Source organism: Fistularia commersonii, chromosome 7 (genome assembly GCF_037954325.1).
Source record: "Fistularia commersonii isolate RoL2024-O1a breed Wild chromosome 7, RoL_Fcom_v1.0, whole genome shotgun sequence".
In the NCBI taxonomy this organism is placed as follows: domain Eukaryota; kingdom Metazoa; phylum Chordata; class Actinopteri; order Syngnathiformes; family Fistulariidae; genus Fistularia; species Fistularia commersonii.
In genome coordinates this window covers 14,187,914-14,295,692 of record NC_141290.1, presented here as the reverse complement: position 1 = coordinate 14,295,692, position 107,779 = coordinate 14,187,914, and the positions used below count along the sequence as shown (strand labels likewise).

General features: G+C 39.3%; 1 protein-coding gene across 1 annotated transcript; it reads left to right on the top strand.

Moving 5' to 3' along the window:
- Window positions 1-252: 252 nt before the first annotated feature.
- LOC147232836 (plexin-A2-like) lies at window positions 253-106,768 on the top strand. Its single transcript, XM_086149954.1, has 32 exons — window positions 253-630; window positions 16,023-17,373; window positions 21,425-21,607; window positions 44,277-44,411; window positions 49,199-49,299; window positions 52,478-52,601; window positions 55,661-55,814; window positions 56,244-56,340; window positions 60,121-60,235; window positions 60,995-61,195; window positions 61,884-61,980; window positions 62,404-62,603; window positions 67,168-67,319; window positions 68,366-68,483; window positions 68,964-69,100; window positions 70,327-70,494; window positions 74,515-74,608; window positions 77,169-77,408; window positions 78,802-78,945; window positions 82,007-82,241; window positions 84,204-84,346; window positions 86,226-86,494; window positions 89,211-89,277; window positions 89,614-89,760; window positions 92,319-92,478; window positions 93,874-93,977; window positions 96,832-96,928; window positions 97,718-97,917; window positions 98,372-98,541; window positions 98,714-98,926; window positions 101,012-101,162; window positions 103,117-106,768. Exons 2-32 carry the CDS (start codon window positions 16,150-16,152, stop codon window positions 103,210-103,212), a joined length of 5,736 nt encoding a protein of 1,911 aa, XP_086006080.1. The 5' UTR covers window positions 253-630; window positions 16,023-16,149; the 3' UTR covers window positions 103,213-106,768.
- The last annotated feature ends 1,011 nt before the right edge of the window (window positions 106,769-107,779 follow it).

Sequence of the window (107,779 nt, the reverse complement as noted above, 5' to 3'; positions counted from 1 at the left end):
CCCCCCACCCACCCAACACAAGGCGCACCTCCAGTTATTTAACAACTCGTCAAATACCTCTGGGAGATCACTTCTTCTTCATTTATTTCTCAAATATCCTCACTGATAGGAATTGATGCTGGTTAAAACTCCACGCGCCGACGCGCTGAGCCCGCGTTCTCTGAGGCGACGCGCTCAAGTTGTGCCAAAAGGATGACGCGACGGTCTGAACGCACAAGCACAGAAGGGGGGGCAGATAGATAGGGGGGGGAGAGAGAGAGAGAGAGAGAGAAGGGTGATGTGGCGGCAGTCGGTTTCAGAACATGATCAATCCCTGAACGAGGGTCACTTGACAGAGTCTCCATCGCAGCGGCGGACGGCGGAGATGCGCACCGCTTCCCGAATGACTCCGGGCGACGCGCTGCACTGAAATACCCGGCAGTTTTTTTTTTTTTGTGTGTTTTTATTTTCTATCATCATCGTTATAATCATTATTATTATTTCTTCTTCTTATAATTATTTCTGTATATCTCGGCTCATTCACACACATCCACGGGACGTTTCCGAGAGCGTGTGTGTGTGTGAGAGAGAGGGAAACCCGGATGGCACCGGATCGCCCCTACTCATGAATGGGTCTCCTCCTGTTTCAAGGTGAGTAGTCCATCGCCGGGTGTTGGTGGCCAAGCCGCAGGCTGGATGCAGCACGGCGGCGTGCAGGGAGGCAAAACTTGGGGAGCAGTTCAAGCCTCTGGGAGGCAGTCAGTTGAAAATTCTGTTTGTGTGTGGTTTTTTTTTTATCACAAGATCTCCACCTGCCACCTGTAATGAGTAGCTGTGCGCTGATGTCTCAGGAGACAAAGAATCAGGACGGACCGGAGGCAGAGCGGGGTGGGGGAGAGGAATAATTGCTTTATCACTGGATTGATTTTTTTTTCTCCTCAAAGCCTGCTACCACCCCTCCTCTCTGTTCCCTTGAAATCTACACACACACACACACACTGGGCAGAACCTGGTGAGTAGCAGTCCTGTCTCCTGCAGCCTCTTAGCCAAGGAGGGGGGTGGGGGTGGAGGGTGTGTGTGTGTGTGTGTGGAAGCAGAGCAGAAGCCACTGGGATGGTGATAAAGCCGGGGTCTGAGCCGGGGAGAACCAAAGCACACACAGCTGTGGCAGTGCCAACCTCAACAATGCTGTTGACCAAGTGCATCCCTGCCGGTGCACACTCCTGTGAGCATGAGGAAAAGGAGAAGGTGGAGGAGGGAATGATTGTTTGACTCTCACCTCTCATACAAACCAGATGAACACCCTTCTTCTCCCGGCTCGCTCTCTCCAGCCCGGCTTATCTGGACAACCAGTTGGACAAGCTTTTATTCTTCTGGCCCCTCCAGAATGAGTAAAGCCTCTCATGGAGGAGGAGGAGAGAGCGAGAGAGATAGAGGGGCAAGGGACAGAGAGAGTAAGAGAGAGAGAAATTGGCTCTTCTCCTGCCGTGTTCATGCCAGTCATCAGCTTTATCAGTTGCCTGCTAATTTTAGAATTTAAATGAATCTTCACATGAGTTTTGTCTTCATTCTCTGCTGGGTTTCAAAGACACGATGGACATTACCCGACTAGAGCACTCGAATTACTCCAAACTCGGGATCAGACTTATATCACGGATATTTGTCTTTAAATGTAGAAAATGTTTTTCTGTGTCCTCAAGCCAAGCAAACACTCTAGTTCTTTAAGTTGCTTTTCTTAATTTCACACAATGAAATTGAATAGCCACGGGGATTATATTGATAATATTGGTTGAAGAAAAGATCCAAAAAAAGCAAAAAAATAAGCTATTAGGGAGGTAAATGTAATTATATGAATTATTCTGGATTGTTCGCTGCTAGTATTAACTTCACTAGGATAATTTTTTGTCAGGAAAAAAAACCTGTGGGAAGAAGTGGTGTAACCAAAGGTTACTGGGACTTAAGTGTCTGGAGGTCACGCTTGAGTTTATAATTTTTCAGCGTTGTGAGGCACAAACATGCAAACACGGTCTTCTTCGATCTACTTTCTACCCCCGCCGTTTCCTTTAGAAGATCACAAAACCTTAAGCCTCATGGACAGACACTAGACTACCCAGATAGAGACACATAAAGCCGTTTCGGACAAATTTATCTGACACACAATCATTTCATTTATCCGTTGATTATATTCTCCACTAATCGATCCGACAGCTGGGCTAAAAATATCAGAAAATGACAAATTTGCCCATTGGTGTTTCCCAGTTTCCAGGTCATCCTCCTTAGGCATTCACAAGCCAATGAGAATAAACTAACAGACATACAAAAGGTAAAGCAAGCACAATATATTCACATTTCACAAGCTTTCACTATTTGTGTCCTATGACAGAGCCTAGATTATTGATTATAAAAAAGTTGACTGGTGAGGCCGCTGAAAAACGATTGAGTGATCACTGCACTCTCACATAAAACAAGATCTATGAATGTCAAATAATATATAAGATTAATGTGTGCAATTTCAAACTGATGTAAGGAGAGAACAAAGCTGACTTACACGTCGTCGTGGTGACTAAAGGATAGTGAGCAAACACTGGAATGAAAAATCTGTGATTTTTCCAAACTGTTGTGACTTTTGTATCAAGATGCTCGAAGAAACCTTGTCTACTTGTATTTAATAGGTTAACTCCCGGTGAATATGCCGTTGTCTTTTTTAATAGGAAGAAATGTACAAGTGTTTCTTATTAGAAGCATGGGAAAGTCACACTTTTTTTTTAATCTGCTAAAGTAGTTACATTTTCAAGCCAAGCTGACTTATAGGAGACCGGCTAAAAAGTGTGGCACATGTGATGAAATGAAGCATAAAAAATGGGGTTTCTGTTGGATTGTTTATTGATTTCGATTAGTGGTGGGTTGTAATTCCTTCACCTTTTCCAGTTTCTGTAATTCTGAGAGAGACCGCAGGTGAGGCCGCATTATTTCGGAGTCTCGTAACCTCGGTGGCAATGCCCCTTCAGCGTAAGTGAAGTAATTTAGAACATCTGTCTCTGTCATTTCCCCCCACGAGCCTGGAGTTAAGTGTTATCTCAGACTTCTACAAAGATTAATGATCTATACTGTACGTTTGGGAAGACGCGGAGATGGAGGGAGGGGGCACAGCTTTACAGGCTACAAAAAAAAAAAAAAAAAACAGATTCAAGTGACCACCACTTCAATCATTGACATTGATTCTGCCGCGGGTTGAATATGAGGGAGCGGGATGTGGGTCAGACACGCAGGCGACGCCGCATTAGTATTTCAGGCCAATTAGTGTATGTAACACAATTACACGGTGTGTGAGTGCACAGCCAACCCACTCCAAGTCCACATAGCAGGAGATTCCCTCCACCTCGACCCTGAGCCCCCCCAAACCCACCCAATCCAACCGCCACCCCCACTACCCAAGGAGACGCTGATTAAACATGACTGTTCGGATGCTACTGCCTGAGGAGGGGGAAGAGGGAGATCCCCCAAGTCTGTTTGTGTTAGTGTTTCTATGTACTGTAATAGATGTGTGTGCAGTCACACAAATGTGCTTATGATATGTAAGTACACTGACCTGCATAAATCAGCACTCACGCTGACATTTATTAGAGTGTGAGCCAGGAGCCTGGAGGAGGCTAGGATTTACAGGTAGATAAAGGTGGAGGTAACGATAATGCGAGGGGAAAAAGATATGTGTGCAACCGTAATAAAGACCGAAAGCCAGAGAGGGAGAGAAAGAGGGAGAGAGACAGAGGTGTGATAGCAGGGGAGAGAAATGAGAGGGAGGAGAGGTACAAGTGGAAAGTGTGCAGCTCACCTGCCAGATGGCAGCTTTAGAGCTCAGCGTGCAGTGATGGTGGCTTTGCAATATGGCATGTCGCCTCCAGGATGTCACTCGTCTGTGATATTAACAGTGTAATAACTTTATCGATGTGTGTGTTTTGTATTACTTTCTCGAATCAAAGTGTGAGCACATGCCCTATGCACCTGGTGGTTGTGGGCTGGAGCCAATCCCAGTTGACACTGGGTGTCAGGAAGGGTTTGACCACACCGATCACATATCAATCACAGGACCACCTATAGAAACATTAAACCACTAATTCTGGGCTCACACCAAAAGATTTTAACGGTCACATACTAAAAACTGAAGGTCAGAGGGTAGTTTACTGGAGTTGCCGCGTGTCGTCACGACAGTTGAATATAAGGTGGTTATCTGAGCTGTTTCAGATCAGTCTTTCCCTAGTCTCGGCCTTACCGATATATCAATTGTGCCAGATATTATCACAAGTCTGTATGGTGACATAACACAGTCAAAAACCAATTGATGAGCTCTAGCAAAACTGGTAAAATAGGAAATCTGCTAGACAAAAATCGCCAGAGAGGTATCGGCCGCAGACAGTATTTCTTTGTGGTGTGAATGAACGGGAATGATGTCCCGATCAATGTGGACCATTCAGAAAGAGATGTGGGTGGTGGAGCTGTGGGCAGAACAGCCCAGGTTGTATGATATCAACTCTCCAATGCATCACAACAGAGTGGAGAAGGAAAAGCGAAGGACTGAAATAGCAAAGGCTCTGCAAAGGCTCATTTGAAAAAATTGCATGTGGGAAGATTGCTGAAAGAATCTAGATGTAGTTTTGTAAATAGTGTCCCTGTAAGATTCATAGTCGTTGTAAAATTTCATTCTAGGACTAGGCTCGGACTAAAAACTCTAAAAAGTTGTCTTTAGATGTGAGCAGGTGTGGGATGAGCATTTTCGACAAATCTTTTCAGTCTGCCAATGGATGGGTAGCATAGGTTTCTCATTTACACCTACAGGCAATTTAGCTCCCGGTTAATTGACACTGAAAGTGCAAATTATTCTAAATGGACAAGTTACACAAGATTGCAGATGAAGGAGTAAAGGAGCACTTTTCATCACTAGGATTACCCCATTGACTGATTCATTAGAACTATTACAATACTAAAAATAACATTTATACTCCAAAAACTTTCCAAAAATGCTGCTTTAAAGGCAGTGTATGACCAACACTTATCACCAGAGCTAAAGAGAAAATAAGGTATACCCGATGAAATAGGACAACAATTCATTTGACAAGCAAATTTACGACATCAAGATATCCTCACAAAAGTAAGCCGGGAGGAGTATTTAAAAGAAAGTACCAACTTTGTAAAACTGACATCCCCAAGTCAGCGGTTTAATAAATAGAAAAGTCATGGCTTCCCGCAATAACAAGGTGAGCCTGTGGGAAACTGTGTGGGTCCCACCTGAGGACGACGAGCAGCCTCCGGGCTCATGGGACGCAAGTAAATCTGTGATGTAAGAAGGATCAAGAGACCATGTGGAGCTTTAAACGTCACATTTAAGCTGAGAATGATGCGACATGACTCTAACGACAGCGTAGTGCGGTCTGAATGTTTGTCGGGGAGCAAGAGTCCGTACTTTTCACTTTTGGAAGAAATCTCATGTCTTGATGAGTCAGTGAACAGCATCACAGTGCCGATTAGTGTTCTTATGATGAGCTGCTTCTACGCATTTACAGAGCAGCGGATTAATGTGAATTGCATTAAATATATAACACTTTTTCTGTGTTGGTGTTTTTGATTGCAATTTCTGCACAAGTGAGTTTTTCAATGAAGACCGATGGATTGATTGATTCAATTCTCTATCTGACCAGTAGCGAGACAAGGGGGGGTTATTTCATTGTCTCTGTGAATTTAAGTCTGGCATTGAGATTTGAACAAGCTGGAGACAGGAGAAGCTTCTGAACCAGGCAGTGAGCACATAGACTTACAATAGTGTCAAAATAGAAGCAGAGGGAGTCAATTTCAAGGTTTACTGAGATTAAAAAAAAGTGTTGCAATAGTACTTAGATGGAGGAACTGAGATCACATTATTTTTTTTTTCTCAATGTCAAAATACGCTCTCAGTTAAAAGACCAAAAAGCAAAAAAAACATATATCACAGGCTAATTTTCAAGCTGAATGCATAATTTTGGTGTGCAGGTTAATATTCCTAGTTCGACTCAACTCCACAGTTTGGTGCGTTAAATACCATGGCATTTTCAAGGCAAAAAATGGAAGTAAAATAAGTGATTAACAGTCCAGGAATCCAGATTGTTCTTTGAAAAGAAAGAAATGTTTATGGGTTTTTATCCCAATATCGTTGGAGAAGCTCACTGAGTAATTTAACTGTGGATTGCATGTTTGATTTCTTCAAATTCAAATATAATCAGGGAGCCAGCAGACCGACAGTATTCACTGTCGGTATTAATCTTCATGTTTTAATGTTGTAATAGAAATGCAAATAATGTTTTCAGGAAATCTGCGACATCTCCATGTAAGATGTATTCAAATGAGCATTTGTGAAGTAAATCCATTGAAATCTCTGTCCCTTCCTGTTAAACCTTCCATTAAAACCTCAAATACTCTGCCAGTTTTACAAAAGGCCTTTTCTAAATTGCTTGCATTATAAATTATAATACCATTAAATTTGAATATCTGCATCCATGACAGGGAACATGCAAATTTAACGACTCAGCTCTCAAACTTCCAGCTGTGTGCATTTCAAGAGCTTTGTTTACAAATGAAACAAAAAGAGAGAAAAATACCTTTTCAAGATTCGCAGCATTTGGAGTTTTGACGGTATGTTTAACGGGACCTTTAAAACATGCGAGTTGAAATGAACACAAAAAATAACAGACAAACTTTTAAAAGACAAACCAAATATTGTAAAACCAAATATCGTAACTATTTCTGCATTGAATACCTGAACAAAACTGCTACAATGTGATTTGACTGCCCTGGGATTGTTAAAGTACATCAGTATTTTCATTACTCACACAGAAATAGTGATTATGAGCAGTTCATTTGGTTGTGTGGTAACTGATAATAATTAGTTAATGCTAAATGTCTTACAAGCTTTATCAACTGGGTTTACAAGGTAAACACTGTTGGTATCTATTATTTACTTGCTTGTTCTTTTGTTCTCATCCTACAAACACCATTTGTGATAGGAAAACGGTTGCTAAGGAATAAGCCAAATTTGGATCAAATGACACTTAGCTGGCACAGTGATATGGCCGAGCCTCCACTTGTATATGTTAACATTTACCTAATCAGCATAAAAGATGCATCAGCACGGAAGTTTGGAACCATGCAATTGACAAATTGAACCTCATTCACCGAAATGAATAAAATCCACAATGTCAGCCTTAGAGCGGAAAAATTCCAGAGGTCTGCACCTCGGGAACCTCAAAGCTGGCAAAGGGGACTAGATGAACAATTAAGGTCAGCGTTCTTTTAAAAATGTGTGCGGCTGCTCGGAACATGGTCTTCTACACATCCCAGAGGCCCACAATACCTGGACTACATGCCTGCTGCAGAGTTCAGCCCTTGGCAACGGCAAACCAGGTGGGATTTGACTTAATAGACTCGGAGAATTAAGTCTTATTAAGAGAGACACATTAGAGGGTTGGAAAATGCTCTCCGAACTGTACTGCCAGTGACGACTTTCGCTGTGCATGCTTTTATTTTTCAAAAAAGCATGCAAAGAGTGTTTCGGTTGCCTTCTTGTGACTTTCAGCCCGAGTGTTTTCAATCCCCCCTACACCTTTGGCACAGTACTTTCAAACAGGCTATTTCTATTTCTGAGCACTGGGAACTTTCCAAGGTATGTCAGAGACTCAGGGAACAATTTCAGAGTAGCTGAGATTTAGGGACAGTCCGGGTTGGGCCATCCATGTAGACAGACAGAGATAATCTGGGCAGATGTGTGTGTTTGTACAGCCTTTGGAGGAATGGCTACGGGAGCTTTATTTGCAGCAGGGATTACGAGTTAAATGGGGTTTTGGAGCCTCAAATACTTAAGAGCAAAAGTTGTTGAATAGTAGATCAAGCAGCATTTCCCCTCCCCCTCCCGATTTGTCTCTCCTCACTCCCCATCTCTAACTGCTCCGTGCGATTGGTCAGCATTGGAACTTGCAGGTGTTTCTCTCACATTGTAGTTCCTGTGATCGAAAGTATTTGTGCCAGCTACCTCTAGCCTTGGCAAATTCCATCCCACCGAGCCATGGGGGCAAAGCTTGATGAAGCAGAGGAAACATACGGACTCCTTTTGGAATACTTTCTTTGATTGCTGTGTGCAGCGCTGGGAGGATGGTGGACATACAGTATGGGCTTCCCAGCTTCACAGCGATACTCTGTATTTCTGCGTGTGATTATTTTTCTCATGCATACACTCACTGGGATCTGGTCTCTGCCAAATTTAATGTATTTTCAGTGTCAGGTGCCAATGATTTATTCATGCACAAGCAATATAGTCTTGAAATCAGTTCGAAACAGGAAAACCGCTTTGTCCAGCAGGAAGAGCAATGTCAACTAAGTAAGGAAAAAAATGTATCTTGGAAGACAATACAATTATGGCCTAGATGGAGACAAATGTCTAGGAGTGGGTTTTGGCTATCGTACAAAAGCCATGACTGGAGTGCTGTCCTTCGGTTTTCTTCAGGCATTTCATTGCTCCCATCTTCTATTCCGCCGCATTGTCCAGAGATCTCTCTGAACGCAGAGCCGGTCTCCTTTCTTCAACCCTTGTTCTTCTTCTTGCACTTAAGCGACATTAAAGATGAGGGATGCTCGGCAGCTGATGCAGCATGTCTCCGGTGTGCACGCTGCGAGCCTCCAAAGAGAACGAGGTTTGCTCTGTCTTCTTCTGCGGTTGCTGAATTATAGAAGACCTTCTATTGCACCCAGGCTGTATGGGTTTTCATCACTGTGGTGGGGGTCACTTTGACTTTTCACTCTATGCTCATCGTATATGCAGCACGAGGGCTATGGCGATAGAGAGTAGGCGGGTTGAGGTCACCATTAACCAGCGAAGACCGACAATGAGATTTATGGAAGAGGGGACGGCACAGAGAAGAGAGGCCTGCATGGTTAAATCTGACTGGCAACCGTGCCCTTCATCTGGTCTCTGCTCTTAACAGCAATTTCAGATAGAAGTAGTTTATCTGCATGTATAATGCATACACCCCAAGATAATGGCATGCGTGGCAGAGGAGGCTGCTGACTATGTTGTGGTAATGTGCTAGAATTGGTCCCCTATGCCACATTTGCTTCTGCCCAGGTCCCTTTCAGCATCCTGTGGTTATTAGGAGCAAAGCGTGTTGCAGTGACATAGTGCTATTTTACTGGTCCCGGTAGACACCTCTTGGTATGCTACCATCAGGATTAGTGGCCGGCCAGAGAGTCCTAAAGCCTGCAATTTCTGTGCTGACCAATAAAATGAAAACAAGAATACCATTACAGTTCATTTTGTTCATATAAAATCATGGAGGAACAAACAGGCTGAAGGAATTAATAGCCGAATCACACCATGTAAATATTGGTTGTTGGATAAATCTGAAGCATTAAAGAAACTTTGTTGTGGGTACCAAGAATCCCTGTGCCTTACAAGAGGCAGCCGTTTTGAAAAGCGACAAAATATATCCATATGTATTGGATATCATGTGATTTAGCTTATGGATGATAGACTTTTTAAATGTTCAGTGACTGTGTTGTTTAATTGTGCCATGACTTAACTAAGGCTGTTAACCGAACAAGCAAAAAAGTTCCTAAAAATTAGCAAAATGTTACATAAAATTCAACAAGGAATAAATTGAACACCTCGCTTCAAACATAAATACATCTGACTATGATGACACAAAAGTAAAATCAGCAACAAAATCCCCAAAAATAAAACAATTTTGAGCTATAACTATCCCCAAAAAGAAATTATCCGAAAAGTGGTACTAAAATATTCCACGTAATGCTTTGTGTATTACACATGTGCGTTAGATTTTATATCAAAGCAGATGATATGATAATGGACTCGAAAAAGAACGTGGAGATATTGATTTTTTTCATCACCCCCAGTGCTATGTCCAACACAAGTTTTATTTTACTCCAACACATTTCACAACATTTTCCCTAAGCCACAATGTTTTCCCAACCATAAACAAGTATTTCAGGATTCCCTTTTGAGTTCTGTTAGTATCCCATTTAAAAGACTGGATACAAAGTTGCATTCGCTCTTTTTTTTTTTTTTATCTCAGCCAGTTGAAACTTGGAAAAGAAATTAAAATCTCGAAAGAAATTCTTGGTTAACAAGATAAATAGATCAATAGAGGACTTAATGATGAACTAAATGAACTAAAACCCAAGTATATCTGTTCTTTGCTCCGTGGCATCAAAGCGCAGACAGTCCACGAGTGCCTGCAGTGTGAGCATGCACGCTCTATACATTATGTCCTCTGAGGTCACAATATCCGTCAGGGGGCTTTACAGTAGGAGGCGGGGCTAGTGGCCCTGAGGGGACCCCTCGTAAATGGAGCCATAGATAAAACACGGTGGACTGATCACAAAACACTGCTTTTTCTATAAAGGCCCCACTAGTGAATCCCTTGTGATTCACTACGACATTCATTTAAAAGTCACTGTTAATTAAGACGGCATTTCCACGGCCTGATTCCGTGGCCGATCTCTGTACTGAAGGTACCAGCCCCTGGTTCTGTCTTTCCAGCTCCCTCCTCCCTCCTGTCTGTGCCATGTTTGACCTACTTCTGTCTCCATAACATTGTAAACAGATCTACTAATTGCCTTCATTTATTCATTTGGAAGTCAAGTTCTGTTGCGTCTGGCGCCCTCCCAGCTCATTCATGTGTAACATGTACACCGCAGGCCCACCCCCACAATAACTCGTCCGTGTGGACACAGAAAAAAAGGCAGACAAAAACATCCTACTGGGCCATATGAGGTGAGTTACTTTATCTCCAACCATTGTTTCAGCCTGGCAATGAGGGACGACAAATGCAGTGGCCAGAACTTTATTTAAGCTCTAACTTTGTAGAAAGCCTTTCTGCCTCCATCAGTGTGACAGAAAATTCAGCATGTTTCTGCTCGCCAGCTTGTAATCATGACAACAGAAGCTGTTATGACTATTGAAGTTCAGACACATTTCCACCCCCATGGTTTTACACGGTTATTGCTTTCTGGAGCCTTATAAATCTAGGCCACAGTAAACAACAGCCACAATTTTTTTTTTCTTATCACCTCTCATGCCAGTGACAATAACTCCCATTGTTGACTAAGTGTGAGAGCAGAGCTGTGCCTTCTGACCTTTAGAGGGATCATGGCACGGCTCAGTCGACTGAGTTCTCGATCTCACGCGGATCTATACTCTTCAACAACAACATAAACCTCAAAGCTATGTCTCAATATGTAGTAACAAAACAGTAAATTGTACCATGCTGGTGTGTGAAATAACCTTTATGGGTCCTCTTCAGATGGATTGCGAAAACCTCATTTGATGCGGTTTTGTCAAATAGAAAATCCAAAATGTTAGCCAAACCGCAGGAAACTGCCGCCAATCTGTCTTGGTGACCTCACAGAGGGAGCATTGCGGAGCAGATAATCTCCTGCTGTTTATTGGGAAAATCACAGCTGTTAGCCGTGGGCCTGTTGCTCACCCTCCACCCACTCCCCCAAGCAATCATACCGATGTCAGGCTGCGATGATGCCGGACAGTCTCAAACTGTTTTTTCTGCTCCCGGCCTGCATCTGGCACAATGGGCTGTCCAAAAATAGGGATTCCACTGTTCAATTTCGTGAGAATGTCTGTCCAACGAAACTCCCTCCTCATGATTGAGCAAGGCACTATTTCATGATGGTGGGACTAGTAGAGCTTAAACAAGCTTGGATTAGCCTGCTGGAGACTAACCCTTCAACTCCACTGGAATTAGAAAGTGATTGGACTCAACATTTGTGACACATTCAATCTAGTAATCTCAGGACACTTGGGATTTTATGGAAATCATCACTAATGTATTCATCAGTGGACTGAGGTAAAAAAAAAAAAACAAAACAAAAAAAAACTCTCCAATGATGGACATTGCACAGATGAAAGTCAGTATGGTCAAACATTTTATGGCGTACAATTAAAAAAACATTTTTTTTTAGTGCAGGGGACACCAATTACCCAGTGATTTGGGATAAAACACATAATTTATCAACATACTAACACAACTCATTACTTTTGAGTTTTTTTACAGGAAGATGAAACATGTGACACAGCTTCACACTTTTAAATTGATAATGATAAATATGGGTGCTCTCACAAAAAAAAAAAAAAAAAAGTTTGTGACATCTGATTGCAGATGGGTCAAGTAAACAATCTGTCCCTCCCCTCCTACGTATCACTGCCGACTGGGTGCAACAGAAGTTTTGACAGCATTTCACCTCAATAAAAGCAGAGCCCAAAGGATAGATCGGGTTCCACTGATCTTAATCCAGGTCGTAGGGTCGTGTTTGTGGAGCAAAGGGGGGTGGCTTCTCCCTCTCCGGTGATATGATTGGTGCCCGCTGTGTGCTTGCGTCCCTAGAGGTCTCAACAAGCCATGTTCCTGAGTGTGAGTATGAATGAGTCACGTCTGGGCTGGAGCGTGTCTGAGTGGCGAGGCGGAGTATTCAGCGGGGAGGTCTGCGCAGGGCGAAGAGCTGTCTCTATAATCCAGGGTAAACACTGAGCAGCATGACTGCACGCCTTAGACGTGACCAAAGCCAGCGGAACAGAAATGGATGAAACGATGGGGCTGCTGTTTGCCTGCATGCCTGCCTGGCTTCGTTTGCCGCCAGCACTTTCTATTTTCTCTCCTTGTTTTTCTCCTGTTTTGTAATTCCTCAGCGGGTTTGACCAGAGATTCGACACCAAATTAACCTCTGGGTGGCACTGCTGGTGTCTGCTGTTCGGGGTTATGTCAGAACCAAAACGGGCTTCACAAATATCACTCGGGCTGCTATTTGTGTTTGGCTCTTGAGCACACTGACGCATTTAGAGATTCTAGTTTGAAAATGTTTGAGGTACTGATGAGATCACAGCTCAAATAACAAAGATCTCCATCTGGAAGTTTGCTGGATGATTTGGATCAAAGGAATTGAAAGTAACGGCAGGCTGATGGATTCCACAAACCAGAGAGGATGATTTGGTAAACTAGCGAGGGAAACACAAAATCCCCTTTCTGCATTTATTTTTTTTTTTACATGCTTAAAAGATTGAGTCTGGTATAACCCACCCACTTTCAAACTGCAGCATTATGTCCTATTTCAACATGTCTTGTTTCATCAAAAAAAAATGCTGAATGAAGAGAGGAAAGAAAAGGACTTGTGCACAGGGGAATAAACATTTCCAGTGACCACTGGATAAGGAAAATCAGCTTACAAAAAAGAAAGTTTATATCCATTCTGGTTTGCCCAGAGGGCATTGAAGTACAGAGACATTACTGCTTCCTGATTTTTTTTAATCATAACTCAATACACAATTGATTGGTTTGAGAATAAAAGGACACATGATAGAACATGTGGTCACATTAAGACAAGAACTGGTTCAGTGGCTCATTAGCTCAACAGACAGATTATTCAGGGGATTTTCAGAAGCAGTTTATCAGACACATTTTGTAGTTTTTTTCTCTCTCGCCAAAACACAGATGAAAATATTAAGAGCCAACTTATTTTGCCAACATTTGGGTCTTTGCAAAATTAAAAGTCATTTTTTTTTGTACCCATTCATGCCAATAAATATATCAAGAAAAGAGGATCATGTTATGTTCTAAATAAGAAAAACATGCCCATGCTTTCTGGGAAATGCGATACATCAGACGTTACATCAGATCTGGCTGTTTTTTGTCTCGTTGAACATTTACAGATGGTTGGGGCCATTATTTATTTGTAGACATGAAGAAAATATATATGGGACAATTACCGATCCAATACTTGAACTTGCGCTGTTCATTTCAGTGCCCCAAAGGAGCAAATGCATTTAAGCATAATTATAAAACCAAGGTAATGAGCAATCAAGCATCAGTAATGGCCCAAATTGTTTTGTAGACTTCTTCCTGATACAGTATTCCAGGACCAGTAAATCAATTTATTTGAAAAACAAACAAACAAACAAACTAAAAAACAGAAACACCTTAAAAAAAAAAAACATTCCGGACTGGCGTTATAGTTCTAAGGTCACATGTGATCCACATGGGAGATATGGGAGCTTACATAATTAAGTCAGTGTCCTAGCACAGTGGAGTCCTTTATGCTGCATTAGAGCTTGTCACCATGGCTATTTTTGTTTTAACTCAGGGTGTCAATTGATGAATATTGATACATTTCAAATACACGTTTAGACCAGAATTATTTGCTTTTGCCATCATGTGCAGGTGAATTTGCATTTAAGAAAATAAGCAGTCAAAGATGAGGAGAATGAAGTGTATGGTACAGAGAACTAAAAGCCTAAATGCCTTATTTTCAGGTTTAAGGCACTGTTGTTAAAATTTTCCGTTTTGCAAGAGGAGGCCAAGTAGCAAACACACATTTTCACATTCCATTGAGAAACGAGGATCATCCAACTTTCAGCTGACAGCCTCAGCCGATCTCCGTGGTCAGGATCATGGCTGATAAAGACACACATAACTGATATTATCAGCTTTATCTAGCACAAACTCAAGCCAAAAATTAGTTTTACATCAATTAGCTACAGTTGAGAACAGTTTGTGGCTAGACCCCTTTATTTGTTGCAGTAACAAGAATTATGATACAAAAACTATTTCATTTAGGTCAGTTTACTTTCCTTTTTGTTAAAAAATATCAAATGGATAAGACACTTTTTATGTCTCAATGCATTGTAGACATTATAGATTGGGATTTACTATCAGCAGACATACAAAATTAGGACCTGAATTGGACCGGAGGCAAAAAACCTTGGACACCTCAGGACATGCGCAGTTTGTGTGGCCAGTTACTGATGAAGTTACCTTAATAATCGAAATGAGTAGGCCAAGGTGTTTCTTGTGTGGAGATGTGGCTGGGACAGATGGACAGGGGATACTGGAGCGGAGCTGGAGTTGACCCAGCTGTCTCAGTGTCAGATCATCCGCTCAACGCTGGCTTTCGTTCAACTCAGTCAGACGCCCAGTTAGTCAACGGATGTACAGCGTCTCCCAGCGCTCCAACCCCTCATGCTAGGCTCTTACATGGCTGTCTACATCTAACCTTTACCATGACCAGGAACGCCAACCTAAGAAATCTGGGTTTGGGCCAGCAGAGCTAAATTGAAGTAGGTTTCTGTTCGGGGAGGTTTGCTCGCTGCTCCTTCGATAAAGCCACCCGGTAAATGAACCCACTTTATAAGCCCTACTTGTATTGCTTTCATTGTACTTCAGGCCTCATTTTGACATTGACATTTTTCCTCCTAAAACTAACTTGTTCTTCTCATTTGCACAAAAACAAAACAAAAACACCTTGCTCCTGACTAATCACACAGAATATTCATGCAAACAAAGCACAGACACATCATTCTTTCCCATGTGTCTGACCCATTCATCCTTCAGTTGGCGGGACATTGTTTGTCCCCTTGAAGTATCTACATAAAATATGCTAATGAAATTAAAAAGGGAAGCGTAAGGGCTGTTGCAGCCTGACTCTGAATCTCTAATGGCTCCTGCCATCCCTGGAAAAAGCCTGATTAATTTGGGAATGTTGGCTGCAGTGGAGAGTGATTAATTCCTCCTGGATTCAACCATTTAAATGAACGAGACGGGGGGATAGAGGTAAACAGGAAACCCCAAAATTCGGACCCACGATTAATACATTTGCATCATTTAATTAGCCAGCCAAACAGAATGAAATCTTGTGACTGCTTTGTTCAAGTAATAGGCCAGAGTTAGTTCTCTTTAACAGAGAAGCGAATATAATGAGCCCCCCTGTTGATAGGGGGAACATTAGTCCCTCTTTAGTAAATATGGAGAGACGGGTTGAACAGATGCTTACTTGTTTCTTTGATGTACCATGTGTCTGGCTAAATAGAGATTGAAAGAAAAAACAAGCAGAGATGTTTCGAGGCTTTTAGTATCTAATGAAACCCCGGTCACATTTTTTTCAACTTTTTAATAAAGCAAGGATTTCTCAAGATTAAAAATAAATGTGTCTCCTTTCTCTTTCAGAGTGATATGAAGAATACTTAAAGAGGACGAGACGGAGAGCTCATCTTTTTTCACTAAGCCTGCTTCTTCCTGACACTTCGTCCCAGGTGATTTGTCTGAGGTTGATATTTGTCGGAGCCCTGTGGGGATGGGAACGTGCCTGGATGAAGGATGGACTTATTGCTGCCTCACTAAAAGTCACAGCTCTCTAAAGGCCATGTCATGGCCCGTAGCCCTCTGGCTATTGACTCTAATCTCTGTGAATCAAAAGATTACTGTTGGACAGACTCTCAACAACTTCCAATCAGAGAAGAGGGAGTGGTCGCTGAACCACCTGACTGTGCATCAGTCCACCGGATCGCTGTACATTGGAGCGGTAAACCGAATTTACAAGTTGTCGGCTAACCTTACTCTTCTTGTGTCCCATGATACGGGGCCTGAGTACGACAACAAAGCGTGTTACCCCCCGCTCATAGTACAGCCATGCTCAGAGCCTTTGGCCTTGACAGACAACATAAACAAACTGTTGCTCATCGACTACTCACACAACCGACTTCTGGCGTGCGGCAGCCTCTATCAAGGCGTCTGCAAGCTGATGAGGCTTGACGACTTGTTCATCCTTGGGGAGCCAACACATAAAAAAGAACACTATCTGTCCAGCGATAACTTGACAGGAACAATGTACGGAGTCGTGGTGCCCTCACAGGGTCAGGACGCCACTCTGTATATTGGCACAGCCGTGGGAGGCAAGCAGGACTACTTCCCGACAATCTCCAGCCGCAAGCTGCCTCGTGACCCAGAATCCTCAGCCATGCTTGACTACGAGCTTCACACTGACTTCGTATCATCCCTCATTAAAATCCCCTCGGACACCCTGGCTCTTGTTCCACATTTTGACATCTACTACATCTATGGCTTCGCGAGTGGCGCTTTTGTGTACTTCATGACCGTCCAGCCGGAGACTCCCGAGAATGGGATGCCCGCGGGGGGGTCCCCCGGAGACCTGTTCTACACCTCTCGCATCATTCGCCTCTGCAAAGGTGACAAGAAGTTTCACTCGTACGTGTCACTTCCTGTAGGGTGTGTTCACAGAGGCGAGGAGTACCGTCTGCTGCAGGCGGCCTTCCTGTCCAAGGCTGGCAGGGTTCTGGCAAAGTCACTGAATATCAGCGCACAGGAGGACGTGCTCTATGCGGTTTTCTCCAAGGGACAGAAGCAGTATCACGACCCTCCAGATCACTCAGCTCTGTGTCTCTTCACCATCCAAGACATCAACATGCGCATTAAGGAGCGACTGCAGTCCTGCTACCACGGAGAGGGAAACCTGGAGCTGCACTGGCTGTTGGGAAAGGACGTGCGATGCACCAAGGCGGTAGGTGGACTGTATACTATTAAAGTAGATATTGGATAGCAGCTAATGATCCCTTACACACGTGCAATGGTGTATAACAATGAGCTTCTTAAATTTAGCGATTTTTGCCAAAGGAAATACAACCTGCCCATCTCCTTTCTGATAAACCAACTTTTGGGGAAATTAGCCTGGTTGCCGTGAAGACCTTTTTTTGAAATTAGAAAATACAATGGGTTGTAAATGCAAGTTTTTACGGGTCTAGTTTGAACGTTAAAGTTGTGGTGTGTTTTAGGCCGTTTCAGAGAGCCGTTTTTGTCAGCTAAACGCAACTTTTTTCCCGGCGTGTCTTCTGCTTTGACAGTTTGTTTGCAGTCATCATTCCATTCCTTCCATACAATACATACTGACACTGAACATTGGACGAGAATTGGCGTCTTTGACAATGAAATAAGCACATGAGAAAATGGAAGCTTTGAAAACAAGTCTTCTAGCTTTAAGACTAGTACATATATATCACCTCTACAAGTTGTACCCTGACATTTAGCTGCACACACAAGAAGAAATCCAGAGGGGGACTTTAAACTTGTGATTAACCTGATTAAACACACAAAATATAAAGGAAAACCCACACAGTAGCGGGAAAAACGGAAAAGTTTGCTCTTTAATTATCCTGTGGACGCTAATGCAGCTGAGACAGACAGTAAGAGCCACACGCTGAAACATCATGCAGGTTTACAGGATCCCATGACAGCGGAGGAGCTGGAAGAGATTAATTCCACAATGCTAATCAGAGAGTTTTGTATAGAGCTTTGATTTCATTCAGGGGTTTGGGCCTGGGCTCCCGCCTTCCTCTCATCCCTCCTTTCTCTCCCCTTCTCGCTTCATCTCCGTCCCTCTCCTCTTGTTGCTGTCAGCAGTATTCAACCCCTCCGAGAGCTGTTCTTGATCTCCAGAAAAGGCCTTACTTGTAAATGTCCAAGTCTGCTCCTTATAAAAACCACATTATGAGCACCTTTCATAGAAACAAGCTGAGAGTAAGCAATGTAAACAATGACATATACCATATTCGCTGCTTCCATGGATAAAATCGTTGATTCCGCAATAAATCTGGTGAACCATATTGGCTGAAAATAAAATGAGGTACTCTAACAATCAATAATTCATTCCCATTATGCAATTAACTTGGAATTTAAATAGACTAAATGCAAAGCTTTAGCGCTGGTTGCATCCAGTTTATCTTCTTTACTCTCTCATTTTTGAATTAAAGATTAAAAATCAAATGTCATTATAGATCCTGCTATAGTTTTACACATGGATGCTGCTATGATTCTTAATCAAGACCAAAGATCCCCATTGTAAGAACGATTTTATTTGCTTTAGTGGCATCTGTGATGTGGTTGATTTATAATCCAACATCAGTCCGACATTGTCACAAATAATCTACCTCTCAGCTAATGAAGTTAGTTAAAACTTTCGGTCAGCATGATTGCATAACAGTGGGAATTGGATGGAAATATCGTGATGTGAATTGAGATTAATTTCAGAGGTATTTCATCATGAGCTCCTCCAGGGCAGGGTTACATGGGGAAAAATAGTGTTGTGACTTTGTCCACATTAATATCCCTCACAATATTGGAGGTATGGAAAATCACATCAAAAACATCAACATTAAATGAGATTGGGTCCTGCATGATGAGAATTGGTTTAATTTTATATTTTTGCAAGCAATCAGCAGGTCACTGATCTGACTTTTAAATTATCCTACATTTATCCACTTATCTCAGTTCTTACAATTCTAACACTCTTCGATTTCTTGCTAATTCTAGGTAACTCTTTTATTATGATAAGTAGTGTTATGCCGATTAATGTATGTCAGTAATTGCCAATGCACTCAAAGGATTTTAACATTGATGTATGAATAAATGAAATGCATGGCATGACTTCACAGTCAGGTATATACTCTTTCTGTCTCACACAGACAGACAGACAGACAGACAGACAGACAGACAGACAGACAGACAGACACACACACACACACACCTGTATATATCTTTTAGCTGGATTGAATAACATGAGATTTTGCAAACCGAAATTCTTAAAAAAGTTACAAATTTTCATTTCTTTTATTTTTCAAATTACCATTGGGTTACTTTCTGTGAAGGTTTAATGTCATTCCTCTGAAAATGACCCTACTTTAACTAATTAAATGATGTTATATAGAACTTCGGATTAATCACACGTTCCTTCATCTGCCCGTTTCATTGAAATTCAATTAAAACCTACATTTAGATGCAGTCCTGCAGTGACACTAGAATGAAAGTCAAGAGCTCACTGAAGCGGATAAATTCCATCCTGAGGGAACCATGAGCCGGTGTGTGAAATGTCATTGCATCTAATAGCAGTTGAGACATTTAACTTGAAATCACAAATGCTGGTTTCATGGTTGCAGCAGAGAAGAATTTAGGGGAAACCCAAAGTCATTTAGGACATGTAAAAGCGTGACATTTCCTCTGGAAAGTGAAGACTTTCATCTGATGCCGTGCTGTGACTAAAGTTTGAGCATCAGTGAAGTTACTGAGATGAAATCACATTCACAAATATTTTTTTTGAGATATTTTAATCTGGAGCGATGTTCCATGATGTGCTTTCTTTGAAGGGTTTTATATATGTATCAGAGTAATTATTCTGCCCCCTCACTTTTCAGGTGGGAAATGTAACTACGAGGCTCAAAAAAAGACCTCACTGAAAAAAAAAGGTTAAAATAGAAGAGATGTGTGTAGAACATTCCTCACTTGAACTGTATTGATTTTTTTACCCTGTAACACTGAGGATGAGCCAGTCTGAACTCCCTTTATGTATCCTTAATTCAGAAAAACATTAGTATGGGCATATGATCTCAGATTTAAGCTGTCTAATATAAGATTTCAAACAAACCAAAATAAAAGTACCTATAATACATTAAGCAAAGAAATGTTAAGTAAAGATGCACAGGTTGTTCTGTCTATCATTGTCAACATTACTTAAAAGAGTGTAAATCTGAGTAGGTGAACAACCTTCTTATTTGTTTTAAATTTTACATATAAACATTTAAATTGTTGATTGTCGGGTGCATTGATATGAAAAAATCAGAGTATTTTTCATTTGAAATATTATTTCAGAAGTGCAATGGTGTATGATATTTTTTCCTTTTTAGGCCTTAAGAGTTACAATTATCACAACAAGGTGCCTAAAACTTAGTCATAAATTGGCTACATTGACCAATAAAGTACCTTAAAAATAAATAGCTATTTGTGTATCTATTGTGCATTCAGTGCGTATTATTGAAAATAAAGCCATTCATTCATTGTTCCCCACCCAGCATGGCCTTTTGGAGATTGTTTACTTGGCTGATAATTTTCAGTACTGCTCAGAAAGGTTGTTTGTGGAAGAGGAAGTACTTTGGGAGCAAATATGTGCAAAAGAAAGGTGCAAAAATAAGAAATTAGTTGGTGAAAAAAGGAAGATTTACACACGTAGTGACAAGCAATTAGCAAAGACCGGAGGTGCCTGTTAATAGATGTAACCGGCCTGCTTAGCATGCAGCCTCTTTGATGCTTAATCAAACCCTGACAACTCTTGTGCGGTGTGTTTGTGTGATGTCAGATCAAGTGATCAAATATCACACAAGCAGGTGCAGAACACGCAGCGTGCAGCCAACTTACTCTGCTCGGTGAATTCACCTGCTCAGGGGCTTGTTGATAAATGCGGCATCCCAGAACGCGTTTGAAGTAACATTTTTAACCCTGGAAGTGGCGCTTTATGCATATCAGTGTCAACGGTAGTCACTTTGTGCTCTCTGTATGCGTCTACCTTGTTAAAATTCATTTTCATAGCCTCGGAATAAAGCCCTTCCTTGGTTCTTGTTAACACATCCCACTTTCTGATATCTGTCTTCATCCCTCCATCTCCTTCTCAATTCCCTGTTCCACCTCTCCCTCCATTTACCTCAAATCTTCCCAACATCTCCATGCTAACTTCATGTTTTAATGTTTTCTTGCTCTACATCCCCATCCCCTTCCCTCTCTCCTTGCAGCCGGTTCCCATTGACGATCACTTCTGCGGCCTTGACATTAACCAGCCTTTAGGTGGCTCACAGCTGGTGTCGGGTCGGACGGTGTTCATTGAGGGCAGGGAAAGGCTGACCTCTGTGACCTCCTACATCTACAGTGGACACAGTGTGGTCTTTCTGGGCACCAGGAACGGACATCTGAAGAAGGTAAGGACAGTGCATTTGAATCTACTCAAATAGTTAGAGGACTATCTTCTTGTCTTATGTGAATGACACTGATCTATTGTAGTCAATTGGTGCATTTTTGCTCCTGCGTTTGTTTGAGTCAAATGACTGCACAAATGAATGCAAAAATACTAATTTAGCAATTGGAATGTGCAAGTTAAAAGGGAAGGGGCCAAATCCCTGTATTCTGATAATAAGGAATTAAGATATGATTTTTAACTATTTCAATGTTGAAAGAATCACTCAGTCTGCAAAATGTAGCCTTGTATGACTACCTACAACCAATTGTGTTTAAATCCCAACAGTAAAATGTCACTCTTATGAATGCTTGTATCAGTCCTATTCAAATATAAGCAAGAGCGATTCAAATGGGGGACTTGGTCTACCAACAAAGTCAGAATACTCAAGAATATTACCGGAATACAGCAACATTAATGAAAAAAATGAATGCTTTTGAAAGGACCCAGGGGACCTTCATCAATAAATTTGAAGACATCCATATTTGTTTCTGTGACAGACACTGGCAAGTCTCATCTATTTCCCCAAACTGAACAACTCACCAATTTCCTATTTGAAAACTTGCGTCATCAACAAAAAAAACAATCCAAAAAAAAAAACACATTGCTTTGGTCTTGGTTGCTTCAATGTCATTTAGCTATTCTTTGCCTGTTTCACAAAAATGGGATTGGACATGTGTCATTTTGACGTGGAGACAGAAGAGATGAAGAGGCAGATAGGCTTTCCAGTTGGCCTACCCATTGTTTCCATTCATCCAGGCATAGTTTCAATGGATAACTATGTGGGATATTATAATGATTTCTGAAATTAGTTCTTTGGTTACAGAGAAAGGTGTCAAGTGAGTTGTTTTAATTTGAAAGACCAAAAAATACTGCAAGTTATCATTTCATCATGGCACTTAACTGAGTTTGCATCAGTCACAACAGTTTGCATTTGAATTTCATTGAAGCTTCCTGCCAAGAATCTGAAATCAAAAATCAGCTATCAGCAATCCACGAGAGACACATCACGCATGCAATAATTATCTTTAATCCATTAACAATAATTAACACATAATCTCTTCAATTACTGATGTAATTAGAAATTCTGGTTACGTTCCATATATCACGGTGATTAGTGTGACATCACAGCTTGCCGAAGGTGCAGTGATCATGCCGGGGGTGCACATCAAATCCGTTTCAGCAACCACTTCAGCCAAGCACTGATTAGCATTCCTTTTTCTTTAGCGCTGATATTACTTTCAAGAAACAAGACTGTCTGCTGTTCTAGCATGAAGGGCAGCAGCCATGTTTAAGTGCTTGTAGTGCAATAAGCCAAAATCCTGGTCATGACTAAAGCCCTCCCTGTTTATTTTAATGATCTGTTTTGCAACTTGAAATATGAGGCTGGAATTGCAAGAGGACTTTTCTGTGACCGGGTTGTTTCTCGCTACACATGGGAATGCATGGCGACTCAGGGCTCAACTGGAAGTGTATCTGGGACGTTCACAAGGTGGATTTAAGGACCGTAATGGTGTATTTACTGATTGATTATCAAGCATCCAGTAGCTGCAAGTTGTTTTTCACATTTTTTTTCTTTTCGTTTTAAATTTTGTAACCCCATGCTGTTACTCTAGCTGGTTCTTTCACCTCTTCTTCCATCTGTGATTGGTTGCAGGTTTTACATAAAATGTACAAAACAGTCATTGATCTCTGATCATTACCAACAACTACTGGGAGTCTGAAACAACTCTGGAAGGCCAGATTGCTTTAAAACCGATGTCTGTTGGTACAAGGCAAAATAACACAATATAATTATTTATTGTAGTTTCATTAGCTGTGAGCAATTCATTCACATGTCTGGATTGTATTTAACACAAACTGCAGAGGATAAAAGTAATTTAAGAAAACAACATTATTGGTCAGGGAAGTCATGTGGAGTTTATTTGGTCACAGAGCAAAGGCATGAGGGGATGCATTTGAATACACACACACACACACACACACACACACACACACACACAAGCCTGCACGCATACACATGCACACAAAGCTGTCTACTGATAATCAGATCTTTCAGGAAGACATTATAATAACTGTGGTAAAACACAGCTGATGCAAATGGGCTGAGAGATTGTGCTCAGTACACTCCTTACATGCATGGAACCAAATACCACTGTAACCTGATTGGTCAGAACCTGGGTGACTAAAACCAAAATACATGAAAATCCTAAAATCTTTGCCAGCAGATTTTACATTCATATGCAGAATGTGTTTATAGAGATTAGCAGCTCTGCTGCCTCTTGTTTAACAACGTCTTGGCGGATTTTGTAATGAAGAGCTTTTAGCATTACAAATTACTTAAAGGACCACTTCACTGATTTTCAATACCCTCTCTGTGTACTTAAATTGAATTTTACATGCTGGTGAGCATTATTAGACTTTGTACAGTGTAGAATCTTGTATCTGTATCATGATGATGTTTCTAGTGACTGTCCTCAATCTCCTGATAGGTCACAACTAAAATGATAAGTTAAATTACCTCAAATGAAGGTTTCTCTGAATTGCCGGCCCAGTGCTCTACCTTCCTTCCTTTCTTTCAATCAGAGTCAGAAATAAAGGCCGGCGTGGGATTCAAATATAATTTCTTTTCTGGCCGAGAGGTTTAAGAATCTTACCTTGACCCAAGGTCTTAACCTCAACCTTTGGTTGAAGAGAGAGTTTTTATCCCTCCAGCTTGACTCCACCCAAGCAATCCTATAACACTCTCAAGCAAAATAAAATTTACTTTTCAACTTTACGACCAAAGTAGAAGTTCAAGAGAGGCAGTCATGCTGGGAAGCCAATGCTTTGTCGAATGATTCATCAGCTAAAAATTAGATTTTTTATGATGGATGTATGAACTGTTTTTCCATATCCATCCATCTATTGTCTACCACTTATCATACTCATGGTCCCAGGGGATGCCAGAGACTATCTGAGCTGCCATTGGCAGAGAGGTCGGGTACAACCTGAACTGACTGCCAGTCAATCGCAATTCACTCTCTCATTCACACATCTGGGCAATTTTTCCAATTAACCTGCTGCACATTTTTGTTCATATTCATAATAAGGCCTGTGAAAAACTCCAAATGAAAAAAAAAAAAACATGAAAAGCTTCCACTAAAAGCAAGCTTGGTGTATTTGTGACTGTAATAATGGAATAATTTGGTAGTATCATTCTGTAAAATAATAGTAAATGAATGAAAAAAAATCTACATCACAGTTATTAACAGCAGAATAAACAACGTACAATTATTGAGTCATTATTGCTCTCGCTACTGCAGTTTACAGCAAATGGTTTGTTTTACATTACAATTGTATTTCATTTTTTGTAGCAATCACAACATAAAGATAATTATGGTGTTATTTTTGGGTGGGGGGGATCTAGGCCAGAACCATTTATCCAAATGAATGTCCCTTCAATTATTAAGATAGCTGTGGGCCAGATGGTGATTTCGATTAGATTTCAGTTAATCATACAGTCCTGCAATTGACCACACGTGACCAAATGATAGGCAATAAAAGTGTTTTAGGAAAGAATATCAAGCACGCGACTTGAAATGGAAGTCGTGTGTCAGTCAAATTGCTGTGTGAAGATTTTGACATTCTGATAAAACTCGACGGACTCAGCCAATTTGTTTCAGATGTCAGACCTATTTAGAGCAGCGGGTTCTGATCTCCTTTGACAAGCACTTTCTTTAATGCATTGTCATCTGTAGTGTCTGTTAACTTTAATATACTGGGGGAGGCTGAAGCTCTCTGAAGGTGCCCTCGAAACAGGCAAGCAAGGCTCCAGAGAGTTAACAGACGTATTACTTAACTGATAAAAACGAATGCATCAGAGGAAAGGTTTCCAATATTTCAAGCTATGCTTTATGTGATTTTTTATTTTTTGCTTGCTTTAAGGAAATTATTTTTGGAGTCGACTGATTGCAGTTTAACTCGACAGGAAGTGAATCTACACGGGGAAAAGAAAAAAAAACGTTTTTCCAAATCACATCATCATCCCTGAATTACAAAAGAATTGTGAAAACTTAAACCATTTTTAAATCTCTGATTAATAATCCCCATATACACCACCATTTTTTGAACATCAAAAATACTGAATGATTGAGCATATTCATCAAAATATTGGTTATTCCTGTACGATCACCTCAGATATTGTTTTTCCTCTTTGTGCTATCCCTTTACATCATTCCTGGAGACATACTTTGACCTGTTTCCGAGATGTTCATGAAGCTGATTTTGCTCTTTGTCCATCATGTTTCAGTCGAGTTCATTTCGTACTGATACGTTACATTCATATTCCTAAAGGGAGCATCTTCTGATGGAACTGGATTGACTTGGTGGCACCGCGGGCTCTGTTTACCGCACAAGCAGCTGACTGAGGAAGTGTGTGCTAGGACTGTTGTGACATTAGCCTGGGGGCCTCAGTCTTATTGGAAGCAATCTGTCTGACACACAACACACACACACACACACACAAATACGCACGGAGAGCACAGATAGCATCACTGCAGCTCTTTCATTGAGCTGTCGGGAGAAGAAAAAGACAAGATCTTATGGGTGAGACAGGGACAGAGTGGGACAGGGAAGGAGAGAAGATGAGACAGAAAGTGGAAACACCAAAGGAGGAAAAGGAAAAACAACTGAAACACAGTTAGAAAGACATTTACAAAGGGTAGAAAGGTAGAGAGAAAAAGGAAAAGAGATGTAAATCTAATCAGAAAGAATGAATGCAAATGCTCAAGAGTCAATGACATGTCCATTTATATGTATATCAGTTGATCAAAATATGTCTTTAAGATCTGATCCCCTCATTCGCATATCTTGCGAATAACTGCTTTAACCTCAAAATAAAATAAAACTACAAAATCAAATAACATCAATTTCTGCCCAGATCCCAGTTTATTTTTGACACATTTTAATACCTGAGTGAAATATGTGAAAATATCAAGATGCATTATCGCAGGATATTTCATTCTGATGAAAATGATGTTAGTCAGTGTGTTCAAACATTCCCTCTGTTCTCCTGGTGACCAAGAACTGAAGAAAATACCTCATAATGACTTTTCCTCGGATATGTTACCTGTCGTGATGTGCTCAAGAAGCTTCAGTAATGAAGGATTTTTCCATCGTTCCTGCCCTAAGTGTTGCGTGTCCAAAGGCCAAAGACTGCCATTATGCTGGGAAAATTTACTGCCATGATTCAGACTCTCAGGAGCCTTTTAGGAGAACAGGGTCACCCCCTAAATCCTCCTCCATCACCCCCCAAATAGACAGGCTGAGTGCAAATGGACCATGACAATAAATGCCATCAGTGGATAAGTCTGGTAGTGGGGTCATTGCAGAGGTCAAGCCTGCCACAGGAAGGGTGTAACTAGGGTCAAGGGTCACGGAGATAACCAACATCCAGGCTCCATGCAGCCTATGGATGTGTCCATCAGCGGTCCTTGATTAATCTATGTATGTCACACAAGTTTAACGACACTTCCATCATCATTCATCACAGATTTCTTGGCATTAGAGAGAGATTTTGTAATATGATATGATGGATAATGTTTAGAAAAAGCGTTTTTTCACACTATGCGGCGCATGCTATCAAGACAAAAACCAAGTAAATGATGCTATCACTTACTAAAAGATGTATTACTTGAGGCAGGAGGTGCTACTTTAAAAGGTAATGGTGGCCTATTTTTACCCCTTTGCAAATCCCTAGAGGGATTCCAAAAAGGTGTATTTAGACTAATGCAGGTTAAAAATATTTAGAGAAAAACATGGAAAACTTGGAGGAATCTTTTTTTTTTTCCCCCAAGGATCTGCCAGTGACACCAGGGCTTATTGCGTATTTTTATGTCTGCAGGACAAACCTTCGAAATTCATTTTCAAGCAGTAACAGAATACCTTTGGTTACTGCCAAGAATCCGCATATTATCCATTAGTTTTTGTGACTCTAAAGGGACCTGATCGAGCAGATCTATTTATACTGAAAACTTGTTATTACAATTTGTCCATTAAGTTAAAATATCAATAAGGAAATCTAACAAGGAAATAAAATGTGATAGAAGTTTTTGGATTTACCAAACATGCCTCGGGATGGTGCAATGCTTTAGGGCAGTCAACCTTGGAACCGAACAGTCCTGATTTTATTCTCGGCTCCCAGTCTGTTGAAGTTGTTTTGAGCAAGACACTGAATCCCTGGAACTGCTAGGTGGTGGATTTCTGCTCATGGTGGGTTGAATCCAGTGGTTAAATTTTGCTGATGTTGTGCTGAATGTGACAAATAAGGCCAGTTCAAATTATGCTGGGCTCACACCTTAAGTTAGAAAAGACTCATGGAAAACTACAACTAGATTATTTTCCCTTTGTGCAATGTTTTCACATCATTGTGGCACATCATTTCTAGTTTTGTTGGAGCTCATCTATTGGTTGCTGATTCAGTCTTTATGATGGTGTAACAAAAAGACTTGTGATAGTATCGAACACATTTGATATGGTCGTAAGCCTAAAGACCGGGCAAAGACTGGAAGACTACCATCTAACGCGTAATGAAAGAGATGACCAGAGTGCGTAGCGATTCCTGTTTCCGCTACGACTTTTAATATTTCCTTCCGACTTCCAGTTTTAAGTCTGCGAATGGAAAATTGTAAGGTGTAAGGCCTGTCAATGTGGAGCCTGTAAATGTGAGCAGCATGGTTGAGTAGTGGTGATTACAAATACCAGCAAAAAGGCCCCTGGTTTGATTCCCACAGGAGGGGCTTTTTTGATGTTAAGTTTTCATGTTCTCCTCATGTCCACATGCTCTCCGGCAAAAACATACAGCAGGTTCATCAGAGAACAAGCAGTGTGAATGAGAGGGTAAATGGTTGTTTGTCTCTATATGTGGCAATGTGATTAAACCACACCTCTTACCGAATGACAGCGAGGATGGGGTTCATCCCCCCAGTGCTGGAAAAGTGGTACAGATAATGAATGCATAAATGTATGAATGCATGAAAGAACCCTGTAAATGTTTTGAAATTTATTCTTAATTTTTCTAATTTTATGAACATTTGTTTTTGGAAGATTTTTTTGTCATTGAATTGTTTTCATCTATATAACTAATAGCAGACCTGGTTAGGGAAAAATTCTCACCATATTTTTCTTTTATCTATTTAAGTCAATGATTTGAGCAAAATATTTGAACAATGATCTGGAACATTTGACATTTAGGGAAACATTTTTTATTCGAACACCAAGAAATTCATCTGGATGCTCACCGCTGCTAAGTTGAGAAAAGGTAAACGAGGTTCAGTGAGGAGAAAAGATAGAGGGAAAAAGGAGAAAAAAAAACTAACTTTTGCCATGCAGCACTCAAGATGAATGACATCCAACAGTATCTGAAACTTGTAACGGGAGCATAATCAGGCCCGATGGAGCTGTCTTGTGGTCTTGTTTTTGGTAAGTTTCAGTAGCCAGTGTCAACTTGATACGGGGCCAACATCTGGTGTAGCTACTTGTCAAGCCTCTCGTACAAACTGGTAACATCTAATTGTGTGACCGCAAAATCCCCTTTAAATGTATGCAAAGGCAATGAGTGCTAAGCTGTTTTAAAGTAACTTTAAGTGAAACAGGATGTGACATTAATTATAAGTGAATTTGCTGTTACTTTATCATGCTTTCTCTTTCTGATGGAAAGGTTTTTTTTTTCTCTTGAAATGTGTTCAGTGGCTAAAAGACCAATTAAACCTACCCTTTGCTCTGTTTGATTATTTGCATCACTTTATCAAGTATTTGTAACTTACAGTGGCTTTACTTGGCTTTGCAGACAGCTTAATGCAGTTAGCATGTTGCACAAGACATCATTTCTATCTTGCCATGCAATTACATAGATACAAAAAAAAACAACAAGTTATCAGTCTTATACAAGATGTTTGATTTTAACACTTCGGTTTCCTGAGATAAAGTTTGGTTGATTGCCAACTTTTCATCTGTAATGATGTTTTCACAGTAATAAGCATGTGTTGGTGTGATTATAACTACATTTGTGTCTGGTTTCATTTTTACACTGGATAGAATTATTTGGGATGTGTTTTTAAATCTAATACTTGCATTAGCGATGGCTGACTGTAATGAAACAAACTTGGCAAGTTAGAAATTGAGCGTTTGGCAAAATAAACAACTGAAATTTAACCAGAGTTGAATGAATAAATGTATTCATTATCTATACATCCTATTATGCAGGATCCAGGGGTTGCAGGAGCCTATTCCAACTGTCATTGGGCAAAAGGCAGGGTTCAACCTGGACAGTTCACAAGTCAGTCATGTGGCCGTGCATAGAGACATACTACCATTCACTCTCTCGTTCATGTCAGGTCAATTTATGGTCTCTGATGGACCGTGGGAGGAGGAAGCCAATGCAGACAGGGGAGAGAACATGCAGGGGAGACTCCACAAAGAAATGTCCCCTGTCAGGTTTGAACCAGGGACCTTCTTGCTGTGAGGCAGAATGAATTCTAATACTATCATATCCTTGCTACTTATCCGGAGACAACATCTCAACATTCACTTCTGCTTGTTGAGTGTTGCAAGCTTGACATGTATCACCGCATGAATGGTAGCCTCTTTTGATTTTTTACAGCTTGTTGCATAAAACTGGTTTCACAAAGTCGAGAGCTGAATTTCAAAGACGGTTAAAGTGTTGGCAGAGAGTTTGATGACATTATGCAACTGATATGCAACCAACTTTCACCAAGAGAAGCCATACATGTAGTGTTTCACCGCAAAAAAGCCACAAAGATCTAATATTTGTTCTGATTTCTTGCTAAGGTTGTTTTATTTATTTTTTCCACTTTTTTCTTTTAATCTTAGTGGTTCCAGTGCTTGAGTCCTGGGTGGAGGGGGAGTTTTATGTTGTGGCCCCAAAACTCTTGACATTTCACACTGAGCTCCGTGGATTCTACTGTTCATTGGTTCTGAACTGTCCTCTCGTGTACAAAAGAACAATGTTATTTCACATTTATAATCATAAAGGTCACATTAGCATTTAGGCCGGGGGAAAAATATTTAAAGCCAATAATTACAAAACACGCAGAAAGCTTGAAGCAGCCATTCATCCAAATGCAGCTCCTGAGGACGGTGCATAACATCACCGCTGCTGCTTTTACTCAAACACTTTTTTTCATCATCGATTTAATTTCCTCCGGAGGTGCTTATTTATCTGATGAGATGTCGACTTTAATCGTGTTCCTTCCTCTGACTAACTGCAGAGTACATTAAGGCTACCTGCAACTTATGTGGGTAGAAGCATGGATGCTTTTATTTACTTGAGTAGGTGTCGAGGAGTATATATTTGGGGGAAAAGCTATAGAAAGACCACAAAGGGAATTCCTTTGAAAATACCTATTGTACTTAGATGTGAATTAATTTCCAATAATTAATTAGTTAATTTTCTAATTTACATGTTATTTCAATTTCAATATTCAGGCTTTGGGGAAATTTTGTTTCAATGTCTAATTTCTAATTTCAAGGGAATGTGTCACTAGTTTTGGTAATTTTTTTCCCAAATGCTTCTGGTGAATCCTTTCAGTTTTACAGGCAATGGCTTGTCTATTTTGTAGTTTGTCGTTGAAAATTGTCAAGTTTAGTTTTTGCTAATTTCCTAGGTTGACAGATACATTGTAATTTTTATCAGCATTATTATGTTTTAAATTTATCTTTAAATCTTCAATTATTTTTGAATTCATGACTAATTGCAATGTACATGGAAATTTCTGGGATTGGAAATTAATCGAGAAAAGTTAGAAAAAGGGAAATTTACGATTTTATTCTATATTAGCAAAGATAAAAAGAACCCACAACAACAAAAAACAAACAAACAAACACCACACAGCCTTGATGTGAAGAGCAAAATAGCAAAATCCTGAAATTTTATTTCCAGTTTATACATACATGTATATAATCTTCTTCTTCTTTTCCTATTGGCTTTTCCCTTCAGAGGTCGCCACAGCGAATAAAACGTCTCCATCTAACCCTTTTCCCTGTATCTTCCTCTCTCACACCAACTACCTTCATATCCTCTCTCACTACATCCATAAATCTCCTCTTTGGTCTTCCTCTAGACCTCCTGCTTGGCAGCTCCAATTCCAGCATCTGTCTACAAATCTGTCTACAAATATATTCACTATCCCTCCTCTGTACATGACCGAACCATCTCAGTCTGACATATATGTATATAATAGTGAATACAATTTCAATGTCAGATGATAAATAGTGATAAATTGTCTAACCCTAATCTCCAATTATGGGTTTTTGAGGCTTTACTTTAAATGTAGATCACTTCAGCTCTTCCCGAAAAAAAAAAGAAAAATCTTGCCCACGCATTAACCTTTATTGAGCAATGCTGAATAAAGGAGAAAAAAATAAACTGGCACATTATCTCCGTGGCTGCAGCAACTTAGCAGCTGCATTTCTCCGAAACGGTTGAAATGTTAAGCTCACGGCAAATGAAGCCTTAGTCAAGTACTCTTGTGCAAATAAAGGATTCATCAAGGCTTATTGAGTGCTGACTGAGTGGGGGAATTCTCCTATGCATGTCTAAATGTCTTGGACTTTTCAAGTCACAGTTTCTAAGTGGGCCAGGAAAGGGAGATTTTGTGATTAAAATGATAAGAGTGGAGTGCCGGCGTTGGGAAGGCGAATCAGTGGAATAAGTGTGTTTAAGGCTATATTGGGGAAAAAAAAAAAACAGAATTGCATGAAGTCTTCACAGTGAATTGTCACTACATGTCCAACAGCAGAGGCAGTAAATGCTATTAAAACAGGCAATTTGTGATACCATGGAAATCTCAATGCAGTTTTATTTAGGGGCTCCATTGCTTTCCCCTCCTCTATTCATCTTCTCTTAACTCTTCACACAAATGGAAAATACACGAGAGGATGACGACTGCTTCGCGGTCGGGAAAATGAAGACCATACGAGTGCCATGAATTGTTCCGTGGTCCACCTCCCCCTCCCTCTCCTTTTTGGTAGGTGGGCCATGGGAACATGACAAACAATGGGAATGATTGGAAGATGGTGGGGGGGTTTGATGGTAGGAGGACAGGAAACAGAGAACAGGAAACTATGTCCTCAAGGAGAAAGAACAATTCACAGACTGAGAGGAGACTGTGGTCAAATTGTAGAAAAGTCAGAGAAACATTTGGATATTTGCCACATAGCTAGAGTTTAGGATGGAGGGAGAAGTCTTGCTACGAGTGGAAGACTTACTCCTTTGACAAAACACACACATCCAAACACAGTAAAAACTGATTAATAGTGCAGAGTAAAATCCACAGTATAGGTTACAGTGTAGGTACGCATAGCAGCAGAGGGCTGATTTATACTTCTGCAACGGCTAAGCGTGGATCCTTTGCTGAAGCAAATGGTCGACGGTGGACCTCTGCAGCGCTGTGGATGTGCTGAAACCGAGCTTTGCTGCCAATATACAAGTTAGGGTGGGGACTTGACTTTTTAATGTTACGTTTCTTTCTATATAAACTTCCCGTAGATTGGATGAGTTGGAACCCATGTTGAAAAGAACAATAAAAACAGAACAATGTCATATCTACCGACATATATCACTCAATGGGACATTTCTGCCTTGTAATTTCTAATTCCTCCCCACTTTTCTACACTCAGATTTCCACCATTTCAAAGTGCTGCTTTGATGATTTTAGTGAGTGTAATGTTATTCCGTATTTATCAGCTTTCACAGTCTTTTCCATTTCGCGAAGATTGCTCAAAGTCAATTCAGAACCTCAACACCTGACCAAGTCCGTGCCCTGACAATTGTAGTGGTATTGCAATGACTGTAAATACAAACATGTCAGCATAAGTCATCACTGAGGGTAGGCTGGAGTATAAACTCGGCTTAACACCATGACCTACATCTGATGGGTTGCTATGTTTAGATACAGTTCGGATTCTTGCTAAATTACTGTGATCAATATGCCTCCATTTGTGACTGTGGCTGATGTGATCGGTGAATGATTAGTCCTATCCTGTACCGCACATATGCACCTTGGGGACCCCTCCCCTCCACTCATCGCTCTTGGTGTTCATGAGCCGCAGCGGCTCAAGCCCAATCCCGAGATTCATCTCATTAGCATTCACGGAGCCGTGATGAATACACAGGCTAATCAACGTGCGCTTTTCTCAGCTGTCTTCTGCAATCTGACCATATGCACAGCCACTCAAGCTCAAAGGTGGCCAGTTGTCTGGCCCGTATGTTTCTGCCTGGCCGGTGTCAAATTACTGAATCATGCCTGAGAGTGTTCACTGTGGACTCGGTGCCAGAGCATGTCTTGCTTGCTGTCAGCCTCGGTGCGTCTTTAGATCTTGTCAAGCGATTTTTTTCATTTTGTGGCCCCTTTTCTCCCAGACATTATTCATGTTTCTGTATGAATTATAACTTTTCTTTTAGGCTCAGTGGTTTTATAAGAAATGTAATCAAAATGGGTACACAGTTGGTTAGAATCACACAAAAAAGAAAGGAGGAAATGTTCTAGAAATACCTAATACTTTCACACATATGTATCTTTCTGTGATTATTCCCTTCCACTGTGAAATACACATTTTTTTTTTTTTTTAAATGCCCCGACTATTTAGACTACTCAACACAAAAACATTCTCAATCATGGTGGGGCATCTCAGGGTACCAGGACTGACAGGGTTTATTCACAGATGCCAAACAATTCAAATAAAAGCAAAAATAGAGTATGACCAGTATCATTCTTCTATTTTTTTAATATTCATTTTTTTGATTTTATTGTCATCACTCGTACATTGCAAATATGCAAATCCTCATAAAAAATAGTCCAAAAAAAAGTTTTTTATATCCCTCATTTCTGGCCAAATATAATTATTAGATAATGTATTTTGTAAAAGCACGGAATACATTATCTAATAGGTTAAATAAAAAAGGGTTTAAAAAGGATGGGTGACAATTTAGATTATGTCATTTATGCAATTCATGAATGAACACGATTTCAATTTTTTTTTTTTTTTAATGTGGCCCAGTTGTGAATCATTTCTATTGTCCTAAATACAGCAGCGGGTTTTTGTGGTCTAATGTTTTGACATTAATAGCATCACTACTGAGATAAGGATATTGTAGACTAACCTTGTACTCTTTCGTGATCCCGGCCTGATGTATAATAGCTCTGCACCAACTACACAAGAAATATAGAGCTACACAGTAAATATAGCTTTTTGATCCGCCAGATTGTTAACATGCGAGCATCTGGTTCAAAGCACATTGGACAGAAGGGTCTTTGGGGGCAGATGGAGACATGTGGCAGATCAGGAATGATTGGTTGAACAGAAATGCATCCTGGGTCATCATCCATATGTTTAGATTTGCTAGATCTATTCAAAGGCCACATATGGACTTACTTTTATTTGGGCTTGAATATCCCTTTGCCTGGTAAACATAATGATTATCTATTCTCCGGCAGCGAGAAAGCAGGGCACAAGGGGTATTTACATGTGCGCCTCCTCGCAGCATGTACAAAATCATTGCTTGAAAGAAATCACAGAATATCAACCCCATATGTAGATGCTGACTGAGAAGACAGCGACGGTTGTGTGTTTCTCATGCTGGTACTTTCACAACTGAGTTAACTAGCTCAAGCCTTATCAGAGGCCCGTAGTTTTCTTTTATTTTTATTGTTTTCTTTGGCTCTCATCGGATGGGAGATGGACAGAGGAGTTAGGATGAAAAGCCAGCAATGAGAAATAACATAAAAACAACAGTGGGTTGTTTTCATTAAGAAAACATGGGCTCAGGTTGCATATATGTTTGTGGGAGTTTGCCTAAGCTGGTGTGTTTATATCGTTTGCAGGTTTTGGGAGGGAATTTCAGCAGCAGGAAGGAAATAGCTGTTGTTGGCTTAAACATTTTTCATGGGTTATATGTCTTCATCAGCTGTGAGAACCTGGGATGAGAAAATGAAATGAAAAATATCTCTGAGGTCATGTGGTTTTGGTCTTCCATTACACAACTTGGAAGACAGAGGGGAAATGGTCTTGAGAGTATGTTCTGTGGGATTTTTTGGAAACCAAGCAGCTGCCGATCCTACTCTCAAAACGGTGTCATAAAAAAATAATCTTGTTTTTGTCCATGATTGGACAAATGACTGACATGTGTGTTTGATATCTCAAAAATCTTTGATCGGTGTTGCACAACACGATCTCAGCCAGAATTAAAACGCACAAACTCGACAAGGGAAGCCAGTAAAAGTGTGGATGAGAAAAGGCAACGGTGTGTATGTGTGTGCATTTTGTGTGTGACTTCCTGCAAGCAGGCTCATTATAAAACCAATTATACCTGGCTTGCCCTCATTATAGAGCTGTGGGGCGTAAGGAGAGATTGAGGACCTGTTGTACTCCCAGAGGGCTTCTGCCTGGTCAGCCCACACTTTAAACGATAAAACCGCTTCTTAAATCCGATGAAATCAAACCCCACGGTTCAGTCACGAAGCGACAGAGGTAGTTTGAGTTCTTTAATCTCAAGCTCGCACCTCTGGACCCTCAGCTTGCTATCTCTCTTTCTAAAAACAGTTGATGTTCATGCGGATTGGATTCACTCATTTTACCTCTGATTTCTGCCTGTGCTATTCATGAAAAGTGGAGTGTGGGAAAAAAAATGTAGACTGGCTCTATTACAGAGTGGAGTTTAGTTGGAAGAAAAAGAACAAATAGGATAAAGATGCAGAGAAGCAGGGCTAAGGGGGTGGGCTGGCCAAAGAAAACAGACAATGAAATAGAAAAAAACAAAAACATAAAAAATCAATCCTGAAGTGCACAGGATGTTTTTTTCAACATGAACGAGTAATAATATTGTCTCGTAGAATAACCAGTCCACAAAAAAAAAAAAAAAAAAAACAGATTACAAAACATGGAGGCAGACTGTCTTTACAGAAAAGTGAGCAATTTACTTGAGGTCATTTCCCATATCTATTTTAACAGAACAGCTTTAATACACTTCTGCTGACATAACCCTTCTTTTTATTTTCAGTTAAGAATTCTAAGAATGTGTTCTATTTCTAATTGTTTCATAATTTCTTGGTCATTTTCTTATAGCTGCTATGAAAATTTTCCATGATTATGAGATGACTTCCAATTCCTTCTGATTTTTCAGGAACATACTGGAATTATTCAGGATTCATCTTGAAAGATTTTCATTTAATTTTCTGAAGGCATGTTCTTACATTTCTTGTAAGTAGCAGTTGTTTTTGGAGATATGTTGCTTAGGTAAAGGTAACTTCTTTGTAAATTCGAGAAATTCAATCTGTGAACTTACAAAACAAGTTAACTTAAAGATTTTCTTCTTTTTTTTACCCTAGATTGATCTATGTTTTAATTGAGCAAAATAATAAATCAAGATTTTTGATATTAAAAAAAATGCTAAAAAGTAATAATGAATGATAATGAATCAACTGTTTTTCAGAAAGAGAGATACTGAGCTGAGGGTCCAGATGTGCGAGGCTGAGATTAAATAATGATAATATGCTCATAGAAAGTCATATGTATGAATATGTTAAATCTGTCTATGGAGCATGTGGTGTACTGTTATGAAAAAAATGACAGTCCCCTTCACCCCCCCCCCCCCCCCCCCACACACACACACACACACACACACACACATACACACTTTGCCATTGTTCGGAGCTGACAAATGGAGAGGCAGAGCTGCCTGGAGGCATGATTGATTGATGAAGTTTTTTTTTACCCAAGGGTTCCAAACATGTAATCAGTTTGTATTGATTGACTGTCCCAATTGAGAGACTATCACACCGCTGTGTATGGGGGGGGAAGAGGGGAGGGACGATACAGAGAGAGAGAGAGAGAGAGAGAGAGAGAGAGAGAGAGAGAGAGAGAGAGAGAGAGAGAGAGGCTTGGCATGCTTTCAAAATGTTTTGTAGTTAGATTTGATCTGGATGGCGAGGTCACCCAAGTTCATATGCCGATACATGTACCTCCATACATTCAAACAGGGGTCGGCCTGGTACAATCTCACTGCATAGTCCTTATGTTGCCTTTAGTGTTGGTTGTGTGTTTGAGGAATTCATTTAGCTTCCCTGTAATTGCATCAAATGGTTAATGATCCAATCTCTCTAGAAATTAATTAGGGCTTCAACCTGGGGTTTCATAGATGATTAGTTTTTTTTTTCCCCTCAAGCTATTATACTTAATTCAGGGGTTCTTCTCTTATTTCACATTTCTGCCAAAGATTCCATGTGTCAAAATTATGATTACATGATGATGCAAGCCAGAGATGTCATCACCAGTGAGATGATCTCTAATAATGAGAGCAAGACAACAAAAGTATGGAGCCTTCTTTGGAAAAATTGTTACAGATGAAGAATGTTGGCAATAAAGGCAGATCATTTGGAAGTTTGGTTGTCACGGTAGCAATTTCAGAGAGTCTAATGTTGAGTCAAATTAAATCCATATATTACCTGGGTTAGATCATACTGGAAGAAAAGCTTCAGGGGCTTGATCAGGGTATACAAGTGCAACATGCAAAATGCAGCAGGTGTTAGAAGCACCTGGGCACCTCATTCTCTTTATCCGCATTGCCCTGAAAGACTCCCGCTCTACTTCACTCCATCTCACGCTCATGGACACATGCACTGTCAACACACACTCTGTTAACGCTCATGCTTCATCTTAACTTGCCTGTGTCATCATTATTACATGCTTTATTTTGCTGGCTTGACAAAACTGGGGGCTGCAAGGGTTCGTGACAGTGCTAAATAAATGAACATCAAAGTAGCTCTGGTTTCTTCCAGACAGCCACACTGAATGAACATTCATCACAAGTAAGCTGTACTGAGACCTTTCCTTAGTATTTCCATAAAATGTTGCCTTGTGAGACACGGAGGTTTATCTTTATTGTAACTCACCGGAATGCTTAACACTGACTAGATTCGGGGGGGGAAGTACGTTAAATGATACACAATGGGCTATTAATCGTAGTTTAAGATCTCCTCATTACACTATTTACCCATTCAAATATAAACAAATGGTATTTATACAGAGCCATTAGACTTTGAGAGGCTCATGTGTAATATACGCCTGAAAACACAAAAACAACCACCAGCAAGCACAGTAAGGCAACAGAGTTGTCACGCCTTTCCTATCAATGCCGATAGCAAAAATGAGGTCAAGTTACATAATTAATTGTCTCATCTTGATCATTGATTCGAGTTAATGTGAGTTCATGAGATACGATTTGTAACATGCAGTCCATCCATTCTTCAATTTCTGGAGTGGATGTACTTTTCCGCCATCCTAAAGTCATTGAGGCAGCAGTGAAAGCCTCCACCATTATCCCAGCATAGAAGGATTTTTCGACATTGAACAGTGGTACTTTGCGCCCCTAGCATGCAGAATATACAATGTGAACAACCTGTTAAAGTATTCCAACTTTTGTGTGACGATTAAAGCATTATTTTCTGTTAAGCAAGCTAATCCTGCAGATCATAAAACAATGATGAGCATATATTAAGTCAATCATTGCATTGTGTCACTGATTTATTTTCTGATTTGAAAGCATTTTCTACCAATCCTTTCCACTGATATTAAACTCTCCTTCAAAACATCCTCAGATTATTCTTGCAGCTTTCCAAACTTCTGTAAAACATTGCAGCCTTCAGTGCAAAAGCAAACAGATCATTTCTTGAAATTCTATTTGGACCTGACTGAATACTGATATAAATACTCTATATAACAGGGACTAGGATAGTTTACAGCTCAATGGTGCAATAGCAATGAGCTCACTATATTACCGCATTTAAAAAGCGTTGACAGCTCACACATCAGTTAACCACTTATTATGGTGGCAGACCTGCCGAAGAAGTGAATTACTGCTGCAGAGAAAATCTCTGCAGTAGAAAGGTGCATATATTTGCTAAAATGACAATGCATCACTCGAGAAAAAGGGTGCACTCATCGCCGAATGCATGGGGCTCATCATTTTCTGAAGCTATTTACAGGCTTTAATTCTTTCATGGCACTAACTAAACATTTGTCGGAGGCCTTCAATTTGTGTTGCCCCGCTGGCTTCAGTGACATCACAGTGGACGGGATGTTTTGATCTGAAGCTGTTTGTTGTGTTGGTAGTTTTAAAAAAACAACCTGAGTATTGAATGATGCATTTTTGCACAACCGGCAGACAAGTAGGGCCTTCTACATGCAGACATTCAGGGTACTTAAACATTGTTTGCATGGCTCCACTATGCAAAGACATATAGTTGGTTGAAAATAGGCAAAGTTCCACTTTAATTTGTATTGCTGCAACCACACATCTTGTTTGTTGGCAGAGGTGGGAGAAGAGAATCGAAAACCCTTCACTAATGGGCATCTGTTCTCTCTGCTTGCATTTAATGAGCCCCAAAAGATTGCAGACTGAAAGTCATTTCAAAGTCAAATTAAGGCTGAGCTGACTGAACACGTCTCAGAGCTCAAACGCGTCATGGCTACAACCTCAGGGGTGGGTTTGGGTCAAAGTCACACTGGCTGATTGGACTACTGAATAGCAGAAGTTTCATCTTTCTTTTATCTTCCCTCTCTTCACTCTTCATTTACAATTAATGTACCATGTCTTGGTCGTTCTGATGGAGAGCTCCAAAGAGTGACCACAGAAAGATCGACATGAAAACTTGAGATGGATGTAAAAAAAAAAAAAAAAAAATGTGAGGGATAATTGATTCAGAAGCTTGTCTTAAAGGGGAGAAAGCAGTTTCAAGGCTGTGTTTTGTCATTGCTGACTACTAAACACATTGTAGTAGTAGCAGCATAATTAAAAAGTGAACCAATGGACAACTTTTGGACTAATTTGACTAATGATGGTCTTAACCTTCTTGTGACACTGAGTCCTCAAATGAGGAAGTTACATCTTAAAATCTGTATAGATTGCATTTCACCTACTTGTTAATCCAAATAGTGTGAATGTAAAACCCAATTACAATACAATGAAACATGGGACATGAACATACAAACAATTTTGTTGTTTTTCAAATGCTTTAAGTTAATTAAAAAAAAAGTACAATTGAATGGGTTCTTATTCTGGGTTTTATTTCAGGTCCAGCTCCTTTATCCCTAGTTTCCTGGCTGTCTTGCCACTTGCCTGTCCTATAAAGACACACAAAAACATCACTTAAAGTGATGTGAACTTTATGATATGAAACAGAAGGCTAAAATTTCCCGAAACCATATTGTGAGATTCTATGTGCACTTCTTCAGTTGTGGGTGTACACAAGTTATTTGAGTTGTTAAAATGAGAAACAAATTAGATAAGTCCATCTGATGGGAAAGAGTACACTTATCAGCATTTTTTATGGTCCCATGAAACAGAGGTCAGCCACAAATTGTTTCTGCATATTAAAATATATCCAGTGACATAAAGCTGAGAGGGAACTTGTTGCTTATAAAGCTTCCGTTTACTGTCTGGAACAAATATTCAAAGAGGGGGATGGACATTGAAAATGCGTAAAACTTAATGGGGCACGTAATGAGTTAACTCTCATGGTGGGATGACTTATCAAACATTTAAGACTGTTTTAAAAACGAGGCAAGACAATAATGTGATTAATGCCACTTGTTCACTTGCTCACAGAATTTAATTTGAAAAAACAAATTTAAAAAATCAACAATGACTAACATGATTGTTATTTGGTGAAACCTTCTCTAATTACAACGTAGCACATATATTCTAACAAAACCCACACAGCAAATGCAGTATGTCAAATCTAGAACTGTAATGTCCCCATGCGCACGTGCACCACACACACACACACACACACACACACACACACACACACACACACACACACACACACACACACACACACACACACACACACACACAGGTGGTTTCCAGATGGAATGTAAAGTGAGGCTGAGAGAGCAATTGGGAACACATGCAGACAGTTTTCTCAATTTATAATAATAAAAATAAAATCACTGTAACGGGCAAACTGCAATAGGTCACAGAAGGCTGCAGAATGTGATTCATTTCATATCACCCTTAGTAAAACATGTGAGCCTTTTGATTTGTATGGAAGCATCTCTATCTGCTATCTGCCATGAAAAATGTATGAAGTTCAATTCAGAACCCTTTTGTACAGTTCTTGTAGTTTACTTTCAAGAAATTCTTTGTCTTCCAGGCACAGGCTGGATTTTTAATGTATCAGTTTAAATAAGCAGCTTCTCTGTTAATTAGCCAATATTCTAATGGATTGCCATACTAGAGAGTTTATTTACAGCTCATTGGTCACTATCAGCTGCAACATGTCTATTTGTTGACAAGGGGTTTGAATAAGAAGATAATTTGTGCAATTGTTTCTATACCTTGTTTTTTTCTTGTTGATTCTTCTGAAATGCAATAAAAAGCTGTCCCTATCCTCGCAAACCCAAAGCGGAGCTTAAGATGTCCAGATGTTGAATTAAAAAAAACAACAACATTTTTACAGATACAATACAGATACTTTTAAACTCAGTACTTAACAAAGTTCTGAGTTTTCATAGTATTTTGCAGACGCAAGTATTGAAGCTGAAGTAGGTGGAGTCATCAAAACAAATACATGAATTATATTGTAAATTATTTGCAGGGAAAAAAATCTGCAAGAAGTGAATTTTTTTCCATGTTCTTATTTAATATGAATATGACCTCCAACCAAAAATACTTTCATCAGCAGTCAGAGAACACTTGATGGTCTCAACTTAAGTAGAGCTCTTACACCTTGCCATTTCAAAGCGCTTTACACTACACTAGATAGATTTTGCCCATTCACACACGCACGCACGCACGCACGCACGCACGCACGCACGCACGCACGCACGCACGCACGCACGCACGCACGCACGCACGCACGCACGCACGCACGCACACACACACACACACACACACACACACACACACACACACACACACACACACACACACACACACACACACACACTCCTCAGACTCCAATGGCAGCGGAGCTGCCTTGCAAGGTGCTAACCATTGGCGCAAGGGGAGCAAGTTTGGGTTCAGTGTCTTGCCAAAAGACACTCGGACATGCAAAAAGAGGAGTGGGGAATAAAATTGTCAGTGGTCTGACTGGAGGATCAGCTGCTCGACCAACTTTTTTCATGTTAGTTCACTTTGCTTTTCGAAGTTTGTCTCATTTCATATGGGAACACGATTGACGATGAATAGTTTGGTTTTGCAAAAAAAATGTTCATGTGTATTTTTATTTTATTTTGGAATTTCAACCTTTTCCTAAAGACGTAGAATAATTACTGACAGTACTTTGATGGAAACCACATGTCATACTGAATACTGTTATACTTTGAGCACAGTTATTGTGCAATTCTGCACTTTGTTATGTAAGGCATGTAATATGATCCATCTGGATCAATGGGTTCAAAACCGAAATGTTACAATTCCCATTGGTGGGGTTGTGGGATACATACAAATTATATTTGTAGTTTGCACAGGCTGGCATTAATGCTATTTGATAGTGTGGCTGGAGCTTGTTCTGTCATGCATTTCATGTACACAGCCTTTCATTCATTTTACATAACTTTAGACTATCAGAAGGTCCACTTCCTCCCCTCCTCAAATGATTATCTGGGGCAAATAGTCAACAACTTGTTTTGGTGATGAATATAACACAAACGTACTCTCATCACAAATACAAGTATGATTGGCTGAATTTGTTCCAGAAACACTAAACACTATTAGGTAAATACTATAATGTTGATGATGGTGCAGTGTCACATTCAAAATGAAAATTTGTGGCCTGCTAAGCTAAACATTACGATTCTTCGACAAATGTACCACAAGAGGTTCGTTCACTGGATCATGGTCAAAATGCTCTGAACAACATTTAAATGTGGTTGTTGTAGATTTATTTAAGATGATCAAATGCATTTAAGATGTTGCAGAGAATTAGACAGTGGTTATGAGCTCATTTCCAGGATCCCAATCCTGTGCTTTTGTGAAATGACAATTTGCCATTGTAGTCCTGACTCACAGTATTTGAGTCCAAACCATGATGACTCCTTAAACTGTACCACTTAGTTTCGTTGCCAGGAACATAGCGAGTATTTGTGTGGCCGAAACGTAACCAAACTCTAAAATTGAAAAATGTGGCTCAGTAGATGAGCTATGTCTGTGTGAGGTCCCAAAACTGCCTTTTCTTGGTCTGCATCATTCTGACAAAACCAGTGGAAATTACTTAAAAAAACAGTTACTCATCAACCGTAAAAGTAACTATGATGTTGGGGCAGATTTTAATTGGGTCTGTAAGTGTTCAAGAACCAGGAATGTGATCAGGGAAGTGGCCAGCATAGGAAATGGCGACACCCTATCTCACAGTTACCATGGTGAAGAGGAATCAGGATAGTACTGAAACGTACTTCAATAGCACGTGCTGAAAACATTTTGTAAAATGCTCTGGTTTTCAGAGATCCCATTTGACTGGCCACTGGCATTCCATTCAAATGAATGCCACCAAGAGGTCATCGCCTTTTCACATAACTGTGTGAAATTGTCCAGAACTGCTGTGTAATTGCCTCTGTGTTTCTGTGCCTTGTAGATCAGGGTGGATGGTCCCTCTGAGGGAGGAGTGCTGTATGAGACAGTGACTGTGATGAAGGATAGCAGTACCATCCTTCGGGATATGGCCTTCTCCTTGGACAAGAACTCCCTCTATGTGATGTCTGACAATCAGGTGAGGAAATACCTTCATTTTGATGCTGCTGTCAGTAGACAAAATAAGTGGCAAAGGGATGTATGGAACAGTGGAGCCATCTATGATTTGTAAACAACTGTGTTCCTGTCTGTATGACAGTGAGTGTTTACCAAATTGACAGGTCCTTGAGTGACATGATCTACAATATCTAAGTGGAAAGACACTGTAAAAACAGTCACTTTTTGATTTGTTAGAATACAATTTGTCAATAGAGGTGTCAGTTCAGCAGAAGATTTGCATCAAATAGGGGAATTAGCCATAGGACAGTGTGGAATCAAAAACTATAATTTATGATGATAATACATTTATGGTATTTAGTTACAATCCTACCAGATTTTTATGACTTATCCCCCAATTTTTTTTGCATCGCTCTGGGAAACATTCAGACCGTATGTGTACAGAAGGAACTGTTAAATATGCAAGATGTGTGTTAGAGGATGGACCACTGTTCTAATTACTTATCCATGCGAATCGACTTACATCGCTTGCATCTTTTGTACACGCACACGTGCGCACACAACTCACACACAGACACACACACACACAGACAATTAAAAAACATTACTGGCTTTTGCTATATGGATGTATCAACCTAGTCTGCTTCTCTCTTGGCCTGCCATCACACAGGAGCACGATTGCTGTTGTTGTCATTGGACGAAAGTCTCTGCAGTTATTGGAGATAAGAGTGAACAGTGGTAATCACTTTTCAACTCCCATCAAGTGATTATTTTGGCGTGGCTGAATGGCACTGTGAAATGGGATTAGGTTTCATTGCAGCCAAAAAAGAGCCCCTATCGCTGTTCTCACTTGTCTTCTGACTGCTGGAACGCTGTGAGCAAGAGTTGTGGTGCAGAGAGGCAAAGTGCACCAGGATTGCAATTTTTTAGAGGTCTTTTCTTTTAAGAAGCTTGAAAAACACTTCTGCAGAAACCCTATAAAAGCACCAAATTTAAGGAAGCAAGAGATGTAATTTAAAGACAGGGTGAGAACACACACGGTATTGTGTTTGCTAACTGTCTTCTAAAACAAATCAAGGCAGCTCTTTTTTCCGTGTGATAGACTGGAAGAGACAAGGCATCACTTATTGATGAGCGCTGGTGTTTCAAGGAGAGACACATGCTTCCTTCAAGGATATAGCCAGCTTCTCTCTTCAGCCCTCCTCTAGTGACACATAATAACCCAGCACAAGTCAAACCCGGCTCGGCCAAGCTTTTTCTTTTTACTATTAAAACAGCTTTGGCTTTGTAGCCCTCAGGAGTTCAGAGCACAGACTCCCACTTTCTGTCTCCCATTCCATCTTTGCTCAGTTTTCCCTTCAGACTCTTGGTCGAGGAATCCCCGGGGAGAGGACTTCACTCTGCGATTTCTCACACTTCCAGAGGATTCCAGAGATGAGAGATTTTTGGATTCCTGGGAGCCTGACAATACAGGAATGATGTGGAGTGAGGAGTGAAGCACAGACAGATTTGGCTGAGCGCAGCCGACCCTTGTGGAATAACAATGAGCCTCTCTGTCTAATGGCGAGGGTTAGCATGGTGATGAAAAGTGAGAAGGGAGGAGGAAGAATCCGTGTGCTTGGATATGTGTGCTTATTTGTGTGTGTGCATGCGTATGGGTATGCGTGTGTGTGAGCACATGCGTTGCAACATAATTTGAAGGTCAGTTTCGATATTAACAGAATATTCACGAGAGTCGATCTTTTTCCTGATTACGTCTTCAGTGCGATCATTTCTAAGAATAAAAATGCTCTTGTGATGTTAAATACGAAAACAGTGATGAATGTCACTTGATGGCTAAATCATTAAACCTTATAGAGAGAGGGGAGGGGCTGCTGCAGAGGATTTTCAGAGCAATCTCTCAAAGTGCCACTATGTAAAGTGTAAAGACAGTGCTTGAAATCCACTCAACTCTTTGTCTGTCTCCCCTCCACATATGCATGTGTCTTGTTCGGAGTGAAGTGCGTTTTAGGCGACGGTATCATTGAAGAGGAAACTCCGCTTAAGATGGCGAACCAACTATGAAGTCTGCATTGACCTGGAGCGATCAGACATGGCTGCAGTAGTCCACAGGTTGTTATGTGACTAACAGGGTGATGCTTGAAATGGCGATGATGGTGCACACCTGAGGCACATCTGAGCTAACATCTCAGCACCTGATAGGCTCTCAGTGGTGTCTGCATCTGTGTCAGACATCAGTTCAAATGTGAATGAGCTAGAGATGACGCTGTCAAGGCAACCAAAATTTTGGTTGATCTCCTCCCTGTCTGACAAACCCCATTTATTCTCAATTGTTTCACTAATCATGTAAACAAGAACAGATCTTGATCTTGAACAGAGTCATTCTTATCCAGTTTTACATCATCTGTGTGCTTTTCTTTCCATTTCTTTGGGGATGTTTGTGTTTTTGGTCTAGCAGACAAATGGCAGTAATTACATTTAGTCAAAAAATCAGTTGATGTTCCTGAATCAATAAAAGGCCAAATTTTCCCCTTTATATTTCCTTCTGCAAGTTTATGATTTTTTTCCTTTGTTTTTCTAAATGTTTTTCTTTTTTTTTTTTTTTTATAAAATAAGCTTTTCACATACACGCACGCCTCATCTTATGTCTTAGCAAACATGCCAGTCAATCACAGTTCCAGTGAGGAGAGATATTTGAACAATACTGAAATTTCCTTCAATTTTCATGGTTATCATTGTCAACATGACGACGGAAGTAGCCTCACATTGACAAGATAATTTGATTGCGTGGGATTGCTTTTCTTCTGCAAGGACCCGCTGTTAGTCTTACAGTATTTACATGTGGTTTTCATGTATTTATCCAAAAATATATAGATCTTCTTAATATCGTCCAGATCTTAAACAGATTATACTTACACCTGTTATGAATCTGTTTCCAGTGTCCTTTTAAGATATAACTGAGATCTATTAGCCAATCACCATGGCAAACCTCATGGCAAACGATATAAAAAAAAACAACAAATGAAATAGCGGAGGAAGTAACACAGATTGGCTGCAAACAGGGAGGGGAGGTTAATGAAGCATGCAGAGTGCAACTCCAAAGAACAGAAATTGTCACAACAGCAGCTTGATAGTGCATTGTGTGTTTAGTTTTCTTGTTATTATAGAGCAAATGTTGTGAACTTTGTTTACTTCAAACAATCAGGGAGGCCATGAGTCAACTCAAAATCTACGGTTTCGGAGAAACCGTTAACTCAGATTTCTATAACACCCTTAGTGTTTAAAAAATGTAAAATCCGAAGAAAACAGCAAAGGGACTGATCTACACAACAAACTGCTATCATTTACGCATTCCTCTCCTGATCTAATTCAACATGTAAGTCAGCCTACTCCCTCCTTCCAAAGCTCCGCTCGCAATTTTATTCGTTTATACCGGCTCCAGTCCACAACAATTCACAGATTATTCTCTCTGCGTCAGATGTGGACTAAGCACCCCTCCCCCTTCCTTCCCCACCCTCTGCTTCGGCTTCATTTCGCTAATGGCATGCACCAAATGGGTTTGGAACTGCTGGAAAAAGAAAGTTATTTTCGTGGGGAGAAGTAGATAATCCATTTTGCCAACACAGACCTGAGAAAGAACCCACTTATGCTATTAGAGCACCAGAGACACTCTAATCCACTCTTCATTTGTTATTGCTTACATCAGGAAATTACTAGCATCATACATCCAGACCTCTAATAACAATAATAAAAATAATAATAATTTATAGAAAAGTAGGTAGCTCTAGCCTTGTTTTGAATGCAGGTTTGGTACTGGTGGTTCAACAGTAGTGTCTCGCAAGGCACCTCATGAAACGTTTATTGTTTACCAGCATGCGTGTGTGGAAGTGGGAGCTGAACATACAGCTCCCTGACCATCTCTTCATGCATGTGTGTATGTACCGTAAGTGTGTGACAACTGTAATAAATCAAGGCTAAATCTAAAAGAATCAAATCATATCAAATAGTCATGTTCTGATGTCATGCGTTTTTCATTGGTGGACGATGTACACAAAAAGAATAATATATTTTTTGTAGTGGAATTCCATTGTTCCTCCAGTGCTGTAATTTGTGCTTCATTGAAGCAACCTTTTTTAAAAATATTTTTCAAAGTGAAGGATATTCAAGAAGAATATTGACATTTAAACAACATATTTATACAGCATTTTTACATGAAGGTACACATTAAATGATGCAGAAAAACATGTGTTATATGCCTGTATAGTTATTTTTGTAGCAGAAATGTTAATTAATTAAAAGTTAAATAAATTGCAAATCTTTTTCTTTTATTTATCTAAATGTCTCGGACCAGACAATGGACTGCATAAACATGCAACGGAGGAAAAGGGTTTAAAACTTCATTTTTAACTAGAATTCTTGAAAATTTAGTTTCTATGAAGAAATAGACAGTTTCAGCTATAAACTGCCCCTTCATCATTGATAAGACTGTGGAAATACACCCCAGAACTTCAGTGACACCTCATATTTCATACAGTAGCTAATTTTAAAAAGCGCCTCAGTGATCCTGGGAAAAGACTGCCATAAAACGTTCCAGCCCTATTTCAAATGCCCATGGGAATTCTGACAATGTCACAACCCTACACAGGCATAGCATACACACATGGTATGCAAAGGCAAGTGCGTGCTGTATTTAATTTCTATTAAATGAAACTGTTTTGTGCTGACTCTTTCTTTTCCATAGTATAAACAAAAAACTAATCTCTCCTACCTATTACTCTCTAACAGATGTTCACATTCCTTCCTGTTCAGGTGACCCAGGTCCCCGTGGAGGCCTGTGAGCAGTACAGCACATGTGCTGAGTGTCTGAGCTCCGGTGACCCCCACTGTGGCTGGTGTGTCCTGCACAACATGTGAGTTCTCTCTTCTCTCTACACCGTGAACATACCCATTCCGTATCCGGGGGATTAAAGCTGTAACACTACTCTTCATCAAGCGTCCGACAGAGAGCAAAGAGAAATGATCTGGAGCGTGTGGCTATATGGTATGTACTGTTTAGAATAACCGAGGAAAGAGCACAGGACCTCTCATAACACAGGAAAGAATGGGTTGGGACAGTGTGATCCCTCTTAAATAATGCCGTTCAGAACAGCAGATGCTGCACATCCACCAGATTTCATTGTCTGCCAGATGATTGGACGGCCGGTGTTAATGGAGAAGGAAGGGATTAGCCTGGCAGCAGGTCTACCAACTGCACCTCTTTGGGAAACATTTTAGACCTGGCAGAGCTTGTCTCTCTTATCTTAATTATATGACCTGCAGGTTAGCTTGCGTAACACCTCGATACAGAGCAAAGGGGATTCATGCGATAAAAACACTGTGTTTCTGAATCAGACCGCTATGTTTGAAGCTGACCTAAGTGAGGGATTTATCCCAGTTTCATCATGACGTTTGCATTTCAGTGAGCAATATCTTGATGATGATCAGCGTCATTTAACTGCAGCTTTCAGTGGTGCTAAATCACCACTTAGCCTGAAGGAAAAACATCTTTTGTTTTAATCTAAATTACCTCATTAAACAGTTGTTTTGCGTCTTTCCCTGAGTGCTAGCTTTGTCGGAGTCTCATTGTGCCATTTATTTAAATTAGCTTGCACTTATCAGGAAATAGATAGGCGGCTCTTCCTGAAAGCCAGCATGCTAGAGTTAAAATCCCTCAAGTTTTAGAAAGAGAATACTTCTTTTTTTTAGCGGGGGGGGATTCGCCTCTGGATGATTCCTCTTATTTCTACTTTGGACACAAACAAAACAAAGACGCTTTTCCGCTGCATAGTACCCTACTCAATGCTATTTGCTTTTGTTGGTATTCAAGGGGCCTGAACATCAAAACACTACAGTAACATTAGCATTATCATTATTTTGTCATCGTTGCAACATATGACCAGAGTAAAAGGCTTTTTTTCATTGACTGATGACTTAGATGAATGAAAAGCTTTTTTTTCAAGAGACAATTATGTACTCAGAGGGTAGCGTTTTTCCTTTATTTGGTTGCCGAGACAAGGAAACTAGATATAATGAAGATAATCAACAAAACAGGCTCCCACGAGTCCATATATCATGGTGAAGATGATGTAACTGGAATTTCAGTGAACGAAGCTGCATAAAGTCCCCATCCCTCATAGAAGCCAACACGAATTCCAAATTCAGTTTCCGACAAGATATTTCAAGCATGAGAAACAAAATATACAAAAAAACATGTCATTATATTACACCAAGAATCATTTATCAACTTGCGTGTCTCCCCTGTTGTGCCACATGGACAGCTTTAAATTAATGGCAATGGCAATCCAGTCCAAATGCTCTGCAATACATAAATACTACAAATGGTGAGCACTTAAATCAGAGTCAGGGGTCACCTACTATTTAACATGCCTCTGTGAAATAAGATCCTATTTAATTTTCCTGGCAGTATTTTCCTGGTTTCATCAAATAATTAGAATACATTATTCACCATTATCACATCATGTGACATTAAGAAGTCTCACTGGTCAGTTCCCACTTTTTGGCAAGATCAGTGTCAGAGGAGTTTCACTGACCGACGGATTAAAAAATGATCACATCAAGCCGATGCCGTGAGCACAATTTTCTGAGTGTGTGCATTTAATTTGTGTTTTTGGTTGGAGGAGGGACAGGGAATGAAATGGCTCCATCAGACAAACCTCGGTGCAAAATAGCAGAGACACTTCAGCTGATAAGTGGTCAGACTCCGACTGACTATACACATGTGGCTCTGATCTGCCTCAAGGAGCCGAGACAGCAACTGCTATCAGCGCTTTTCCATTCAGACTTCATATTATTTTGTAATTACAGCAGACTCTTCTGTGCCTTTTGAGGTCTCCCAGGACATGCCACCCTCTCAGCATCATCAGAGAGCAGCACTGTCTCCCCTCATTGAGTGCATGATGTTGGGCAAAAGAACACTCTCTAGTTTGCTATAAAGCCTCGACACTGCAGCCGAGAGACCCATTCTTTTTAATGCAGTGGCTGTGTTTAAGTGTAGAAAGCCTCACACAAGGAAACTCAACAAGACACTCAGTCCCTGTCATACCAGGATTCACTATCAGTACAAAAAAAAAGCAAGCTCAAGAACAATTGTTCATTTGCAACAAATGCATGAGGAAACAGAAAAAGAAAAAAACAAAAAATACATCACGAAGAGATCAGGCATACATTTGTGTTAAACTTTTCCCATGTCCTAGATAATTACTCAGTATAAATAAAAGTTAAATGGGAAAACCACAGTCTGATCAAGCATTGTGATTTCCAATATCCAAACATTCCCATGCATTTGTTATAATTAATCAGATATATTTGTATTTTGTTCATAATCATGCATTGCTATTGTTGATTATGTACAATGCATATATATGTAGAATTTATATATAATATAATATCTATATAAATTTTGAATGTTCCCAAACATTACTTATAGTTTCAGTCATTATGCAATATTTGAAGCAAGAAAATATGGAGAACATCCTGTGGGTTAGCATAAAACTATGATAAATTTAATAAAGGAAATTGGTTGTCACATACAAAATATTATTAACAATAATCTTGCCATAAAGGTTTTACAGGTTTGTAAAACATTCTTTTAAATGTCACTCCTAAATTCTACATACTCTTTCTTGGACAATTATTTGCCTAATTTCAAAGGGTAACTAATTAGATACTTACTGATGTGTTTTTTTCCTTTATTTTGCGAATAAGAAGCATTGTTATCAAAAAATGCAAGTAAGAAACGAAATGATGCATTACATGAGTGAGACAGTGCGAAAAATATCACATTGTAGCCCTGTTGATGGTTTGCACATAAAAACATACTGGAAAAAATTCTCACATTTCCAAATAAGGCTGCATTAACTCTCCATTATTTGGAATATTCAGTAGAGTTGATGCCTTGTAGCAGTATTTTTTTAATGTATTGTCAGCCTCTAAAACAATACTTTAAATGACAAACATGCATGTGTTTACACAGACACACACAGTGTGTTCTTTAATTTTTTTTTCTAATAAGTTGGTTTTGTTCCACAGGTGTTCGAGGAGGGATCGGTGTCTGAGAGCGGATGACATGTTCCGATTTGCCACAGACATTGACCGCTGCGTGACGATTATCACACACCCGGAGAGCATTGCTGTATCAGCACATAGTGTTCCTGTGAGTCCCTTATCATTCCACCAATCACTTTGCTGTCACTCCATGCACATAGTATAGTTTATGACTAATCTGCATGGCGAGCCTTTAACAGCCTCATGTACAGTAAATGTAAGTCTGGGAGAGAAGATTAGTTCTGTGCAAGGAGGAATGACAGAATTATAGCTCTCCCTGGAGGGCATTCGCTATTTATTTTGGTTTTAACATATGCTGTGTGGGATTGGAGACAAAAGTGAAAAAAAATTACTGAAGCTATTTTATTGAAGTGAACTACAGTTTCTGCATCTCTAATGCATCTGCCAGAAGGTTGAGTGCATTCCTAATAGACTAATCAGCTATTTTGTATGGGAGCCAGGAGAAGTAGGACAAATGCATCGCTTTGTTAGAAGAATGGCTTTCTTAGTGAGTTACATGAGAAGTACCTGATCGCTCCAATTGTCACCCACCAGGAAACATGTTGGCGTATCCGTTATTTCTACACTAAAATAAAAAATCTACCATCATATCTTGAATAGTATTCTATATTAATATTTTCTTAGAATCCCGCCAAGAAAAAAAAAATTCAAAAAGATACTCTCATCTGCAATCTTATTTAAAGATATGTAAAATTGTATTTATTTGGACTCTTTTTCTTGCTTAGCTTTAACATATACTGAATGGTCAAAATGCAATAAACAGTAAGGGATTAATTGCTTGCCATCTTGTGTTCAGACTTTTACTTGTAAGAGTCACCACAGTGATATTATTACACACATATTATTTATCTATTTTCTTTGCAGTTAATTACAGCTAGGTACTGTGTGCAATCATAATAACTACAACACCCAGTTTTGCTTGGAAAGTTCTGCCATCATATTTGATTCCAAATCTTAATTGTCTTGTAACTGTATCAATATTTGATAATATAAAGACCACATGAGTCACACCATGAACAGGAGTTGTTGGAATGTGTATTTGATGGCTTCGGACAGACGTAGGCAAGCAATTTCCTAAATTTGTGACAGGGTGCCAAGCTAACTAGGGGATGGAAATATCTAGCTAAATACTGCAGGCATAGGGAAAGCTATCTATCATGGATTCTTAGGGCAGGGATCATCACGAAGAGGCGGATTTCCAACAGATTTGGCATATCCTTTTCCTTCTGTCAAGCGTTAGAGTTTAACCCTAACCCAGTACTTAATTTGGAAAGGTCTATAATCTGAAACGGTGCAAGTAGTAACTTGAAATATCCCAAGTGCCTCAAAAAAGAAACAAAACACAGACAACGCTGTCATTTCTCCTACTTTTCCACAATTATCATTCATTATCAGCAGGGAGAGGCATGTGGAAACTGCTATTTACACGTTGCTGACATTAGCAGGTCCTTAACTCCCTTGTCATAGCCCTTGCGTGATGTGATGGAGAAAACCAAATAAGGTTGGAAATCTCTGTTTGCAAGCAAAAAAAGCAAGCAGACTGAAAAACTGGATTACATGACATGCTGTTAATATTAAACTGATCTCCATCAATCTGCTCAATGATGATGTCCATGGCAAAACTTCAGGCATCACTGTCACCTAAGAGATGGACATGTGTGACTTTCTGATCATGTTTAAAAATATTTAAAAAGGCGAACAGTGGATTTATTTATTCAAACTTAATTTGGGTGAAAGTAATGAAGGCCAGAACATTATTTTGCTTTAAATTAATTCACATTGGGAATGCTCTTGTCTAAAGTTACTTGGAATAGTACAGTTTTCCGCAGCGATAAATTAGGCAATTGACATCAGTTGTTGAAAAAACAAAGAGGTTCACTTTTTGGCTGATGCTGTCACCAGTGTGGCACATGAAGAAAAGTTTGGCATGACAGCCCAACCTTTCAACAAAATCTGCAAAAATGGGAAACATTTGCGAATTAGGAAGCGAAAGTAGATTGCGGATATTTATCAACAGTACAAGGGTAAAAGAAAATTGCACCTGTGACGAATCTCAAGACATGACAAACCTTTCTATTACCCTCAGGTATCACAAGAACTGGTTACATTATTGTAATGCAGGAAAATATACTGATTGTTCTGATTTGAGGATATCTTATTTCCCACATGGGTACATTTTATAATAATCAATCTCATATCCTCACTGTCCTAAATTGTGAGAATAGGAAACAGCCGCAAAACAAATAAAAGGTTGGTGCTAAGGATGTTAAGATTCAGAACGGTAGAAGAGAGATTAATGAGGGAAACATGTTAGTTCACAGAGTCAAATGAGCCCTCAACAGATGTGTCTTGACTCTAAAATGAGACGATGGGAAGATATTGGGCTTTTCAGACTGAAGATGAGGGCTTGTTCTACTATCGTCATGAGAAAAACAAAGTGGGAGGCTGGGACTTTGGAGAGCGGGTTAGAAAGCTCATCATTTACTCCAAGCAGGAAGTGACAGTCTGATGCATGGAGAATCGCTGCTGATAATTTGGCAAAACAAACAAACAAACAAAAAAACAAACAAACACCATAGTGTCTGTTTGGTGGGTTGTTGGGCTCGAGAATACTGATGGTTGGAAACTGTGTGAGGGCTATGTCAGGTAATCCGACAAGAGGAATTATGCAATAATCTGTCTGTGAGATTACAAGATCCTAAATTAATAGTTGTGAAACGTTCTGCGTCAGAAAGGGTTAGATTTGGTCAATGTGAAGCGAGAACATAACAGGGAGGCTGTTTTGACAATTTGGGAGTTTGTCAGTAATGTGACATTTATAGCGTTTGATTGGAGAGATTTGTGAACGGGAAGTATTTCACAAAGAGGAAGACTTCTGTCACCTCATATCAAAATTACTTTAGTGTTTTGACGGCAACAACAGGTACTGGAGGAAATTAAATTAGCACCAGGCCTGATCTGTGAACCCCTGGATCTTGTTCAAGCAAGATCTGACCTAAATGAGGCCTTGATTGTAATCTTTTAAACAAGGCAAGTCTTTTAACTACTTCCTCAGTTCAGTGGTAAATGCTGAGCACCATCAAAGTACTATTGATGTAAGTTAGCTTTAATTTTAAGTATATTTAATTATTTCCCTTTTCCTTTTAGCTTCTGCTGGAGGTAAATAATGTGCCGGACCTTTCTGCTGGAATCACATGTTCTTTTGGGCAGCAAGCCCAGGTGGAGGGTCATGTCAATGGGAACAGGGTCATGTGCCTGTCCCCTGCAGGAAAGGAAGTCCCTCAGATACCAGAAGGACAAGGTAAGCTCAGATATTGGCTCTAGAGACAAAGCGTGAAGTTAAAAAAAAAAAGCAAGTAAATGCTGACTTTATTGCACTCAGTAGCATCAGCAGCCTCCTTCACAGAATGACCAACTTGCATTTTTGTTTATCCAGAGAGCTTGATAAAAGCTGCAGCATTTCCTCTGAGTATGTAGACTTTAATCCTCCTGCTGAAGTTTTCACTCAACAGCCATATGCCCTTGCAGAGACGCAGACACCAGGTGGTTCTTTATAGTCGCGAGATAAAAGTATTGAATTTTTTTTCTCATTTTGACCTCTACTTTGAGCACATTGTTTTCGCTCTTCCACTCATCCTTTTTGCCTCTCCACCCCCTTGCTCTTTTTTTTTTTAACTGGCATTTTGCATATTTCTCTGGTGACCCCCTCTTTTTTTATTTCCTCTCTCAGACTGGGCGAGCGTGGAGCTTCGCCTCAACTCAAAGGAGACGGGTCAAATGGTTGCCAGCACAGAGGTGAAGTTCTACAACTGCAGCACCCATCAAATGTAAGTCGAACCACCACTGACCTCCATCCAGACTCCAGTCCCCCACTGCAACCCCACCTTTGATTTGTTCAATAGACAAAGAGTAGATGGAGCACAACTTAATTTAGGACAATGATGCACCGATGCTCAGAATCCCACTAAAGATCTGGCTGTTAGATAACCTTCAATTTATCTGTCAGGTTTCATTTCAATCAACATGATGCATTTACTGTGGTCTGTTTGTTTTCCATTTACTTAAACTGGCGGTGTGTGTAGTCTGATTTCCTACAGCATTAAATACAACTGAACAATCTATCAATCTATCTCTCTATCTAAATACATATATGTGTAGAAAATATTACCATTTTCTATTATTTATTTATTTTTTTATCTACACAAGTCTTTCTAGTACACGTAATTCACTGTTATTATACAGTTGCTTATTTTGAATGCAAGATTATTCATATGTGCACTGGAAGCTTTTTAGTACATCCGTGGTGTTCATGACCAAGCAGCTTCTCAGTTTGTATCTGCCAGCACAAACAATTACAAGTCAGATAATTATTACATTCACAGATCATTTTGAACCTAGTTTGTCCCGAGGCGTCTCATCTGATAATTGTGTTTATTGTGAGATATAAGATGTTTTAACTTTGGTACAACGCCTTGAGGGTCCGTAAAGTAATTCCTTTTTAGGAAATAAGAGTAAAAATGAAATAAAATTTCACCTTGGCATTATAAGCTTTGTGTCCAGTCAGGGAAGAGTATAATTGATATGACTCTGAGCAATTATGCTAATATCAACTTCATTTACAAAAGCGTTCCCAAACAGGTGCTGAGAGAACGTTGGGGGTATTCTTAGGTGGCATTTCTGCATGTGTTGTTTAATGCTAGTTCTGTTTCCAGCCATCTGTTGGACTGAAGGTCATACATTTGGATAGAGTTTCGCTTATTTTCAGTGTCTCTTGGTTACAACCAATGCTTTGAACTTGATATGTTTACTGGGGATGCACCAACTGATCGGCACAGTTTGGGGTAAAACAACTCTCTCTTTCACATTCAAATTCAAATTCATCTTGTCGTTATTGCTCGACATTGTGGTTTGCTTTGCCTAAAAATGATCTCATCCTATTTGAGGTTTTTTTTTTTTAGATAGATCTCACTCAGTTACACAGCCAGTTGAAGGAAAAGAATACTAGCACTGCCAATTATTGGAAGATTTAATTTGGTGATATACAAAAAGGACAACCAGAAAAGTTACATCTAGTCTGTGTTGTCCTTGCGTAATTTCTCCAATGATTACTTTGACTAAGCAAAATAGGAATGAAGTCCCCGACCAGATCTAAGTGAACAATAAAATAAATTCGATCTTTGAATTCAATTTCCTGGGCTGTTTTCCAATCCAAATTGGTACCAGTTCATACACCATTTCAGTCAAATCATTTGAAAAGATTGGTTCAATCTACTAAACAATCCACTAAAGTTTGTGTCAGTGCAGAGCTCAACTGTTGTACTCATAATGAAAGGAATTGTAGAATTCACAATCATTATTACAAATCATGTGTGGATTCTGCTCTCTTTTTTCAATCAGACTTGTACAGAGGAGGGATAATGAATATATTGATAGAAGGATGCTGGTGTTGGAACTGCCTAGCAGGAGGTCTAGAAGAAGACCAAAGAGAAGATTTATGGATGTAGAGAAAGGACATGAAGTTAGTTGATGTGAGAGAGGAGGATACAGAGAATAGGGTTAGATGGAGAAAGTTGATTCATTGTGGCGACCCCTGAAAGGAAAAGCTGAAAATAAAAGCTGAAGAAGCATGTAAAACAAACAAAAGAAAATGACTTTGAAAATCGAACGCAGTCGCTCAGACAAAAACAGAAAAGCAAGCATGGAATGAGGGAATGGATTGGCAAAATTGTCATTTTAAACCTTTATGAGACTGAAAAATTCCTGGAAAACCTGAATTTTCTTGCTAATCCAATAATCCTGCTTCGTATTAAGGTAAATTTAATCCTAGTTGGTCCTACGTTTTTTCTTTTTTTTTTTTACTGACCTATCAGCACACAGCTACTCCTCTTATCTCAACACCTGGTCTGCATTCTGGATCGTCTATTTGCTTGTTTGTTTTAGGTCCACGTTTTCATATCCATTTTTCTCAGATCCTCTGTGCTGCTTTTCAGTCGTACTGCTGTTCGGTGTTCAAGCAGATTTGTTTCATCCTGTGATCCCAGTTTTATTTATTGAAGTCAGTTTAGTTCTTTGATTCTTGCCTGCTGGTTTATCTCTGCATCTGGATCCACCTGCCTCCACTGCACCAACTGTGACACTTAATAGGTTGAATACCAATTAGCAGTTATTTACTGGCTTCAAATGTTGTCTGAAAATCAGTGCTTTGTATGCTTTCCCAGCATCATAGAATCTACAAAGATGACAAATCACAAATTCTGAACCTGTTACTTTAAAATCCTTTGTTACTTGTTTTACTTTTGAGTACAGGGGTAATTTCAAATAGCCAGTTTCTGCATTTTCTATTTTTTTCAACTGCCAGCCATATCTTATTCATTTGCAAAGGCTAACCCAGGAATAAGCTACAGCTAAATTCGAGGAAACATGCAGTACTGTTACTTGGGTGCAATTATTGATCCATTGCTCAACCCAAACACGCAAGCACACACACACCAGTCAAATGCTCTCTGACAGTGACATAAGTGCCATGATATAACAATATTAATCCATTTGAAAGAACAGCCCAGACCTCATCACGTCGTTGCAGCCCTCATTAGCAGCACAGTGACCCTGCAAACTCCTGTGATTAATATTTTAGACCAACACTCTAACCCTGAACCTCTTCGATCACCTCCCCCACAACCATCACCAAACCACCACATCACCCTCCATAATTAATTATCAGTTTTCAGCAGCCGGCCAGTACAGATCTCTGAACATCCTCCACTCAAACATTTCTTCTACTCTAACATGCACGTACACACACACACTTTTATGTCCATACCAGCCAAGGGCAGTAATTAACATCAAAATGTAATGGTGCTCCACTACATTTATTGGTCTTTGTAGCATGTTATGAGCCACCGTATAGGAGAGCTGATGGAGTTCTCCTCTATAGCTTACACTACACACTAAATCATTTAGAATATATGTTTTTTTTTTAAAATTGTGTTTTATTTGACAGCTGCATGTCACAGATCATTGTCCTCTCATCCCTTCACCTCCGTTCTTGCTATAAAGCTGCGCAAAATGGGATTAAACTGTCCAACTTGGTTGATTCGGCACAATTTTGATCCACAACTGACCTTCAAGTACATCAAAAGAATATGAGACTAAAATGTTGGACAGTTGTCCTCATCCAACCTTAAGCTTTCAGTTAATATACTCTGGACACTGAATGTATTTATGATGATAATCCTGGATTAAATTTCTTTCCTCACGGCTACCTAAATTGAAGTAAGTGATTCTTCAACTATGAAAACAAAATTTCCTTTCATTTTCATCATTTTCACACACATATGTATGTGTATCTTTTGAATAACACCGCACAAGTGTGATGATCTTCTCATGTAACCTACAAGAGAAGGCTATTAATCATGCTGTCTGCATCTAAACTGGCAACATCTGATTCCATAAAGCAGACAGCTATAATCCTCGCCCTTTTCAATCTTTTCTGCATTACAGAGAGGGAGACGTCCGAAATAAGCAGCTAAATGCTCTGCATTTTGGAAGTGTTTTTAAAATGAATGACGTGATTAGGTGTGTAGTAATGCTATCATTTTGTCCCGCAGGTGTCTGTCTTGTGTAAACAGCACTTTTCGCTGCCACTGGTGTAAATATCGCAACCTGTGTACGCATGACCCGAGCAGCTGTTCTTTCCAGGAGGGCAGAGTCAATGCCTCGGAGGTATTGTCGCACTCAGAGAACACAGTGAAGCAGGGGAACTGTTTAACTGATGTAGTGCGATAGATTAAATCTAAAGTGACATTTCTAGATTAAACACTGCCAAAAAAAGCATTTTCACATCGAACGATTCTCTGGACATCTACATCTTGCTGAACTATTTTTGGACAACAGGGGAACAATATTATTTCATGATTGGAACATAATTTTTTCATCACTCTTTACATAATTTACTTTGGTAAAACAAGTACTACCCTCTATCTTTTTCATCTCACCTGTACAATCTGCTCCTTTTGTGTTTGTTGATTCTATTTCACACTGCAAATCAACTGAACTGTTGCACACGGAATAAAAGTAATGAGATTATATTGTCGTACCCTCAAAAATTCAATAAATGCTTCATGATAAACAAGGTGCCGCATATGCCTTGAGGCTCTAATGTGCAGTATGATATTTAAAACAAGTTCAACATGCAATAAATCTGTTTTGCTGGGATTCAGAATTAGTATTTTCTTAGCGCCATATTGATCCTTTATATTTACAGATTCACTGGATTTATAGAGATGATTACAAATACGAACCTTGACGGACAAAAAAATATAGTTGCCTTGTATTCACTGATACCTTTTTTAATCACTTTAAACACTCCTAATAAATTATGCTCAAATAATTTCCAGACATAACAACATTCACATTGCAGAGATTGTAGTCTGGTGAAATTATATTGTGCTTGTATGCGCAATTTTTTTTTCTCTCCCTCAGGACTGCCCTCAGCTTCTCCGCTCTGGAGAAATTCTCATTCCTGCTGGCGAAGTCCGACCCATCACTCTAAGAGCCCGGAATCTGCCTCAGCCTCAGTCAGGCCAGCGAGGCTATGAGTGCGTGGTGCACGTGCAGGGTATCAGCCACCGTGTCACGGCCCTGCGCTTCAACAGCACCAGCGTTCAGTGCCAGAACAGCTCGGTATGACCTGTAACACTCCCGGTGGGACTCCCACAGCTGTCAAATGAGTTAGACAGCGCAGATGCTGTGTAGGCAAAGTACATAGGGTACATAAGTGAACACCGCCTGAGGTGAATATCATACTGAGGGGAGAGAGGAGGAAAGGTGAAGATGGGTAAAAAGTATGAGGAAGAGTGACAGAGAAGGGGGGGAAAGTAATGGATGACGTGGAGAGAAAAATTGCTGAAGGGCTAAAACTAAAATGGAAAACAGATAAATACATTCAGCATGACTTCTCTACAACCTTGTCTTGTAAACTGTGTATTGTCTCGGCAACTTCTGAGTGTACAAGGAGGATAAATTTGTCAATCCAAAACCTGCGAGTCATGGGTTTCTCAGGAGCACTGATATTTCTTGAAACTTTTCATGTCACGAATCAAATATCAATGCAAAGCATATCCTCTGAAGCTCTGTGACACCTAGCGATAAAAGGCCACATATTGCAAAAGTTCGACTACTCGATCAGCTGCTCGCAACATGTCAAAGCGCAGAGGAGCAGACAACCATGGCAGAGTTGACAGATTTTTAAAAGCCTTGTCTCCCTGCTTTGCTTTCATCCTCTCATTTCCAACTCTATCCTCTTACACTTTTCTGTCTCCGTGCATCCACTTTCGGCACACTCACTGTCTTTTTTTTTCCTGCTTTTCAGTACATGTACGACGGTGTGAAGATCAGTGACCTGGCAGCAGAGCTCTCCATCGCATGGAACGGCAATTTCATCATTGACAATCCGGAGAAGATTAAAGGTGCCTCTCCCATTCATCACTGCCTGGCTAGAGAAGTGTAAAGCACTCAATCCACATGTGGTAGATGGGTCATAGAGAGCAAGGCTTCAAGGCTCCCAAAAGGCTTTGAGAGAAAGTTGACAATACCGTATCTGCTCTGTTTGGGTTTGATAGCTGAGCTCTGTTTCCTTTCTAAGATCATCATAAAGGAATAGGTGTTTGTAAGCGCTCATTGTGGAGTAGCCATTAAATGGGCGTTACAGTAAATAAAAAATGTGCTTTGGGAGTACTATTTTTGAGAGATCTATTTTACTAACAAAAGGCAAAAATCAGGCTTTGAAGACTACATATATATACCGATTCCTGAATTGATGAATGTTCTTCATGCATAATTTCATCAATATTCATAGTAATGTTGTATTTGACAAATCTATCATTCAACAGTTCACCTCTACAAATGCAGCGCCCAGCGAGACAGTTGCGGCATGTGCCTGCGTGCTGAGAGGAAGTTCCAGTGTGGCTGGTGCAGCAGCGAGGGCAAATGCACCATGAAACAGCACTGTCCTCCCATCTCCCCCTATGCCAGCCGCTGGCTTGATCTCTCAGCCAGGAATGTCAAGTGTGCCAACCCACGCATTACTGAGGTCTGTGGATTATGGGGGTCAGTCGGTCAGTCAGTCATTTAGTCTGTCAGTCTATCAGGCCTTCAGTGGTCATCGAGAGTAAAAGTATAGTTTATTTTAACCGTACAAAAATTAAAAAGTTTGGCTTGACTCAAAAAAGGAAACTAAAACCCCGAATGAAAGTTCTTCACAAACTTGATGCTTAGGCTTTCGGGAAGATAATGTGGGTATGAATATTGCGGATACGATACCCAGGCGGCAACATGGAGTATATTAACACAGCCAAAAGGCACTTTGTCTCTTTTGCATGCTATTTCAAATAAGGGTGGGAGAAATGGAGCGGATTGTTTGAGTGTTAAAGCTGATATATGTAGAACAACATGCTGCATTCAATTAAATCACTCGAACGCACTGCTCAGATGATGAGACGATTTGGTGCAAAAATATGCACAAATTTGGATAGCCGGTGTAACAATGAAATTAAAGAAAATTTCATAGCATGTGTAGGAAAAGACACTCCTGTTTGTCATCCACTATTGTCAATCAGGGCTGCTTCACCGGGCTTAGTAAAATGCTAATCACATAGAATCTGGATACAGATTCAAGCCTCCGATTATTTCTCTGAAAAGCTACTCGCTGTGCAAAATAAATAACTAACTAAAAGTGCGGGACATTCAGATTCAGTTGGTCTCTGTATTCTGTGTCCAATAGTGCAAGAGCACAGAGACTTACTTTAATATTTCCTGGATCAGCACTCAGCCAGTTGAATGTATATAGAATGACTTAATTTTGAGCCTCATTTTATATTCGTAAAGCTGCCTCTTTGTCTGTGTACTTTTCTGGAGGGAAGTCAGTTTGGGCTCTTTGCCAGCACTATTTGCAATACCACACTTTTGCCACTATGAAAACACATACATCACACCCTGGACCCATCCTGCATTAAGCTGCCCTAATGCCTACGTGGTAAATCAGCAATTCAATACCAATTCAATGCAGACACACATAAATATCTAACATGTTAACATTTGCATAGAGATGCCAGCATTTGTACGTGATGCTTTCAGCAATGCACCATTAGCAGGATGGTAAACCTGATACGCATGTATTGTTAACTCAAACCCCAAAGGTACAAAATACCAGCCAAATATACATATTTATCTATTTATTTTTAATTTTTATTTTTTGCTTGATGTTTTCGTATTTTATTCCTTACTGGCAGAATACCTAAAGTGTTTGACGGCTACACAAATTTGGTCTGTTTAGGCGACGGCGATGGATCTTTTATGTCACAAACTCCTGTGTGTTCAGTTGAATGAGGCGCAGTGGGTCAGGCACCGAGATTCAAGGCTCTCTCCCTTCAAAGCGCCACGACTCTTTGATGTCCTAGCCACATTATTAGAGTTTCTGAAGGAGCCGCACAAGAATGAATCAACCGCTGGATACGGCATGGGAGCTGAGCGGGTTTCGTGCCGACATCGCGTTTGTTCGCCTCCTCAAGTGCAAAGGTTTCCTGCTGCGATGGTTTACTTTACACAGAAAAGCTGCCTGAATGGGATTCTAAAGGGTTTATTATTCATTGCATCATTCATTGATATTTGTTTTGAATATGTTATATGTTTGTGAAAGAGCTTTGGAATAGGTGCGCCTTTCAATTGTGTTGTTTTTCACAGAGAACTCGAAAAAGACAGTTAATCCATCCAAAAATTTAAAGGGATCCCCAGTTACCAAGATGCTCTTGTCCTATTTGATCAATATTTTTTACCAGCTACATAAAACTGTTGATAAAATCTCTCAACATATCTTGGTTTGTATGAAATTGTGAAAAAAAAACAAAAAAAATCTCTGGTAGGCCACCATTGTTTACGTCGCAATGCTGTCTGGGTAGCGATGTCATGAAGTTGACCTGAGCTTGGTCCCATTCATTCCCCTTAAGTCCCTGTGGTGCAACAACTTGTTATCCTTGTTATGCAACCCTTTCTGAACCCGTGAGAGACATGAGCGAGGAGGATAACGCTGAAGATAGAAGTCAAAATGAGCTTCAAAAAGTCACTGGTGTGTCAACTGTGTTGCTATGCCGACAGGGGGAGAAAGCATGCGTTGTTAGGAGCTCTACTTTTTATCATCTGGGGTTCACTGTAGACTTATGGACTGCTGTGTTGACTGACCAGGTGACTTGTCATCAGCTTCCTCCGTGATTGTGCTTTTTCTCAGTCTTTTGCCATCTTATGTTACTTCTGCAGTAACGGGTTGTTGACATCCTTGCAGGAGAACATCCTGCCTCACCTGCCTGTGGCTTTTCTTCAAGCGGGCTTTACTGGTTTCCTTAGGACCTTTCGTATGCTTGTGAAAGAAAACTGTTGGCACAGCATTTGGCTTTAGTATCTATTTAAAAATAGCATCACCTGTGAGCTCTTTCAGCTGCTAAGGTTGGCTAGATGCATTAAATGCATCTGTAGAAAAGAGGCAAGAACACAGCCGTGGGCTCTTAGGAAGCATCTGGCCCTTTGCTTCCCCTGGATTGAAAATTGCTCCCAAAAGCATCACTAAGGGGTAATATTACTGTATATACCGTACCAAGAGAAAGTTAAAACTAGCAGAAAAAAGTTAACTCCATGGAACCTGTTATCGTCATCAACCCGGCATGTATCACGCTATAGAAACAACGGCTGCCTCCGTAGGTTAAAGTATGTGTTATAAATTGCAATTTTTAAAGAAATAACAATTCTTCATGCCTTCTGACAACACATTTTGGTATGAGACAAATATACATATGCCAATTAGTCTGCCCAGGTGGGGTTCCCTTTAAGATAAAATTAATAACTTGTTCTGAATTCATTTTTTCCATCCATCCGTCCACCCATTATCTATACTTCTGATCCTGCTCTACGGGTGCCGAAGCCTATCCCAGCTGTTACCGGGTTCGCTCCGGACAGGTTTCCAGTTGATCAGAGGGCCACACATATTGAGATATACAACCGTTCACTCTCCCATTCACCCCTCTGGGCATCTCAGGATCTCCAATTAACATACTGGGAACATCCAACACTCCACACAGAATGTCCCCCTGATGGAATAAAACCAAGGACCGTCTTGCTGTGAGATGGGAGGGTTAACCACTGCTGTTCTGATATCAGTTTCTTATAATAGACGTGATCGTCCTTTTGTGAGCAGCTACCTGTTTTCTTCTTCTTCACCTTTCGGCTTTTCCCTTCAGGGGTCGCCACAGCAAATCAACCTTCTCCACTGAACCCTATTCTCTGAATCTTCCTCTCTCACACCAACTACATTCATATCCTCTCTCACTACGTCCATAAATCTTCTCTTTGGTCTTCCTCTAGACCTCCTGCCTGGCAGCTCCAATTCCAGCATCTGTCTACCAATATATTCACTATCCCTCCTCTGTACATGACCGAACCATCTCAGTCTGGCTTCTCTGACCTTCTCTCCAAAACATCTAACATGTGCTGTTCCTCTGATAGACTCATTCCTGATCCTATCCATCCTGGTCATTCCCAAAGAGAACCATAGCATTTTCATCTCTGCGACCTCTACTTCTGCCTCTTGTCTTTTTGTCATTGGAATTGTTTCTAGGCCATACAGCATTGCTGGTCACACCACTGTCTTGTACACCTTTCCTTTCATTGTGGCTGATAGTCTTCTATTGCATAGTACCCCTGACACTTTTCTCCACCCATTCCAACCTGTTTGAACCCATCTCTTCATCTCTTTTTCACACTTTCTTTTGCTCTGTAGCTGCCTGTCCAAAATATTTTCTCTTATCAAAATTACAGCATGAACTTTCTCTGTCAGGCGACTTGCAATGTGGCCGTTGTGATTATTATATGTAACCAGGCGACCGGGTAGGATTTCTGGATATAGACATAAATCCCAACAGTGCATCATTTCCAGTGCATACCTGAATGGGACTATCAAAAATCATGTTCCATATATGTTTCATATTGAAAATACAGAACAAGGGTTTTATGAAAGTTATTTTGTTGCAGCCATACCAAAACAAGATAACCTTGCATCACTAATCAATCTTCTGATTATTTGGATTAATATATTGCTTAAAATGAGATTGCATCTCTGAGGATGTTGCATCAACTTGTTGAATAGCATTCAAGTAAAAGACCAAGTCAAAAGCATGAGAATTTCAAGATTTTACAATTTCTTTGACATTGCACTTCTCGCTTAATAACTATTTGCTTATGTGGTATATGTAATGCTGTGCTGTCTGATGAAAAGAATGTTCATTTTGCACTAAAGTCGTTCATACTGGATAGTTGTAAAAATTATATCCAGAATTTAGAGAGCATTAATAACATTTAATCCTCTTTCTCTTGTGTGGCAAAAGAAGACTAAGACGGCTTTCCACTGTACCTGTGACAAATATTGTGGCAAATTATAGAAATGCTACATATTTTTCTGTTTTCTATAATATTTCATGTATATTCATAATAGTGTGTGAGGCTGGGGGGGGGGGTGATGCAGTAGAACCTCAGTCACAGAGTTATGGATGAAACTGCCATGCTGGCAGGGTATTTGAGAGATCTTTCTAAAATTCAATGTCTTGCTTGCATAGGTGAAGCCAGTTGCCGGACCTGTAGAGGGAGGTACACTGGTCACCATCCAGGGCCTGAACCTGGGTCTGTCCTTCACTGAGCTGGAGGGCAATGTGAAGGTGGCAGGCGTGCAGTGCATCCCGCAGGAGGAGGGATACATCACTGCGGAACAGTAAGACAGGCTTCCCCCACCTCCCTACCCAGAAACACATGAATCTACAATGTTACTCTACAGAGACACAGTATAAATGCAAACAAACACATAAAAAATGCAATTTCTCTCCCAATCTCAGACTATGTTTATCACAAACACGAGTACAGTCAGTGAATAAGAGGCAGTCTGGTGATGTCTCATCAGGTTGTAAGATTGTGATGGAGCTTTACGTTGCTCTGGTGCAGTAAAGGGAAGGAAGAGACGGCGCTTGTCTCGTTGTCATTGTGAGGCTGTCGGCACAGCTGTAATTGAAATGCGCAGCATGTCGCTGACTGGAGGGACAATCTGTTAGCCATGTGTTTCTCTTGCAGCCATGTAATGCGATTGGGCTCAGGCAGCAAGGATTTTATTTATATCCTTGTAAAAAAAAAAAAAAAAAAAAAGACAAAAGAACATGCCAACGGAAAATTGGAAAACTCTTGTGATGTATGAATGGAAAGGTTGGGCGGGGACGATTCATTGCCCTTACTGTATCAGGAAATGCGGAGCTACTTGCACAGACAGTGAATTCAGCTGGGCCATTCATTCGGCTCGCTCAGCACTTTAAAAAGATGGTATTACAGCTGTAACACCCATTAATTTCACTATGGGGTCACCCACTACAACGACTTATTCATGGCGCACTTTATCTTATTGACCTGACAGGCAATAGTGATTTATTGAAAAAACCAGTATGTTGTCATGACAACTGCAGGTAATAGTGAGTGGCAATTGTGTAGGAGACTGGGGGGGAGGTATGTCATTTGAGTTATTGCTGATATAGGTTTTCAATTAGAAAGAAAGATGGCTTTCTATATTGACCCGCAAGTTCCATGAAAGTCTGCCTCAATCACACTGGCCGGCAGAGGTCATCTTTCTGTCGTTAGGTTCATAAAAAATGTGATACATCTTTGTGTGTGTATAGGTATATGTGACTTGTGTATTTTACTTGCATCCATGACAATGACCGGTCTGCTTTTTTTCATGTCCAGCGACATTTACCTGTGTGACTTTTTTGATGGCAGGATTGTGTGTGAGATGCTTCCCGCTCCCAAAGGAAGTGCACCGGGTCCAGTTAAGCTTTGTGTTGGAGAATGCAGACCAGAACTTCGCGCACAGTCTTCCCAGCTGTACACCTTTGTGGTACTTTCTAGCATGTTTACCTCACTTGATCTTAACCAAATTTCAAGTGTTTTCTATTGAATTGGATTAAATGTATGATTGCAGGTAAAAAAAAAAAAAACAAGGGCACTTGATTAAATCCATTCAATTTTACTCATCTACTGGAGGGGAGGAAATGAAATTGATGATGCATATTTGACATTTCAACTTGATTATCAAAGTACTTTTAATCATTTTTTTCAATGCATCATTGAAAGGAGCAGTTTATTGGACTTATGCTGCAATATTTTTCTCTCATTTTGAATTCACTGATGGATTCGGACTACATTTACCTATCAAGCATTTCACACTGTCTAATTTTTCATTCTAATGGTATTGTATTTTAATATAGCTAAGGCGGTTTCATCAAATGGCGTTCTTACGTTTACGTCATATAATATAGCTGTTTTGGCTGATCAATGGACACAAAATCATTCGAATTTGCCATTTTTTTTCCCACAGACCCCTTCAATGCTGGCTTTGACCCCTGGTAGAGGTCCAGAGTCTGGTGGCACAAAGGTCACCATAGTTGGGGAGAACCTGGGCGCGGGCAGCACTGTTAATGTGTACTTTGGAAATCAGACCTGTGAGCTTTACAGGTAAATGTCAAATGACAAAATGGGAGATGTCACATGTATCTCAACTCAATTTATCTCAGAGGTCTTAGCCAGAATTTGAAGCACAGCCCAGCTCTGGTTTGGTTCCACTAGTCTTCAGTGAGTCAAGTCAGACTTTGAAAACTCCATGTATATTGCTTGAGAAAGACCACTTCCACATTATATTGAATTTAACATATTTTGTGAACCCCTTCAACTTGTGAGATATGACTTTTGTTTATTAGAAACTTCAAACTTCCTTGCAGCAATTAGGAATCACTGGGACCAATAAGAGAACAGAAATAAGCATTGCTTTTTAACATTAACAAGATTTTGGGGAAAAAAAAAGAAGTCCTTTAATAGGACAAAGGGCTTACTTTACTTCTTAGTCTATTTCCATTAAATTAATAGTGTTTGCTTTTGCATACTTGTAACCCCTGCCCAAGGGCCTCAGCTCACCAGGTGCTCACCTGGATGGAAAGTGAGAAAGGAAGGTGAAAAACTTATAATGTACTCAACTGGGTGCATAATAATAAGCGGCACCACTGTTTATTAGCTGCTTTTCTCTATAAAATTGGCATACATATTGAACAATTTATATGCACATTAAACCATAAAAATTAATGACTTTTTATATCCCAGTCACTTTTCTCTCAGGATCTACAGTTCAATGGTTAAGGCAAATTTGGAGCCATGCAGTCATTGGTATAATTGATCCATTTGCTAGGTCTAGGTGCCAAAAAAAAAAAAAAAAAACGGCATGAGGACAACAAATCAAAGTTAAATAGAAAAGAAAAATATAGAACTTGAGGACCTTCAACATTATGTCATCATGAGGATGCAGCTGGCCAGATGTTAACACAGTGCGATAACTCAATGAGTACACTTTAGATACAAATGAAAAATAAAACAAAATGTAACTCATGTTTAATAAGGAGGAGATGAAATCCACAGCCGTAGGTATCGTTCTCTGCGTATTTATAGATGTCCATTCAAAGTTCAAAATACCTCACACCGCATGAGCCAGGATGAGGCGAGGACCCATTAGCTAGAGCACCTCTAATTACAGTGTTCCATCCTTAATGTGACTATAACAAGGAAAAGATGGGACAGAATATGATGAATCCTCTACCTACATTGCTCATGACTATGTGAACCCAGGGATTTGCCACCTAAGTGAGTAAGCAGAGTCCCAATCAAAGGCGTGAATAAATCCCTCTTCCCAACAGGAGGACCGCGTCAGAAATTGTGTGCTTCTCTGCTCCATCTGTGACTGGAGCAGGACAAGTGCATGTCAGCATGAGTGTGGACCGAGCCAGAGTTCCCGGGAGTCTGACCTTCGAGTACATAGAAGACCCTACTGTTCAGCGCATTGAACCACTGTGGAGCATCACCAGGTAACAAACACATGCCAGATGTTGCTTTATTACCTAAACGTTGATCTGTGAACCGAGTTTTTGAAGACACCTCATTATCTTACGCTCAACAAAGACAGACAAGTGTGGGGCCAAATAATTGCCTCCAGATTTACCTTTAAAAAAACAATTAGAGATCGTAAATTACAAATATATTTCTGGTAACATAGGGCTCTTTTTTGGAGATAATTTTAATGTCACCAATCAGAGAAACGTGGGCAGATTAAAAAAATAAGAAGACACGCTGATCCTACAAATAAGCTGGGAGCAACACATTTGATCTTTTTTATTTTTTTTAAATGGATCATTTTATCAAGGTGAAGCCACTTAAATTGTTTTAAAGTGTCTACTTTGGGAGATTGCAGCCTTCACATATGATGCCCTACATTCCAATCTCCACAAAAATTCATAATTACATGCTCATCACTCTGCAAGAAATCAAAATGACTGTGTTGTCTTTGCATGGCAAATGCATAATTAACTTTTATTTTAGTAAAATGTGAAAACCAGAAACATACATCATACCACAATATATGAGTCCTCAAATACATTTTTTCCAGAAATAGACATGTCGGCAGTTCTGGACACCAAACCAATTAAAATTACCGATTTAAATTAAATCAGGACCAGATGGGCAGGATTTTGCATCTCCTCTAAACCAGACCTATTTCACTCATCATCTGTATCCTGTCCTCTGCTGTTGTCATATCCTCAGACAGAACGGACTCGCGGCCCAGAAGGTGTTGACAATAACAATCTGGATGAATTTGATGTTCAGGCAATATCAAAAATACACCTTTTTCTCAAGTCACTTCCACAATACCTCTTGCTGCCATTCTGAAACCCTGATTGACTAAACCACCTTTGATACTTTGGATCAAATGAATGAATGAACATATTACCCCAGAGCTGGCCTCGCTCCACTGGCCTCTTGTTCGGGTGAGAGCAGACTTTTATAGATGTTGGTAGTCACCTATAAAATAGTCAATGACATTGCACCATCTTATTTATCTAACTTGGTGAAGTCAAAGGTGACTGGATGTACATTTCCCTGGGTTCTAACTTTTTGTGTGTTCTCAAGGTCTGAAAAATGACTGTTGGCAGGAGTTGGCTTTGTCTTTTCATGCACTTTGTACAATTTTGTGGAACAGACTGCCGTGTGACAACAGGCAGGCCTGCTCTGTTTCTTTTAAAGCAAAGCTGAAGACCCGCTTGTCTGCCACTAAATATGAGTCCCAAGTGGTATTATTGATTTTTTATTTTCCCAAGTTTTCCTCCCACAGTCCAAAAACAGGCAGTATGTTAATTACAAGCCTTTAATCTCATCATGTCCCTTACAACAGTCTAAACAGAAAAAAATAATGAATGTTTGACTCTCATTTGTATAGCCCTTTGATGGAAAGTGATTAAAAAAAAAAAAAACAACGATTATCATATTGTTTATTATAATTTTCAAAATATTCTATACTGCTGCTCCAGAGACCATTTCGGGGAAGCAAGAGCGAAACATTGATTCCCTAACTTCTCCATATGAGATTGTCGACATCTTGCATGGGCACTTCCACTATCATGTGTTTGTGTGTGTATGTGTGTGTGTGTGTGTGTGTGTGTGTGTGTGTGTGTGTGTGTATGAACTGGGCAGTAAGAAATAAAAGCTTTGTGTGCTTTTAAGGAAGAAAAGGTGGTATATGAATGCAGCCTTTCATCCAATTCTGCATTCAGGTAAAACACCAATATAACGTATGAGTAAAAATTCAAACGTATATAATTTTTTTTTACCATGAAATGTGCTGTTTGTGATTCAGCATTTTTTTCGAAGAAAACACAAAGCAGTTTTATAGCAAATATATACGTAGTCAAAGAATATCTGGCACATGTTAATATGTGTCAAGGGAAAACAGAAGTACTATTGTGCATCACAAGCCCCTTCAAGCCTGAAGTTGCCAAAAACCTAAAGCAACTACTATTGTACCTTTTCCGAACGACGGATCATAAGAAAAAAAGCTTAATGTATTGAGTATAATTTACTTCAGGGCCAACAATCAGCAGACTCGCCAGTTAAATCAGAGATGCTATTTGCTGATAACAGGGTTTTTAAAAAAAAACAATGGCATCGAATCTACGATCGCGACAATGTGGCTGTAAAGTAAAAACAATCCAATCTCGGATAATTATTGTGCATTGCATGAAAGTATGTTGCATACTTTTGTATGTTGCGCATACTTTTATTACAAACCAAAGCAGAATTTGCTGCATAAACATTGAAAAGGTGCGTCCCCCACCCCTTTCCCGCTACATAAAATACGGTACTTAATTTGGGTTCAGGTGGGATTACCCAGCACTATGTCTCTGCAGATAAGACTTCAGAGAGACACTCTGGCCCTCAGCCAAGTGACAGGAGGAGCTTTGTGGAGCTGCAATCAAGAGCCCTCATCATGAATGTGCAGTCCCACTATGTGGCTCGACAAGCTTAGGTAGCCTTTGAAGTGTGAGAAGAGAAGGATTGGCACTCTGACAGTCTGACTACATTCGCCATTTTTTCCCACACCATTTTCATGTACCCCCCCCCCCCCCATCTTTGTCTCTCTCTTGCTCTCTCTCTACTTTCTAATTCAAAATTTACACAACTGTATTTCAAGTTGCAGTACGGGTTATGCAAAGATTAGAGAGAGTTGTTTGTTTTAATCTCATCTCGTGCAGATATGTAAACATGCAGCACCTGTATTCATGCCATGCCAGCCTCAGAGTCATAGATGAATAAAAAATAGCAGCCAGCTGGTTCCCTGTTTGATCTGGCTCTTTTGCCCAATAACAAAGAGCAAGGTGCCATGTGAGCCGTACCTCCTCGAACCTGCATTAATTTGTTTTCTCTGGAAAATGTTGCTTTTACAGGCTGAGGCGACTGATCTCTCTGTCATTCTAATCAAATCATGGCCCACGTTTTAAAACTGAAATTTAAGTTTTGAATCTCTCTGCCTGCCCCCTACAGGCCTGTTGTTTTTTTTATTTTAGATATTCATGAACTTTCTGTGGGTTTGGCCCCTATTTACAACTTTGCTTTCTTTTTTTAATATTTTTATTTCAAGCACCTTTTTTCCATGTTTTAGTCAGACGTGGTTCCAGGCAGCAGTAGCCATCCTTTATTTTTACACCGCCTTTACTTTAGTCTGCTGGGTGAAATTCAATTGCTCAGTAACCAAACATTAGTCATAAATTATTGCTGTTTTTAATTTCTTTTTTTCATTACTTATTAATTATTTATTGCCATTCATGTGTGCCTGTTTGTATAGTGAATATATTGGTAGACGGATGCTGGAATTGCAGCTGCCAGGCAGGAGGTCAAGAGGAAGACCAAAGAGGAGATTTATGGACGTAGTGAGAGAGGATATGAAGGTAGTTGGTGTGACAGAGGAGGAGACAGAGAATAGGGTTAGATGGAGGGGGTTGATTCACTGTGGCAACCCCTGAAGGGAAAAGCTGAAAGGAGAAGAAGAAGATGTGTGCCTGTTTGTGTTTGTTCTGAATTCATTAAAAACTGGTAAATAGTTGTGTCAAGCCATTTTCATAAATAACGGAAACTGCTAAAAGTAGAGATATTCTTATTCTTGCCAAATGACAACCCCTACATATAAGTTATTGTTTCATAAAGACAAATTAAGCCACTGCCACTGTCCATAGGGGAAAACTTGATGAGGGAGAACAGCTACAATGTCTTCATCAATGAAAAAATAATATGCTGATCTGCTGTTTTTCATTTATAGATCTGGCAATTCTGCAACATGGCCTCAGTCCTGACTACAGTTCTGAGGGACTGACATCCTCATGTTTATATTAAAATGAATGGTGATGTGGGGGGGGGGGGGGTTGATTGACAGAATAGGTTATGTTAAGGGCAGATACTGGTCACATGATGTGTCTTGGGAGAAGAGTGCTACATGATTTCACATACTGTGGCAAAATTATGTCAACAAATCAATAAAACTGTTCCTTCTTTCAAAACAGTGGACACACCACCCTGACAGTGACTGGGACAAACCTGGACGTGGTTCAAGAGCCGAGGGTTAGAGTCAAATACGCCGGCCATGAATCTGTCAATGTGAGTGTGACACTGATCTATGATCAATTTTGTGAAGCTATTTACCCAATATGCCATGGTAGTTATTCTAAGATGTTTTTTTTCTCCTATAAATTCAATACCATTTCATTTTCCTATGCAAATGTGTTCAGTATTTGCTCTACCTGCCATTTCACACACAGACTTCCTAATACCCTGCCTGATATTTTGTGGGTGATACACATCTGCTTCAACAATAGTTTTCCAAATGATTTCGTAATGGAGGGTGATTTAAAAATGCTGTTTCTGTTTCCCTGAAGGCTTCAGACAGGCACCAAACTGATAATTCAAAAATGCTCCAAAGGCAATATTTCGGTCAACCTCAGCTTTACACATTCCATTGCGGAGCAACTAACAAACATACAAGTAGTCATTATGCACTCAACTCATTCACATAAAAGTGTGGGTGCAGTTTATTAGACTACAAAGTACTGTAGTAATTTCAGAAGAATCCAAACTCTCAAAAAAGCTGACGACAAGAATCACAAATTTCAAAACACATTCTAAAATAGTTTAGAAAACATGAAATATCTCCAAACAGCATGTCTCGCTTTTAAATGCTTGAGAAAGCTCAATAATGTCAAGCTGAATTGAAATTATGTCATTGAATTGGGTTCTGAGGAAAAACGGTGCTGCCATCCAAACAGGATGGTGGCATTAGATTTCATTTCATTTGTTCAAAAATTGGTCTTAATCTGTTGTCCAACAGGATGATCCTACATTGGTTCCATTGAAATTTCAAGAGGGGTTTTATGAATCGAACAATCTATTTTGTCTCATTCTTTATGTGAGTAGGTTGGAATTTTCCTTTTTGGAAGAACAATGCCAACCTTTGTAACTGTGACTAACTTGTTTATTAATGGAACAGACTAGTGAAATGTTCAGCCTCTGTTATTCCTGTTTATGATCAGAAACCTGACAATCTGGAGAACATGAAGAGTATAAACTTTTCCTTGGAAAAGTATTGTGTTTTTGAAGGTGACCTCTATCCAGATGTTTTACTGGTTGCTAAAAAATGAATTTTACTCACAGTAGCAATAGCTATCCAACGGACTGATAATATCCACACCAGGTGACAGTAGCAGAGAAATTCTTTCAACCCTCTGTGAGACATTGGGCACAAACCTTGAAATAGATCAATGAATCTCAAAATCAATTCTCACCAGGTATTAAAAAAAGCAATTACACCAAGGAGATTACTGAACATTTAAAAAGGTTCCAGTGATGATGCTGGATTGCAGCAGACTGATTTATTCATAGTTTTCCTTAAAACAAAATAAAAGCAGAATTCGAGATACTCCGATCTTGCACTGTCTTTTTAGTAAATCGATATATGACATATAGGGAGCTGTGTTGAAGTCACGCTCAAACACTTGTTCCTTCAGTTTAACAGAATAAAACATTCTACATGTGCATAGTTTTCTCGTGTGATGGATTGTGTGTAGTTGTATCTCTGCATGTGTGTTATTGCTCCATTTAAAAATGATGGAAGTGGGAGGGAATGAAGCCAAACAAGATGAGGCCACTGAAAATTAAAGAGAAGCTCATTCATTTCAGTGCATTGTGTGTGTTATGACATGTCTGCAATGTTCCATGTTCAAAAAGCCGTAAGCCAATTTAAATGGTGTGTTAATGATGCCTGTCCATGATTTTCAGCCATTTAAATCTGTGTATTCTACAGTCCTTGGCAGCTGTGAGAGCTCTAGGGATTAAAGTTGAACTTTGACTCGAAGCGACTGCTAAAAGAGGGTCATTTATAAACTTAATGAGGGCAGCCCTTTATCGCACGCATTTCTGAAAACATTACAGAAAAAAAAATGTTTTGAATTACAAAAGCGGCTTCCTCACATGAATCGATGTTACGATAAGAATACAAGCTCAGAAAAAGAAGCAGAGGCTTGGTCTTGAGGACGATGGGGAGCAAACATAAAACAGAACAGCAGAAGCAAAGCAGTATTTGCCGAAAATTTCACACGGAAAATGCATTGTGTAAAACCTCTTTTCCTTATAGAGAATTATACAGCATCGAATGGGAAAACTGCATAGAACTGAAAACTGACCTTAAAATTATTTATAAGTTACCAGAAATCTCCAAGAAAAAATGTCTCAAAACCCCTAAAAATGACCATGAAGTAGCATAAAATCACAAAGAAATAAGCTAAATAATATCTAAAAATGCTACTTAAATCCCATAATGGAGCAAGAAAGCTGCGAGAATGTCAAGTTCTCATGGGTAATTTGAATGGACCCACGTAAAAACCGAAATGCACCCTCTTCCCTCCAGAAAAAGAGCATTAAAAAGAAATATTGGAAATTAAAGGCAGGAAATGCATAAAATACCCCGGCTATTATGTGGGAATTAAAAAGAAAAGTTAACCTGTAAAAACAAAACATTTTGGCTCGGGATAAACTCAGTTTGGTTAATGTATTGTACCTGAATCTGGTTAATGTCCATATTAATAGAGGGAAAAGGAATTTCAGAACAATCATATTTCTCCCTATTAAACTGTTTACTCCAACATCTGGTCTCAACCCTCCCTAGGTCTGCAAGGTGCTGAACACCACTACCATCAGCTGCTTCGCTCCCTCCCTGAAGGCAGAGTACACTGCTGACCAGGAGACCATCAAACGCGTAGATGAGTTCGGCTTCGTCTTCAACAACGTCCAGGCGCTGCTCACGTACAACAACACCAGCTTTGTTTACTACCCCAATCCTTACCTGGAGCCCCTCAGCCTCTCGGGAATTCTGGAACAGAAGCCCGGGGCGCCGATCATACTCAAAGTAACTATTTCAGCAATATAAACATAGAATTTAACAAAAAATAAAACCCCTATTATATAGTCTAATATCCAATATTTATGCTGCTCTAATGACTTAATATCTTTCTTGGCTTACTTAAATAATGAAAAACAGACACACAGCCACACTCAACAGCATCAAAAGGTACAATTCTCAGATCCACAAACCAAGTGGATAAAATCTGAAGGATATTTATCTACTGCTGGGTGATGATCTAAAAATTTTATTACCAACATAAATCTGTTAGAGGAATATTGATCTATGGTTGAAGGGAGAGCTTTTACAGTCAACGATGAAGGAAAGGACCCAAAGGAGTAAATCTTCCATGCAGTCTTGAGACTACTTTATTAAATTCACAATAAGCTTTTATTACAATTTTATGAAATTTTTCATATCCTACATTATTACCTGATAAAAAAAAGGCAAATTAAGTACCTAAAGTTAAAGAAATCTGTTTTACATCAGGCAAATATGTGAATGAAATTAGCCACAAAAACAAAAAAAATCTGAAACATGTAAGCAGGAGATTGCTTAAAAAAATGAACAGCTAATGATATAAAAATCTGATGAAAAATTGTGTGGGTAAATAATACTCAAAATACAAAAACAAAATATACAAAACAAAAAAACTTTAGAAGTTTGCATTTGTGTGAGTATGTTCAGTTCACCTCAAGGGACCATTAGTGTCTCGCATTTCCACTTTGGCGGTATTATGAACATTTACTAATCAAATTAATTGGTCTGCTTGTAATTAGCGTTGCCAGAAAAAGTGGTCGATTCAACATTGATAGTTCCATCTTCTGTAAAAAAAATTAAATTTAACTTCTGTAAACCATGATAACTTCTTCCTTTTCTGAGGATTTGGATACATCATTTCTGAAGAGTGAAAAAGAAAATTCTGTTTGCCTCCTACTTAAGCACTGTGTACCATCACAACAATCCTAAATCATAAGCTCTGTCTGCTGTGAAAAGACAGCCGGGCAGATTTATTCGTGTTTGGGAAGTAATCTGCTTTTCTTTTAGGTAAAATAATTTAGCAAAATGACTCAGGCTGTGTCCAAACTGTCTGCTAATAGTAATCTAGATGTCTGATTATAGTAATTAACCCCAAAATGACATGGTAATTACTGTATTTATTAAAAATGTCACGCATATGATATTTTGGAAACACGGCTTGGTGCTTTAGAAGACAAAGCTTTGCAAATATAATGGAGTTTACAAAGGTGCAGTCTTAAATATCAACTGCTAAATTTCTTGCAGGGATGAGCCTTTATGTGATGATAATGCAATTAAATATAATCAAATTAGACCCTCAATCTTTTTGCTCAACTTCTAATGAATACTGAAGGATGGTTTTTGCCTCTGAATTTCGCAGGGACGTAACCTGGTGCCGTCTGCGTCCAACGGAGCCCGACTAAACTACACCGTGCTTATCGGAGACACACCCTGTTCTCTCACCGTGTCCGACACTCAGTTACTGTGTGAACCTCCGAACCTCACAGGGCAGCACAAAATCCTGGTTAGTCCAACTGAATTTTCCAGCGTATTCTTTTTAACCTACACGTATTTGATACACTGCTGATTTTTTAACTTTTCCCACTTGCAAAGCATGTAGAGGTTTGTAATCTTTTTTATCAGAGGTATTCTTCCACAGTGAATGACTGAATTTAAAACGAAAATCCAGAAAATCACATTGTATGTTTAACTAATTGCATTTTATTGCATGACATAAGTATTTGATACATCAGAAAAACAGAACTTAATATTTGGTACAGAAACCCTTGTTGGCAATTAGAGATCTGGTTGTTTCCTGTAGTTCTTGACAAGGTTTGCACACACAGCAGCAGGGATTTTGGCCCACTCTTCCAAACAAATCTTCTCCAAATCCTTCAGGTTTTGGGGCAGTGACTGAGCAATATGGGATTTCAGCTCCCAACAAAGATTTTCTATTGGGTTCAGGTCTGGAGACACGGAGACCCTCCTTAGTTGTCCTGGCTTTGTGTTTCTGGTTATTGTCATGCTGGAAGACACAGCCACAACCCATTTTCAAGGCTCTTACTGAGGGAAGGGCGTTGTTGGCAAAGATCTTGCAATAAATAGCTCCATCCATCCTCCCCTCAATACGGTGCAGTCGTCCTGTCCCCTTTGCAGAAAAGCATCCCCAAAGAATGATGCTTCCACCTCCATGCTTCACGGTTGGGACGGTGCTCTTGGGATTGTACTCATCTTTCTTCCTCCTCCAAGCACGGCAAGTGGAGTTTAGACAAAAAAAGCTCTATTTTTGTCTATTTTGTCATCAGACCACATGATCTTCCATTCCTCCTCTGGATCATCCAGATGGTCATTGGTAAACTACAGACGGGCCTGGACATGTGCTGGCTTGAGCAAGGGCACCTTGAGTGTGTTGCTGGATTTTAAACCATGACGGCGTAGTGTGTTACTAATGGTTTTCTCTGAGACTGGGGTCCCAGCTCTCTTCAGGTCATTGACCTGTTCCAGCCGTGTAGTTCTGGGCTAATCCTTCACCTTCCTCATGATCACTGGTGCTCTTGCATGGAGCCTCAGACTGGTGGAGACTGACCGTCATCTTGAACTTCTTCCATTTACTAATAATTGTGCCAACAGTTGTTGCCTTCTCACCACGCTGCTTGTCTATTGTCCTGTGGCCCATCCTAGCCTTGAGCAGGTCTACAATTTTATCCTTGATGTCCTTACATAGCACTCTGGTCTTGGCCATTGTGGAGAGGTTGGAGTTTGTTTGACTGAGTGTGTGGACAGGTGTCTTTTATACAGGTAAGGAGTTCAAACTGGTGCAGTTAATACAGATGAGTGGAGAACAGGAGGGTTTCTAAAAGAAGAACTAATATGTCTTAGAGAGCTGCGATGCTTACTGGTTGGTAGGTGATCAAATACTTATGTCATGTAATAAAATGAAAATGAATTACTAGAAAATCATACAGTGTGTTTTCCTGGATTTTCGTTTTAAATTCCGGCACTCACAGTTGAAGAGTACCTATCATAAAAATTAGCGTGAAGACTTCTACATGTTTTGCAAGTGGGAAAAGCTGAAAAATCATCAGTGTATCAAATACTTGTTCTCCCCACTCCATCTGATTGCCTCTCTTTTTGAATGTGGGTCAGTGTCTGTAGGTCAGTGATTGTCTGCCGTTTTTGGGTCACCAACAGGCTTTCAGTCAGTCATTGTCTGCTGCTCATGGTCTGTTAGCTTCTGAGTTAGGGTTTACAATGAGTTATTGACAGTTACCCCTGCAAATAATGAGAAATAATGAGCGCATTAACTTATTTGCTCCCCGAAACCTGGCTGTTTTGAATTTCTGACACTTTATGCTGCATTCTATTCACTTTTGCACGATGTCCTCAAATATAACCCTTATGCCAACTAGTGGTAACGAAAACAAAACATATAAAGCGATGCAAAAGCTTTTTGTTCACATATTCAGCTGAATCACTCTGCAGCAGATCTTGAAAAAAAGTGGCCAAAGACCAAGATTTTTTTCTTTTTTTTGCAAACTTTAATGTTTAATGCGGAACACAACTGTGACAAGCCCTATTGGTCCTAATTAAGAAGTTCAGCTCTAATAACAGTGGGCCATAACCATGTAGTAAGTGGTCTCAACCTAAAAAGTGCTTTAACATGCTATAGCTTACACTAGATAGTATTCCCCCATTCATACATATACACACTAATGGCACCAGAGCTGCTATGCAAGGGGCTAACCAAGCCATTGGGAGTCACCTGAGGCTCATTGCCTTTCACAAGGAAACTCCAACCCTTTGAGGAGCCAGGAATTGAGCCACCAACCTTGTTACTAAGTCTGCTCTACTAAATGAGCCACACTATGTGCTACTATACTTCCAGTACAACACACAAACACATTTGTCTAACCTCCTCCACATCCCCACTCCAGCCTGCTCCCTTAGATCCCCCTCTTCCATCCATCTCACTGTCCCCTCTGCTTGCCTCAGTACCGTGGGGAGCAGAGCAGGCAGCCACTTTGCACCAAGAGTCCGGAATTTTTCACCACCTGACATCTGTGATTCGGACCATTCAAATCTTCAAATCTAGACTTGAAACTCACCTGACCAACAGCACTGTCTTTGCTGTTTAACCTTTATGTTGCTTTCATTCACTGCTCTTTATTGAAAAGTGTCCATGGGTTTTAAGACAGGGCCTTTAAATATGATGCATCACTATCATTGTCTGTGGAGGTTTTCAGTCATCCAGCTCATGGTGAATTTTTGTCAAAATTTTCTTGTTGTGGCTTATCGGAATGATTGAAACATCTTCAAGATAGGAAATTCATGTCCACTTGCTACGACAAGAATTTTATCAACTGATTAAGATTTGCTGAGAACATGGATGGGATGAAAAAACACCAAAAGTTTTGTATAACTATTACATGGTGATATTTAGCCATCATTCCCTTTATGAGGACATGTTTTTGTTTTAGTATTCATGCTGACTCCAACTTGGTGGGAATATTTTCTTTAAAATTAAATTCATTTGAGTGATCATCCAAATGTTTGCTAAAAAGTATGCTGGTGTTTATGTTATCCAGGTCCAAGTAGGAGGACTCCACATTTCTCCTGGAGAAGTTCATATTCGCTCAGACAGCCTCCTCACCCTCCCTGCCATCTTCAGCATCACGGCAGGAGGAGGGCTGCTTCTAATCGTTGTCATCATAGTCCTTCTAGCCTACAGACGGAAGTCCCATGAGAACGACCTCACTCTGAAGCGCCTTCAGATGCAGATGGACAATTTAGAGTCCCGGGTTGCGCTGGAGTGCAAAGAAGGTGAGTGGGACAGAAACACAGCAAATAATGTGACTGGATACGTCAACACTGATTTAACTATAATTTCCTTTTTTTAACTGACTGCGTAACTTTAGGGGATGTTTTCTCATCTTTTTCGTGAATTTCTTCAGAAGTGTTTTGGGATTAATATCAGTTGTTTCTTGATATTTTACTCTATATTTTTTTGATTTTTTATTCTGATTTTTTTGGTTCGGTCAAACTATTTCCAAAAGTAATTTCTTGTCTCTTTTCATTTTATACCATGTTGTGCTGCTTTATGCCGGGCTTACACCTTAAGATATACCAGTCAAAGACTGGATGTCGTTAGGAAATGTCAAGTCGTAGTAGAGTTGCAGCTCGCACCCACTATTTCGGTCATTAAGTGTAAGCTGTAAGTCTTGCAGTCATAGCGCAGTTGTAACTAGATCTTTGCTTAGTCTTGGGGTTTATGACAATATCAAATGTATGTGATATTATCGCAAGTTTTTTGTGTGACATCGCAGCATGATGAGAAAACATTGCATGTTGGTAAAATAATCTAGTTGTAGATTTCTAAATCTTTGAAAAGCCTTTAAATGCAAGACCCACAGTCTTTAGTCTTAGACTACAGTGAGACTAGGCTGAGACTGAAAACTCTAAAAAAAATATTGGTCTTAAGACTTGAGCTGGTGTAAGGTGATAGTTTAACACAGGTCTTTTCAAAATCCTTTCAAATTCTTAAAGTGTAAGGCCAGCATTAAGTGAAGCTATGATAAATACAGCTGAATACAAAAAACATTTGTCTAATATGCAGCTGCTTTGAAAATTGATGTTTTGACTGCGGTGACTTTGCTTTTTATAAATTGTTTTCTATCAAGATTTATTTTTTCTTGATGGCCTGCGCAATTGCTGAGGGACTGGCAGGCATTAGTTAAAGGAATGTGCAAATTTAATCAGTAAAAACACTGAAAGTGAGACTCAAAGCTGACTAATACGAATGCTGGTTATTGTCTACTCCAATTAGCTGATTGTTTGACTTGAAAGAATGCCAAAAATAATGAGAAATGCTGTTGAAATTGGCCCGAGCACAAAGGACACATTATTCAAACCAATAAGTAAAAATAAAGAAAGCCATAAAATATTCTTTGTTCTCTTAAAAATCTTTGAATACTGAATACTAAACCGTGGTGCTTTTACATAAATAAATTAAAACCTGATGAAAATATTAAGTGATTGATTAAAAGCTAATTGGGCCGGGTGTTTTTTGTGAGCAAGATTAAATAAGTATTCGACATTACAGTAACTAAAATGAGCGCCTGTGACAAACTGAGTCATCAGGAGCGATTAGCGACTTGGGGTCCTGCTGAAGGATGCTTGGATACACTCTCTGGAGGAGACTGACTGGTAAACTGCCAGTCTGGCTCCTGAGAACTATTGTAGCAGGTAAAAAAAAGAGGCGTTAAAATAATTAAATTAAGTAAAAGAACATCCCAATGGTAAATGGGTTAAATGGGTTAAACAGCCTTCACTCTGTATTATTGTTATTACAACATGTGAGCCCCCTCAGCTGCATGTAACACTTTCATACTTGCAACCATGTTCTAGAAAATGTAAAACAGGAACGAAGCCACTATTAATTAATCAAGAGTGGCTTCTGTTAGCCTTCATAAAATCATTGTATTATATGTCGTCTATTTGCATGTTCGACATACCTTAGCACCTATCAACCACGTACTGTTATTTACTCCTCATGTATTCTTTGGTTACGCTTACCTGTAAAAACCTTGTGTTGTGAAGACGCATCAAAACTACTCTAACTATCTTCACATCACTTGGCCCTTGAAAGGTTATTAGAAACTAGTTCCGCATGAACTTCACCTCAGTGGTCAGTCAAGAAAAGCGACACAAGGTTGAGAGTTGTAGATTTATGACGAGAGAAAAAAGCTTTGTTAAACTCTTCAATGCCTTCTTTGCTGCATGAAGCCTTTGCAGAACTGCAGACGGACATCAATGAGTTAACAAGTGACCTGGACAGAGCCGGCATTCCCTACTTGGATTATCGAACATACGCAATGAGGGTTCTGTTCCCGGGCATTGATGATCACCCGGTCCTCAGAGAGCTGGAGGTGAGAATTATCCTGGGAAGGGCAGAAACACTCCACTCTGGTTTCAACCACTCATATGTCAACTTGACCTTATGGATGCAGGCTTCTCCAAAGGAAATTGATTTTGGTTTGTTGGCTTGGGCTGCCAGAGTGCTGTCAACAGTGTGAGCAGAGCAGAGTGAGCAAATGCCAGTGTGCTTGTTGCAGGTTCAGGTATATCGGTTGAGTGTGGTTCAAAGGAACTTGTGTGCTGAATTTGTTTGGAACATCCCTTAGCCTTGGACATGAAGCATGAAATTTAGAGTAAATAGAGTTGCCATTGCAATTTTTTTTTTTTTTCCAATATATTCAAATGCAGCAAAAAAAACGAATCATCACGAAATTCAGGAATTTATCACATTATAAACTTTGAAAGAAAAAATTCTTGGATACTACAATATAGGTCCGTTTTTAATGTATAAACTCAGTGAGTCAGGGTTTTGTCCTCATTTCACGTCATGTCTCAAAAATTTTTTCAGAACGATTTTCAATTCAATGTGTTATTTCCTCAATTACATTTTTGTAATTTCCTTCTATTTTTGCTTGTTTTTGTATATTAATTGCCAGTTTTATTAACGGACTTCTGAGCTTCCATTGATTGAAGTGGCCATCTGGCACATTAAGGAATATCTATTAAATCAGCAAAGTATTTTCAAAAGTCATGCATAAATAATTTGGACGTTTCAGGTATCTTGTTTCTTGATCGACATTTCAGCACGGCTGGATCATTATTGCTAATGTTTCATCAACAGCATTTTGCTTGTGATATCTCCGTGACTGCATAGTAATTTCCAATGATAGTCTCATCTGATCTTTATCAGGAATCTTCTGGTTCTTTTATGAAGTTCAGCCAGGGTTCTTTTTTCATTTTGGGCTTGAGACACTCAATACAATAGGTTGGGAGGAAGCCAACAATTTTAGAAAAAGGTCAAAATTTGTCAGATCTTATTAATTACTTCTGATTTATCAGTCTTTTAACAGTCAAATTTTATCTCAGAAAAGTCTTCTAAAGAGCCTCTCTAAATTCCACCTGAAATTACCACCTTTTCATCAAAATGACATGTCATTTTCTTTTTAAAGAAAGTGAGATTAGTTGATGTATTTTCACAGAGACTGAAGCAGACTGGAACATTTAGCCACTATAAATCAAAAGCTGTTTAAGAATGATTCCTTGGGGTTTTCACATTGGAGCCACTGATATTAAATATTTGGTAATAGTTTATTCTGATATTGATAAATTGTCTGATATTAAAAGGTAAATTAAAAAATTGCATTGTGCAGCTAAGTTCAATAGAATAGTCAGGAATAATCGGCTGCACTAAAGATAAGTTTATTATCGGAAAGACATGAATGTAACACCAAATATTTGGATGTAACACAAGCAATTCGATACGCAAACAATTTAGTTATCTGTGGTAAAGTCCGAAATCAACAGTTGACCTTAAAACCAACAAAACAGCAAGGTCAAAAGGCATTGCAATCTCATTTGGTGATGACGTTAAGCCTTGCATGTTTAGAAGACATTGGAGTTTGGTTATTACCAAAATGCACCTAGATTTCAAAACATGGCAACACCAACACATAATGTTTCTCTTCACCCAACTTGCATTGATGAGGAAGAAGACATCTATACATTTATGTAAACCAATCAAGTATATCTATTTTCAAGTAGTGGCTGACTTCAATGTAAGATAGGACTCTGCATTACATGCACACCAGCATAGCATATTAACTTAAATACATGTTAGGTCTATGCTTCCTTCATTAATGCATTCTCTAATTTTGTTTTCCTACTGTCATCCAGACTACTGTGTTGTCTAATTTTTTTAATCTTATGCGTGTATTAAAATGCTGTGTGTAGGTCCCGGGGAGCGGACAAGCCAATATAGAGAAAGCCTTGAAGCAGTTTGCTCAGCTGGTAAATAACAAGGTCTTTCTGCTGACGTTCATCCGAACACTGGAGCTTCAGCGCTCGTTCTCCATGCGTGACCGCGGCTACGTGGCCTCCCTCATCATGACGGCTCTGCAGGGCCGGCTGGAGTACGCCACAGACATCCTTAAACATCTTCTGTCAGACCTGATAGAACGCAACCTGGAGAGCAAGAACCATCCCAAGCTACTCCTGCGCAGGTAAACCAGTTGTGACATGTGAACTGATGATGTCGTGTGAAAAGAAAAAAAAGGTTTTCAGAAACGTTTATGATGAAGTGACCCAAGGAAGGCCTGCAAAGGTGATTTATCTGGAAAATTTAGGTTTGTCTCCCCTTTTAAACACTGACTGAAAATGAGAATGATTGAAATTAGAACACGACTGATACTTCTTTGCAAATACTGAGTTATTTCCAGGGATTGATCTGCTCATATCAGAACACCATTGAGATTTATGAGCCAGTGTCAGCACGAGACTGTAGCACCAAAAGTCAATGTAACATCAGAAATAGCATTACTGTGCTTGGGTTGTCTTCATCTTGATACAAAATAGGTTTAGCTCCATTTACAGTGTTGTATCATCTTATTTTAGTTCCCTGCTGATCTACTGTCAAACAAAATAGGGCTTAGGGTAAAAATTTACCTTGACTGAGCAAGAATTCTTTAATCCGGGCCTGAAACTCATAATGCCCAGTCTTAGAGAAAGCCTAATCATTAATTACTTGAATTTTTGAACCAACTTTTGAAAAGCTCACAACTGGGTCAGTTTGATACATTTGAGCAGACACTAAATGCATTAATTGTGGAGTTCAATTCAACCATCCAGCTGCAGCAGATTTCAGTTTGGCAGCAGAAAAGTTGTCTAAAAGCATTTTCTAAAAAACAAATCAGACCAAAGCTGAAATTAGATTTGGTGTGGTCTATATATTTGGGTGAAAAATTATTCAGCTAATGTAACACGGTGCGGGTGAATAATTAAATGCTAATTTAACACCAGAAGCAATGACAGACGGGTGTCAGGTTGGCATTAATATCAGTCAAAAAACATTAAGTTGCTATTGGGACTTTGACCTTAGAAAGTTTGAAAGTTGTTGGTGTCTAGAAAAACTTATCAGCATAAGCTAATGCCAGCATCCAAGTGAAAGGTTCTCTGTTGAGAATTTTGACCTGACATCAACCGTGAGTCAACTGAATAGAAATGTCAAAACAGCACTGGTTCCTGCTGGTTAAAAATGTTAAACAAACTAATCGGAACTGATCTGCACTTGGAATAAAAACACATATTAGTCCACATTGCACCATCCCTATTTAACACAATGGTTAAAACCTGAACCGCAACCCCCTCTTTCTTTGTCACAAACCCGATCTAATCAGCACTCCTTATACTTGAGCGTAGATAATTCATTTGAGCATTGTTCTTTCCAGCCCAGTTACTTCACTTCTGATGGATGAGTAAGTAGGCCAGCGAAGGAAAGACCACTATTTTTCAGCTTGGTTTTGTGCAGCGGTGTGAGACTGCAGTTATGAGCCCAAGAAAGAGGCAGGTGAAAGACAGGAACGCTTAGAGTGATAGAGAGGAGGAGGGACTGGCAGAGGAGGAGAACCTAATGGGGAAGAGTGAGTGCTGTGGCAGCACAGTCGTTGTCAGTCTGACTTATCTTCTGTGTGCCACTCATGAAATATTCGGTTATAGCCCCCGTCACCTTTCCTCTGCTCCCTCCTCTCACCTCTCTTCTTCTCCCTCTACCTTTGGTTATCTGCAGATTGTTTTCCCGGTGCTGAGGTTGGCCTGCTGAATGTTTCATGAGTTGTTGTAGATTTATTTTTTTTTTTTTGTTGCTTGAAAAAGAGAGCTCTCTCAAACTGAAGCACACTGATGAAGGATGAGTTCACAGGAGAGGCGGTGGAACAAGAACTTGTTTGACCAATCATGCTGTTCTTTGTGGAAACACTAACATTTGAGCGGTTTCTCCTAATGTGTGGATCAATACAGGTCAAGGCAGGAGTGGAAATGATTGACCCCATATTCGGCAGAGTAACATGAAAAAAAATCATATATTTAAATTCCAAATCCTAATATGAGTATATTTGTATACTTACACATACATATATTTTATCTAAAAAGCTGCAAAACATAATAATCTACAAAAAGGTATCATTCTTTATGAAATGAGAAACACGGTTAACTTGTTTTTCATCTGCAAATCTTTTCTTAACAGCTGCAGATATATCATATATGTATATATATATATATCATTGCCAGGATATATATCATTTCTTTGTCAATTTTCATCCATTTGTTTCTCATTTGAAAAAAATTCTAGGTATTTTTAAAGCCATTTTATTCAAATTTGCAAGGAAATTTTGGCAGATTTTTAACCTTTCAGTTTTCCAGATGTTTGGCTGATTTCTTCGTTCTTTTATCACAAATTGAATTAATTACAGCCTTTCGGTTTTCATCACAGCTTAGAGAGAGATTGTGGTTAGTGACTGTGAAGCTGCATTACCTAGTATCATGACTGAAAACATTTACTTACAAGAAACTGTGACATCTTTCCCATCTTCTCTCATGTTAAGTGGATAAGTGCAGACAGTGTGAGAAGAAGGAAGAAGGAAAAGGAAGACTTTAAGGACCTGATGTCTGCATATAAGTTCACAATTATGTCATGACCCAAATATTCTATGCACCAGAAGCACTTAGCCGCAGTATACAGCAGAATGTGTCTTTGGAGACCAGTGGCTTACAGTTGCTGTTTCTCTGTCAACTCTAAACTCATGTCATGTCTCTTGTTGTTTTTTTTTTTTTGGTTCCAACAAAGATGGGCTCTCGCTCTAAATAATCTTAATCAGAGCACTAAAGCTCTCTATGAGATGTCTTTTTGCTAGCAAATGACTTTGGGTTCCTCTTGTCTTCCAGAACGGAGTCGGTGGCGGAGAAGATGCTGACAAATTGGTTTGCCTTCTTGCTCCACAAATTTCTCAAGGTAAAAATAAATCTTTCTCTCATCTTATCTCAGAGATGTCAATGTGATATACGACAATGCTTGTCAAACTTATTAGCTCTGATTTGAGATGGACTGCAAAATACTTGGCAGTCATTTTAATTATCTTGGGGGTCACAAAGTATCTCTCCAGTTCTATTTAAAAAAAAAAAAAAAGTGACAGAAACTCCCATTTTACAATGTTTGATATGCTCTACTTCCCCAATCAGATTGGTTACAATAATGAACACAACGTATCCCTTCCCTCCACTTCTTTCCTCTGTTTCATTCTCTCTCCCACCTTTCACTCTAATCCCCGGGTTCACTTCCAAAACAAAGGAGTGTGCTGGCGAGCCCCTCTTCATGCTGTTCTGTGCCATCAAACAACAAATGGAGAAGGGACCCATAGACTCCATCACTGGAGAGGCACGCTATTCCCTGAGTGAGGACAAACTCATCCGACAGCAGATTGAATACAAGACGCTGGTGAGTCCAAAGGCAGCTATAAAAGAGGATAATGTACAACACAGTATGTGTTGATTTTGTACACTGCTGGAGAAAGAGCTAAGCAATTAGCGGCGAGAGACACACACAATGGCAACAGAAGGAATATTGTGAGCTCTTTGTATGGTTTGATAGTTTTCGATGTCACAATGGAAGAAAAATAGGGAAGGGTCTTTATAGAGCCTTCATAGTATCTTCAGTGATATGATGGTTTTTAAATATATTTTACATCGCCAGTGACTGAGTTCCACATGATTCAGCTTTATGATACAACACAGTAGCTGGGCAAACATTTATTTCTATGGGGAAATGCTGCAATTATGGTTGAGAAAAATTAAAAAATAAATTAAAAAGAACTACACACCCTTGTGGGCAATGTCAGAATTGCCTCAACCAAGTTTTTTTTTTTTTCCCCGATTTTTATTTATTTATTTATTTTTACTCCAAAAAGGAAAAAAAGCCCAGAGAATTTTAGATTGCTTTCACATGGTTTGGTATGCTTTCTTATTTTTTTTTGTGCCAGATGAGAAAAAGAGAGTGAGAGCGAGAGAGCGAGAGAGAGAGAGTGTCCTTCACAGGTTCACCAACTTCATAAATGTTTTGCCATGATTTTTACCATGACAACTATCTTTCTTATAAAACTCATTCCGCACTTGGCCTTTGTCTGTCAACATCAATGAGGAAATGACGAAGACAGGGGAGAGAAAGGTGCGAGGAGGCAAAAAAGGGAGCAAACACACACAATATGAAAGTAACAAGAGCAAGATGATTCGCTTCCAGCTCTGTACCAACGTGGCTTGCCTGAATCGATTTTGCTGCATCCAACACTTTAATTCTAGCACACCAAGCTGCATCATTGAATTGGCAAAACTCTTTAGAAAAGTAACCTTGGACAACAAGTTATACGCAATGTTCCCCTAAAGAATGTTCTTTAAAAGTCTTGTTTGCCACAGTTGTTATCCAGGTGATCTTTCAAAATATTAACTTCTGACAGCAGAGCTGTAAAAACAGATGAATTATGGTTCCCATTTCATGTTGGTGTTTCTTGTGGTTTACAATAGGAATGCGAGGTTAACATAAACATAATTACATTAAAAAATAAACATAAACTTGTGAGCAGTAATTGCCTCTGTAATCAGTTGATTGTATTGATGGTTTATTGTATATACATATGCAAATCAGATGTTTAAATTGTGTGCAATCCTGAGAATGTCAGTTTAGTAAATAACTGAGTATAGCATGGCCTTCCGTGAGTAGCTCGATGCCGTTGTGGCCTTGTGGCCGCTTCACTTTAGCAAGCTATTGGCTGGTTACACAAGTTCACACAGTCTACGACTAGAAATTTATCAAACACAGTACTAAGACCCATAATTCTCCAACTTAAGGCACCTGAGATGCTCATGGAATAATCAAGCAAACAAGAGGATAAGAAATGCTAACTGTTGTAGCCCTAGGGCTTAGCAAGTTCGACCAGGAAGAATCAACAATTTGCTTCGGGATAAACAAAGTTGTTCTTATTCTTAGGGGACAGCATTACTCCTTATCTCGACACTTGAATGAACATAAGCACTAGTAGTTGGGTTGATGTTGACATATTGCTGAACTTTAGTGTAGACTGACAGACACTGAAATGTCTACATTGTTGGATGAAAAAATACATATTATATTTTATGGAACATAGGATTCCGCTGATATTACAAACCCCAAATCAATCACAATGAGTTATAAATAAGTACTGTAGGCCTGTCTGTTACTGGATCTGCAATGATTAATTCTGCCCACTTGTTTCACTGGATAAGACAGTTATCAGGTAAAGTATGACCATGAACGATAAAAGCAATCAATGAGAATAAAAAAAAACAGGTGAATAAACATTTGACACATGAAGATGACAAAAGGTTGTACAGCTTCCTATGAGTAATAATTATTAACTAATACAGTTGGTGCTTTCTTTGTCTGCTGGCTCTGTTGATATGTAGTGCTACAGTTTTCTGGGTCAAACATGCAAATATGATTCAAAAAGGCATATAAAAGACTAGATTCGAAAACAAGGGGGCAAGCGATGACACAAAACTTTGACAAATTTTATCCGATAAAATATTTTAAATTAACGATGCCTCTCTTGCAGAAAATTCCAACTGATTCTGCTCTTTCTAATCAAATAAGTTGTTTGAAAAGTTTCAGGTGTGCTTAGTGATCTGTATTACCCAAAATACCTCTAGTACCTTTCCATTTTTATTCGAGCTGTCTGGGTTCCTCTGTCAGTCTATCAGTATATCTTCTATCTCTGGTTAAATTTTTAAGCAGTGCCAGCTGGGAACAGGTTGACAAGTCTCTGAATGCAATGTCAGAGCCTGAGAGACCGAGTCTCATTACTTGTTTAATGCTGGTGCTGGAGCTGCAAAGCCATGGCCTGGAAGTGTAGAATTACATTTGTGGCCGAGAGCCTCTCCACCAGGACGGCCCGAAGAGGTTTTGGTAATGAGAAGACCTTTTCTAGGAAGTAACGCCTGACTCTCACTACCTTTCCTTTCTTTCAGACGCTGAGCTGTGTGAACCCAGACAACGAGAACAGTCCAGAAATCCCTGTCAAGGGCCTCAACTGTGACACCATCACCCAAGTAAAGGAAAAGATCCTGGACGCCGTGTACAAGAACATGCCCTACTCACAGCGGCCGAGGGCTGCAGACATGGATCTTGGTGAGGGTGCATGGCAGATTCCCACTTTTTACACAGACAGCAATAATTCAGCTGGTATTACTGCTAGAAATGTGTCACCATTCTCAACTGATGTATTTTTCTTTCCAGTCTTAAGATTGCATCCTCAAAAATGGTTTCAAATGTTTTCTCATTTACTTGACCGACTTACTAGCTGGCAGGAGGTCTCTTATATTCTGCTAATCATAATTTTCCAAAGGATTTTGTTTTTTTGTGCTTATTTTAAAATAACCTGTACCAAGTCTTCAAAACTCTACTACCTCCTGCAAGTGTAATTTTCTGGTGATGTTAATTTCTTTTTTTTTGTATGATTTTCATTCATTTTTCTAAAAAGGTTGACAAGTTATCTGAAACCTTTTCTTTTCTTTCTTTTCGTTGGTGCGATTTTTAACTATAATTGATGCATATTCATGTCACTGTTTATGTATACATTACAGTAACTTGAATTTCATTCTCAAAATACATAATTTGCAGAAATGTTGATTCATTTTACAGCTTTGCTCTGTCATTTTTGATAACTCACTATAAAATGTGCATATTGACTGCCTTGTGAGTGTTTAAAACATTTTCCAGGAAAAAATACAACAAGCTTATTTGACATTTTTGTTTTACATTATATTTCCATGGTAATGCTAGAAAATGATTTTTTTTTGGATAGTTACATTGGATTAAAGATTGAGATAATTCATGATAGTACTATAGAAAAAACAGCATATTATTCAGCCCAGACATATTCTTCAGAATCCTGTTCGGAAAGAAGAACAAGAGGAAGCAGGAATGTCTGAGGAATTATTCTTGTTATTTCACTGATGACCAAAAACAATAACAGGGCTCAGCATCAGTGTCTCCAGCAAAACTCCTCTCGCATAACTGTTTACTGCTGTAATAAAAGAAACACTCACAATTGGTGATATTAAACCTCACTGACAGCCCACCTACACTTTACCCCCACAACATGCCATCCAACACAGGCTGAATCCAGCTGGCATACAGCTTCAAAAGAAGAAAGTATGATTCCTTGAGGGTAGTCTCAGATATAGCTTCAAGTTTGTAAATTTACATCTTAAGGGGCTTTAACAGGTTAGGGGTTTACAGGGGATCAGTGTCTCCTTGTTGCTTTGGTCGGCTTAAATCTCTGAGTCACGCTCTGAGAATCAAAATCACTTAAATTGTCAGGTAGACGTAAACCCAAAGAAATTCTGGGGACAATTTTTCAGAGATAAGATCTTATCTTGGAAAGAGCAATCTTTTTTAGTGGACCAGGATAAAGTGACATCACAGGGACAAATGATGGACATGAAATGATTGGAAACCGCCAGACCCTCAAAGATTCTCTCAAAAAATAACATTTTGACTGTGGATTGTGTTTTCCTTCAGAATGGCGACAAGGCAGAACAGCCCGGGTGGTCCTCCAGGACGAAGACATTACCACCAAGATAGAGAGCGACTGGAAGAGACTTAACACACTCATGCACTATCAGGTCTGCAAAAATCCAGGGCAGTTTGCATTGCCTCAAGATTTTAATGAAAGAGAAGAAAACTACTTAAGAGTAATATCAAATCAAACGCGGCCTCATTTTGGGCTCAAAAAAGTTGGAAAAAAGGATTATTTCATGCTATTTCCATATAGATTTAAGCTTCATAGTGCATCCATGGTCAAAATCATTCTGGGGAATAGAGATTCATTTTAGACACCTATGACGCCTCTCACCCGATGCTAGTTGGGATACGTTCCATTATCCCCTGCAACCCTGAGTGCAGGATAAACAGCAGACAATAGATGGATGGATGATGGCTGATATATCTTAAAATTAAATATCAAATGAGTAATATAGTAAAACAGAAGGATACTGTATAGTGTACTTCTTTATCTCCTTGTCACAAGCATGCTCACTCTAACCAACGTGCGATCCTGCGGCCATTTTTCTCATATCTTTTCAGAACATAAATATTACTTCATCGTTCAGTGACTTGAGATGTGCTCTATTTGTTCCTTTTCTGGTCAAAGGTTTGCGACTGTGCTGTTCGGTTTGTGCTGCTAAAAGACAGACATCTGCCATTTCATTGCAGAGCGCCTTTATTCAAACAAAGAGTGAAATAAAGACAAGTGAAATCTGCATTTGCTGTTGTGAAAGCATGTGTTGATGAGACAGGAAAGAACAAGGAGATAAAGTGGTTGGCTGTTTCATTTCTAATCTCTGCCAGGTATGGATATGTTTGCTGCGTTGAAAAGCCGGATTTGTATTAGTCACATTTGTAGCTCATGCAGAACAGTGCCATGAACATTGCTCATAGCGGGAATGACTGCAACTTCCAAACTGTATAATTCACCCTGAACGGGGAAGCAGTATGGTTGCCCTTAGGGGGAGAGCACAAGATACCAAGAAGATGCAGAGCTATTTTTCTGAAATCTTGTTCCTTTTTTGTTGATTTCTTCAAAATGATACATTTTGGGCCACCAAAGTGCAGATTCCATGTATATTTAAGCTTAGATAGCAACATCAGCTCAATATCAATAGATAGATGTAGCTAAATGCATATTTTATAGAGAGACCAGAGAAATATAAATGGTTATTCTGAAGAAAACATGTTTTTTTATTCTTCTGGAATAAGCACACCTTTTGCCAAATATATGATTGGGTTATTATTAATTCATGTGCATATTTTCATATTAAACCCCTTGCAGGAACAATACAATACCTCAACAATTGTTCTAAACTGGAGCTGTAAGACACAATAAAAAATGAAGATGAAAAAAATGGAGAGTAAAAAACAGAACCATTAACAACTTTCGAAACATGCATTTTTCAGTGTACTTTATATTTTCTAATCTCAGATCCATACTTGTGGAGCTGCATTTCACACACGGGCACACGCACACGCACACACACACAAACACACGCACACACTCACACACACACACACACACACACACACACACACACACACACACACACACACACACACACACACACACACGCTTAGGGAAAACTGTAAATTCCAATATAATCCACTTGCATTGCATTGCTAGTTTTTAAAAATGCCTCTTAATGATATGAGCCTCTTTTCTGGAGCATTATTCATCAGTCAGCTGTGCTACCTAGACATAGTGTTAGTAGTGTTGGTGAGTATTCATTTGCTATCTATCTCTGAATTCAGTGGGCTTCAGTAACTGGCACAGTGATTCAAATTCATAAAAAAAGGTTGGTCCTAAAATTCCAGATTCAGTATGGCTCTAGTTATATTTGATTGATTTTCCCAAAGGAAATTATTGTGTCATTAAGTTCTCCATTCCCAGGATGTATTGCAATAAAACCTGCAATAACAACCGTATTTTGAATAAGTAACTTATGATGACGAGTGACAAATAAAGAGACGCACATTATAAAATGCAAATGACTGAATGAAGCGGTGTTCCTGTAAAATACATAATGCATAACAATAGCACAGTGCTGCTGCATGCATGCATACATACAGCGCATTCAAAGCGTCGCCTCTACAAAAAGGAATTATAAAAAACAACAAACATGGGTAGAAACAATCTCTTGGTGTTCAGTCCTGCATCTTAGTGCAGTAAGTCTCCTGTTGTTTGAGTGCAAACCATGAGGCAAGAACTGGCTTATTATTCTGCAGACAGGTTTCTTGAGCATCTTCCTCTCAAATATATACCGTGGTGTATATATTTCACAACATCTGGATGTGATTCAGGCTTGAACAATTATCACAGTATGACAGCTCCAGGTGACCACACATCAAGAGCCCCTTCTACCATTTGAAAAGATTAATATTTCTGTTGTTCTCAGTCAATGCCGTGGTTCACTTAAATTTGCACAAATGACTAACTTCTTGTGGCTCTTCAGGTTAATTCTTGTGTTTTTCCCAGAATATATTGACTGATTTTATACAGATTTTGAAAGCAATTGTCTGCCAACTGAATATCTGACCATTTTTTAAGGCTTTTCCCTTCAATCTGTACTGTGTCTGATCACCAATCAATGCACCCGATTGCATTTTTGGCATTACACAAACATATGAAAAACACTTGATCAATCATGATGTTGTCCAGCTAATCTCGATTCACGTCAGGCAACGAACATAATCTGTCCAAGGAAATATTACATTATAATTAAGGCTGGTATGAGCACACCACTGTATCACTGTATGTGCAGGGTTTCTATACAGCCACTGTCATAAAAGATGTACACTGATTTTTAATTTATTTTTCTTTTACAAGAGATAAAAGATCTACCTTCTAGATTTTCAAACTCAAGCTTTTTCCAAAATTTTGACATAACTACTGCAGTTTGTCTGATAAACAATATACTTGTCTTGCAGGTGACTGACCGTTGTGTGGTGGCTTTGGTGCCCAAACAGATGTCCTCATTCAATATTCCCTCATCAGCCAGCTTCCCAAGAAGTATCAGCAGATATGGTCAGTATTCTTTCTCTTATCCCTTCAGCTTTTCTCTTCAGGGGTTGCCACAGCGAATTACACCTTCTCACATGGGACAGTAAAAAGGGGAGTGAAAAGCGGTTTTAAAAAAAATAATAAATAAATAAATAATATATATATATATATATATATATATATATATATATATATATATTGCTCTCTCTCTCTCTCTATATATATATATAAATATATATAACTTTTTTCTTTACACATATATATGTATATACACATAGACATATATGTATGTGAGCGTGTATGTGTGTGTATACATACAAACAGACAAACACACACACACACACACACACACACAAAGATAGACAGACAGACAGACCGACATGTGTATATATATACATGTGTGTATATATATATATATATATATATTTATATGGGGGCGCAAGGGCAATTCATTTTCTTTTAAGTAAAATTATTTTTCATAGCCATAGCAATTATTGTGTTTACAATAATTGCTGTGACAGGTTAGGGGAAAAGGTTGACCAGGTCTGTTCTTTGTGTGTTAAATTATTACAATTATTGGAAAAAAATGTATATAATTAAAAAGAAAAAAAAAAAGAATTTCTTGTCTGTTGTGAATGTGCCTGTCTGCATCATTATAATGATAACCTATCAAATAACAACAGCATATGTACTGTCTGAAAATCAAACCCTTCTCACCTGCCAATTGCGACATGGATAGAAACTTTTCTAACTGACAAGCAAGTATGACGCAAGTGTGTAATTGCTATAAATGTCAATAATTTGTTCATTGAGGTGTGGACGTGACCCTCCGCTCCACCCCGACCAGCCCAGACAGCCCCCACTCTCGTGTGCCCATGCTGACCCCAGACCTGGAGAGTGGAGTTAAAGTTTGGCACTTAGTCAAGAACCATGACCACGGAGATCAGAAGGAGGGCGAGCGAGGCAGCAAAATGGTGTCAGAGATTTATCTCACAAGGCTGCTGGCAACAAAGGTACAATGTAACTCAAATAATAAGTCAAAAAATAAGATATTATAAGATATTGTCCTCAAAAGTGAAGGACAGATAAATTGTAGGATACATAAATGCTTTTAAGAAACATTGAAAGACTTTTAAAAACTGAACTGTTTGTAACGGTGAACTCATTAGTTTTATCAGTGCGTCTAACAAATCTATTACTGATAAACATGTTTACATGTTTATTAATTGGAGCAATTATGTAAATATTTATTTATTCATGTATACAAGATTTTAGCATTCAGTTGTTCTGATGAGTGTGGATCAAAACTAAATTAAAATTATATTATCTATTAACTAAGGCTCCAAGTGAGACAAAATATACTATAATCACAGAGACTTTGTTCAGTAAATGATTCTGGGGTGAAAATTAGGCTTTACTAACTAGGTACAAATGCTGCTGTCCACTGTATCCATGCTTCTCTTACAGGGTACACTGCAGAAGTTTGTGGATGACCTGTTTGAGACTCTGTTCAGCACTGTGTGTCGGGGCACCGCCCTACCCCTGGCTATCAAATACATGTTTGACTTCCTGGATGAGCAGGCTGACAGACATGGCATCCATGACATGGATGTGCGCCACACCTGGAAGAGTAACTGGTGAGAAAGTGCTGGCATTCATAATGTCAATGTGCGGTTAGAGAGAGAGAGAGAAAGAAATTCATGTTGGATACAGTGTGCAAATGATAAAACAAAACATCTTTAAAGCCTTTAAAGAGACTTTAAAGACAATGAGTAAGACTTTCGTCTTTATTTCTGTGGTTGTCTACAGCCTTCCCCTGCGCTTCTGGGTAAACGTGATCAAGAATCCCCAGTTCGTCTTTGACATCCATAAGAGCAGCATCACAGACGCCTGTCTGTCTGTGGTAGCCCAGACTTTCATGGACTCGTGTTCAACATCTGAACACCGTCTGGGCAAAGATTCACCTTCTACCAAGCTTCTTTATGCCAAGGACATCCCACATTACAAAAGCTGGGTAGAAAGGTGCATATATATGTGTCTGTGTGTGTGTCTGTGTGTCTGTGTGTATCCAAATGGTAGACTTTGTTGTTTGAGCCTTTAAAGTCTTAGTCTAGATTATGTGTGAAAAAAATTGAAACCTTCTCATAAAAAGAAAATGTGGCAAAAATTTATCATTTGAAGGAGAGAAATAAACCAAAATATTATATTAATCAAATAAATATTTGTGTTAGATACAAAACAGTTAATCGCAAAAACAAAATTACTGATAAACAACCTTTTCTGAATGTTTTCCTACAGTCTCCACAAGGCCATGCACTTAAAAGACTTATTTTTTCATTTGCAAAACTGACTGGTCACCAGCCAGATGCAGTTTTCCGCGTTCTTTTGAAAGCAGAGTACTTTGCTACCTTCAGACTGCGTCCCTAAAATATCCCTTCAAGTGCAGTGTCAATGCTTGGTATACTTCTCTTTGGTCATGCTGAGGTTGATTTTTTTCTGTCAAAATGGACGGACCACCATTTGTGTGCCTTGGCCAGCCTTTGACTACGCATGGCCTCGGTCTTTTGTTCTCAAGATATCCCATGTTGTCTCTCTCCGCGCCTGATCTCTGGTCCCCCCCAATGTGTCACAGTCATATTCAGCTTTGTCAGCACACTGAGCTGCTGTATGGACATTTGTGTCAAGAACAGTTGGATAATAGCCATCAATGTGACAAATCCAATGCACTTATGATATTTAATGCTTTCAGTAGCTGATGCAGTATATTTATCAGATGTGAGAAATGCTGATGTTAGGGCAGAAGGGTCCTCGGTGTTGTGTTGAAGTCTCAAAAAAAGATTTCGGAGGTCGTTACTGATTCAAACTGCCCTTTGTCGATTCAAGTATTCAGCTTATTGTTCAACAAACTTATCGTGTTGGTCAGGAAAAAAAACAAAAAATGCCTAAACGGAGAAGGATTCAGACAAGGACACTGTTGGTAAGCACCTGAGTAGCACCGAATAGCCAACCGAGTGTGTTTCAATAGATTTAACTGTTTGGGGGTGAACTCAAATGCAAGACAGCTGGACCATCCTTGAACTCAATTTGTAGCAAAAGTAAAAGCTGCCAGACCCTTGTGAATACAAAAAACATTCAAACAAAAAACCGTAATGTGCAAAACCATGTGGCAACATAAATTGCGACATTTTTACACATCTTGTCAAAGTGGAGCTCAACAAAATCCTTTATACTAACACATTATCAGAGCTTTAGTGGATTTCAAGGTTGTGTTGTACTACCTGCTTTGAATGAAAAATTTATTCTGCCACACTTTAATGGCATTACTCAGAGTTTGGGGTCTATAAGTCTCGAAATTCCACTCTCCTTTAATATTGATGAATTTGTCTCTTTGGACAGATACAATGAATATAAGTGTTTACTACTATGAAAGAGTAGTAACTCTGTGACGCACATTTTTGAAGTTGCTAAATCACACTGGGGGATCAAACCAGCTCTCCAAATATTCGACAAGACCTAAGCAACGGAGTTACGCAGCTCCTATTTCTTTAAATGGCATTCAGTTCATTAAGACTTTGGTTACTCTAAATTTTACTATTTGTGCTGGCTTGAGGCTTGGCTGTAGGACAAAGCTGAGGATTATAAATAGCTATTAATTGTGAATGGAACTGAAATCACATTTTTACCCTAATATCTCCTCTCCTGGTTCTTTGAGACTGCCATTTAGTAGATGCAACCTTTGGGGGAAAAAAAGAGCCCTTGATTTTCATTCCCCAAAAATTTCCTGGTGAATGCAATTAAAGCCAACTTGTTATGCCAAATATGACAACATTCATCTGTGTAGGCAAATGGTGGTTTTTAAGCAACTACCTCCCAAAGCACTGGGAGTCACAGAAGGACTGTTCTGTCTAGTGAAGGTTCTAAATGAATGTGTGAGAATCATAGCACAGGTGTGGTTTACTACACGAGTGAATCTGTGAGTGACATTTTTTCTTATTTTACTGCTGAAGCATCTTTTATTCACAGTGTTTACCATTAGATATATATTGGGAAGAAAAGGTGATATTCATGACTGTGCCCATGACACTGACAGTATGTGTCTCCTCTCAGGTACTATGCCGACATCAACCGCCTGCCTGCCATCAGTGATCAGGATATGAATGCCTATCTGGCTGAACAGGCTCGCCTTCACTCCACTGAGTTCAACATGCTCAGTGCCCTCCATGAGATCTACTCATACGTCAGCAAATATAGCCAAGAGGTGAGGAATGAATGAACCAGACAAGAAATGGTCTGCTTTCAGGCCAGTATTATTACTTTTTGTTTGAGTCAGTTCTCTCTCATCTGCTTCATTCCATTATAGAACAGGGAGAAACTATAATTGAAACAAACAAACAAAAAATCTAACAAAAAATACCCGTAGCACAAGGAATGTTATAATGTTATGAATGAATAATGTTACATACAGTATTTATATGCAAAATTCAAATTGACAGATTGTTACTGTTTTATTCTGTATAACCCAATTTCATCAGTTTAAATAATCTACTCATTCTATTATAAAGGGCTGCATGGTGGCACAGTGATTAGCGCATTAGCCTCACAGTACAAAGCCATGGTTCCCTGCATGGGTTTCCTCCGGTTCTCCAGTTTCCTCCCATAGTCCACAAACATGCAGCAGGTTAATTGGAAATTGGGAAAATTGCCCCGAATGAGTGAGTGAGTGAGTGAGTGAGTGAGTGAGTGAGTGAGTGAGTGAGTGAGTGAGTGAGTGAGTGAGTGAGTGAGTGAGTGAGTGGTTATTTGTCTATATATGTGGCCCTGCTACTGACTGGCAACCAGTCCAGGGTGTACCTCGCCTCTCGGCCGATTACAGCTGGGATAGGCTCCACATCCCCCCGCCACCCTGAGTGCAGGATGAAAGGTGGAAGATGGATGGATGGATGCTATTATATATGAAGTTATCCATATTAGTAGCAGGGGGCTCAATTGGTTCAATTCTTTCTGTGTGTTCTCCCTGTGTGTGCTTGGGTTTCCTCCAGGTTTTGGAGTTTCCTCCTAAGTCCAAAAACATGCAGTAGATTCATTCGAAACCATAAATTGTTCAGTTGTGTGAATGAGGCATAAATGGCGTAGGTCTCTATATGTGGTCCTGTGATCGACTAGCGCCTGGTCACCTAGACTTACAGCTTTTGTAAGGGGGTAAGGGTAGAAGACTAAGGCTGGGGGATAGAGGTAGTTGAGGTGAGAGAAGCTTAGACATGTAACTAAGGGTGAGATCTTGGACTGACTTACATATAATCACAGGATCTTGTAAGTGATATTGAATTTTCAGGGAAGGTAAAGGAAAGAAACAAGGGCAGGCGGAAGTAGAATATATAGCAGATTCTGTTTATAAGCCTGACTGCTGAATTTAGAGATTACTGACTGAGACGGGAGCAGAGAAAGGTATCAAGAACCGTGAGAAAATACATGTGTGGATGAATTATTCAAGAATAGGGGGACAATAATGTTTTACTTTTGCATTACCTGTGAACTGAGGGAAGCAAAGTTGAAAAAAGGTTATTAAATTACGGTCAAATATTTGGGATGACACCAGCAGACTTACAGGGTTAAACCGCGGCTATACTATTGATTTATTTGAGTGATGTGGATATATACAGTACACAGCATAGCTGCAGTTACAGAAATCCACCAAGAAATCCGCTGTTACTGATAATTAAGCAAATTGATAGATGGGTGAGACTAAATAGCATTTAGCTGTGGATTTTGCGGTCATTAAAGCAGATATAAAACTGTCTGTTTGCCTTGACATATATATGTGTAACTGGATGGCACATGGGTATGTGGACTGTGGGCAATCTGAGGAAACTGTTAGAATTTCAGTGTTCAATGTTCCTTTGCTACCATACCATGACCGAGTGAAAGTACATGTCAAATACAGAAAACAAACAAATCAAGTGCAATACTGTATAATAAGTTAAACTTAAATTTGATCTAAATTCAGTTATGGATGCTTTTATAATTAAAAACTGAATAAAATTAAATTTCATTTACACTAACGAAGTTTGATCTTGAAAAGGAACATTACTGCATATCAAATGGGGCAACCAAGCAACACTTCATAATAATGGGGTTAAATATATGATAATGATTTTCTTGGTTTGGTTGTTCATGCATCCAGGTATGTTTGTTTCTCACTCTGTTTCTCTTAGATCACTGAGGCACTGGAGCAGGATGAACAGGCCCAGAGGCAGAAGTTGGCATATAAAGTGGAGCAAATAATCTCAGCCATGTCGACGGAGAGCTGAGACACGCATATGTGCAAACATACCTACAACATTCACATTACGGACAGCACACTGTACACGCAAAATACATTTTAAGCAACCGAAGATTGGTTTACTCACTCGTGTGCATACATATATGTAAATGTGCACACATTCACAAAAGCAGCTACTAATGTATGCAGAGAAACTGCAGACTTTGAGGACCTACTGTACAAACAGACAACACACACAAGCATATATATATATATATATACATACACACACACACACATAAATACATCAATACACGCACACACACAAAATAACATGCACACACAAGCACACACAGACAATGATGCAAAATGGCACTGCGGAGCGTTCCAAAGCATGAATTTTACAATCCAATGTCATTGTTTCAGAAGGAACTCTTTAAGGCTAAATATCCAACTTGTAAATCTTTACTGTACGGAGATAGAGAGAGAGGATTTAGGCCATCATATGAACTATTGCTCCATAATGGGTTGCCTTTGTAGCTACAATAAATTACGGGAATGAGTCCAAGAGACTATTTAAGATGTAAATTCCGATGAGAACAACTCGCGATAAAGAATTACTCAAGTTCCAAAGCCCATTGAGGACCTCAACATCAGCGGGAGCCAAAATAATGTAATGGCACATGTGGCGAGACAAGACTAAAAATACTTTTTCCATTTTACAGATGAAGATAATTGCTCTACATATCATAAGCTTGAAGTGACGTTGGCGTTTGGAGCAGAAATGCGTAACTTCATGTTAATCCCTTTTCTTTTATCTTTAACAGGCTTATAAAAAAGGGAGCACTAAAGACTGGCAACATTTTACTGCTAATTTTCCCACTTGAAGGAAACAGAATTGTTTATTTTGTTGATGAAGATTTCCTAAATTATATCTCTGCGAGGGATTAAAACCTCATGAAATATTGCCACTGGTCCGACAATGAGCCAGCAGTGATGCTGGGCACAGAGCTGAATTAATGTCTTTGAAAAAGAGGAAATGGGAATCATAGGACAGCGTCACAGGAGACTGATGCTGATGCTGTGGTGTCATAACACACCTCAGATTATAGAGAGTCTACAGAGACAGAGTGCCTCATGAAAGCCACAAATACCGGGTGTGAAACAATCACATTTACAACATGCAACCAAGAGCTGAACAATGCAAAATATATGGGGGCTGTTACAGGCAGTAAAACTTCACGTTTTACTCTGTTTCTGGATTATAATGAAAACCGAATAGACAGTGTCTAGTCCTGATGTCACTCCTAGGAAAACATCTCTCATTCACATTTATAGCAGCGGGTTGGCTTGCAAGGTGCAAGCATTGTTAGCGACTGAGGCTTTAAGTTATGCTAAATCTGTGTGAGTGACCGTGTTAAAAGGCTCTAAAACTGTGTCAATATGTGGGCTGAGGGCTGAAACAGATACATTTTCCAAAGTCATATTTTGCGTAATACTGGCATTTGTCAACGCTCCAATGACTGACTAGTGATTGGTTCCTGGTGGAAAATGAAAGCCCACAGCTAAGAACTCCACATTACATCTTCCCAGAATACCATCCAGAACATGTAAAACATTTAAATCTTCAAATTCATTTACATCTTCAAATTCTCTATAGTTAGCTAAGACAACTGGCTTAAATCAGGAATGGATTTATATCCGTCATGCCACTGCAGTGAGCAAAGACACTTTCATATAATTTTTCATTTTTTAATTTCACTTTAATTTGTGCTACTGTCATGAAAAAAAAAAACCCAATCCAAATTCTATTATATTCTATCCAAACTATGTCAAATTAACATACTTCAAACTTACCAAAATTTTTGACTGAAATCTGGTTCAGTTCATAATATTTATGTGATCAAACACCAACAGAAGTGTCACTATCCTTCAGTTTAAACACTCAAACACTGCTTTTCTTTCAATAAATACACAGTTGATTATTAAAATGGATGAAAAGAAAAAAAATATATAAAAAAAAACAATAGAGAACATTTTGGCTTCTTAACCTTATTAGTTTTTCCAATCCAAAAGAGGCTTTGATTCAGTTTCCAGTTCTTGTTCCAAGACAAAAATCAATAATAGACCTTCATGCAATACTGAATCACTGTAAAGCTGTTCATTGTTTCCTTCCTGTGTAGGTGGGCTTAAAGGTGCTCTGTCTCTATATAAAGTCTCACACAGCATTATGTTGGGTAGAAAACAACCAGTGCAGAATGATAGGGGCCTTTTTAATAGGCTTATAATGACTCTCTACTAAGAAGTCTAGACAAGGACAAGGTCCATCTATCTAATAATCCAATACGGCAATGACCTACTTTCAAATATGAAATATATGTAGATATATTTCAAACCCCTGGCTTTTTTGTGCCAAATATAATATCTCATGTTTCATTCATGTTAAATACTCCTGAAGAACATATTAACAATGTACCATGTCATGGCAAAGTCCCATTTGATATAGGAGGTCTTGTACAACAGTGATCTATAGGCCACTAACTCAGCCATGCTAAGATAAGTGGAGGCCAAATTTAATAGTAGTGGAAAACTTAATTAATGATGATATACGCTTGATCATGAATTAGCCGGACCCCGGCCAAAGGCACGACTAACTCCCCTTCCCCACCCTCACCAGTCATTGTTTACATTGATCATGATACTTGAAATACACTGAATGTACAAGATATAACGTACACCTGCTGCTCTTGTGGCGTAAACCAGCAAGATTACGATAGATTGATTATGACATTTTGATGACAACTACAAAATTGATACATCTGAAAATTTTCCAACTACAATGAGAGCTGGTGGTTCAGAGCTTAGTAGGTGTTTCTGTTATTTTGTACACAAAGGTGGATCTATGAATAAAGATATAAGTGTTTGGATCAATCGCTGATCCTTGTAAAGTTCATTATTAAATTTCTAATTGTTGGCTTCACAGCTTGGTATCCTGACTGCATCCTGACTCGAAATTTAACGGTGTGCATCACCAGTTTTTGTTTTCACCTGAACGCTTGTCTCTCTGCTGCTGAATTTTAGGGTGCCATATCTGAAGTTTAAACTCATCATAATGAAGATTTCAGGGTTAAAGTTATTTTGTTTGTGATTCATCATTTGTGATCATGAAAAAAAGGAATGTTCTCTCTGAGCTTGAGGCTGGTGCATCGCTCAATGACTATGGATCAGTATCATTCTGGAGAGCTTCACTTTTTACAATTTTGGAATCAGCTGAATTAATGTGCTCCTCAAAGAACGTTGATGTCAGCCCAAAAGAGCAAAACAAAATAACAAAAATAGCATTGGTATTTCCTGTTCAGTGTCCAAAACTGAAAGAGCTCATCTGTTTCATGTGTGATTTGATAAGTTATAAATGTGTTGTGCAATAAATTGTCAGATGTTTAAATTTAATGGTTTTTAAACTATATGATTGTATAAATATTGTACATAAAAACACTCCTATTTTGCAAGCAAAATTCACTTTTTACTGTTGTTATACATTAAATGTGTAGCTGATGAAGATCAGTATTTGGCTGGTTTCTTTTGTGCTAATTTTTCTGACCTGCTGTGATTTTTTTGTATTTTTGTCAAACAAGCACAATACAATTTGCACTAACATCATCAAAGTTAAGTTTAAGTAAACTCAAAGCTACACAGCCATGATAGATATATTGTAGGAGCTAGAGAAAAAATACAGATATTGAATGAAATTTATTTAATCTATTTTGATTTTACATCCTTTTCTTTAATAAATGCCAATTGCAGAAAAATACATTTTCATCTAACTTTGAACGCGAATGAAAAACTTTAAAGTCAATGGGTTTGTGTCAATATTTCTCTGTATTTAGACACTATTTCACATGTTCCAACACAAAACAAAATAGGTAAGCTTTGAGGTTTATAACTAATTAACATCTCAGTTATCTTGGTTTGTATTTTGCAGAGAAAAATGTTTCTTCCAAATATGTAGTCTTTTTAAGACAAGCATCTCCACACATAACTGGATAATCTATTCATATTATGTTAACAATTCACAAACATGCTCATTTAATTGTTACACTGTTCTTGAATTTGCATGGGAATTATGATGTCAGCGTTAAAGTGAAACCCCTGGGGGATTTTCACAAGTATGTTGTATATGCACGGAGCATATTAGTCCTGCATGGTTTGGAAATACAGTATGATAGCAGGTGAAACAATCAATATGAATAATGTATTTTTGAGACCATTATTCCATATATAGGGTAAACTAATTGAGAAGGGCAAGTTATTGGAATCATTGCAGTATTAGGAACACTGACAACAATCACCTGTAAAAAGTAGGCAATTCAACAACCCTCGGTAGCGAAGTAGGGGGAGGGTCTCAAATTCAAAGGCTGAAAGACTTATGCGAGTATTTCTTCCATTTCAATTTTGCTTTCGCTTCATTTATTCATTTTAATCATTCTGTATTTCAATTCTTCTGTTACTCATTATCAGATTATTTTGGTACATTATTTTACATTTTTTTAATTGTGGGTTTTATGTTTTAATTCACCTGAGGGAGTAGCCTGAACTGGTAATAAACCAGAAACAAT

Bases quoted from the DNA above. Each gene is read 5' to 3' on its own strand.
- LOC147232836 (XM_086149954.1), top strand. From the start codon at position 16,150: ATGGGAACGTGCCTGGATGAAGGATGGACTTATTGCTGCCTCACTAAA. The intron at 56,341-60,120 runs GTAAGTCGAACC...TTTGTCCCGCAG, and splicing joins AACTGCAGCACCCATCAAAT to GTGTCTGTCTTGTGTAAACA. The intron at 101,163-103,116 runs GTGAGGAATGAA...TGTTTCTCTTAG, and splicing joins TCAGCAAATATAGCCAAGAG to ATCACTGAGGCACTGGAGCA.